The sequence below is a fragment of the Amphibalanus amphitrite genome, unplaced genomic scaffold (assembly GCF_019059575.1).
Source record: "Amphibalanus amphitrite isolate SeventyFive unplaced genomic scaffold, NRLGWU_Aamphi_draft 000020F_arrow, whole genome shotgun sequence".
Lineage (NCBI taxonomy): Eukaryota > Metazoa > Arthropoda > Thecostraca > Balanomorpha > Balanidae > Amphibalanus > Amphibalanus amphitrite.
Window position 1 is genome coordinate 589621 of NW_024881516.1, and position 123023 is coordinate 712643.

Genomic DNA, 123023 nt, shown 5'->3' on the forward strand with positions numbered 1-123023 from the left:
ATAGGCCAAAGTTTCGGCGGTCGGCGCCGCATGGGTGTTAATATTTGGGGAAAATAATAAATGCCACACGGTTTCTACGTGTCTGGGGCACGATAATATCAGTGGAGCACCATGTTTTGCGAAAAAAGTGCCCAAAATGACACACCCTAACACAGGTACGACCCCCTACACTGGCGCAGTGGTCCCGCTCTGGTTACGTTGGTGATGGGGTGACCGTGTAATGGCTGTATTACCGAGCTTCTTGGTGAAGATACAGTTCAAAAGCACAACTCCTCTCATTTTCACGATGCTGCGTGTGTATGTTCGGCAGGTATGAATGTCAAGAGCAAGCTGGAGGAAGTGCGCGCTCAGATGAAGAAGAAAAACTGCTCGCTGCTGGTGGTGGCTGCCCTGGACGAGATCGCCTGTAAGTCGCGGAGATCGTACCACATCGTCCGCAGATGTGTCCGTCGGCTCCATTATCCGCCGTGTCCCGGAGCCTTACCGTATCGGCCTTGGATTATCGTCGCGTATGTCTTTCTGACGTCGTTTTGATCTTGCTGTAGGCGCACCTGACTGCGTCTCGACCGCACTGCTTTCGACCACTCGCCATTGCTCCCTCTGACCAGCGCCCGGCCGCTGCCGGCAGACCTGCTGAACCTGCGCGGCAGCGACATCGTCTACAACCCCGTATTCTTCTCGTACTGTGTGGTGCTGACCGACTCGGTACACCTGTTCGTCGACCCGGCTCAGCTGAGTCCGGCCGTGACGCAGCACTTTGCCGACGAGGGCGCCCCCGATCTGGAGATTCACGGCTACGGCGAGGTCTGGTCCTTCCTAAAGGACAAGGTGCGTTCTCGGAGGGTGGTGGGTGCGAGACAGCCAAATTTGATTAATTAGCAGAATCTTGAACTGAAATGCCATTGTTGTTTTGCTCAATTTCAGATTCGTGTTACATCTTTTCTTTTTCTTGCTCGTTTTGTAGTTCATTTTTTTATGGTCTTACGGAGCTCATGCTTTTAAATGGATAGATCTCGGGTTAGCTGCTCATCGCTGCTTCCTTTATTCTTATCTTTTTTTTATAATTGTGCATCGCATGCGCCTCACACTAAGTCGTATATGTCGGGGTCACGTTTCAGGCTGCCGCTCTGGAGGGCAAGGCGTGGCTGTGCCCGCTGTCGAGTCACGCGCTGTCAGCTCTGTTCGAGCGGGGTCAGAGAGAAGTGGACCGCACCCCGCCCTGCACCATGAAGGCCGTCAAAAACGAGACCGAAATCCAGGGTAAGTCGTGCCCCATCATTAGTTCATTATTAGTGCTGTAGTTGGTGGGTCATTGAACATTGAACAGTTGTAGCTGTTCGGTATTTTGGGGACGCGCTGGCTGACCGGTGACCCCGTTCCGTGTGTCAGGGATGCACAGCGCCCACGTGCGGGACGCGGCGGCGCTGTGCACCTACCTCAGCTGGCTGGAGGAGCAGGTGGCCGCCGGGCACAGCGTCACAGAGGTCTCCGGGGCGGCCAAACTGGACGCGCTCAGGTAACATACGGCGCTGCGGTGGGGTAGGCGTGGCACAGAAAGTCGGGGGCTGTGACTTTGAGCTAGATGATTGATGGGTTTTAGGGATGATTGGATAGGATGGGAAAAGTGCTAGATAATTGATGGAGCTCAGCTGGGCTGTTTATCTGTTTCATATTAGTCATTTAGTGAGCTGGTGTTCCCGACTACTGCCGCTCAGTTGTCCCACCGGCCACCTGACGGCCGTCCGTCCCGTCCTGACCGCCAGGGCCGAGCAGGACCTGTTTGTCAGCCTGAGCTTCAACACCATCTCGTCATCGGGTCCGAACGGCGCGGTAATTCACTACGATCCCTCAGAGGCCACCGACAGACCCATCACCAAGGACGAGCTGTACCTGGTCGACTCCGGCGGACAGTACCGGTGAGTCAGAGTCTGTACCTGGTCGACTCGGGCGGACAGTAATGGTGAGTCAGAGTCTGTACTGGTCTACAGTACAGGTTAGTCACTGTATCTGGTCGACTCGGGTGGACAGTACATATGTACAAGTGAGTCACTGGTTGACTTTGGCGGGCTATAAAGGTGAGTCACGGTATCTAGTTGACTCGGGCGAACAGGCGAGTCACTATTCCTACATCCTGGTCGACTCGGGCAGGCAGTACAGTACAGGTGAGTCCGAGTCGCTATTGAGCTGTGTACTTAGTAGCACGGCTCTGTTGGACATGCACTGGTCATATTGAGCCGCCACGCAACGCGGAGATGTCAGAACATCAGGGCGATAAAGACTAGGGGGTGTTGAACTCGTAATTGACTAAACATCGCTATCGCGTATCTACACCACCATGACATCTCTGCGTTCCCCCTCGGCAGGGACGGGACCACCGATGTCACGCGCACGGTGCACTTTGGCCAGCCCACCGACCACCAGAAGGAGTGCTTCACGCGCGTGCTGAAGGGACAGATCGCCCTGGCCACGGCCGTCTTCCCCAACAAGACGCGGGTGAGTGATCAGACTGCTGGGCTTGCTCGACGATGCTCTCAAATTGTAAGTTGTAACCCATGTCAATCTACATAGGGTGGCAATGTTACGGGATGTATGTAAGCACCGCATTTCATAGCACATCGACTAGCACCGAAATACGGCGTTTAGCGGTTGGCGATGGTTGAAGGATAAGGCTGTGTTCCTATGTCGGTCAGGGCACTCTGCTGGATCCTGTGGCGCTGAGATTATCTCAGTATAATACTGTGTATCTGTGTGGGACAGGGGACTCTACTGAGCCCTCCGTCTGTGCTGACGTTGTGACGGGGATGTGACTGTGTGCCTGTCTGGTTCAGGACACCCTGCTGGGTCCTCCGGCGCTGTGACTATATCTCAGTGTAATACCGTATATATTTGTGGGACAGGGGATCCCGCTGAACCCTCCGGCCCTGCTGACGCTGTGACTGTGTGCCCGTCTGGTGCAGGGCACCCTGCTGGACCCTCTGGCCCGGCTGGCGCTCTGGCAGGCCGGACTGGACTACCCCCACGGCACGGGGCACGGGATCGGCTCGTTCCTGAACGTGCACGAGGGTCCTCAGACGATCCACAGTCGGCCGCAGCCGGCCAGCGAGCCCGGCCTCGAGCAGGGCATGTTCGTGTCGGATGGTAAGCGGCCGGCGCCGGCTAGAACGTGGAAGGGTCTGACCTGACCGGATCGCACCCAGGGAGCGCTGTGCTGCGGCTGATCGGGATCCCTGTACGTTATTTTAAAAAGACGAATTCTGATAAAATATTTTTAGGATTATTGCGGTGGAAAGATTTGGTATGATCTTATGAAATAAGAATTCGCAAAAAAAAAACGAACAAACAAACAAAACGACAATGGGCAACCACAGTGCAGCAGCATTGCTTTTGCGATTTGAGGTTTGATACAGCCTCTGAGCTGATTAGACAATATATCCGTGCCCTGCCCTCTAACCGCTCCCCGCCCATGCTCGATCCGCAGAGCCGGGCTACTACGAGGACGGCCAGTTCGGCATCCGGCTGGAGAACATCATACGGGTGGTGCCGGCCGACACCAAGCACAACTTCCGCGGCCGCGGCTACCTGACGTTCGCGCACGTCACGCTGGTGCCCGTGCAGACCAAGATGCTGGTGCCTGGCCTGCTCTCCAAGGAAGAGGTGAGCGGTGGAGCGGGTCGGGCCGGTCCGGGTTGTCCTGAGATTGTCGACCTGTGGTGGCCAGTGAATGCAGTGACACCAGAGGAGCAGATAGCTCACAACAGCTACCGGCGACGCAGCTGAGGTAACTAGGTGTTCGGCCTGTTTGTAAGTCTTTCTGAAACTGACCTGCGCCTGCACGGCCGCCGTTCCCAGGTGAGCTGGCTGAACGACTACCACGCCGAGGTGCGAGAGACGGTGGGCCCGCTGCTGAAAGAGCAGGGCCGGGCGGCCGCCTACGCCTGGCTGCTGCGCGAGACGGAGCCGCTTGGCTAGCCTGTGTGCCCCGGCCGCCCGCCGCCGAACCGTGCCGCCGGTCTCAGGTCCTGTCCCGGCGCGACGCCGCCTCACTGCCAGCCTAGCTCGGAGCTGCTGCCCGCAGTATTCCTGCAGACTTTCAGTCAGCGCTTCCTTCTGGGAGTCGACAATAAGATGTTTCCTTTTCCACTTCAGCTGGGAAGATGTCGCTTTTAGCCTTTGTGACTTTCCTTTTAATGTTTTTTCCAAGCAGTAATCATTCTGTATTGACACAATATGTGCAGATGGCTGTGCGGCTGAACACATCCGAGCCATTTGGATGTGTTTAATAATTTGTTGTAGCATTGTAATTGAACCACTGTCAAAGGAATACATACTTTTCTTATCAGGTATTTTTCCTTTAGGATAAAGCTCTTATTTATTTACAATCATTAATATTGTTGGGTTGAAAGACGTCGAGAAAATGAGCGTTGAAATTTTGCCTTCCTAAAGTTTTCGTACTAAAAGGCACTTATTTCGTATATTTCGAGTGTAATTGGCAACACAATATACGAGTACGCTCGAAAGGCATGCCCTCTACGCTTCTCAGTGCTTAGCAAGTATCTCTCCCGGCAACCTTTTATGTAGCTCTCTGCTTTTTGCTAGAAGCTTCGTAGTGTAGTACGCCTATTGTTATCATTTTGTGTCCTGCTTATATGAGCCATACTCATAGCGTCAAACCAGTGTGTAAGCATTTGTGATCGACGTTTCCTTGTCAGTTCGGGAGGTTAAGGATAAAGAGTCTTGTGACGCTCCTGGCGAGTGGGCGTTTCGAGCATTCTTCACGAGAGTTTGCAAGCAATGTAGCTCAGTTTTCAAGTGGTCCCGTTTTGTCGGCGTTCGATAACCTCGGTCCGAGCAATTTATATGGTCTTGCGAGCAATGTAGGGGTCCGGGCATTGTCGGCGCCCCCAGTGCAAGTGTCGCTGTTTCTTAGTTTCCCTGTAAGCAATCACCATTGCATTCACAACATAAGGGCACGTGCTTGTCGTTTATTTACATACGATTTTATCAGCCGCAGTTTTGCGGGAAACCTATACGAAACCACTTTATAAATCACATTATATTACCCTTGTACCCCTATATGATCCTGGTACTCCACTTCGCATACCTACATTTTAAGTCTTCAATAAGCTGTGGATGAAGCACATGGAAGATGCAGACGACCGCCTGATATTCGGGATTCGTAGTAAAGCGGGATATGCAATGAAGCTGAAAAGTTCTTAGTACTTTGCTGAGCGAGTAATAAGAAGTAGGTACTCGTCTGGTCTGGTTTACGTGGCGGAATCTAATGCGACTATGCGAGTGCAGCTCCATAAAGCTATGCTTCTGTGGGTGATCCTGGCGTCTGTCCTGGAGCGGTGCGGCTGCGGGCCGGAGCCGGACCCCGGCGTATCCACCACCGCGGCCGGTGGCAGCACGGTGACGCCGACGCCGGCGGTGGCGCTGATCGACCTGGGCTCTGTGCCGCTCTCCGCGCCGGGCCGGTCCGGCGGCGGCCGGCAGGTGGCCGTGGTGTCGGACGCCGGCCGCGCCCTCTCCCTGGAGCGGATCAGCGTCAGCGGCGAGCTGGTGCACGGCCACCGGCCGCCGCCCGGCTACCAGGTGCCCATGCTGCCGCTCAGCGTGCCCAAGATCTGCTCCTACCCGCCGCTGCTCAACAACGACTGTCTGTCGGTGCAGCGCTGGTACTTCAGCGCCGAGTCGCGCGCCTGCCTGCCCTTCCAGAGCGGCTCCGAGTGCGACGCCAACGGCAACAACTTCCCGTCGCTGGCCGTGTGCCGCCAGGTGTGCCGCACCAGCACCTTCCTGGAGCTCGAGATGCGCAGCATGACCGACTGGCGGTGCGGCGCGCCGTTCGTCGACCACGAGCGCTGCCGGCCCGGCCGGTGGCCCGACGTGCGCTTCTACTACGACGAGGCGCTGAGCCGGTGCGCGGCGCTGCAGGTGCACGGCTGCGCGGCCTCCAACACGTTCGTCTCGCTGGACGATTGCACGTTCTACTGCCGCCAGCTGGACACGGTGCTGGAGAAGGTGCCGCCCGTCACCTGCCAGCTGCCCAAGGTGCGCGGCTTCGAGATCTGCTACAACGGCCAGCCGCGCTGGTACTACGACACACGGGAGAGGCAGTGCCGCTGGTTCATGTACACCGGCTGCTACGGCAACTGGAACAACTTCCTCAGCTACGGCGACTGTCAGCGGGTGTGCGGCGGACCGGAGGACGGGCCCGACATCTGCCAGCTGCCGGCCGACCCGGGCACCAGCTTCCAGTACCGCACCCGCTACCACTACGACAACCGCACGCAGACCTGCCGACCCATGAAATACTCGGGATTCGGCGGCACGGCCAACAACTTCTTTGTGCCCGAAGACTGCGAGTCAGAGTGCATGCAGTGAGCTGTGCTGGCCGTGGATCTGGGCAATGTTGACTGCAAGGTGAAGCAATCATTCTACATTCGTATGTTTGTATGTGCTGTTATCGATTTCGATTATGCTTACACTGCTCTTTCAATGACTTGGTCTCTTAATATACCAATTTTGCTAACATAGACTAGAACGACTTACGAGTCGTATATGATGTTGACCCGCATTTCAACTGAGAAATGATGCTTTTACCGTCCGAGACCTAATTTCTCATGAAGACGCATTTGACAGCTTAACATATTCGAGTTCTGCTTGACCTTGGTAGGCAAATGTATGCACCAGGACGGTGAAAATGGACGTGGATTTCGTCATTAGGCCGGACACCGCTCGGTCGGCCCACCATCTCCTGCTAGCGCTCGGAGCGGCGCGGCGGCAGGAGATTGTGTAGGGCGGCGCCGCTGGGGCACCCCAGCCGTAGGTGGCGCTGTGAGCCAACCAAGCGAGGCCGGGGATGGCCGGCTGTAGGCACCCATAGGCATGCGAGGCCTCTGGGTCGCCGATTGTGGCTGGCTGTTGACCCATCCATGGTGCGGCGATAATGCCTGGCGACACAAAGGCAATACATTGTCGTGTATTACAGCAGCCGGCACGCATCCATGGCGCCTTTACAGGCCCGGGGGAGGGAGCCGGTCGTTGCGTTTTTCTGTCTAATCGGTAGTCGGCAGTAACATGATCTGATGGTCGTCTACCAAGTAGATGATGGCCTCGTCACAGACCAGCGATTGAAGTTACGGAGACCGTTTTAAATCTAGACTTATCAGATCACATGGGCTTGCGGCTGAAACATGACAGCTGCTGACTATTTATTCGAGCTCCAGCCTCATACATACATGAATCCCAGAGGGTGGAATCGATGCATTTTAATGATTAATAGTTCATTTCCATGATTTCTTATCCAAGCTATACCGGGTGGCCCAAAAAAAACGTTCCGAACTTTGGAGGCCTATATCTCAAAGTTGAGTGCAAATAACGAGCCAAAATTCTCATCAAGTTTACGTCACTTCTTTGCGCATTGGTATGCCAAATTATAACGTTCTATCATCATTTTCAAGCCAGCAATCTTATGTTGAATTAAGTAAGACGTTTTTGCTTTTTTTGCCGATGTTGGACGGTAGTGATGATTGGCTTTAGACGTACCATGTTAGGAAAAAATAGAAAAATGGAACACGGGAATGAAACCAGCACGTGTGTTATTATTTTAAATATTTTTGTCCCACTTATGTGCCGAATATTCAAATACTGAGCCAAAATGATGTTAATGGATGCCATTCGTTTCAACACTGAGTCCTGTTTCGAGCAGGAGTGGCGCGGTGCATGGGTTACTGCTGATTGCCCTCCCTTCAAGAAGATCAAACAGTAAATCGACCGAATAAGGAAAAAAGCTAGAGGGAATGTGCCACCCTAATGCCTGAACCATCAGTGAGGCTAGTTGCCAGTAGCAGTCATGGCTGCAGGCCGTGGTACCGAGATGGAAGTGGCCCGTTCACTCACATTTTGTTTTTAGTAAACATCTGAGCAAAAAAGTAATTTTTACATGGCATGCTAGACACACGAACCATTTAAAAAGTAATTGCCCGAATAACATAAAAATAATACAATTTACTGAAAATATATGCCGCATTGACTATTGGAAGTTTCAATGTTGTGTCTTTATCACTTTCTGAGAAATGTTGATTTAAAGTTGGGAACGTTTTTTCTGGGCCACCCGGTATATTGTTGAAGACTGCCTATGCCGGTAACCACCACATCGAGGGGAGGAACAACGCCTATATGTTTGTCGGTCGCTGCCAATTAATATTCACCGTTCATGACCACAATATGCCTATTAAAACTAGAATACTCATATTGCTCGCTGTGGCGCGTTTGAGGGGAGGACAGGAGGTCAAATGGATTATGGACGCATGGTTCTCTTGGCTGATATCCTCATCGATCGGCCGCCAGAAGCACGAAACATACCGCCCGGCCGGCTGGCGGTCCGTCTTATCGGGCATGTTGGCAAAAACGGCTGTCGGCCGGCGCGGCTGCCCTGTCGACCGACGGGGCTGCCCTGTCGCCCCCCCCCCCCTCCCCCGTCGGGTCAGATAGGCGCCCTCCACCGTCGCCGGCCGCCGTGTCACGGCCGTTCAATCGGTCGCACTCGGTCCGTGGGCGGCCTTCCTCCATCGTCCTTATACCTCTCTGATTGCTCTCAGCAGCGCATGGGTAACGGCTCTCCGATGGGGGTTTGCGGAAAGTTTTCGACATAAGTCGCAAGCATAATATTGTTTGCAATATTTTTGGGCTTTAGTGGTGTTGTATTCGTTCGTCGTCATGGTTGCCGTGCCGCAACTTAGGCGATGATGGTGCCAGGTTTGTAGAGAGGTCAACTGCGCGCGCACGCTACATTCTGCCAAAAAGGGACGCTGCTCTGTGAAATAAAGGCACCTGTTGCCATTGGACACGCTGCTGGGTGCGGACCCCTTCGTGTGTGCCAACATACCATTACCGAGATCAGTGGCGGATCTAGGATTTGAGTTTAGGGGGGGCAAACATTGCGCCGCCAGGCAAGTCGGCGAGAATTTCAAACGTCCAGTCTTAGGAACAAAAAAAAAACGAGCTACCCCTATTTTTCTCCTCGGATTTCGGGATTTTTTTTGATTTTTTACATTTTTGTCAGTCCGGCCAAGCCAGGGCAGCGCAAAAAAAAAATTGCAGCCACCCTGACTCCGGGAGATAGTTAGAGAATAGCTCACCGGCGCTATGGACGGTCCGTCCTCTACCTCCCGCATCACCTCGGCAAGACCTCGTCCGAAAGGTCCGCCCGCGCCGGTTCTCAAGGGCTTCTGTATCCGGAGACCGATAAGGGTCGCAGCAGCAGGTTCATGTGTAAATGCCCACGACCAAAGGCCACATCAGCGTACCTGCGATACTATACGCAGTCAGGGTTGCCACGTAGTTAAACGTATTAACAGTTGTTTCCGGTAATAGAAAATGAGATCAGTCGATTAAGAATCCCAACAAGAAATAGACGAAGAACAGCGCATTTGTTTTCGGTCCTGCATTTATTGATGCAATTACAATGAACATTCCTTAACTTTGGGACTAAACTTCGCGAGCTAGCAAAATTATACAATAAGTGTTACTTTCGAGAGGAGATAAACGATGCTTCTACAGACTACATAGGACCACAGCGCAACAGCCAACGGAATCACACTGAACAGCGTTAAGTTCCCACAACATACTGAGCTTCTCCAACACCTCGCAAACCAAAAGCTCTGACTGAGCCTTTCTGTGTTTGTCCCCGTTAGATAACGGTATGGCTCATGAAAAAGCCGCGATAGGTAATCTTCTTTACGTTATTCCTCTCAGAAACCCAAAATCAGTAATCGGGGTGCCAAAACTGAGTTTGGCACCCCCTTTCGCTCCTCAGTCCTGCATACACATATGCAGCTCTTGTAGAGACTCTCGGACTTTGGCACCCCCTTTGGAAATGGCTGTATCCGTCTCTGGACATAACTAATGTAGCCACAGTGGAAATGCTAGGTACTAATGGATATTTAGACCCACCAATATTTTTTCAGCTCCTATACCCATGCTATCTAGCAATAAAATATTATGCAAACACTTCTTATATACCCATGCAAACCCACCACTGTCCAACCGCTCACCAGTGTGGTGACCCCTGACCCCACTGGCGTCTGGCGGTCTGCTGTTGACGGTTTGTTTACTTGGTTCAAGGTTTCAATAAATCGCGTATTTTTTTTTTGGTAGCAGTAGCAGTAGTAGCACTGCTGATGGATGATGGACTGACATTCATGGGGCGGAGGACTTTTTATCAGCTCACAACTTAATATCACGAATATGACAACCTTCTAGTCCTCCATTTATTTCACATTTTCTTTTCAAACACCATATTTTTAGTATTCAAGTTGTAGTTTTTTTAGGGGGGGCAAAAAGATATGTTTGCCCAGAGGTTTTCCGTTTAGGGGGGCAATTGCCCATTTTGCCCTAACGTAGATCCGCCACTGACCGAGATCCCTTTACTTGGCGCGTTTTCAGTCGCTTGAGCTAAAAGGGTCATGCTTCCATAAATGACACCTACATGTTCAGTATTTACAGGTTCAGTATTTACTAATTTACAGCTTTTATTGCGAGGCATCGTCACCGATTTCGTACCGCAATGAAAAGAATTAGCTGCGCCATGACATGCTAGTTTGATGGACATTTTCAATAGGATATCCTTGCCAGCTTTGTTCGGATTTCGGTGACAGACGCCATCCGAAGAATCGGTCTTTGGTGTGAACTGATGACCGCATAATCGTTCTGCCACTGGAAGAAGTGCCGCATAACATGACGCATTCACAACCAAACGATGGCCATTGTGCCAGGTTTTTCGTTGGAACAAAAGAACTAGGCTCCAGCGGCTCCAAAAATTGGTGTTTGAATGTTTTTTTTTTTGTGGGTTCCATGTGAACAAATTCCATCTACAGCTATAGTTCGTTTTTTTTCAAAACCGGTTTGGCTCCAAGTGCATTTTTCGACTAAGCACGCGTTTTACCCAGCGAAACGGCCAAAAACTGAACTCGAGAAAATCGAACGTCACCTTATTTTAACATGTGAGATATTCCCGATAAATTCCATGCGTACTTTTTAGTACTAGGCATTGGAACAGTGATGATGTCATGCTGTCGAACTTGCATTGCAAGGTAATGTATCACTACCATGGGCAGAACCGTTTACTCTGTTCTGACCTCGGTAACAATGGAAAATGAAATTTTCCTTAAATTCGTGGACACATTGAGCCACCGTAGGGACATTAGCTGCCAGCTGCCACCAGTGACGTCATCATGGTATGATAATTTTTTAAGATACAGTTTCCATGTATTTACCGAGCATAATTTGAAATTGAATATTTTACCGGTAAGAAATTATTGGCCAGACGCTGAAGTTGCCAAAACTCACGTGAGAGCTTCGATAATGAACTTGGAGCCAAACCGGTGTTGAAAAAAACGAACTATAGTTGCGACTCAAAACAATTCTGTATTTGGTATCATGTTAACTATGATTTACATTTTTTTCTTGTGAAGCCGTCGTACTAGATCGTACGATAATGGTCGCATTCGTACTTTTCTTTTGTTAACGTTACCGTTGTTCTGTAGCACATACATAAGTCACATTTTGTTTCTGAGGCTCGAATAAGAGCAAACGAACGCAGTTGTAACTAAATACCGCCCTGTTCTGGACCCGAGATCAAGTAATTTTTATATCTAGGTACTCCTAATCCTGACGATTTGCAGACCATTAGGGAGCTGACCAGGCTTAATTTCATTAGGGCCCCTGCCATCTCATTCAAATAGATAGCAAATCATGTATCAAATATTAATTGCATTCACAGAGTCGCATCGTTTCCGAGAGCAACTGGTATTGATTAAGTGTATGTGTGACTAATTTTAATAAGGTAACCTTTTATAAGTTCATTAGCGAATGATGTAACAAAAGATGAAGTTGTTACGGAGCGAGCGAAGCGAGCGAAGTCTTTCCTTAGATTAACGGAAATTTCTGAGTATGAGCGGCCGGCCGGCCGGCCGTGCGGACGCTTTTGCGAGGCTTATATCTCAGCAACCACTCGACCGATTTACACGCGGTAATTTTTGTAGGGTAGCTTCATTCCTTCTACCAAGTATTGGACTATTCACGATGCATATAGGTGACCCCTTATGCACGTGCCACGTGCAAAACGAAGAGGTGTCAGTTTTGTAATTGTTGCAATATCTCGGTAACTACTTGGCCGATTGCGCTGAAAGTTGGCATGTAGGTAGGCACCCACTAGGCACTGCATATCCATGTGCCAGAGTTGGGGTGCTGCTGCACGTGCGCACGTGCAGGGGTCGTTTCCAGATCTCGAGAACGGCTGGACCGATGGCGCTCAAATTTGGTACACGGTTAGGGACCAGTTAGTAGAGTGCCGTGCACAAGTCAGTTGGGACCCATTTTGCACGTGCGCACGTGCAGGGTGCCGCTCCCAGATCTCGAGAACGGCTGGGCCGATTGTGCTCAAATTTGGCACATCGCTAGAGACCGGTTAGTAGGGTGCCGTGCACAAGTCAGTTGAAGGTACCCCCTCGAAATTTCGCACGTGCAAGGCCCACCCTCTCGCTCGCTCCGTTAGTCGCCCCAAAAGGCGTTATACTGGTTCAGTAAAAATGATGAGGCACTGACAAAACAGAACAATAGTTGCTTTCGAACAATGACAAAGGTCTTTCTTTCTCTGGGAAAGCTCAAGGGGCCTCAGCCTAAAGTACTGCACGGAATTGGTGGTTACTGGTCGTTATGCCTATACGTCCGTAAGCTGGGTCTTTTTGAAACGACGATATTTTGCTCTTACCTAAACCCCATTTGTTCCATTTGTTCTTACCGAAACCTATATTGTTTCATGAAGAATCGTCTGAATACAGCCCTCTGGTCTTGATGTCCCGTTAACTTTCACTTTAAAATCAGTCCTGGATTTTTATTTGGAAACTAGGTAATACCAAGATTCTTGCAGATATACAGATAGGTAATACCTGGCTGACGAAGGCCTTGCTTGTAATGAACATTCAGTGCTAGCTCTAGAACATCGTGGCGCTTTTGTCTCTTAAATAGGTATAGATAATTATCGCTGAGTGATAATTATTAATTATGCTTATAGTCCAAACATTAACCCTCGCTCGTTTGGGGGGTCGAACGGACCCCCTTTATCGGTTTTTCGCGAATAACTCGTGTAAAAAACGGCCGATCGCGACGAAACTTTCAGTTCCCTCGCGTTAATCAATTTTACATCTACCCTGAAAATTTCATGACCCTGACCCAAATGACCTTCGACCTGTGGCCTACTTTTCGAGACCATGTTTGGCCGGAATCGCGATTTGGCGTATGTCGGCTCGCATTAGCAACGCTTTCGCAGTCTTTTCGTGGTTTCAAGCGTTTTATCATGTGATATGATGTTGCCCCCATGCATTAGGGTGGGTGTCAACGGTGCGAGCGACTTAAGCGAGTGTCATTTGAGCGAACGTCATTTGAGCGAACCATTTTCAGCGAATGGCAATTCAGCGATTATCAAGTTCAGCGATTATCAAGTATAGCGATTATCAAGTTTAGCGAAAGCTATGTTTCAGCGACATCTATTTCGTCGACTACAATTTGAGCGACTGTGAGTTCAGCGAAACACACATCGTTCTGTAACTGTGTATCTTTTTTTTTTTTACTTTTGCGAGCGTATACGTACGAATATTTCCGTAATTTCTCATGGTTATCTGGAACTGGATGGCGGATGTCACGTTTAAAGGTCAGACATTGAGCTTCAAATTTAATGCTACATTTCTCAAAATTCTAACGGTTCAATTTCACCCCCCCTGTTCTTTGCCAAGAATAGTGACCAAACGTTTGTTCAGATATTCATATTGCTTGGGCTGGTTTTTTTTTTCGCGAAATTCCCCCGCTTGAATTTGGATCAGTTCCCCATGTTGTAAAATTTGTTCTTGCCCCAAGTACCTACTGACTTTCGTCGCGTTCGTTTTTGCTGTAACTGTATTCGCTCAATTGGTCTCCCATTGACCACCATATATTCGCTCAATCTGGTTTCGCTGATTCTGGTCCTCGCTAAAGTTGATAGTCGCTGTGATTGAATTCGCCGACTTGACGATCGCTGAAAAAGTCAATCGCTTAAATTGATAATCGCTGAAAATGCTTCGCTCAAATGTCGTTCGCTGAAATGACGCTCGCTCAGGTGTCGCAGAACCGGGTGTCAAGGCCATCTGAAGGTCAGGCCAGGTCCTTGACCTTTGGTGACCTCGGTCCAGTTTTTTAGTTTTACATGTTTCTAGGCCAGTTTTCGAGCTGAATTCGAATTTAGCAACCATATGAACGCTTACGGAATAGTTTTGGTGCCTTCGTAACATGTTACGAAGCTGTCAGAGGCGGTTGACACCTACTACGAATACCCGGCAGGACCCCTACTGGTTGACCTGACCTGACCTGACCCGACGTGGTCTAAATGAATGAAGACATGGTTTGTGATCAAAACTAGCATGATATTCGTGATCAGCACCTCGAAAAGCCCCATAGCAGCCACACTTTACGACGTTCTAACAGGTCCCAATTTTTCCGACTTTTAGATCATTGACCTGACCTGGAAGGTCAACCAATGACCTAGGACGTTAAAATTGGGTATCATCGGCTTCCTCTCGTCACGGGCAGCACGCTCGTTTTTTCCGCGAAGCCCTTTCTCGATCAGGGGCCAAACGGCAAGGGGGGTCCAACGGACCCCCTCCCCCTTATACGTTCGCGGCTGGAAAAACGCCAATACGGGCGAGGGTTTAAGTGAGCATCCCACTTTAACATTAGTTTTGAGTTGAGATAGCCAAAATGGGGTCCGTGACTTGCACTTACCGGTTTGAGCACTCACAACATCGATAAATGCCTCAAATCGAAAATATTTAATTTCAATGTTTCAGCACTTTGGATTCAGAGGGGCTAATGCATTTGAATGCCCCCTCTGAATGTGTGACGTCAGCGCAGATCTAACGATTTTAAATCTTTTACTAAACCGTTTGGAAGCACGCGGTGTTATATGCTGCTTTGCGCGCAACAAGTGCCGCACTTTCAGCTGCCAAGCTATTGCTTCCAAATAAAGTCGCTAGGAACAGCGGAGATCCCAAAATGTAAAGAAAAGTATAAGTCTGATATCTTGAAAACCGGTGAATATTTTTCGGTGAAATTTGGTAGCTATGCGTTTTTGCTCTTTCTGAACCGAGCGACATCACTTTCATGACAATTCATTAACATTTTTGAAGGTGGGATGGTCCCTTTAAGCGCCCTAGAAAGAAATGACATTCGCCTGCCTCAGTGGCTCCGTAGATCGCCTGGTCGTCTGGTGCAGTGCGTGCACGCAGTGAGTGTTCCAGGAGCCACGCCGCCGCCTGTTGTTGGCATTGGCACTTTGCTGGGAGGGCCTGTGGTGCCGGGCGGCACACTATGAAGAGCCTCTCCGGTCTAGTCGGAACTGGCTACCCAAGATTACTTTACTTGTAGTGGCTACCGACTTGGACGTGTATGCCATAGTGTTCTCGAAGCTTAAATGTGCAAGGGGAGTAGGTACAGGGTGTTTCATAATTAACGTTACAAGATCAAAGCTCAATATCTCTGGGCATAATGACTTTATTTCCCCCAAATTGCACCATATGCACCCAAAACCACAGAGACCAACATCCTTAAAGGTAGTGTGCCAGCTTTCTTGGACCATATCCCTATTAGTGGCAGGGGGGGGGGGTTTCATCCACCCCTCAGGTTTTTCGGGAATATCTCCGAAACCGCTGAAGCTACGATGCTGAAATTTTCTGACTTTTCCTAAAACTAAATTGGGCATATGGGGCGTTCCACGACAAATCGACAAATAAAAGATTAAATTTGCACCCTCATATTTTATTTTTCGTTGAAAACTAGTGTAAGGGGTTGTGATGGGTGGGGAAGCCAGCTGTGGCAAGGATTTTTTTCTTCGAACAACGGTTTCCGAGATATAGCCTCGGGCAATTCCAGCAGGTCGCGCTGCAGCCCTATGTTTGGCGGCCTATAACTCAGAAACTATTGGTTTTCTACGATAAAAACTTTACATGGTTCAACTCACAATCAGCCAACAAACATTTTTGCTATCTCGGATTTTCAATTTTTGGAAATTTTGATCACGTGACCTTTTGACCTATTTTTCGAAGAGTGACCTTGATATTTTTCCCACTTAAAGTTGCAATTTTGTCTGATGACGATTAAAGCCTTATCAATTGTCATTCATATGCGAAAATAAAAAAGGTGGATATCGCCCTGCGTTGACCTCAGGTTAGGATTTTTATGACCTGTCCATTATTACGAGCGGGAGCGACAGCGAGATCTCGAGAATAAAGCAAGATAGCGACAAGCGGTAAACGGTGCAGGGTACAAATGGATAAGGTCTATAATTTTTAATGAGGTCATTTTTAGGTCAGGTCAAAGATGTTGTCACAGGAGCAAAAAGGAAGTCAAAATTGCGGCACTACATATATGAAGTTTTTCTCGAATAACTTTCAAGGTATCCCAGCTAGGAACAAACTAATAGCACCATCGTGATACTCTTGTCGATCCGCATCGAAATATATGTATGTTGACCTCGAAAGGTCGAAAGGTCAAAAGTTGACCTTAGGGCACGTGACGAGCGGGAGCGACAGCGAGATCTCCAGAATAAAGCAAGATAGCGAGAAGCGGTAAACGGTGCACGGTACACACGGATAAGGTCTATAATTTTTAATGAGGTCATTTTCAGGTCAGGTCAAAGATGACGTCACAGGAGCAAAAAGGAAGTCAAAATTGCGGCACTACATATATGAAGTTTTTCTCGAATAACTTCCAAGGTATCCCAGCTAGGAACAAACTAATAGCACCATCGTGATCCTCTCGTCAATCCGCATCGAAACATATGTATGTTGACCTCGAAAGGTCGAAAGGTCAACATACATATGTTTCGATGCGGATCGACGAGAGGATCACGATGGTGATATTAGTTTGTTCCTAGCTGGGATACCTTGAAAGTTATTCGAGAAAAACTTCATATATATGCAGTGCCGCAATTTTGACTTCCTTTTTGCTGGACTGTGACGTCATCTTTGACCTGACCTGAAAATGACCTGAGTAAAAATTATAGACCTTATCCATTTGTACCCTACACCGTTTACCGCTTGTCGCTATCTTGCTTTATTCTCGAGATCTCGCTGTCGCTCCCGCTCGTAATAATGGACAGGTCATAAAAATGACCTGACCTGAGAACAACGCAGGGCGATATCCACTTTTTTATTTTCGCATATGAATGACAATTAATAAGGCTTTAATCGTCATCAGACAAAATTGCAACTTTCAGTGGGGAAAATATCAAGGTCACTCTTCGAAAAATAGGTCAAAAGGTCACGTGATCAAATTTTTCAAAAATTGAAAATCCGAGATAGCCAAAATGTTTGTTGGTTGATTGTGAGTTGAACCATATTAAGTTTTTATCGTAGAAAACCAATAGTTTTTGAGTTATAGGCCGCCAAACATAGGGCTGCAGCGCGACATCCAGGAATTGCCCGAGGCTATATCTCGGAAGCCGTTGTTCGAAGAAAAAAATCCTTGCCACAGCTGGCTTCCCCGCCCATCACAACCCATTAGACCAATTTTAAGCAAAAAATAAAATATGAGGGTGCAGGGCACTTGTCGATTTGTCGTGCCCCATATTCCCTGAAAATTTCAAGTTCATAACTTTACCAGGGGCGGCTCCAGAGCACTGGGAATTGGGGGGTCCTATTCGTGAAGCGAGTCATTTGGGCGAAGATTACGATGCTGCACCAGTTTTACGAACAGTGAATGAAAGGTATCATGTGATAACATATACAAAGTTATTGTGCATCCTCTTTTGACACGTTTTTGCTATAATAGGCGGATCCAGGCGTCCAAAAAGGGGGGTTATGTTTAACCTCCCAACATAGGTGCCCTGACACCGCCTATGCATGACCAATACAATTGTAGTCGTTCTCTCATAAGAAAATTGTAACATAACAAGATCATTACCACCCTTTTTAGAAACAGTACCAACAAAAACCTTATTTACTATACTTTTTGTGTACCCCCAATCTCAATGATCTGTATCCGCCTATGATTTTTGAAAATGCATATTTTTAGGATCCATGTGAATTCCTGGTTCATTCTCTATCGATCGGCAAAAGTTGCGTTAAGATTGGTTCAGAAACCTGGCCGTGATAAACAGTCTAAAATGTATCTGCAATTTGCCCGTTTTTACCCCCCTCTACCCCCCCTATTGACATTTTTTAATTTTTATTTTTTTAGAAATGTAGATCACGTTGAGCGAAATCGAATGCCCTTTGAATTTTGGAAATCGGCCCGTTAGATCTCGAGATATCAAGGGGGGTCGTAAACAGCCCCCCCCCCTGCCACTAATAGGGGTAGCCAGGAGCCTGCCACTAATAGGGATATGGAGTTAATGACCCGGATAAGGAGAACCGGATTTTTAGAACTTATCCATACCTTCAAAACTCATGGAAACGTCTTAAATTCTTCAAATTTTGAGTACCCCAGTGCGAAATTCGCCCCGACGGGTTGTCGGTCGTACCCCAACCACATTTCACACCACTATGAACAATAAATGCACACACTAAAATCGCTATTACCGATAGGCTCATCCAATCAAGTTTCGATAAACCCGTTCATCATCATCTCCTGCGGTTTCGAACACGCCTGTTAGGTGGCTTCTGATGCTCGTCGAGGTCGGAATTTCCAAATACGCGTGGTGCGTCGGGCCGCGCGCTCTGACTTCGGCCAAGAAAAATGCGTCAGCTGATCATTGTCATTTCTGCCACTTGCGTGTGGTGAAATGGGGTCATAACTGAAGAGACGGCTGTTTCATATCAATTATTTTACATAAAATCATATTTCAAACCATAAATTAATGTTCGACAGCCAAATTAAAGAAACAATACCAATACAGGCTTACAGTTTAAGTTCGACATTGCGTTGTCTACGATTAGACAGCTGAAAACTCATTCCCGTACGTTGTAACCACAGAGGAGCACTGCCGCTTCAACCCAATTGGCCGTAGTGTCTAACGGTGGCGGCCATATTGCGCAGACCAGGAACCGGCCGCCGCCTGTGTTGAGGAATAGGGAATTCGGGACCTCGATTTACGTTTGCGGCCGCCGCATCCGGTACGTTCAAGTTACGTAGATACGGAACCCGGCATCTTACGCAGAATTGAGTGGGGAACACGATCGAATCTTCAGAATTCCTCAAATTTACCCGCCGGACCATCGTCTTTCTACATTTGCCCCGGCGGAGAGGGTTGATTGAACCCACCTCGCTAATGCGCCGCTAATTCAACTAGAAGTTAGCGGTAAAGTGATGGTATGAGGCAGATTACGATGCAGAGTGACTGGTAGGAATCCACTTTGAAGATCTCAGGTCAACCGGTGACCTCTGAGGTCAGGTCAAGTGACCTAAGGCACGGGCTCCGTTTTTGGTAACTTCGCCAAAAATGGCCGCATAGCCGCGATTTTGGCATCATCGTGTTCACCTAGCTCAGGCGCATCGAGTGATATACTTTTTGTTCGGGTGAGGTCAATTTACGGCATTGACCTCGTGACAAGGTCAGGTCAGAGCTCTCAGGTCACGAAGCTGGTCGAGTAAGGTCATGTTGCATATCATTCGATTTGGCAGGTCTTTCTGAGTCCATTTGTGGCTTTTCGATTCGCTAGTTCAATTTGATCAGGAGTTATTGAAGAAAAGTTGATGACCCTTGTGACGTCACATATGACGTCACGCAAGGGCAACAATGCAAATGTGAAGCACTGGACCTTGCAAGGAGTGCATGAAATCACGATTCTATATGCTTGAGATAGTTTCAGATCATTTCCGGCGCCAAAATAGCAATTTCCATATTTCCCCATTGACTTATAAGGGTTTAACGTATAAGTTCCCTGTAGGCTGTAGTTGAGGATTTTTTTAAGATGTCATCTTGTTCTCCACTCAATTCTGCGTAGGATGCCGGGTTCCGTGTCTACATAGCTTGAACGTAACGGATGCAGCGGCCGCAAACGTAAATCGAGGTCCCGAATTCCCTATTCTCCAACACAGGCGGCGGCCGCTTCCTGGTCTGCGCAACATGGCGGCACCGTTGGACACCATCTGGCGGCCGATGCGCCTTCCACATTATAGAGTTCAGTGGTTGTAACTCTATAATGACCTTTGCTTATTGTCACATGTGCGCCGCATTCGCGATTGTTGCCGACGCCTGTTTGCAGGTCATCCCACTACAGTTGTTATACATATCGAAAAACCGATAAACTTTTAGGCAAAAAAGGCACTATTCCAGGCCCATTTTTGATTTTTGTTGCGATATTAGGTAAAAACAGAAGCTTCTTATCCTAGGAAAAATAAAATGGGAAATCATTGGAAGTTGGCACACTACCTTTAAGTCCTACTCGAAGTGGCCGCCTCCAGCCTTCACAGCGGCAGCCAACCGTCTCCTGAAGTCACGGACTGCGGCACGCACAACCGCGTCGGGGATCTTCTGCCAGGCGCTGATCAGAGATCGCTTGAGATCGTCGATCATCTTGTGCGGTTGCCGGTTTGGAGCAGGCTTCCTTCTCGAGCACGGACCACATCGTGTAATCCATCGAAATCAGATCTGGGGATGATGGGGGCCACTGGTCCTTGGTGATGAAGCCTGGGCAGTTGTCTTCGCACCACTGTTGGGTGACGCGCGCGGTGTGGCTTGTTGCGCCGTCCTGCTGAAAAGTCCAGCCCTTGTCTCCGTACGTCTTCTTGGCCCACGGCTTCAGCGTCTATTCAAGGATGGTCTCGATGTAGGTTTCTTTGTTGATTTTTACGCCCTCGGGCACAAAAACCAACGGACTTGTGTGGACTTGTGTGGCGGCGCGAAGGTACTGGACTCGAATGACCTCTAGACTGCAAGGAGGGTCAAGGTCTGTGCCCCCTGGCGACCGACAGCTGTTGCGGAGTTTCATGCACTAGTGCCCCCGATCCGCATCGCGGCGGGCCGCAGGGGGCACGCGTTAATCCACCCACACATCCCAGCCGCCAGGTCGGCTCGCCGGCCGGCACGCAAGTCACCTTTCTGACACGAGGTAGGAAATGACGTCATTGCCATTGAAGCCTGTGCGTTGAAGACTTGCAATTCATACAGGAGGTGCGTAATACATACCTGTTGACTACACCACGCAGCCATGTACAGCCGTCTTCAAACAGGTCCGCGAGCAACAAGCTTATCACACAGGCTCTAATCCTGATATTCGAGATAATCGCAGACTCGGACCTCATTTGGATCAGCCTTTCATCTGCTACACCCATTATCTGTCCAAAGGGCATTCAAAATGCAATTAACCAGGACCAGAATTATGTGCTCTTTCCAATGGTGTAAAGTGTTTTCAGAAAAACCACCTTTAAGTGCACCAAAATTGAGTGGGAACTCTTGTAACGGTAATTGTGAAACACCCTGTAAATGAACTGCTTCTTGAAGGATACTCATCTTAAACTGACACAAATAATTTGAACTACTTTTGTCCACTATCATTCTGTTCAGCTTTTAAACAGCACTTGTCGCTTATCGCTGCATGGCCCAGGAACTAAGCTAAAGGGGGGTAATAGGTGAATGGGCTGACATGTCTGTCGAGTTTGGGCAACCGTTTGTTCTTTGTGGTTGGGTTTTGCTGCCTTCAGCTCGTCTCCCGATGTGAGTCTAAAGGTCGGCCACGGAAGAGCTGGCATGTAATAAAGTCGAGTCCAGCTGGGTAGCGAGGCCGCGAGCCGAGGGTCCGGGCAGGCGGGCAGTCGTTCATTTGTCGCGCCTACTGGGAGTGGCGCTTCCGCTCCACGCTGAAGTTCTGCGTTGTTGGGTTGACATCTGCGATGTTTGTAATTCTTGGACAGTTATCAGACTCCTGATATTTATTTATCTCATCTTATCTGGTGTCGACTCTGCCTGACGCGCGCAATTCCTTGATGGTGATTGGTGGCATCGTTCCTTTGGGACTGTATGGTGACTTCAGATTTTTTAATGGCGTACCCTTTTTTATTACACTAGATGATAAATTGGTTATGGATGGCGTCATTTATAGCCTCGTCTCCCACACACTCGTCTCGGGGACTCGTCTCCCACGGCCCACGCACTCCCAATCCCAGCTGCGATGTGGAGCTACAGTGCAAGGTCGCACTTATCCACGTCAAATGATTCGAAAGCTATCCGTCTCACATTCGCCAGCTATTCAATCTAACCAAAGGAATTTGGTTTTGGGTCAACACTGGCCTTAATTGTTTACTTCCGAATTCCATATTTCATAAATGTACGCATATGTCTACCTACTTGTTTTGAAATGTTTTTGATCACCGTATGCCTTGAGCCTTGAACCATCATTAATGATTTAAATTGTCTAATTTTCATTCTTATGGTAAATATAGAACGAAAATTTTATCTCCAGTATTCTTTCTTTAACTGAAGTTCTTCTTTTACAGAGACTATCTGATCGTATTTACTGTCCTGAACACCCTAACACCAACGATCGCTAATTTGCCGCCACCCTGTTCATAATCCACGATAGTGTACCCTGTTCCGTACTGATTAGTTCCAGTTGCACCTCAATCTGCAATGGCGAATGGCGATGTTGGGTTCTAGGTGACATTATGTCCTTTGTCGCGTAACACCACAATTCCGCCACTCTTTGTGAGAACAAACACGGTGGTGTAACGTTGGGCGACTTTATTAGTAGACGGCACACTACTCACGGTAAAATGGCGTAGCTCCGACAACGAACAATAGTGACGAACAGGCGGTGCCAGCCGTCCGCCGGGCGGGCCTCTAGCGCGACTAACACTGCGCAGCAACATATAGAGATATTGAGGGTAGTCGCACCACCAGACTAGACCAGACACCGCTCGCCACCCCGACTGACATGCAACACAAACGCGCACCATGCTGTCAGTCGGCGTCTTTTCAGCGAATCACGGGGAGGGGGGCGGGGACGCAGCACTGGAAGCAGGTTATATCTACCGGGATATTGGAGCGGGCCGCTGCCAGCCTGGCGAACACAGCCACAGGCCATTCACAGACCTGCGACTGACCGCTGTACCCAGCCCGCCCCAGCGACCCGCCAGCACACTCATCTCTATTTCCTACAGCGCATGGGAAATCAGGACGCGCGGCGTGATTAGGTGGACTAGAAACGTTATTTACACCCGATCTTAGCGTGCAGTATGTCACATTTTATGTACAATTATCAGCCGCCTCTGCATCCGCGGGGCGTGTGGACTCACAGCGCACCTTTCGAACAAGGTGCGTCTCGTGCGCGGAGATAACATATAAACCTTTGTCGATACAGATAGGTACACTGCGGTGTCAACAAGCGCAATCCTCGCGCCTCAGAACGCTTGCTAATCCTACTCTATCGAGTCTAAGTTGGACTGCGGAAAGCCTCAGGGCCTTGGTGGATTGAACTACTTTGGATATGCTCTGCTGAAACTTCGATGAAGCTATCGTAACATGAGGCCAAGTGAGATCAATGCCCTGATCCCAAGACAACTTATTTATAAGCTTACACCGATCTATATAGCTGAACGCGAGCACCTCGGTATACGTTGGTCGTGTAGGTATAATTCGTGTTTGCTCTACTTTCAGACATAATCAATGACTTAAACGGTTTGCACGCTCGTTAGACAGCTCCTTTCAGAGCAAAAGTGCTAGTTATATACATCACTTTCACAGACGATCGTCCTCCATCGGTGCATTCGTTCAGGTTAGGAGGACAGTCATAAACCAAGCATATGCCGCAGGCTGCGGTCAATATTTGTATAAACGGTGCATGATATTCACTGTCCCCCTTTGGGAAACTGGGTACTTACACAGGTATTACCTTGTCTATATATTTACAAATCTTTTATAAGCTTTGTGAGTCCAATAACATTTTAGGGCTAACCCTTTCTAAGACATCCTATGAGGTAGATAGTGTGAAGTTCGTGTGACGTGTTCAGAGACTGCGAAGTGAATGGACGTGAAGGCGAAGTGAGCCGGCGCCGCCGCCCCACTCCCGGCCGTCGGCCCGTCCCGTCGGTGGGGACTCGCCCGCCCCACCCCTCGGGCGCCGCCGTCGTATTTCGCCGCGTCGGCCGCCGTAAACTCGCGGGTGTTCGCGGGGGAGTGGTCGGCATTCACCGCAAACCCACACCGTCGCTGGCGGCGCCATCGATTGGCCGCGCCGGCCGCGGCAGCGCACACGCACAGCGCGCCGACAGTTTGGCCTGAATCCGCGCACGCACAGCGGATTGATTGAAGTCGGCCGGCGTATCCATGGCAACGGTTATTATTCAAAATTTAGGGTAAACTGAGTCGTGTCGCAAACGACGGAGCGCTAATCAGCTGCGGGGGAGAGGCCGACGACCCCGGCCGGCGCGCCGAGCAGGGCCCGGACGGACCGCGCCGGCCCCGGGGTGGGGCCGAAAAACAGCGCTCAGCCGTGCCGCCGCCGCCGCTCCTCGGAGATTGGGAGCAGCGATCAATCCTGTTTCGGACTTATTCGCAGGTGCTGGGGGCATCGTAAAGGATGGGAGATGTAGGACGGACACGCGGTAGCCAAGGCCCTAAACGTGGTAGCTTTCAAATAATAATGATTCCCAGGCATTGATTCGTGAAATAGTTAATTATCCTTCTTTCTTTTTTAAATCTCGGGATTTGGCGTTTGATTTGAATGACAATGTATACCTAATACCTATGTTCCATAAAAAGTGTTAATGAACGTCGACGCTGTTATAGGTACCGTTAGATGTCATAATTGAATTAAAGTTTTCAAATTTTTACTGCCTTAGTTGCTATTTGCATAAGAATAGCTTTGTTCGCAATCCGTTTTGGATAGTTTGTTACAATAAGCGAGGAAGCAAATTTCAAATTGAAAGTGTTGCTCATTTCAAGCATTTCTGCCTATGATTTTGAGCAATATTGGTTGTTCTGAGTTATACATGTCCGTTTAGTCCCACCAATTGCTAATTTCTCTTTTGTGAATCTATCGGTGTTTCAAGATACAGCAGCAGTCTTTTGTGAAATGTTTCAAAAACTAAAGAGTTAAAAAAGACTCGATCGTCTTGACTTCTTTGGGATGGGTGTGGGGGAATATTCAGTGAAAACTAAAAGGTATGTCGACTGAAGAGCCGAACAAGTCAAAAGGCATTAGCATTTTGTATGTCGTAAGTATTAACACGCGCAGTGGAAGGGTTGCGAGTACTACGCCCAGTGGAAGGGGGGGGGGGGGGCGGATGTCGCCTCCCCCTAAGATCTCAGCTCCCACTGGAGCTAGAAAAACGAAATTTGGAGGGTAGGTGGGGGCCATGGGGAACTCTGTTGTGTGTGAATTTCATGACCCTAGGTCAATATCTTCAAGGTCAAATGAGGTCAAATGTGGTCAAATCTGCCATATGAGCGACTTTTTTGCGTTTACACGCCGATAACTCAAAAAGTTACCGGCCGATTTTCTTTTTTCTTTCACTATACGAAAGAACAAACAGTTGTGAGTATGTATGGTGAATTTCTAGATAATCCAACAATAAATACGGCAGTTAGAAGCCTGCTAAGGGTAAGATGTCGCCGGCTGAAGCGAGATCGGCCGACGCGGGAAACGCGGCAATCACAATTTTGTGTTTACACACTCATAACTCAAGTTGTTACCGGCCAATTTTCAAAATTCTTTGACCATATGATTGCCTGTACATTTCTCAGTCTTCTCACAGAATTTGACGCGAATCTAATATAATCAGCGGTAAGGAGAGCGATGTAAAGACGGAACCGTCCCGCCCCGGCACAGTCTACAATTCAGGCGGCGCGTAATGGCTAGCGCCGGCCGCCGCGCCGCCGGGGCGGCAGGATGTTTGACTTTACACCGCTATTACTAGAAAAGTTGTGAACCGATTTTCTTATTTCTTGCACGAGAAGATCCACAATTCAATTCTTGACAGGTAGCCGAAATTTCACATTAATATTATGTTAGCAGCGTGAGTTATTGGCGAAAAACAGGAGGGGTGGGCGAAATCCGCCCCCCCTTCCACTGCGCGTGTTAAAAGCATTGCCGTTTCCAAAAGTCAAAGTGGTAAGACTTAATCCGTCTTTTGTTAAGGAATCGGATCCTACGCCTCATCTAAGGCTATATAAGTGTCATCTGAGACGGACAATGTCAGCGGAACTCTGTTGGCGCCTGGGACCTGGCGCTACCGTGTGACAGTTTTGGCGGGTCTGAAAAGCGGCGCGCGCGCCGCGCGTGCGGCGGCTGTGTGTCGCCGTCGTGCTCGGCAGCGCTCGTCAGACAACCCCCGGTCACACGCGCTCTGCACCCGGCCGACAGACGCGCCAGACGCGTCTCGAGCGCGCCCGCGCTCATTTCCATACGAAACCGCTCGTGCATTTTTAGGGGAAATGTGGAATTTTGAAGGGGGACACAAAGGTGGCGACAAAATAAATCAGCTGTCGCGCATATGCAAATTACTCTAATTGTGCCGCTGCGTTCGCTCCGGTTTGCGCAGCTGCGCCCGGCTAAAACTTCACAAACACATGGCCCCGAGTCGCGGCGCAATGCTAGGGCGGAAATGACAAAGAGAGTTATATTCTGGGGGAAATCGAGGGACAGCGAGAGGGAGAGCGCAAAACAGGGAAACCCAGTCGCTGATTATCGGCGGAAATACATTTATCCCCCCGGCCCCGGGCGGCGCCTGGCAGGGCCGTCACGGTACGCGAAAACGGTCCCCGGCGCGAGTGAACAACTGGAACCGCCAGTTGCGACTGTAATTGGTTTTAACGTATAATGCAATATTTCAGTTTGAATACAAACCACATTGTTTCTTATTGCGGGGCGTTGTTTTTTTTTTTAACATGTTTTAGCTAGGTTAGGTATGATGAATGTCTCCTATTGAAATGCAGTTTCACGTGACACGAATTTAATGCAACGAATGTGACAGAACTATGCTGGCGAACCGATATGGTCCTAACATTGTTGATGGCTTCAATTTTATTTTCAATTAGTCAATCTTCAGTATGGTATCCGATAGATTTGGAGGTAGATGGTTGTACCTTTCAGCTGGGATGTCTTGTGTCGATTTAGTTCCAAGCACTCCGTTAACGCAACGTTGAACACCTGTGCCTCTGAATTCGGTGTCAGCTGCGCAGTAGCGATGCCTTATGAGTGCGGGATACCGGCGAGCATGAGGACGGGAGAAATGGCACGACTGATGTGGCCAGGAGCGATGGCGGTACTGCTTCCAGGCTGTGTGAGCTCCTACGGACTATTTCGCCATAAGCTGGTTGGCGAATAACGTCTCAGTCTTCATTATTGACAGTATAAGTGCCGTCTTTGGTGTCCGTTCTAATTTGCCAAAGGTGTACCTATTGATTTTTATATTTATGCAGCGTGAAGTTTTTTTAGGGTAAAAACATGCCTAAGTATCCTAAATATAAATAAGTATATATAAACAAAAATTAAATATCACTTAAGTAATATATGATATTGACTATGTGGTCTGACTTTTTGCTGTCAGTTCCCTGTCAGTATGAATCTGTGACGGGTGCGGGACGGTCGGTTAAAGTGCCGCCCCGGCAGCGGCGGCGGGGCCACGTGCCGAGTTGGAACACCTGGCGGCGTCCGCTGGGGACGAGCGCTGACGGCCGCCGCGCGGAGGCTCATTATTCACACAGCCGACCATGTGCGACGCCTGCCGTGTCCGCCCCCGGCCCGGCCCGGTGCCCGCCGCCCCACGGCAGCCGACCGTGGCCGATTGAACTGGCCCGCTGTGGAGGACGGCACACCACCTGCCCGTCACGTCATTACACGGGCTTCGCGCCGCTTAGTAACATGGCGCTAAAAATAATGATGTCTTTTTTGACCGATGCGTCCACCGTCCGCTGCTCAGCTTTTTTTTTGCGCAGTGTTTGCTCCTCCGATTATGGACAGTACAGTTCGGCTCCGGCAATTGAGTCATTTTTTTATAGAAATAGAGGTTTGGGGCAAAATGCGCCCATTGCAATGTTTGTGCCGCATTTTTTTTAAGATCTCCATTGAAAATTATTGCGCTTTAACGCTTCAATTATACTTTCATTATGCTGCTTATAATTATTATTATGCTACATTCCATTTATATCACTCTTCCTTGACGCTCGAAATCCATGGTTTCCAAACCCGCAGTCGGTCCGTGAGCCAGCTCACTGCGCATTGCCGGGTGACCTGTGGGCCGCTGCGGTCGGGCCGGCCGGCCCCACCCGGCGGGCGGCCAGTTAAACCGACGGCCACTTCTCACCCCACCCGACGGGCCAGCCGGCGATCAATAGGCGCGCCGCCGGCCGCCTGGAGGGCTGCTCCGAATTCGGGCGGCCCGGCCGCTGGCGCCGCCGCCCCGAGGCCGCCGCGCCGGCGCCGCCGCAGCTCGCTCGACCCGATCAATACGCGCTCAAATTCGCCATCTTCCTCGCTGGCGGCAGTTCACAGCGCAATCGTGGCGGTGGGCGGCGGGCGGGGTGGCGGCGGCGCGGCCGGACGCGCGCTGCGCAGGCGCACCGGCCGCCGCACCGCCTCGTGTTCGCACAACATGTTTTGGCCATCGATCCGACCGGCTTTGGTTATTGGCTTCAAGAGGCCTGAAAAGGCGCGAGCGGCAGCGGGCGGCTCGGTGCCTGGTGCCGCCCGGACCGAGTGGATCGGCCGCCCCCGCCCCCGCTCCCGCTCCCGCTCATCGATCAGTCCATGACGCGGGACACACGCTGACTCAACTCGCACCTCCAGTAGATGCGCGGCCGCCGGCTATAGCGGGATGGTGCAGGTGCCTAACTGACTACCCAAATATACAGATGATGCCAGTAGCACAGTTTTGTTAAGCTAAACTTGTGTGGTTCGAAGTTGAATTTCTTCGATTCCTCCTCTTTCATAAAGCTGTGATTTGTTTTAGGAAGTTTATATACCATGTTATAACCATGTTATAGCTGTTTGATGTGTTCGAATTTTGTTTGTGTAAGACGGCGACCCGGACTTCTTTTCCTTTCGTGTCCATTCACTTGCAGTGTGAACCGATGAGGTGTCAGGTGTAAGAATAAATGTCTTTTTCGCTATTGCTAAATATGCCACTGTAAGAAGTAAAAATATGGTACAATTTGAAGCATCACAGGTTGTCCCTGCAAATGGTTAAATTTGAACAAGTGATAACTAGCTTGATCTACGAATACTTCCTATAAACTCATGTATGTGAGTTCTTCCAGACAAAACTTAGGCATTTCGTCTTCGACTTCAGTTGCACCTAGATATAAAACAAGCTTCACTATAAAAACGGTCGACTATACGTAGGGTAGGTGTTTGATTGACTATCGCGTCTAGGCTTAGTTCTGTACGTATATCGATTGGTCAGTATTCAATATCGTATCTGATAGATTGGAGGTAGATGGTTGTACGTGTCAGGGACGCAGGATGCGTCTCTGGAGCTACACTACACGAGTACCCGCGTAACAGCACCCAAGCTACACTAACACACAGGCACATTGCAAATACACGCATACTGGAATAGCTGAAGTCACCCTGAGATCGTTGAACAGACTTTAAACCCGCCAAATCACCAACTCTCGCACCTTACTTACGGCTGTCGGCCGCCTCTGGCCTGTGGCTGTCCTACCAGCGGAGGCCACCTCTGGCCTGTGGCTGTCCTACCAGCGGAGGCCGCCGGCTCAGGCGGGCAGCAGCGTCAGCCTCAGCTCCGTCTTCTCACACAGCCGCCTGAAGACGGGCAGCACGGCGTAGGCGGGCGCCAGCAGCGGTGACTGCTGCGCCTCGGCGGCCGGCTGCTGCACCAGGAACGCCTGCATGGTGTAGTCGTCGGCGGCGCCGGCCGGCGGTGGCAGTGGCAGCGCGTACAGGTGCGGCACCGCCTGGCCGTCGGCGCCGCGCCGGTGGTGGCGCCGGACGTGGCGCCGCACCAGCGCGCGCAGTCGCGAGCTGAATCCACAGCGCGTGCAGCGGTAGTTTCGGTTGAGGTAGCCCCGCAGCAGGCTGGCGGCGTACGGCAGCCGCGTGTGGCCGTGCTTCTGGTGCCAGTGGCTGAGGTAGTGGTGCCGCTGCGGAAACCGCAGGCCGCACGGCTTGCAGCGGTACGGCCGGCGGGCCGGCGGCCGGCGCGCGGGCCCCGGCGCCGGTCGCTGTGGCTGCAGCTGCAGCAGCGGCTGCTGCCCGCTCGGAGGGTCTGCGGCGGAGTCGAGGAGGGCCGCGGCCGGCGCGCCGAGGGGAGGCAGCAGGCCCATCAGCCGCTCGGCTGGCAGGAACGGGGGGAAGGCGCCGGCCAGCGGGCCGAACGGGTGGCGCAGCAGCTTGTCGCCGAGCTGGGACTGCTCCAGGGCAGCGGCGGCGCCGTTCAGCGCCGGCTTGTCGCTGCCCTTCTGGTCGTGGAACGGGTGAACCTGCATGACGTGCAGCCGCAGCGAGAGCAGGTCCGGCAGACAGTGGCCGCACAGGCTGCACGGAGCGCCCATACTGGGTGGGGCAGCCGACTTGTGCGACGAGCTGCTCTTGCTCTTCTTCTCTTTCGGCGCGCCATGCTCACTGGCCATGTGTGTCTCCAACAGCTTGGCCGTCTTGAACTTCCCGCTGCAGACTGTGCACACCTCGAGTCCCTCCTCCTCTTTGATAACGGGGTCGTTGTCCGGAGACGACTTGTCGTCGTCGGGAACGTAGATGCCGTGCGTGTTCTGCTTGTGGACCTTCAGGAAGTATTTGCTGCAGAGCTCCTTTTGGCAAACATCGCACTTCACGCCAGCCTGATTCTGATGGTTGTCCATGTTTATGCCGTGCATCTTGATCATGTGAGTTTTCATGAAGTACTTGTTGCAGAGCTCTTTGTTGCAAATTTCGCAGTAGCTTCGGCTGGTGCTCGCTGGTTTGGGCCTTTCCAGCTTCTTTTGACCCTCGACTTCAAGGCGAATTCTTGCTAGGAACGCGGTTTCATTCATCGGCTGCGCTTGGGCTTGAATGCCATGGGCAGTTTGCATATGCTGTTGCAAGAAAAACTTCGCATAGAAGTCCTTATTGCAAACACTGCAAATCGTCTCTCCTTTATGACCCGGTGATTCCGGGGCTTGATCGTTGTCTTTCATCAGCGGATGTTTAGATGAATTGAGGGCAGTAGGTGGTTTTGGAATGATCAGCTCTTCCTTTTTATTGAACATACCGTGCTCCTGGATAAGATGTGCATGTAACGCGTTTTTGCTGTCCATCCTTTTCGCACATATGTGGCACGTCACACCAGAACTGCCCTTCTTTTCATTTAGACCCTTGATCATACCCTGAAGCTTCTTCAGATCTTCGCTGAAGTGTTCTTTCTTGTTCGGCGTTGCGGGGGACCGCGGCTTCTCTCTGTTCGCCGGCGCTAGCGGCTGCGGCGGCGAAGTGGTGTGGCTGTTCTGCTGACCTGAGCCGTGGAAGTAATACCGGTGCATCTGCAGCAGATAGGCGCTTTGGAACGTCTTGGCGCAGAGCTCACATTCAATGCCGTCTGTGTTGTTGAGCTGGGACTCCGTTGGTGGCTCCAGCGGAGGACAGGGCTGCGGGTCGGTGCCGTTGACCCTCTCCTGATCTGGTTCCCCCTCGGGTTGCGGATCCCGCTCGACGGGTGGAGGAAGAGGTGGCGGTGAGCTCATGGCGTGTATCTTGTACCTGTGCATTTTCAGGAAATGTTTGTTGCAGAACTCCTTCCAGCAGATGTTGCAGAACGCGTCGACGTTTCTCACCCCGATTTGCTGTAGCTGCTCTTTGGATAAGTTCTTCGGCGGTGCTTCTCCGTTCATCGCCAGCTTGTCCATGAAGAGGTGCACGCCGGTCTGATGGTCGGCGACCTGCGCGGCGTCCAGCTGCTGCAGCAGGGACGGTGACGGGGCCGCCTCCAGCAGCTGGCGGCTGTCGTACGGGTCGGCCGGTGGCCGCGCCGGCGAGCCGCCGGGCGCCGCCGCCTCGGCGCCGTGCACCAGCTGCCGGTGGCGCTGCAGGTAGCAGGGCTCGCTGAACTCCTTCTGACACGGCTCGCAGAACGTGTCCGGGTGAGCGCTGCCCGGAGGACGCAGCGCGTCCGCCTCACTGGAGGGCCGGCCGGAGTCGCGGGAGTCGCCGCTGGGCGACAGACGCGGACCTCCGCCGGCGCCACCGCCGTGACCGACTCCATTGCCCACGCCGCCAGCGCTGGGCGGAGCGTCGCTGTAAACGCCATGCTTATTGGCCTTGTGTGTCTTCAGGAAGTACTTGTTGCAGAACTCCTTGTTGCACAGCTCGCAGTAGGCCTCCGGGTTGAAGATCTTCAGCGGCGCGTCCCCGCCGGGCGGCGGCTGCGCGGCCGGCGCGACGCCCGCCTGGTGCTGGAGGAACGACAGTAGGAACGGCGGAGGCCCGAACTGCAGAAAATTGGGCACGGGGAACTTGTCCTGGAAGGACGGCGGCAGCGGCATGGCCGTCGGCATGCCGGCCTCTGATTTCGGGGTGCCCACCTCCGGATACCGCCCCTCCTGCTCGGCACTGCCGTCCGGTCTCTGACCCGAGGAGAGGTTCAGAGGCAGCTCGCGACCGAAGATCGCGCTCTCCCCGGCGCCCGCGTCGGCGACCCCCATCCTTCTGACATGCTCCACCTCGATGTGGTATTTGAACTGCGCCTCGCTGGGGAAGGCGAGCGGGCAGTAGGGGCAGCGCAGCGGCAGCGGACCGCCGGCGGCCGGCTCGTCGCCGCCGCCGTCCTCGCTCTCACCTGAGCCCAGCTTCACGGGACATGACTGTTTGCGGCGCTTTTTGGCGGATCCGTAGGCGGACTCGCCGGTGTGTGGCCGCTCGGAGCCGCTGCCGTCCTCGGAGCGGCTGGCCGAGCTGTCCGGGTAGCCGGGGCTGGCCGGCTCGCGCTCGCCGAGCCGCTGCTCGTCGTCGGCCGGCGGCGGCGTCAGCTCGGCGCGGCCCGAGCCCACGCCGCCCAGCAGCGCCAGCGAGGCCATCGCAGCTGCGGTCTGAAACACACCGCCGTCCGGGACGGGCTGGTAAGGCGGCGAGATCGAACGGCAGGGACTACAAAACATATCTATATGTTATCCGCGCCGGCCCGGGCCTCGGTGACAGGTGACGGTAAATATAAAACATCGCTTCATCGGCCCGTGAGGATACTCCATTGTTTTTACAACTGACCAGCGAGTGCCAGGGTACATAGCATTGTCGAGGGAAGACCGTGTCATCATCTTCCGGGAGCCAGCAAAACTATCAGCTGTCGAATGACCATGAACTACACCTTTTTCCTTCAATTTGGAAAAGTTGGAGTTCAATTTGAAAAAAGATGCAAAAGATGCACTATAATTTGAAAAAGATAGTTATATTTGAAATAAGTGAATTTTAATTTGAAAAAGAAGAGATTCGATTTAAAGAAGATAAAACTCAATTTGAAAAATAAAGCACTTTAGATATTTTCACCGTCTCATTATGTTCACGGCCTTAATGAATCACATTGGTGCCATCGCCCATCCTTTATTGTTTTGGATCGCGCAGAATTTGTTAGAGATACCTAGCTGAAATTTCGAACTAACGCAATTATAGAACATAGATCCATATAACCCTGGATAGAGAATGGCCACATATAACATATGTCCTTTGATTCAAAGTGGGATCTTTTGCACTGCCCGTTTTTTTTTTAGGTCAGGTAAGGTGAATGGCCTATGACGCCATACGTAAGACGTCTCGTTTCAGCGAATACGCTCATTTTTTTCGAGATGCTTTAAATTGATTGAAATTTGAAGCAAATTGTTGTTAGGTGATCTCATATTTCCATTAAGCTCATGTGCATGTCAAATAACGATGATGCGACCGGCGAGGTTAAAGTCATCGGTTCCTTCTGCTCTATGCGTCTTAATTTTCCGCTAATGTCTCATGAATACGAGCAATGAGCAACAGTAAGCAATAAGTATGAGCAACAGTGCTTATGGGCACAAATAAATTGCAGTCGTACCTATTAACGGGTGTCAAGTTCAAAATGGGACAAACGCAAAATTAAGTTAGACACTGTGTATTACTAGATATTTTAACGAAACTTTCACCACATATACCTTGTTCTGTCGCCAGTCCACTGGTACTAATGAATTTGAACCAGGGGTCCATGCCTGTCTGCCAGACGCACGTGCTCTCCCGCTATCTTCATTATCGATCGCGGCACCTCCGGGACAATTTTATTGATGCTGCTCAGGATTCTGGCACGCAGCTGCTGATCGGATGACGCTGTCCAGCCACCACGGTAGACTTCTTGTTTAAGTATGCCCAAGAAGTCCTCAATTGGTCCCAGCTGCGGGACATTCGGCGGGTTTTCCTAGCGGATAAAATATCAGGTATGCCAGCCTCCTCCAGAAACTGGCACGTGGCACGTGCATAATGAGCTGAAGCCAAGTCTGGCCAAAATGCATATCCACCCCTTCGGTTGCTGTCCTCGATGAACGGTTGAGTTTGCTGTTCAGGCACTTTGTGATGTAGACATGGGCGCTAACATTTGTTGAACTGGGGCAAATTGTTGGTTTTGCTACTCCCTTGGGTGATATGGATATCCACACAAGAAGCTTACGTGGGAACTTTCCAATCGGACGGTAAGTCACATTCGAAGGTATGTCTCCACCAGGCCCAGCGTAAAAACCACGGTTTTGTGGCATTTCTGAGCCAGTGTAGGTTAAGTATGTAGCTTTCATCGTCCATGATGGCATCTTGCTCTCGAGTGGCACTCAGTTTTCCCCGGCTAAGGGGTCGCAGGCGGCCCTTTTGAGATTGTTCTCGCTGAGCAGATACCGGAGGAGCTTTCTGGCGCATCCAATATCTTACCCCTTCCTCTCTGAGAATGTGTCTCACTCGTCTCACTCTGTCATGCGTTATGCCAAAGCTGCGGCCTAAGAGACGAAGTGAGACGCCGACTTTGCCGTCTGCCATGCGAACAAGGCCTTGGCGCCTCTTTGCTGACATTTTGGGAGCAGGCCTGCCATTCTGAGCTCGTCGTATGTGTCCTTTGTCTAGGAATGTATTGATAACGCGATATATCAGTCGGTCGTGGAATACCAAGCGATTTAACGTGGCCTTAGTCAAGCTCGGGTTTTGTCAACTACTCTCGCGACAATGTCTCTTGCGGCTTGCTCGCTCAAAGGCTTCATGACGACTGACCTCAATACGTAGCCACAATATTTTAACATCATGCTCGTGCAATTCACGTATGGACATTCTGTCCAAATTTCAGGTGAATATCTAAAGGGAGGTTGAAAATAGAGCGATTTCAATTTTGTCTCATTTTGGACTTGACACCCTATTATCCTTCCCTGACAAATTTCAAAACGACGTCGAGCATTTTAGTTTGAATTTCATTTGTTTCAAATTGAATTCCAATTTTATATTGAAATTCACTAATGTCAAATTGAATTTTGTCTTTTTCAGATTGAAGTGCATTTTTTCCAAATTGAACTCCAACTTTTTCAAACCGAGGGAAATTGTAGTTCATCATCTCGTTTAGTCCCTGTCTTAAGGAAATCATCAAAGATGACAGCCTCGTTCAGCTACCCTTACGTTTTGAAAGCCTACAAATGGCAGCACATCTATAAACGAAACGTTTGCAGAATCGATAGATATCCTTTCACCAATGGCGTTACCACTTCTCTATTCCAGCACTTTTGGAAGGCTGATCCAAAGTACGCTGTTCTTATAAGAACAGCTGTCATTCACAGCCTTGTCATTCATGGCATATTGCTCAATTGATAATGCATTGTAAATGTCTACGTTATTGGATGCTTAAGATCAGTAATCATACAAACGATTTATTTGTGAATTTTTGGCTAAAATGCCGGCTAGATATGCGAGCTATTATGCTAGTTTACATTTTAGTCGTTCTGCGTTGTTGCGAATAAACTCGGCAGTTATCACTCTATGAACGCGAATCTTATTATTGTTCTGTGGTTACAGCGCAAAATTAATCGAGATTGATATAAATGTCACCAAGCTCAGATGATAGATATATGTAGATACTCTGGACGACTTGTGGGTAATATTCGAGAGAAGGTTTAAGTAAGACATTCAGTGAAAATATATGAAACTAAAGAGCGTGAGGCAGCGTCCCATCTCAGCTTCACCTGGCATAAAGTCCAGCTCCGACTTTTTAGCTACTTACGTCTCAGAAAGCTGCAGCCTAGAGGGGAGATTTCAGCAACTGCAGCTTGAGTTAGAACCGGCTCAGACGCCACCAGAACTTCAAATAAAGTGGAGAGTGATTTTCAGGCGGGCCAACTGTGGTGAGGAGCTGGCTCGCGTCAACCTCGCTCCATTCAACACTTGTGGATAACTCGTGAATGGAATTTCTTCAACTCAAACACGTGTGCATGGGGCGCTCATCAAACTTGAATGACATTCAACCCCGCAACAAGTGTGCTAGAAGGGGAGACATGTCAAACCGGGGCTGTTGTCTGCCGATTTTATCGCGTCGACTGCAGACGCCGCCTAGCTGACAGCTGGAGCGCTTGTCGCCAGCGTCTCTGCACAGCAGGAGCATGCCGTGTTTTTGTGGTGCCTAGGGAGGGGTAATGCTGTTTTTTGCTATTCCAACCACCGTACTGTAACATTGAAATACCTATATGTCTTTTTTTGGGGGAGGAAGCTGAATATTTTTAAACACGTACTACTTCTGGTCTTCTGCCATACCCTAACCCCGCTGTTGCTGGGGTATTTCGCTACGCATCACTTGCGGGGGGAGGGCTCAATTAACCCTCGCGGGCCCGGGGGGGGGGGGTGTTTCCCCTCTCGCGAATATTGGCGATAGCTTTCGAACGCTTAGGGATAAGAAAGCGAAACTTTCAGTACCTGTTCCCCCATCAATTTGACATCTTCTGCAAAAAATGGACCTAGCCCCCTTGATGACGTCACAGGGTCGATTTTTTCTAGATCCCTGCACGGCAAACTTCGGCGTCAATAAACGTGAACTCCAAATAGCTGCCAACAATAGTTTTAGAGATAAAGACAAATTACGAGCACGGTTGTGTAGGTTCGATCTAGCAAAAATACAACTTCAGTTTGGGTGACCTGAGGTCAGAGGTCAGGTCAACGACCCTCAGCTGGGGCTTCAGTTTTCGTAAATAACTACAACAAAAATGGTTCTAGAGCTACGGAAGTGGTACCAACGCATTCGTCTTGTCAATCCGCGTCAATTTTTTTATGAATTTAGTCCGAACCTTTTGAATGGAAGGTCACAAGGACAGAGTCCCGCTAAGCGGAGCTTGTTGCATTGACCCTGCCCTCTACTCTCCGTTCGCGCGATTCCGGTTCTATGGACTATGACAGAATTTGGAGTCCGAAGTTCAACGTGCGCACATAGCCGCGCACGGCCATCCGCCGTGCGCGGCTCAGCGTCCCCTCACTGACTTCGCCTGGCTACGGCCTGCTACCTACCGCAACCATACCTGTCAGGAGGCCCATAAACGTCAAGCGCCGGTCGCGCTTCGAACCCGGACTGTTATAACCGGGAACGCGTGCTCTCACCACGCGGAGTCCAACGCTCTGCCGACTGAGCTACGGGACCGGCGTAGAATGACACATATTTTCTTCCGAAAAGGTCAAGTTTTATGTTGACCTTATGTGACTTCGAATGACCTTTGGTTGACCTTGACACATGAAAGGTCGTATATGATGGAGTCGTATCCGCTGATCACGAATCTGACCTCCATTTTGCTCAAAGCATTCATTTAGAGCCCCAGGATGGCAAAATTGTCTTAATTATTATGATTGACTTGAATCGGTGAAATAGCCCCTAGCGAGGATACTCTTCCGTGACCTTGATATTGGAGCGGCCTTGTATCGCAAGATTAACCACAAATGGGGGCCCGATAAGCCTCAACGTTTTTCAAAAATGGAAAGAAAAAAAAACAAAATATCCTGGAATTTAGTATACCTACAAGATATACGAAAACATGCAAAGTTTGAGGTCAATTTTGAGCATGACCTTGATATTGACCTTGAATTTTGAGCACTTCATCGGAATCCCCAGGTTCTCTTCTTTCGCTCTATACCCATTTTGCCGGTTTAACCCTCGCCGGCCGAGGGGGGGGGGGCAGGTGCCGCCCCCCATAGGTTTTTTTTTTCGCGATAGCTCCGAACACGCTGGCGATAGAGAGCTGAAACTTGGCATACCTGACCTTTGATTCAAGCCAGATCTTTTGACACCAACCGCATGTTCGGGTCAAGTCAGGTCACTGACCTACGACGTCATAAGTAAGCCTCTGCACGGTCTTCAGATGTCGCAACTTCGCAACGCCCTCACTGCCAGAGGAGCTTTCACAGGAAATTGAAACTTACAGGATCTAGTATCCATTACGATTCTCACTACTTGTATGTCTCGGATTTTTCCTTAAGGTCATATGAGGTCAGGTCATTCTCGTGACCTCACCATTAGTAAGTCAATGGGGAAAAATAAAAACTGCTATTCTGGCGCCGGGAACGATCTCCAACTATCTCAAGCACACAGAATCGTGATTTGATGCACTCCTTGCAAGGTTAGATGCGTCACTTTTGCCATGTTGACCTTGCGTGACGTCATTTATGACGTCATCAAGCAGTGGCGTAGCCAGAAATCAGCGAAAGGGGGGGGCCATGGTGCTCGAGGGGGCGACTTTTCCCTTGAGAGGGGCGCCATTGTGAGCTAGTGACAGGAGGTCAGTCTAAAATGTAACGTCATATATTCATGCATGATTTACTAGGTGTTGCAAAATACGAGTATAAGAACCAGGTTTCGCTGATTTGTCATAAAATCCAATTATTGCAATGTGCAGCCCGGTGTTTTTTATCAAAAGCCTTGATCTTTATGCATATTTAGCACGATATAGGAAACGAGCTCAGGCTACGGACATGCTATCTCAAAACACACACCCATGCGAATTCGAAACGGTAAAATATACGTTGATCGATAGGCACAATCTTTACTCTTTGCAAAAAAAAAAAAACATACAAGTTCACTCACTGATCCAAAGTGACCTGTGGACTGCAGCCTCTGGTCGACCGGGGTGGTCGTGCTTAGAATCTCAGACACTCATGACTGCATGAGTGCCAGATGGGTGAGGCGTGAGACTGTCCCATATAGTGGCACGAAGGTTAAGAATGTCTTCGGCCGGCGTAGTATAGAAGACGACTTTTGATGATGTGAGTGTGCATGGTCGACTTTAAAAGCGCCATAGAAACCTGCTGATCTCACCGAACATTCGCCTTGCGTAATCCTCAGACCAAATATCTACATTGAGATGGCCAGGTCAATTTTGCGACCTCTCTGTTATCTATTAGTTAACCCGCGCCGTGCTGGTGGCCTGTGCTTTCCGTGTCGTGCTGGGGGGGGGGGGCGTTTTCAAGTCCCCCCTCTAACTCGGCTCCTGGGCCACGTAGCGACACCCAGTAAGGGGAAATCGAAAGAGCGTCAAAAATAATGACGGAAAGACTTAGTTTCAATTTTTAGGTCAGGTCAAAGGTCAGGTCACCAGAGGTCATCAAAGGTCAAATTTAGTCCATTTCAACAATTTTGGAAACTGCCAACGGCCAACTCGGGAATCAATAGAGCTACAGCGCCGCGGAACGTGTTCCTCTCGTCGAGACGCGTCGAATGAACTATACGTTGACCTTGAAAGGTCATTTTGAAAATTTGACCGCACGTCAAGGTCATGACCTGACCGGATGGGGCCATGCTGCATATCAGTCGATCCGTATCGTCGAGCTGACCACATCTGACGTGTTTTCACCGCTCTAGCACGTCTCTATCAAAAGTTATAGCCAAAAAACTGCTGGTGACCGTTTATGACCTGAGATGACCTCAAGGGCACACAAAAGGTTAACAGGTGCATTTTTCCGATTCAGTGTGTCATGTTTACCTATGAACCGATGTTTGGAGGGTTTTAAACGACATTCGTCCAAAAGAGGCACATTTCACTTTTCTCCCACTGACTTGAGGTCCCAAAATTGACCTGACCTTAGGTCACAGAAATAAAAAGTCCGAGATGAGCATTTTATACATATTGTTAGTCTTATCAATCTCTGAAAGTTTCAAAAGTGATAGTTCAGTCGTTGTAGCTATAGCGGGCCTTTAAACTTTTTTGAGGTAAGGCCACTTGACGTGCCCTGGTGACCTGACCTTGAACGACCCTGATCTGAAATTTTCACAAGCTGTGTAGAAAAGATGTATGAACAGGTGTACCAAAAACAGCGGTGCTGCGCGACGCCGTTTTTAGATATTCGCGAAAAAAAAACTAAGGGGGCGGAACCCCCCCCCCCCTTCCAGCACGGCGCAGATAAATGGGAGAACTTTTGAAATGCTCTTCTTCTGAACGAAAACAACCTCAAACATCGGGATTCAGGTAAATATGACACATTTAATCGGTAAATGTCACTCGTGATGTGACCACTTTTATGTTACTGAGGTCATCTCAGGTCATGAAAGGTCTCCAGTAGATTTTGGACAATAACTTTTGATAGAGATATGATAGACCAATGAAACACCCTATATAATTATTTTCCTTCTCGAAAATATGGATCGACTAATATGCAGTATGACCTTTCCCGGCTAGGTGATGACCTTTACCTTAGGTCAAATTCTCAAATGCCCTTTTAATGTCAAATTCTAGTTCATTTGACTGGTCTGTCTCGAAAAATGGAACACGATGCTGGATAAACTGATCTCGTGCAGGTCTGAGCCAAGAGGTATTACAGATAAACGTCCTCCGCGAAAAGTATATTTTGAGGCTAAAACGTTTACCTGATGTCAAATCTGAGATAATCAATAAGAGAGAGCATAAAAAGAGCTATCGAATATGCGCTTTGCTGCGGCGCTGTAGCTCAATCTCTTTCTGAATCCTGACATGCGCCGCTTTGTCGAAAAATGTCAACATCGGCGAAATTTGATTTTCGGTTGTCGCTGGTGACCTGACCTTCGACAAGTTCGACCTAACCTTACAAATGATCTAAGCCTGGCTGCTGCATCTTGAAAAGGGCCCTTGGTGTCGATGAGAAAGCCCCATTGTCCAATAATTGCCTATGTGTCAGTGGTTTCGGGGTTGCCTATCAATCTTGAATGGGGCGGGGCGACCGAAGTCTCCATTCAGTTTCGCGGTTCAGGTAGGCGCCAGTGGCTCTTGAGGGGCGCCAGCGACCTCGGATTGATGGGGCGACTGTGATCTTTAGAACGGCGTTGAGGAGCGCCATTGGGCATGGATGGGGCCACTGTTGCCTTCAGCAGGGCGCTGGAGGGAGGCCCTGGAGGGGCTTGAGCTTGGGTGGGCCGACTGTAGTCTCCAGGGGCGTTGTCTCGGATGGGGCGAATGTGATTTTCAGAGGGGTGCCGGGTAGTCTAGAAGGGCGCCATTGGTTTCAGAGGGTTGCCAACGATCTTAAGATGGGGCAGCTGTAACCTTCGTTTAGATGGGCGCGATCTTCAGAAGCGCGCCGGACGCTCTGGATGGGCTTGAATTGGGCTTGAATGGGGCGACTTAAGTCTCAAGCGGGACGACTTCAGTCTCAAGGGGGGTGGGGCGCTAGTGGCTCTTGAGGGCGCTATTGATCTCGGATAGGGCGACTGCGATCTTGAGAAGAATGCGGGTGCTTTAGAGGGGCGCCAGTGGTTTCAGGGCGCGCCATCGATCTTGGATGGGTCGATTGGGGTAGCTGTGAACTTTAGAGGGGCGCTGGGTGCTCTAGAGGGGCGCCATCAAGCTTTAATGGGGCGACTGTTCCGTTCAGGTGGGTGCCAGCGGCTCTTCAGGGGCGCCATCGACCCCGGGGGTTCGGAATATTCTGGTATCCGGAGGGGCGCCCTTCAACATTTGGGGGCTCAGGTCGTATTTGGGGGTGCCCTGGAGAACATTTAGGTGTCCAGGCACCCCCAAAGAGATATTGAGTTCGATCCCTGCCTGCACATCACTTTTTAATTCATGTTCTCTCTGTAAAACGGCATCAGCCTAGTCGGCACTAATTCGGGCGCCATTTGGGCGGCTGGGCGGAAGGGGGGGGGGGCATGGCCCCATGGCCCTCCCCTGTATACGCCACTGTCATCAAGGTCATATTAGTTTTTCGTCAATAACTCCCGATCAAATTGAGCTAGCGAGTCGGGGAAGCCACCAACGGACTCAGGAAGACCTGCCAAATCGAATGATATGCAACATGACCTCTTTTGACCAACTTCGTGACCTGGGGACGCTGACTTGACCGTGACCGGAGGTCAACACCCTAAGTTGACCTGACCCAAACAAAAAGTTTATCATTCGACGCGCCTGAGCGAGACGAACACGATGCTGCCAAAATCGCGGCTCTGCGGCCGTTTTTTTGCGAAGTTATTCACCAAAAAGTGAACCGTACCTTGGGGCACTTGACCTGACCTCAGAGGTCACCGGTTGACCTAGGACCTTAAAATCAGGTACCAATCTCTGCGTCTCGTAACGGCGCACACGCTCGTTTTTTCCGCGACGCGCTAGCTCCACCAGGGGCGAAACGGCGAGGGGGGTCGTACCCGCCCGCCACCCCCCCCCCCCCCCCCCTCGGCCGGCGCATATTTAGAAAACCAATAAGTCCGGCGAGGGTTAATGCATCCTGCCGTCCTCTAAAAGGTTTACTTTGAGATCACTACACATGCGCCGGTTTTTACCTTTGACCTTGACCTCTCACCTTGAAAATCAACCTGATGTCGTACCTACTTTAGAATCTACTCGTAAAGACCTTTCGTTTGCTACCGTTTTTGCTCCCGTACCTCCCTATTTACGGAGTTAGATATAGGAGGGGCAAAAACGCCGCCGGGCTGCGGTGGCCGGGATCCCCCCCCCCCTCCGGGCCCGGCCGGATTAAAAGGTGTCAAACGCCCCAGTCGATAACCTCAGAACCAATAGCAGCAGGTAGATTGGCAAGGCTGCAAACGAAAGCTCCTCACGTTCCTGATGAGTATCTAAAAGCTCAGGTTAAAAGCTGTGTGAGTTCACGGGCCGGGCTATAAGGTTAACCCGCGCCCTGATGGGGTCTGCCGAGCAACGCGGTCTGATGGGGGGCCATTTTGCCCCCCCCTAAGATCTCGAGAACCACGCAACATAGCGACAAGCGGTAAACGGCGTTGGATAGCCCTATCAGGGAATTACCTTGTGACCCAATTTCATTGACCTCGGTCAAACCGATGACGTCACAGGTCAGGTCAAAGGTCGAATTTTCACCGTTTACAGGCATTTCAAGAAATGCGTTGTAAAATCGAGTAAAATGCATTTCATTGAAAATCATCGATGGAGAAATGTTCTTCAAACACATATTTTGCTATTTGAGGTCACTGATACCAGGTCAGGTCACAGAGATCAGGTCACTGGGGGGTCACAATATGAAAGTGTCGTGTCATACATGTTTTATGGTCCATTTTACATGACAAATGCGATTATGTGGGTCAGGCAGACTTTTGGGCCAGCTTAGGTCACGTTTTGGTCAAGGTCAGGTCAAATTAGGTCAAATTTCAAAGTTGATATTTTTGCATAAAATGGGTATCGATTCGATGCAGCTTGTCACGGGGAGTTCAATGGTAGTCTCCGTTTTGCGCTACGAGGTCTAGAATTGCTAAAAATTGAGTTCAAAAATTTGAGGTCATCAATTTTTAACAGTTTTTTCGCTATAACTTGGCCAAAAAAAGAGGTATCGATCTAAAATTTGATATTATCAAAGAGCGCAGGGACTATCACATATATTCCGGTTTTTTCGAAATTCGAATTTTTTTGGAATTTTTTTGAGTTTTTCTAAAAAAAATCATTTTTTTTTATTTTTCAGGGTCAAAATCCCAAAATTTCGAAAATCTGAGATAGCAGTTTTGTAGCGCCGTCTTTTCTCTACACAACCACATACCTAAAGAACTTTAAAATTGCTTGTTAACTGTAGAATTGGTGAGCGTTTCAAGATGTCATGTTTTTTGCTCATTTTTACTCGAACATGACCTCAGTTTGACCTCAGTAACTCCTGACCTGAGGTGACCTGTGACTTGAAATTTTGTGTGAATGTGTCAAATTGATGCCCGGTAAGGTACACAAAATTTGTTTCTCGCTATTTAAGAAAAACCACAGGGGGGGGGGCAAAATGGCCCCCCCATCAGGGCGCGGGTTAAGTCAGACCACCGGAATGGGTTTTTAAATCTGATGGTTACATCCATTTAACGATCCAAGCAGGTGCAAAGATGTTAACCTTCGCCCCAGTGGGGGGGGGGGGGGGCATATGTTACCACTCCGTCGCGTTTTTTTTTTGCGTGTGAGTCCAGCCTGCAGCGTTTGTCAGAGAGGTTTTAAACTTGGTGGATTGCATGATGTTATGGACGCCTATAATTTGTATATCTCGGATTTTTTATATTCGTGACCTAAGGTCAGGCCAGTGGCGTGACCTTTCCATTATCAGTCAATGGAGAAAATGAAAACGCCTCTAGATCCGTGTGTACGCATAAGAACAGTCCAAATAATTCAGAATCACAATGATTTGGACCATCCGTGACGACCAAGGTGTCTTTTTTGCTGATAGCCTCTAGAAAGGTCATCCGAGGTCATTTGAGGCTACAAACAGATTTTTCCCAATAACTCTCGATTGGAAAAAGATAGAACGCTGGGGATGGCCTCATTGTATTTGTCTTGTTGAGACGCATCGACTGATATGCAACATGACCTTTTCCGGCCAGGTCATGACCTTGACCTGAGGTCAAATTTTCAAGTTGACCTTTCAAGGTCAAATTATAGTTCATTCGACGCGTCTCGACGAGAAGAACACGATTCTGGCAATAGAAATGTCGTGGCTTTTTTTTAGTCGAAAGTTATTGTCGAAAAACGATTTCCGTAAAAGCAGCTATTTTTGGAGTTTTGCCCTCTGGAGGCTAAACCGTTGACCTGAGGTCAATTTTGATGACCTCATCAAAAGAAGAGTTCAAAAGCTATCGATTGCTTTTCCATGCGTTTTTCTAGCTATCATAGTTCCTGAGATAACGGCATGTTTTCTGAAAAATATAATGACAATTGGCAAATTTTGACCTTTGGTGACCTCTGGTGACCCCAATATTGCTCTAAGATGAAAAATGACTGAAATAATTCTAAATGTACGCATTGAGAGCTATCGACTGCTTTTTATCGCGTCTTTCTAGCTCTCTTAGTTGTTGAGTTAGAGGTGGGTGGTAACATATGCATCCCCCCACTAGGGCGAAGTTGGCTGAGACCGCCACTGGGGCGCGGGTTAAACTTTTTTAATACCTTTGGCGGTGAAGGCATTCTAATAAATGGCCAAGATTTGGCTAAAATTTTGGGAAATATAGAGCGATAATAAGGAATAGAAGAAATCGAAGGTAGCTGTTTGATAGCTTAAAGGGACTGTCCCACCTTTGCATTAGTTCTGAGTTGAGATAGCCAAGTTGGCGGCCAGGTTCAGAAACCACTATATATCCTGGTCGCAATATCCTCAGTTTCGTGGTGTTAAAGAAATTCCCTTCATTTGAAAAGTGGGCCTTAGCTAAGGCCCCATCTCTTAACTATTAACGGCCATTTGATGACGTCATTACTCATTTGCCTTTTGAACGCCTGTCACACATTCAAGTGAAGTATCACTTGATTTACGAATAAGCCAATCAGAGACACTCTTGTTATTGTATGAGCCGCGTCATATTTGAGAGCAAATATATTTGCTGCCAAATTTCCCCTCACATTGACATGAAGTAAATCCTTCATTACGTCACAGATTCGATATAAATGACGTCACGATGAAATATGAAAGTCGCAATATCTCAAAAAGTATACGATGAAAACGTGTAAAAACTTGCAGAATTCGTCAAAATATCATGAGTAACATTTCCGAATCCTAAACGGTACTTTTTTGAAGGTGGGATAGTCCCTTTAATGGATTGTTCCGCATATTTTTGTAGGCGTGTTTTCTGAGATTTCATATGATTTTTCAAATATACTTCTTTGGTCGAAAGTGAGGAATTATGAGGTCACGTAAATCTCAATATCTAAAAAAACTTTAACGGAATTTTTGAAATTTCTTAGATTATAATTAGTTCGCAACAATAACCTAAAATCTGGCGCGAGGAGACCCGCTGTCAGTATCTTTATATTGGCACATACTTACGAGCACCTATCGTTTTATATATGACTTTACCGCCTTGTCGTCACATCATCACCTTCAGGACAGAGTATTGACTACGTATGATCTCCGGTGACGCGGATATCTCCGACCCTGCAGCAGAGCAGGTCCGACGGGGTGCGCGGACCGCCGCTCAGCAGACGGCGCCGGACCGCCTCCAACCCGGACTCACTCTGTTTCTCCTGTCGAACCGTCGCACAGTGTGGCCAAACACCAGTTTAGCGCGAATTAAATCTCAGCGCTGCTCGGATCCGTTGAAAATGGTTCCCTGGTTTCAAAATTGACACTTAAACCTATGTGAGACCTTTTACGATGCATTATAAATGCTTGCTGACATATAATGGCATAGTTCCGCCTCTAAAAGTAAGGAGAACTAGCTTACGACGGGTGATGTGCTTACCAGGCCAGGGCTGTGAAGTCGATGGAGTTACTCCGACTCCGACTACGGCTTTCAAAAGTCAATTTCAACTCTGACTCCGGGCAAAACTGTCGCCTTATACGATCGACTCGGACTCTGACTCCGCAGCCATGGCAAGTCCACGCAGTCGATGGATTTTCGGTGACTCAGACTACGAGTCTTGGTCCGGATTCCAAAATCGATTCCGATTCCGACTCTGACTGCAGGGTCAGAACTGTCGACTCCGAGCGACTCCGACTCTGATTACGAAATCCTGGAATTTAACTGCAAATAAGAGGCATAAAATTGTGGGTCCCAGCAATGATGGGCATGTTAGGAGGAGGAATCGTTAACGAAATTCTCATCATTTCTCTGGTAAATTCTTATGATTGTCTAAAGTTTGCTTGAAAAAAAAATCAACATCTAATTATGTTTCTGTGTGAATGTTCCTGGTGAAGCACATGAATCGGTAGATGGTTGCTGAAATACACGCACCGATAGGACTGAACCTCAGCAATGGGAGTAAAAACAAAGACTTACACCATAAGCACCTTCATGTCATTAACCCTCGGCCGTATTGGTGTTTTGCTAGCCGCGAACGTAGGTCGGTTCAGGTCAGGTCAGGCCAACCAGTCCTGCCGGGTATTCATAATTAATAGGTGTCAACCACCAGTGACAGCTTCGTTGCATGTTACGAAGGCACCAAAAGTTCTTCCTAAATGTTCAAATGGTTACTAAATTCGAAATCAGCTCCAAAAACTAGCCTGGAAGCATGTAAAACTAAAAAAGGTGATCCGAGGTCATCAAAGGTCATTGAACTGACCTGACCTTCAAGTGATCTTGACACCGACCATAATGCATGGGACCAACATCATAATATCACATGTTTAGACGCTTGAAACCACGAAAAGACTGCAAACGCGCGGCTAATGCAAGCAAACATACGCCCAATCGCGCTTCCGGCCAAACATGGTCTCGAGAAATAGGTCACAGGTCAAAGTTCATTGGGGTCAGGGTCGTGAAATTTAAAGGGTAGGTGTAAAATTGATAAACTCTAGGGTACTGAAAGTTTCGTCGCGATCGGCCGCTTTTTACATGAGCTTTTTGCGAAAAACCGAGAGGGGTCCTTTCGACCCCCACCCTCACCCCCTATATGGGCGAGGGTTAAAAATTGTCAAGATTTATTCATTGGCGACCGTATTCTGCAATATAACAAGTCAGAAATACAGCGGTTGAGCCATCCGCGTAACGTTACGCAGCCGCCGCCGCGCCCACCCTGTAGCCGGACCTCACCGGGCGGGCCAACCATATACGTTCAAAGCTGAGCCAAAGGCCGGGGGGCAGGTTGGGGCAGGGTTTCTTGCATGGATCATGTCCAGAAAATTGTGGGGAATCTTCTCATGGAAGATTTGGCGTGGAGTTTTGTGGCCATTTTCTTATATCTCTACGTTTTTAAGATGGACAGTGTTTTCAGGGGATGTTTGAAAAGGTCATTTTCAAATGAGCATAACTCATCGGTTAGTCCAAGGATACCTATAGAATTCGGGTATACTATCAAATATAGGCTCAGTAGTCATATGCCACTCCAATTATTTCCAAACCTTTCCGACAATTACGCCAAAATGTGTTGTAAACATGACGCGGGTTTTCGACGATTTCAGCACAGCCGGGACCGGCATTGCGTATGTCCACTTTAGCTAGCTTTTTGGACACCGAAAGGAAGACATTGAACCAAAGTATTGTGATATTGACATACTTTGGACAATTTCCTATCGACTGATAGTTATAAAAAGTAAAAATTCCAAAATTCGTTTTTTGATTAAATTCGCGCTAATCTGGCGTTTGGCCACACTGTGCGTCGGGAGGCTACCCGCTCCCCGCGCCAGTTAAATATAAACGGCCGCTGTTTGTCTCGCCGCGGCCGCAGCGCCGCTTTAAGGGATGTACGACTTGAATGGCGCCGGTAAACAGAGTGGCGCGGAGACGAGGGTGGCGCAGATGGCACGACAAACAGCGCCGGGCCGCCGCGCTCCTGGTGACAGCGCGCAGCTGGCCGCGCTCGAGCAGCGCCCGCTCGCGGACCCTCGCGCGTACGCACAGTGCACACCGCACTGTTTTATGAGCAGAGTGCATCGCCTGTGCCTCAGGCAACATCCACTATCCAGTGCGCTCATGATGTGCATTGTGCAATGTGCATACCCTTCGAATGAACTCAATGCGTATGACGGATGGAAAACGGTTCATTTTAGAACCGTCTGTTTAATGGATATTCTAGTCGAAGCACACGAATGTCAACTTTGGCCTATTTCAGTGTTGCAGGTATAATTTTTAAGGTTCAACTGCTCGCAAGTTATTTTGTGCATATGAGGGTGTTTAAATTTCAAACAATTGTACCCAAAGAGTACAAATGGTCCATCTGAGAATCATGCCTAAACATTTTCTCGAGTTTTATGCTACCGCATTTTCGCGAAAGTCCGCCTAAACATCGCTGCCTTGGCACATGCGCCATTGAATACATATGACAAGGTGCACTTTGTCACATGTCTTAGCTTGTGTTAAAGGGACTATCCCACCTTCAAAAAAGTCCCGTTTAGGATTCGGAAATGTTACTCTTGATATTAAGACGAATTCTGCAAGTTTGTACACGTTTTCATCGTATACTTTTTGAGATATTGCGACTTTTATATTTCATCGTGACGTCATTTAGATCGGATCTGTGACGTTATGAAGGATTTACTTCATGTCAGTGTGGGGGAAATTTGGCAGCAAATATAGGTATTTGCTCTCAAATATGACTCGGCTCATACAATAACAAAAGTGTCTCTGATTGGCTTATTCGTAAATCAAGTGATACTTCACTTGAACAGGCGTTCAAAAGGCAAATGACGTCATCAGATTACCGTTAATGGTTAAGAGATTGGGCCTTGCGCAGGGCTCATTTTCAAATGAAGGGAACGAATTTCTTCAACACCACGAGGCCGCGGGGGTTGCAACCAAGATAGATAGTGGTTTCTGGACCTCGCCGCAAACTTGGCTATCTCAACTCAAACCTAATGTAAAGGTGGGATAGTCCCTTTAAAACATGTCAGGTCATTTTTGCGACCTCTCTATTCCATCGAAGTACTTGGGAGAAAGTGCAACTCCGCATATTCTGTACCTATACTGAAAATAATTTCGGAGCATTTAAGATCAATGGTCGGGAATAGCACCTGTGACACCTGTATTTTACTTTATCAAAAGTCACACTTTGGAGCACAGCTTTGCTGCTTAAGTTGATCACAGGTCATGTCCAAGTGTTTAGGTACATCGTTGGCTTTGGACCCCAGTTAGCGATGATTTGGTTGATTTTTTTTAAGTGGTCCCAACTTTCGTCATTGGGCTCGCGAGGAGGGCGGATTTGGTCGAGGATGATCACACAGAACGAGCTCGTAGGCCTCCAAGACAAGGTTCTGTACATAAGATGTCATGCAATGTTCAAGGTCAAGGTCAGGTGTTTTGTTCTGAAGTTTATTGTGACGTTTGTCATTTACGTCCTCGTATGTAGCCCGAAAATGTGTTGAAACAGGTGAGCTTAAAAACCAAAGCAGATGACAAAAGTCACTCTTGTAGCTGTAGTCACCCTTATAAGTTCATTTGAAATGAAAGGATGGCTTTGGCTGTATATACGCACTACATTTGTTCGGCTACTATATAGTGACAGTTTCTCGCAAATATCTATATAACATGTTTCATGTTAGCATTTACTAGTTAAATCCAATGCTCTTCATATGACTGTTGTTAAAACACATTTTTCATTAATTTTTACTCGGTTAAATGTTTTGTTTCAAATCTGAGGTAACAGTTACCTAATTTTGCATTCTGCCAGTAGCGGCGGAACACCTTCAACTAAGGGGGGGGGGGGGGGGGGGGGGCACTGCCGACTTTTGGTCCCATTCTTTCCATGCAACGCCCATGCCCCATAGCGCTAATGTTAAAATGCCAAAATCAAAGGGAGGCACGGTGCCCCGGTGCCCTCCCCGTTCCGCCGCCTATGCATTCTGCAAATCAGATTAATGAAAAGAGATTCTTTTTCGTTAATTTGTGGATGAAAATAAGTCCCTCCTCACAATAGGTTCTGGTAAATTTCCAACAAAAATTGAAGTATCGGGATAATTTCAATGTAATTTACTTATCTGAGTCCGTGTATGCCCTGACCTCACGAGGAGGGCGTGTATGTTCTGACCTGTGCCGTAGCGGCCGGCGGCGGCTGGCCGTCTGTCCGGACGCACCCCGACCAGACCACTGCCGCCGCCGCGGACGGCACGCCTCCTCTCGCAGATGTCATTAAAGTTGAAGCGGGCGGCGCGTTTTTCCCGGCTGGCCGTATCCGTGGCAGCCATCAGCAAATGGAGCCAATACTGGGTACAGGCCGCCGGCGCAATTGGGATTACTACTGCGTCGCAGCCGTTCCAGCCGCGCCGCGCTGGCGTCTGCCGGCCTTCCAGGAGTCCTACTTTGCTCCTGTCATTTCAAAGCCCACCTCGAACGAATGAAATCAATATTTTTAGCACTGAACGAAGTTCTTGTTAATGCACATCAGTCATCAGATTGGCTTCTTACTTCACTGATAATCCCTCACCGGGACAGATGAAGAAGGGAACGATATTCTGAGGCTTCGAGAAGAATATCCGAAAACTGCCGGCCGCGAATACCACTGCTTTGTGTTTAGTGAGGTTATTGTTATACGTATTACATAATTCCCTCAGTGTCTCATTTCGCTACTTTATCAAATATCTGACAGTTCAATCAAATATCCGACAGTAGTTGAAGTAGAACTCTGATATTGGGCCTAGTACTTGGAAGTAAAGAATGCATTTACGGTGATTTTGTTTGGCAGTTGACTTTGGGCCGCCAGCTTTTGCTAACTGCATAGTGCGTTGTAAACTTTTTCATGTGGTATTAAGTGCAACAAATGTTATCATCAGCAAGAAACTACAATTCGGCTTGACGTCGCATTGCGCTATTGTATGCACAATTGAACAGAATATTATGTTATGAGAGCTACTTTAATCTTCTATTCCAACGTGAACCGAATGTGCAATTGCACACTCTGGAACTGGAAATAGGCAACTGAAATGGACCTGTTGAACATTTTCGAGTTTCACTGGTGGCGGAAGACGCGCCTCGCTGGTGCCCAGTGGTGACACATGTGCTATTCAACCAAGTGAGTTCATTATTACGGCTACGTATACCAGTAATTGTGTCGGTATCCGATACTGGATACTGGAATAGTGTAACGGACTGATAAGGAGGCGTATCTCCTGTATTGCCGGCTGGAAAATTACACTATTTTTTCACTCCGCTCCCGGTGGGGCATTTTTTGCCCGTGTCGTGTACTGGGTAATCATAATGCTTCACCACCTCCTTCCTTCTTCCTATTTTGATAGAGTGCATATTGCCGTGGTGATTTGCTGTTTGACTGGTCGAACCTACATACGGGTACAAGCCCTCTATCAAGGTTTCTGGAAATCTTGCTAAAAATGCTTTTGGTGGTTTTGATAACGTTCTTTGCTGGTTGCGGCAAGGACACAGAAATCTCTAATTTTTTACTGGGCTGTGTTTTGTTTTCGAAAACAGATGAGAAATTTACTTTTCTATTGCCAATAATATTCGTTTAATATACTATACCTAGTCTTACCGATGGTTTACTGATGATTTGTGTCTATCTTTCGGTACATCGGGTATTTTCATTATCAAATTTTTTATCAACATTTGTCAAATCATTATTTTTTACAGATTGTTCTGCAATGTTTATCAAAGAGCATTTCAACTGGCACGAAGAGTGGCTGGAATTACTTTATTATGCAATACATATGCATGTAGTCAATTAGCTCGTACCATTTGTTAATCGTTTCAATCTTTAAACGGAGCTACAGGGACGTTTAAGTTATTTAAAGATAGCCATAATCCTTTCATATATAAATTTTAAGCGTATTCTTCGATCACACACAACTTTGCAATGGCTTAACGTAAGCAGCAAAGCTCTGATGCCAGGCAAGGTGACTTGCGAGACGCATTTTAAGTAAAAGTAAATAATTGATCATAATTAGCCGTTTTCACGACGGGCCATAGGCGCGGGAGCCGGGGGGGCAGTGGGGGCAGCTTGCCCCCCCAACTCTGGGGCCGTGGGGGCGGTGCCCCCACAGCTTTGAGACGGAATACCACACTTTTTTTTGCAAATGTTTTCTTTTTTGTTGAAAAAGCCGAGGGATGAAAAACAAGTGGCCTAAAACCGGTGAGAAAACTAGATTTGGGGGTACCCTAGGTTGATCTCTATTATGGTGTGCCCCCCCAGTCGGAAAGTAGTTCCCGCGCCCCTGCGACGGGCTATCCGGCGAATGCACCTAATTTGACTGAATTTGCACCAAAGCTCTTTTATTTACAACAAATATCTTTTTATTATGAATTTATTTAAGTGTTTTAATCGAACATAATGCCTGATAATCTGAAAAATCAGTCATATAAGCAATTAGTGCAACCCTAACTGATAGCTACTTAGAGGCTCAATGAACCTAATTTAACCAATTCTGCACCAAATATGCACCAAATGTGTACCAGGTAGTCGTCATGAAAACGGCTGTTAACAATTTGTTTTTATTGCATAAGCATAATTCATCTAAACATTCACCTTGATTGATAACTCAAACATAGTGTACAATGTACAATGCATACATCCTTGTTTTCATGTCAAGAAGAGTATCCCCGGTTACACATTTATGAGCAGCTGTGAAGCCCCGTTTGGGGGGGGGCGGACCCTGTGACAAACTCACCCCTGTCGATCAGCAGCTCGGGTCGGCGGCGCCGCCTGCCGTCATGGCGCACTCGCTCCCGCAGTCGAACAAAATCGGCCCGGCCGGCGGCAAAAAACGCTGCCGTCCAGTGTGGAGCGGCGCCGCCGCCGCCGCCTGAAGCCCCGCCCCCGTCGTCCGGTCGGCGGCCCGACACTCGCGGGCGCGCGCGGCCGCCGCTCGCCCCACCCTCGGAGCCGGCCGGCGGCCTCCCAACCGGCCTATTGATTGGTCCGGCCGCGCCGGCCGCTGCAAACACGGATAAAAATTCAATTTTACAGCGGCGCCGACGGTGAATTATTGAGCAGTGCGCATGCGCCGACGCCGGCCCGACCCGACGGCTATTGGAAATGTCGATTTCTCGGGCGGCCCGACGGCGCGGGACGGCCGACGCCCGGCCGACGAACCCTTTACAAAAACAACGCCGCTATTGAGCGCCCGGAGCGGCGCCGCGGCCCGGCCCGAGGCGCAGCCCGAGAGTGAACCGGCCGAGCGGCGCAGTTGACAGCTCCGAGACATGGCGGCCAGTGGCGCCGCAGGCCGCCGCTGGACGACGGCGCAGCTTCGCAGTCCGTGCACCGGATTTCGCTGGACGCCGGCTGCGCAACTGCCGCGTCAACTAAAGCATACATCAGTCTGGTTCAAACAATAGGTTTACGAAATTTGCAATCAATCCTGTTTTCAAACTTAAACTTAAGAAAGTTATTTTATGAACGCAGTTTTAATGTCAAAATTAAGTTGTTCAAATATATTCAAGATTTTGATTTTTTCCTATTTTTTTTTTGGTGCTATATAGTAGGACGTAATGGTGGACTGGATCAACTGAGGTCGACGGTGACCAAATGACGTCTTCGCTAATTTCTTGCCACAGAGTGCAGATAAAGCTTTAGAATGGTGTAATTTTTCGACTTGATTAGCCGCCGAGTCATATGTTTGCAATATGTACCGTGCTACTGAACATAAGCACTTAATAATTGTGAAATTTGCCAAACTAAGTGAATTTAGTAATATAATTTAACACGGTAACAAAGATCATCCGATGTTCATTGACGTGTTTAACCTGCCCGGAGCTTTACATTTGTCATGTTATCAGAACAAGGGCTATGAGCCCAAAACTATGGGCGGATTCTAGCGAAATTTTGAAGTTAGACCCGAAATCCGCATGCCTGATGGGACGTGTTTCCCAAGGTTTGTATTCACTAGTGGATGGTTATCACACAGGCAGACTTTCACACTTCGTTGGGGACATCAGTGCTTTTAGGTATATGTGTCTGCTGATATACGAACGCGACCCAAAGGGCCCGAGTACGTCAGCAATGCTCTTACAATCCTTCTTCGTTGATGGCATACCGTGCTGGCTTTATACTTTAATGATATCATAATTCTTAACCTTTGGTAAAGGCTCATTCTTATCCTATGATCGCCGTTTGGATTCTATTTAATATGTTCCCCAGAAATAAACGGTGCCTTACGGAGCACGTGCATGTAAACTGAAGCGGCTTGTCGTTTCTTTATTTCTATTTTGCTAAAAGATTGGCATTCAAGGATCATATCAAACATTATTCATTCAAATGACTTTCATTCATTGAATAAGGACATAATTGTGAGCTGAAATATAAGGCAGTCACGGCGTTCAGTTTGCTTTGAACAGCAATGAATGGCTGCATTTTATATTTTGTGCCCGGAGCTTTATTTGATCAGTGAAGTGGACCACACATAATTGATTTAACCCCTCGTTAAATACCCTTGCCAGGTTTTTCCGAATCCGCGGAAAAAAAGACAATAGAACAAAGGCTTTGGCACGTGTCTGAGAACACTGTGCACGCGCCAATAAATCAGGATTTATTGTGTAGAGAAAGGCATTAAATTGTCGCCTGATGTGTTCTATGGTAGTTATTATTTGAATTCAGTCGGCTTTGTGTTGGCGTTTTTCATCGATGGCAGGCGAAAGAACAGCGACGTCTGCGCCGACTCATGTGTCGCTAAAACGCCTCATGCATTTTAATATTTTCACCGTTGACAATGGCCCACAGTGTCCCGGGAGAGAGGGCATATGACGTGCTGCCAGGAGCGGCGACGTCAACTCAAACTGCGACAACCTGCCCAATGTCAAAGGAAGCGGCGACGTCGATGGGGCGATGGGTGCTTTTTTGATATTGTCATTCACGCCTTCTCCATGTAAACAGCTGTTTAACTTTTCGTGGAGCATTTACTACTGTGTAATGTGTATTAATTCGTAACTTAAAGTAGCAGATGCTTTTTTAGTCTGTGTTTTACAAGCTGTACAAATGTAGCAAAACTAACACAACATCACGTGTTTATTTGATGCCACAACGGACTCTTGAAACAAATGACTGGTAAATGAAGACAAACAATACAAAAATGGTTCCAAAATCAAAAACAGAGTCAGGGACATGTTACTGAACGCTGACATGTAGCATTTGTCGTAGATTCTCCGCACACCGAAAGGGAGCGAATCTCTCTCGTCTGGTCCATAGGCCTGTCTTCTCGGTGGAGTCGGGACTGCCCGGGCCTCAGGCTCTCCGGCTGTTCAGCTGTCGCTCTATGGTCAGCTCCTGTCGGGAGAAACGTCACAGTAAACTGCAGACAAGTCCCCGAACGGCGCACTCACATTGGCAGCGGCACATCCGTGAATGGGAGAGGGACCATAGCCCAGTCACAGTTTGCATCGGGTATTTAAGGATATGATTGTCGCATCTGACAGTTTGTGTTGAGGAGCGGGCCGGGGCGGGGAGACGGCGCACCTTGATCAGGCTGGCCACGGACGGCGTGTGTTTGGTCTCGGCGCGGATCTGCGAGACACGCACGCTCAGCTGTCCGAGCTCCTGGACGCTCCATCCGCGCGTCAGCTCTACCAGCTGGTCGATGCTGCGCTCGGAGAGGTGGCGGCCTGCCGGGCACCGGGCGACCGGTCAGGGCAGCGCTGGTTCTCCCGTCCGGGTCCCCCATCCCTGCTCTGTTGGGGCTGTGCTCTTTCCACTCGGAATACGCTCTGCTACGACGCATCAGTGACCCAAGACGAAAAGGATCGATGATTGTAAATATGAAATAAAATAACTTTTAATGGACTGCACTTCGGCTACCCGAGACCTTTCACAGTGAAACCAATGTAATATATTTGGAGGATGCTACTTGACTGTACGATTTGTCCGATGAGTTCCGAACTGTCCAGTGTTAACTGCCACCTAGTGCCCAATTGGAAAACTGAAAACGATCGTCTCTGCCGTGGGTATGTCCATTCGTCCTACTCCTTCCTATATAGAGTCCCACGCCTCTACAGTTACGATGTGACGAGACTGACGCAGACAATGCTCATAGTGATCCGGTGTGTGACTATTGCTTATTTCGTTACTTGTCCGATCGGCGATTGCTTCTGAAATTATCATCCGGTCAATAATGATCAAACACGTCAAAAGTGACGTCCACTAATCACGACGGACCTTTAATAAGCCGTCCCGGTCAGGGGTGAGGGGTCTCACCGTGGCTGAGCAGGGTGGTGAAAAAGGCTGTGCGCTGTGGCTGGCCGGGCCGCACCACCTTGTGCAGGTGGGCGGTGGCCAGCGCGGCGCGCTGCTGCTCCACCAGCGCCGGGTACGGCTGCACGCTGGTCAGCACCACCAGCAGCGGCGCCCAGCGCGGCAGCATGCCCAGCAGCCGCTCCAGGCCGGTGCCGACGCGCAGCTGGAGGGCCTCCTCCAGCTCCTCCAGTCGCGGCATGTACAGCACCGTCGGCGACCGGTGCCGGCCCACGTCGTGGATACGCTCCGAGAGCAGCTGCCCGAAAACAACACATACGGCATAATACGGAACGCCAACTGATGACAAACCGGCGATTTAAGTAGAGAGATACAATGATGCATTTGTACCTAAATATATCCAAAGCAAGATTGTCGGGATTGGTTATTACGGAGCGAGCGAAGCGAGCGGAGTCTCATACTGAATTAAGGGAAAATCCTGAGTATGAGCGGCCGGCCGGCCGGCCGGCCGGCCGTGGGGACGCTCTTCAAAAGCTAATATCTTAGGAACGGGACATCCGATTGACAAGCGGTCTTCTTTACTGAATGTCACTTGGACGTAAAAGTTCTGTGGTGTGATGGCCACCATGCGTTCTTGCCAACCACCGCACGTGGCGCGTGGTAAAGTTGGACATTTTTTAAGAACCCCCAAAATTGCAACCTCAATAACAGCACAACGGTTGGGCCGATTGAATTGAAACTCGGTACACAGTTAGGTCTCCATCAGATAATTCATCTGCATGTGTTAAGGTTGGGGTGCTACAGCACGTGCGCACGTGCAAGGGGCGCTCCCAGATCTCGAGAACGGCTGGGCCGATTGCACTCAAATTTGGTACACGGTTGGGGACCAGTTAGTAGGGTGCCGTGCAAAAGTCAGTTTGGACCCCGCTTGCACGTGCGCACGTGCAGTGTGCCGCTTCCAGATCTCGAGAACGGCTAGGCCGATTGCGTTGAAATTTGGCACATCGCTAAAGACCGGTTAGTAGGGTGCAGTGCACAAGTTAGTTGGAGGTACCCCCTCGCAATTCGCACGTGCAATGCCCATCCTCTCGCTCGCTCCGTTGGTCGCCCAAAAGGCGTTTTACTGGTAATGTAGGTATGCCTTATGCCATCAATTACGGCTTTGCATACCACGAGCCTGAAACCAGACACAAGATCATTGGTGTTACTTCAGATATGGCACAGAGTTGTTCTCCATTGCTTGATAATCCACCGACCTGCATGACGTCGACGCAGGTGAGCGACATGACGTAGGCATCGTCCATGGTCCAGATGTTGCAGTCGGCGAACGCGGACAGCACCGACTTGCTGACGTACTCGGGGTCCTCTGGGTAGCGCTCGTCGGGACACATCAGCACGCGCATCTGCGAGCAGATCTCCCTGCCGAACGAGCAGCGGCCAGTCGTCAGCTGCAGGCGTCCGCTCGGCCGCCGGTGATGAGGCGGTAAATGCGTACCAGACGAACTACTGGCGATATTTTCTTTATTTTCAGTGATTTATTGAACACGTTAAGCCAGTTGGAATTCCGAATATCAGACTTCTCGCATGTCTGATCGATCACGGGTTTTATGTAATGGTCGCGATCGATGTGGTTAGTGAGCCAGCCGGGCTCGAGTGATTGATAAACCGAGAATGTTGTCTGTGGTAAACACGCCGCCCGAACCGTACGGCGCGGCGCACGCGTCTGTTTCAATCCCTGTCACTAGATGGCAGGGCTAAACCACCCCTGAATGGTAGACTGTGCCGCATGGCTCGGATGCGGTCGGCGCTCCTCGTACGGCGCCGGCGGGAGTGCCAACTCCGATAAGCTATGCGAGGTCGTCCCGATACTAGAGAAGCCTTGCAAAAATGTGTTTTTAAGAAACTCGTCGACTAAGCAAATTGCTCCTAGCGTAGGCACAGAAACAGTTGACCCCAACGCGAGGGACACTACCGTCCGCCCTTGGACAGCGGCCAGGCGGGCTGACGGCGGCGCCGACTGACCCTCGTTTGACTTTGTTGGGCAGCAGCCACGGGCAGCGCCGGCTGATGACGTCCACCAGGTGCTGCCGGTCGTGGTCGATCAGCGGGTGGAGGATCTCGGGCACCACCTCCCTCCACTCCTGCATGCCGCGGCCGCCCGACGGACGGAAACTGGCCAGAGCCGTGTCGTAGTGCCGCTTCATCACCTGACACAGACACATAGCAGTGAGGATATGAGGAATATTGCACGCATTTTAGCCAGCTAGCTTTGTTAGCGATCTGTTTTTGAACTTCAAGAAGACACGATTGTAAAATAAGATGTAGCTGAGCGGCCGATGCGCCGCCGTACCTTGACGGTGGGGTCGATGTCCACCTTGACGGCGGTGTTGTAGATGGACGGGTAGGCCTCCTTGACGGCCGCCAGGAAGGCCTCTCTGATGAGCAGCGCGATGTCGGCGCCGCAGAATCCCGAGGTGCGCTCCGACAGCCAGGTCAGCAGCTCGGAGCAGCCGTCGGGCGCGCTGATCCGCAGAATCTCGCGCCTCGCCTGGCGTCATATCCCGCCGGGGGGGGGGGGGGGGGAAGGGGCTCACTGTATCGTCTCGTCATACCCAGCCGGGGGAGCTCAGTGTGTCAGCCAGCCAGCAGTGTAACTTGTGAACAGCAGATGATCAAACAGCTGCCCAGCACAGATAATGCAACACACAATATCGCTTTGTACCATGTCTCTGGCACTGTCTCTATCTCACCAGTACCTATTGCCCAAGAATGTGGTGCCGGCCGAAGTTGTTCACACAGCTACGAAACAAAGAAAATTGTATAAGCGGCGATCGGTAAGTGAGATGAGAGATCACTGCACAGGTCACGACCAATATAGGCGCTCACACTCACCTCCAGGTTGGGCGGAGGGAAGAAGATTTCTCGATCGAACCTGCCGGGTCGCCGCAGGGCGCTGTCCAGGGCGTCGGGGCGGTTCGTGGCCCCGATCACCACCACCTGCGGACGTGGGACACACGTGGGAATAGACGCCTCACCATTCACTGCTGGATACTCAGCCTGACTTGGCATTGATCAACGTATCTAAGAACAAGCCAACTTATTGTAAACAAACTTATCAGTGTTAATGCACAAACATTTCTTACGTTAAAACAGCAACGATACTTGTCCCAATAGTTTGCTTTATGTTCAAGCGAGACACGCCTGTACCCTGTGAGTAGGCAGTAGTTAGGTGCTTCTCAGGTTCGGGCCGTGCCGCGGACGAATTGTGTGGACGTGCTGACTGACCTGCTGCCGGTCCTCCAGGCCGTCCAGCAGCGTCAGCAGAGCTCCCACGATGGTCGTGTACACATGGTCCTGCTGCGAGTTGCGCGCGGGTGCCAGCGCGTCCAGCTCGTCAAAGAAAATCACCGACGGCTGGTTGGTTTTCGCCTGTAACAGGACAAAACGCTCACAATGGTGAATACGATATGTTTAGTTGAAAAACTGCACTCTTAGTTTTGTTTGGGGAATACTCTCATCTCTCTCTCTCTCTCTCCCTCCCTCTCTCTCTCTCTCTCTCTCTCTCTCTCTCTCTCTCTCTCTCTCTCTCTCTCTCTCTCTCTCTCTCTCTCTCTGTGTGTGTCTGTGTCTGTGTCTGTGTCTCTCCCTCCCTCCCTCCCTATCTCTCTCTCTCTCTTTCTCTCTCTCACTCTCTCTCTCTCTCTCTCTCTCTCTCTCTCTCTCTCTCTCTCTCTCTCTCAAACTCAAGTATGGTCAGTTTTGTTTAACTTTACCGCTTCGAAAAGATCCCGCAGGTTTGATTCACTTTCTCCAAACCATTTGGACAGAATATCGGACCCGCTACGAGAGTAGAAGGTAACTTTCTGTGTGCCCTTGCTCAGTTCATGCACAAGTGCGCGGGCAACCAGAGTCTTCCCGGTTCCTGCGAAAGTATGAGAGATTATTGTCATACACAAAAGCGGCGATTACAATAATTATTATCACGTCAATGGTTAATCGTATTAGGATTTTTAAGCAGCTTTGTGATCGGTGTTCTCTGTTCAGTATGGCATTTGAAAGTTAATGGTTTACGACGTTTACCATTTTGTGCCTATTTTATCCCTAAATTGTAATATTGCGTGCCTCGAGGAATGATGTGCATTGATACCTGGTGGTCCATAAAAGAGAACTCCTCTGGGACAGCCAAACTTTTTGAAAACTTCTGGATATCGGAAAGGGAATACGATCATTTCCTTCAGCTTCTCAATCTGTTCATGTAGCCCTCCGACGTCTGAGAAGTCAACTCCAGTGCTGTAAACGGAGTCTTGTTACTGCTTACACTGTATTGTATATCGAGCTAGCTAAAGGTACCGACATGCAATGAGATGTCATCGTTTGACAAGCGGTTATAAAGATGGCTAAATGTTAAATGCTCACTTTTTATTCATTTACATGATGTTCATCAATCAATTTTTCGTCATAACGAAAGATCATCCATCACCAATGAGGCAAAGGAAAGAAGGGAAGTGTTGGGGTATCGAAATTGTTAGCCAAATGAATTGTCTACAAAAATATAAAATCAACGCTAAATGGTATGAGCTGGTTACGAATAAGTGCTGAGAATGCACACCAATTTGTTGCAAACATGAGCACTAAACAAAATCCGCCAGGCTTTGCTGGCAATGTTTGACTCACTCTGTGGTCACCGGTTGGACGGGTTTCGGTTTGTCGGCCTCATCATCTCGGGTGTGCAGCTGACTGGGACCGGCCGCAATGGTCTTGGGTGGTCGGGCGGCCGAGCGACTGCGGCTCCTCTTTCTGTTGCTCCATCCGTGCGACTTTCTGCGACGGCGCGCCTTTTTGACGCCTGAGTCGGCGGAGGGGTTTCGGGCGCTGAGGGCGGAGTAGCCGGACGGATGGGGACTGCACGAGGCGATGCGCGCACTGCTGCGGCGCCGAGGTCGGCCGCGGCTCGGGCCGGCCACTGCCGCCGCATCCGTCAGCGACTTCGTCGGCCGCAAGGATGACTTTGAGCGAGATGTTTTAATAAGTCTTGATTTGCTTTTATGTTTTCGTTTTGCATCCTTTTTTAACTCCTGCTTATTTTTCTTTGATTTTTTCTTCAAAGTTTTACTGAGGGACTTCGATTCATACTTGACTACTGGGCGCCTGTAATGCGTGTTTCGTTATTTTTCGTTTATGTTGTTCAGCTCGGTTCTTACATCTAACTTTTTTGTAAACTCCAAAACAATACCTAGCTGTCATGGTTTCGACTCTTTTTATCAAGGTTAATAGGTAAATAGTGTCTGTCATGCTTAGGTAGGCCCAGTCTGTTCGCAATACCGATAGGTAAACAAAGCCTGTTATCGTAACCCGCTTCCGATGATTAACTGATAATCTTATTAGATTAAGTATTTCAACCGTAATTATTTGTATCGATCACCAAAATGTGAACTTGATCTGGGTTTCATATTACACAAACATACCTTTGTCTTTGGGAGCTCCCTCCAGCTAGAATGTTATCTTTGTCGATCCTGTCGGCTGTTGTTTTAGAAGGATTTGGAGTCATGTCTAATTTACTGAAATATTTGGAACTAAGGCTGCTATTTCATGGATGAAACATTAATTTAAGAAAAATGAGGCAACATAACAGTAAATTCGCCAAACATTTCAGCAAAGGTTAAATAGCCGTTTTCCCCCGTTTTCCTACGAACGGATGACTTACCATGCGCTTTATTCGTTGGGGTCGCTTCCAGCGGAGATTGATAATGGATGGTGTTTTTTTTTTTGCCATGATTACTTTAAATCAAATGGGAAAGAAGCTGATCATTAACATGACACAGGTATATTAGGGGAGAGGCGGGAGAATAGGGACACGCCAATATCTAAAAAATGGACAGCATCCTTGCACGATTATTGCCTTTACCTTTTGATTCTATGTGTCATGCAACGATGGGAAGCCTCAGCAACCCTTTTGTGGGCGTCGTTTGGGCTGTGCTGGCTGAGCACAAAAAAACTTGTTTTTTCGAGTGCTATTCTGAGTTGTCTGTGCATTGCATATGACAAACTATCTTTCTTTCAACATGTTACGATGTTAGATTAACACCGTCCTTATGCGATTGCTAGTTTGTATGAACACGCTCTGTAACTGATAAATGACAAAAAATGCGTGATTTGTTATGGCGGTGTTGTGGGAGAATAGGGACACCAAATGGTCAAAACGGTAAAGTGGTGCAAAAATATGTGTTTTTACCTTCGTGTTTTGGAAGGGGTTGCAGCTGCACCCTTAACCACAAATACATCAAAGCGAAGACCAGAAAGTCTTACTCTGGTAGGAAAATGTGCATTTTATGGGAACATCGTAATCGTGAAAGACAATCCCGGCATTTAACGAAACAGATAGTGTGAAGATAAGTTCCAATGTATCAAATGATTGCCTATAAACATAGACACGACAAATAATTCGAGATAGAGTCATCCCAATACCCGATTTTTATATGTCCCAATTCAGCTTCGTGTCTGTCCCTTGTCTCCTTGCATGTGTCCCTATTCTCCTGAAAATGAGTGTTTTTGTTTTTGTCCACATATAGCTACATCATTGCACAGGCTCGCTATTTTATGATGGCATAATGCAGAGAAATGGTGGACCTTTTATTGGCGCTGCGCAAAGCAGCTTGGCTACAATACCTGCCAAATAATACCTCAATGAACATGGCCTGAGAAATAAGTCCCAATTCTCCCGCCTCTCCCCTACCTTTTCAATTGAAAGTCGCTGAATTCTGTGTTTCGGTCTTTTCAATTGCTAAAATAATAGATTTGTGCCATATTGCCTAATGATAAATTTCTTTCCCGAGATTGGATATGTAAGCTTATGCCATATCGCAGTTTTAGTTTTCTGAGTTGTATTTGTAATAGTTAAAATTTACATTAGCACCTCAATTTGCATAGGTTTATTCGTTCAGAAAGTTGTATTTATGAAGTTTATATTTGGCTGCGTCAGTACTGGTCTAACTTGACACATATACAGGTATGTATTTAGGCATACCTATAATGCATGTCATACATGCCTAAGCTTGAAATAAGGGAAGTGCTTGGATGTGTCTCTTGACTCGACTTGACTTGACTTGCGAAGTTGCCTTTGCCGGAGGCCTGCATCGTGAGGCAGTAGGAGTAGACTAACTGCCGCGGAGGAGATTGGTCGTCGGGCGGACTGGAGCCCAGCTTTATCGATATCGGTCTGCGGGGGCGGTGGGAGGTGCGTGAGGCATTGCCACTTCAGGCTCAACAGCTGCCACCATGCAACTAGATATAGGTGAGCCAGAGCGGACGGTGATTTTATTTCGGCTGAATCGATACCACATTACGATTCTGAAATTGCCAATGTAGTGATTATAACCATTATTGACATAAGCGTTGCTTTCATGTCATTAACCTGTCCTGATTGTGCTGAAAATGTATCACTGTTGTCAATAGATGTGCATGATGATGCCGATAGAATGCGGTCATGGTCTTTCGCTGGTGGATCAAATAATTTGTTGATACCGTAGTTTCGTGCAAATTTGGCCCACTTTTTTGGTTAAGCCTCAATAATTCAATCATCTGTTTATGTACAATTGTAAGCAACAGGGCATAGATCGAGGCGACTCTTGACTTTTCGAAAATGACAAATTGGTGTGTGCTGCAACACTGCATGCATAACCTATTTTTGAAAATGCAAGTGGCCAATTATGTTGTATCTAAAAACGCATTGCCATGTACTTGCCACTCGGTACTCAGTGCTGTCAGTACCTATCTCAGTACTGCTTCTCAAATCGGGACCCGACAGGTATAGACCTCCTCGAAACGGGGCGTATTTCGTTTTTGCAACCAAAGGAAGGCGCTATGCGGAAAATGCTCCGGGCAGCGCCTTCCTTTGGTGGCTAAAACGAAACACGCTTTTGCACCTATTTTATTATTTTAAAGAAATGAGTTACCGTTTTGAATTTTTGTGTATTCCGAGCTTACCTTAACCACTACAAATGGGAAACCACAAGTTCACTACTGGAGCACCCGTTTACCGTCCTCACTGGATCCTAGCCGACCCTAATTTTCCGTTGATTTTTCATGGGCTGTTTAACCCCTCCTAGCCCTTCACATTGGCCTTGGGATCAACTTAGGATTGTTCCCAAAGGTAACCGATGAACAGTCTTAACGAACCATAACAACAACTTTTCTGCACTAGCCACTAGGTAAGTGTAAAAAGCTACAGCAAAGCAAATTATTTTCCAGGTGTGGGCCAAAGCTGCCCTTGGTGGTCAAAGTTGCGCGAAACTACGGTACTACCTATATAGTTATCTGAGTCATTCTGTGTAACACTGCAACCTTATAAAGTAAGCCAGTGTGACTGTAATTTGAATCTCAATAGCAGCGAAGTCACCAGCAATCAGTGTTGGATGCGCCAGCAAATACATTAACACACATTTTGACATTTATTTTTTTCTAGGTCATATAGGCAATAGACATGCAATAGAGTGAATGCTTCTGGGGACATTGGGTTGCCTAAGTACATACGTTCTTTTGTAATGAAATGAATCCTATCTATAGTTGTAAAGAAAATTCCGTAGAAATGGGCACAATAACTGCCCCTACTTACAATGTCGGATAACCCCAAACGTCTCTTATGTGACAGTGATGTTGAGGTCTTGGACGTCCTTTTCCCTCTCTCTCTCTCTCTCTCTCTCTCTCTCTCTCTCTCTCTCTCTCTCTCTCTCTCTCTCTCTCTCTCTCTCTCTCTCTCTCTTTCTCTCTCTCTCTCTCTTCTCTCTCTTTCTCTCTTTCTCTTTCCCTGTCTCTCACTCTCTCGCTCATTGCTCACTCTCTATGTCTGTCTTTCTGTCTGTAAATATGTCTGGCTGTCTTATGGCGATGAATGATGATGATGATGATGATAATGATTTGTGAATTTAGGACTTCCGGTTTCGTGTCAAAGACTTCGTGTTTGTCCGTCTGTGTGTGTGTCGGGGCTCACTCGGGGCTGTGTGTCTTTCTGTCTGTCGCACGCACTAGCGTACTCATACGCTCGCACCTTCGCTGAATATGTACTTCTCCCACTCACTAGCTCACTCACTCGCTATGTTCAATTCTCGTTGTGCTTTGTCACTGTACCTTGTTCTTGTTCTCAGTGCTCTTTCTCATGTTTGATGTGTTTTTATGTGAAAGCTTGACATATTAGCATATGTACTTTTTACGGAACCGGCTATGTATGTTGTAGAAGTACGTAGTTGCCTCATCAATGTAATCACTTGCAGTTCCGTATTATCACTTTTTTGTTCGGCTTAAGTACCATACGCCTGAAACCCACATGCGTGGCACTAAACATACAAGAGACCTGTGAGTTGGAGCTAATGACATATCGCGGTACGTTTATGAAATCCATAACTGCTGAACTTCGGTCCTAAATATCGAGCTTGTTGCAAAGGGCGGTAATTTGGTCTGTGATGTATTGGCTGGGTCGTGATTGGTCATTGCTTTATTGCCTAAGTTACAGCCTGTCGTGCCAATTACGCCAGGACATCGGGTTTGATTGGCTGGGATCGACAAAGAGGCTCTATTCTGGGCAATAAGGGTGCTTAAGCCGTACGGCCTCGAAAACGTTGGTCATATTCATCGGTTGGTAATGGCCGTTTCGGCAGAATTCGCTCTCAGAAATGCTGACCGGCATTTTTCATTCAATTATTGCAAGCTGTTTTGACCCATTGTTGGATACTGGGCTTCAAATTTGTCCACGGATGGACGATTGCGAAAATATTCTGGAGACTGTCCGATTTTATGGCCTCGCCAAAACTGGCAGTTTGAGTCTTCAACATGAGCATTCAGCTAAAACTACCGTGGCCCATTAGAGCGTGTCGGTCGGTCCGGTGGTGATCCAGTCCGGTGGGTCAGTCGCCATCAGTCGTGGCCGGGAGGAGGACAGACTGGGCTCTGACAGCCGTACTCAGCCGGTGAGCGGCGGACTGACTGCAGGCTCTGACAGCCGTACTCAGCCGGAGAGCGGCAGACTGACTGCAGGCTCTGACAGCCGTACTCAGCCGGTGAGCGGCGGACTGACTGCAGGCTCTGACATCCGTACTCAGCCGGTGAGCGGCGGACTGACTGCAGGCTCTGACAGCCGTACTCAGCCGGAGAGCGGCGGACTGACTGCAGGCTCTGACAGCCGTACTCAGCCGGTGAGCGGCGGACTGACTGCAGGCTCTGACAGCCGTACTCAGCCGGTGAGCGGCGGACTGACTGCAGGCTCTGACAGCCGTACTCAGCCGGAGAGCGGCGGACTGACTGCAGGCTCTGACATCCGTACTCAGCCGGTGAGCGGCGGACTGACTGCAGGCTCTGACAGCCGTACTCAGCCGGTGAGCGGCGGACTGACTGCAGGCTCTGACAGCCGTACTCAGCCGGAGAGCGGCGGACTGACTGCAGGCTCTGACAGCCGTACTCAGCCGGTGAGCGGCGGACTGACTGCAGGCTCTGACAGCCGTACTCAGCCGGTGAGCGGCGGACTGACTGCAGGCTCTGACAGCCGTACTCAGCCGGTGAGCGGCGCACGAACTGTGAGCTCACTCGGGGCTGACAAAGCGGGCACGATGGCCGCCGGAGAGTGCTATGACCCTCTGGAGCATACCAACATGTTCAGTCGCAGAGAGGGTGAGTCCGTGAGGCAGTGGGTGAGCAGACAACCGCAACGTAAGCGAGGAGATGAATTTTATCTCGTCTGAATCGCCTGGTCTAACAAAATTCGGGCGCCCATTTGAATAGTATCATTGACATACTGAAATATCTGACATGATATGAAAAATTATAGAGGAGTTCGAAGTTCGAACACAGTGTGAAACTTGTGTTGTAAAATAATGATAAAGTACACTCGTAGATAACTTTAGATTAGCCGCATGACGATCCCACCCCTTTGCCCACAATACATATATGGCATTTGTTAATAACGGCTCGCATACTTGACTGTTTAACCCTCGCCCGCACATGGGGGGGGGGGGGGGTTGCCACCTCCCCAGGTAGTTTTTCTGCTCTGCACTCAACATTTTCAAAGCTAGAGGCCTGATTTTTCGTATAGCTGCTCCTCTATCCTTTCTTAATGTCTACTAAAAATTTCAAGTTTCTGCGGTTTTGGTTTCGGAGATATAACCTTGTTTTTCAGGTCATGTCATGACCCAAATGACCAATTCTCAACATCTTGCGTTGGCTATGGGCCTTGTGAGCTTTTGGCACATTGATTTCGGCCTTTTTTGCCAGTCTTACCTCCCACCTATCATGGAACATGTTGTTCGACGATTTACAGAAGTCAAGGCCAGGGTCAAGGTCAACCTAGGTCATCTAAAAGAATTGCGTTTTAGGCAAGCTGAATTTACTTTTCGTGAAGTTTTTTGACTGCATTTTTGGTAAAAGCTTCTCAGATCATGATTTCATGTAATATGGACACTTGGACACATAAACAATCGTTGCCCGTGCACACATCAGCATACACACAGACACACACAGACATACAAACACATATAATTGACCTTGACCTAACTTGACATGAAATGACCTCAGCTGCAAAAACCTGGTCGGGTAGTGTGACAAAGAGGTTCTAGCTGGCTTGGCACCAGAAAACGACATCGTCATCGGTATATGATAAGCAGCGCACTTGATGTCGAACGGTGACCAAAAACAGCAACATTTTTTAGTTTGAACTGACCTGAAAGGTCAATGACTGACCTGAGAAGGTAAAACTGGGTACATATCATTGGATTTGTCTCTTCCCAAAGAATCTTTTTGGTCTTACCGCGAAGCTCTATCTCCAACAGGAACGAAATGGCGCGGGTGGGGGTGGGGGGTGGGGGTGGCAACCCCCCCCCCCCCCAGGTGCGTTCTAGGATGGGAAAATGGCATGTGCGGGCGACGGTTAAAGGTAGTGTGCCAGCTTTCCTGGACCGTATGGAGTTAATGGCCCAGATAAGGAGAACCGGATTTTTAGAACTTATCCATACCTTCAAAACTCATGGATACGTCTTAAATTCTTCAAATTTTGAGTACCCCAGTGCGAAATTCGCCCCGACGGGTTGTCGGTCGTACTCCAACCACATTTCACACCACTATGAACAATAAATGCACACACTGAAATCGCTATTACCGATATGCTCATCCAATCAAGTTTCGATAAACCCGTTCATCATCATCTCCTGCGGTTTCGAACACGCCTGTTAGGTGGTGCGGTAGACCGCGCCCAAAGCCAGGGCCCCGGTAACGTGAGGTAGCCGAGTCGGGGCAGCGTGCGCTGACCCAAGCCGGGGCCGCGCGTCCTCCCGGTGTCATGTGATAGCCCGGGGCTGCCCGCGGGGATGCGGTAGACCGCGCCCAAAGCTGCGGCCCCGGCTTGGGTCAGCGCACGCTGCCCCGACTCGGCTAACTCACGTTACCGGGGCCCTGGCTTTGGGCGCGGCTTCTGCTCATACTTTGTGGTGCGGTGGTGGTGCGTCGGGCCGCGCGCTCTGACTTCTGCCAAGAAAAATGCGTCAGCTGATCATTGTCATTTCTGCCACTTGCGTGTGGTGAAATGGGGTCATAACTTAAGAGACGGCTTTTTCATATCAATTATTTTACATAAAATCATATTTCAAACCATAAATAATGTTCGACAGCCAAATAAAAGAAACAATACCAATACAGGCTTACAGTTTAAGGCTCGACATTGTGTTGTCTACGATTAGACAGCTGATAACTCATTCCCGTACGTCGTAACTCTATAATGACCTTTGCTTATTGTCACATGTGCGCCGCATTCGCGATTGTTGCCGACGCCTGTTTGCAGGTCAGCCCACTACAGTTGTTATACATATCGAAAAACCGATAAACTTTTAGGCGAAAAAGGCACTATTCCAGGCCCATTTTTGATTTTTCTTTGCGATATTAGGTAAAAACAGAAGCTTCTTATCCTAGGAAAAATAAAATGGGAAATCTTTCAAAGGTGGCACACTACCTTTAACGAAGACGAGCTTTTTTAGGTATTTTTTCAATCAATTTTAAAGGGACTATCCCACCTTTAACATGGGGTTTGAGTTGAGATAGCCAAGTTTGCGGCGAGGTTCAGAAACCACTATCTATCTAGGTTGCAACCCCCGCGGCCTCTTGGTGTTGAAGAAATTCGTTCCCTTCATTTGAAAATGGGCCTTGCGCAAGGCCCTATCTTCAACATGGAGCGACCGTTAGTGTGACGTCACCTCGTTTAGTCATTCTGATTTAAATGGGTTTGTTCGTTGAAAAATCGCTTAAAACTTGGTCTGAACTTTGTTGTGGTGCCTACAGAGTATAAAGAATCAGTTTTATGACAGTAATGTGGCCTGGGGAAGGAGGTAATTTTGGGCTGTGAAGTCACATATTTGAAAGTTTGTGTTTGGAATATGAGAAGCCTAAGATGTTTAATGAAAAATAAATGCCAGAACCGTGTTCCTGGTCATCCAATCTATAAAGTCGGGCACAATTTAACTGGTTTTAACAACATTTTAGAAGGTGGGATAGTTCCTTTAAGTGGGAATATCTTAAAATTGACCTGATCACAGGTAACAGATACACAGGCTGGGTTAGATACATCTGCCTTTCATAATTAGTTGTGACATTCAATTATAAATCGCTGGAATTTTCCAGGTAATCATCCATAGTTGTGACATTCAATAATAAGTCGCTGGAATTTTCCAGGTAATCATTCATTGATTCAAAAAATCACTCGAACATTTGTTTGGTGGCCTAGCTTGTGGTCCGGACCGTGCATGCTTACAAATGATAAAACAAAGAAACGCACATTACTTACATTACATACATCCCAGGTTGACCATAAAATGAACGAATGGAAAACCTCATCTTAACGCCTTTCCCCGGAGGTTTAACAAAGACCATGCATGACCATGCGATTTGTTGGACCCCAGCCTGGCAAGCTCGTCACTGCGAGGTGCCAAAACTTTGCAAAATATTGTGTAAAACTTCACCCGAGTGGCCTCTGACTTTTATGGATAAGGCAACTGCGGCCACATAATGCCCTTTTCGTGCTCTTTGTCCTGCGCGAGCCAAGTCGCAAATCAATAAACCCCGCATCGGAACCAATTTTAGGCCAATTATTGTCTGTCTTAATGACTGTAAAGATTAAATAACAAAAGAAACATTCTAATCTTGTAATGTAAAAATAAAGCTAGAACGGAACTGAAGTCATTAATTAAGAAGCTGGATTCTTTTTCGACGCATCTGTTCATAGACCTCTGTATAGGTACCGAGATTCCATGGCTTAGCGTTCCATCGTCGAGGTTTATTGTGGCCACCCTCTGGTGGGTTTTGTCGCCATTATTCGAAACTCTAGCCCGCGCCTTGATTGGGGGGAGTGGTGAACATCCTCTTTTGGGTTTCCGCAATTGTATAAAAAAATTGTTTTTCTTATTTTGGCACACCTTATCAGACATCTTTTTGCACATGTGAAAAATTCAGACCCAGGTCTTTCAAGGTCAGGACTTCACGTCATGTGACCTCACCTCAAGAACTTCTAATGCTTGTCGTAGCTACTCCGACTGAATCGTCGCTTTTAAGCTTTCAACGATTTATGTTGGCATAAGCATGGGCGGCGGAACGGGGGGCACCGGGGCACCGTACCCCCTTTGGTTTTGCCATTTGAACATAAGCCCTATGGGCGTTGCATGGAAAGAAGGGGACCAAATGTCGGCAGTGCCCCCTCCCCCCCCCCCTAATTGACGGTGTTCCGCCGGTACTGGGCATAAGTATGTCTAAAAATATATATTTTGGAATTTCGATTTCGGCGACCTATGTAAGGTGAGGTCAATCTTGCGACCCTTCTATTTTCAGTCAATGGGATAATATTGAACTGCACTTCTTTTGGAAGAAAGTCACACCAGGCACTTAAACATCGGGCAACTGGTAAAGATGAATTATCCCGCGCCGTGCTGGTCTCCTGAGTTTTCCGTGTCGTGCTGGAGAGGGCCCTTTTCACGCCCTCCCCCCGTCTAACTCGGCTCCTGGGCCACTTAGCGACACACGATAAGCGTCAATCGAAAGGGCGTCAAAACTTATAGCGGAAATACCTCAGTCATTTTTAAGGTCAGGTCAAAGGTCAGCTCACCAGAGGTCATCAAAGGTCAAATTTCGTCTATTTCAACAATTTTCGAAACACCCGACGGCTAACTCGGAAACCAATAGAGCTACAGCGCCACGGAAAGCGCATTCAATAGCCCTTTTACAGACCTGATTATTGTTCTCAGATTTGACTTCAGGTCAACGGCTTAGCCTCCAGAGGGCAAAAACTCTAAAAATAGCAGTTTCACGACTATATTTTTCGGTAATAACTTTTGACTCAAGGAAGCCACGACATTACTTTTGCCAGCAGCGTGTTCCTCTCGACGAGACGCGTCGAATGAACTACAAGTTGACCTTGAAAGGTCATGTTGAAAATTTGACCTGAGGTCAAGGTCATGACCTGGCCGGAAAGGGTCATGCTGCATGTCAGTCGATCCGTATTGTCGAGCTGAACACACTTGACGTGTATTCACCGTTCTAGCACGTCTCTATCAAAAGTTAAAGTAAAAAACCTGCCGGTAAACTTTCACGACCTGAGATGACCTCTGGGGCACACAGAGGGGTGACAGATGCAATTTTCGGATTCAGTGTATCATGTTTACCAACGAACCGATGTTTGAGAAGGTTTAGATCGACATTCGTCCAAAAGAGGCGCATTTCAATTTTCTCCCATTGACGGAATGGAGAGGTCGCAGCATTGACCTGACCTTAGGTCACAGACATAAAAAAATCCAAGAAACACATTTTATATATGCTGTTATCCTCATATATCGCTGAAAGTTTCAAGGTGATCGTTAAGTCGGTGTAGCTACAGTGAGCCTTTGAACTTTTTCTGAGGTAAGTTCACTTGACGTGACATGGTGACCTGACCGTGAACGACTTGGGTCTAAAACTTTCATAACATGTGCGGAAAAGATGTATGAACAGGTGTACTAAAAACCTGAGGGGGGGGGGGCGTAAAAACGCCGCCCCCCCCCAGCACGGCGCAGGATATGGAATAGAGAAATTGCATCCGTGACCTCTATTAATGCTCCTGAGACTACCCCAGGTCATGAACTTGACAATAACTTTTTATAGAGACATGTCAGAACGATGAAAACACTTTGGATGTGTTCAGCTTGACTTTACAGATAGACTGACATACAGCATGACCTCTTCTGGTCAGGTCATAACCTTGACCCTCGTATAAAGCCCTTTCGCTATTAAGCCCTCATAACTGACCATAGGTCAACGATTTTGTCTACAAAGGACAAAGCTGTTTTTATAGACGTGTTTGTTAAAATGTTTTCTGCGATAACATTTGACCTCAACCTTGCACTACATTTATTTTACCTGCGTCTTGTCCTTCCGGTGTAAAGACGCCTCAAATGGCCTACAACTTAACCTAAAAATGTCAGCTTAAAAATGTAAGCTTCGCCGCACCTATTGGTTTTTCGAGGGAGATGGTACGAGCTACGACCCACCTCGCCTTTTCGCCCCTAATTGAGCTAGAGCTTCGCAGAAAAACGGGCGTGTGCGCCGTTACGAGACGTAGCGATTGGTACCCGATTTTAAGGACTCAGGTCAAACGATGACATCCGACTTCAGGTCAAGTGGCCCAAAGTACGGGTTAGGCTTTCTGGCAAAAAGCTTCGTTAAAAAATGGTCGCAGAGCCGTGATTTTGGCATTATCGTGTTCTCCATGATCAGGCGCGTCGAATGCTATACCTACTCTTTGTTTGAGTGAGGTCAACTTAGGTGTTGGCCTCGGTTCAAGTTTAATTCAGAGCGCCTCAGGTTACTAAATTAGTCGAAGGAGGTCATATAGCATATCAACCGCTTCGGTTCGTCCCCCAAGTCTATTGATACCTTTCACGACCCCGCGAAGTCAATTTAATCGGGACTTATTGACGACAAACTCATATGACCTTAGTTAGTGGCGTCATAAATGACGTCACGCAAGGCCAGCAATGCAAAGGTGAAGCATCAGCCCTTACAAGGAGGGCGTGCAGTCACGATTATGTGTGATTGAGACAGTTTTAGATCATTTTCGGCGCTAAAATAGCAGTTTCCATATTTTCCCCATTGACTTAGGGGAAGTTTGGTAATATCGGCCAGTAGGTAATATCGGACAGTCAGTTATCTTCTGAACTCTCCCCCAGGTGCATACGCAAATATTTTATTTGGAAAAAAGGTAGCGCTGGATTTCCTTGGTCACCACCTCCTCTCGCAGGCAGTTTGCCGCTAGGCTGTCATAATTTTTTTACGATAATCGCCATTTGTCCTTCCATCCATACAACTTATTAATTACCTGTTATCGCAGAGATAAAGAAGTTGTAACTGCCAAGTTGTACCTTTTCCACTTACATGAACATTTTTGTTATCGATTTTGGGCCAACTATCTGTGTTCAATGTGTTTGTTGCTCCCATTTTGGCGCATTTTGAACGGCCTACGTGTTTGCTATTATCGGACACCCATCCGATATTACCCTATGGGGGAGATGTTTGAACCCCCCTCCCCCTCTTCTTACTCGGCTCCTGGGCCACGGAGCGAGACGCGGAAGGTGGCGTTCGAAAGAGCAAGAAGCCAACGCATAACTCGGGAACCAATATCAATATCAAGACTCTTGGGATCCATTTGGACGCCCGTCCGTAATTTGCTGCTGCTGTCCGATAATACCCAAGTAACTTTTTTTCTTTAAAAAATCGCTGCGCTCCAACGCAACACCGGAACCTCAGCAGACTTTATAAAAACAAAGCTTTGGGCTATCTACATATATTTAACCCTCGCCGGCCGAGAAGGGGGGGGGGGCGGGTGCCGCCCCCCCCCCATAGGGTTTTTTCGCGATAGCTCCAAACACGCTGGAGATAGAGAGCTGAAACTTTGCATACGTGACCTTTGATCCAAGCCAGATCTTTTGACACCAACCGCATTTTTGGGTCAGGTCAGGTCACTGACCTATGACTTCATAAGTTAACCTCTGCACGGTCTTCAGATGTCGCAACTTCGCAACGCCCTCACTGCCAGAGGAGATGTCACAGGGAAGTGAAACTTGCAGGATCTAGTATCCATTATGAGTCTCACATTTTGTATATCTCGGATTTTTCCTAAAGGTCATATGAGGTCAGGTCATTTTCGTGACCTCACCATTATTAGCTGAATAAGCATTTCAAACATTCGAATTTGTTGTTTATTGAATGAGGCAACTCTCTGCAATAAACGAACAGACCATTATGTTGAGTGCACAGTAGGTACATACGGTCATGCTCAGGTATGCCCCCACGGAAACGAGTGGATGCGAAACGCAGGCACGAGATCTTGTTGCTGAAGCTAGAAATGAAAATGAACGTGGTAACTTCCCCAGTAAGCAGCATGATGGTCAAAAGAGACATGGCATAATCCGCATTACAGGAAGGTCTGGAACGCATGTGAAAGAAACACTGGATGACTCGTAAAACACACGCAGTTACGACGAACACACGAGTGCGCACATGACTCGTAGAACACACGCAGTGACGACGAACACACGAGTGCGCACACCGGGCGCTTGTCGGGTACATGTTGTGCATCACTGGGCGCTAGTAGTCGGTAAGCAACACATAGGTGGCGCAGAGATACTACAGATCCAGAACATCACGTGCAAATCGTCGGCGACCCCGAGAGGACGGTGGCAGCTCCCGGTCTGAGCGAGGGGTGGTTAGGGAACGCGAGCACGGGTGACAGGGAGTCGGGAGACACACCGGTATATCAGTAGGCTGTCGGTCAGGGGAGTGCGTCCCTGATTCAAGGGCCACAGCTGGAGGGGTCGCCGGGGGCGATGAGGCGGCGTTTGCAGGATCTGGCTCTGGACTGGGGCCCTGCGAGGGGGGCGGGAGTGACTCAGCCCCGTCGGTCACCGAGGTCGGCGTCGGAAATGACCGAATAGCCTCCGTGTGGGACGGCAACGGTCGGACGCCGTCAGGGCCCAGACGAAAGCCGGCCCAGTCCACGGTCTTTTCACAGAACACGAACTTGTCGCGGTTCTGGAGGATGCCGTTACGGCCACAGAGCGTCAGATACTCCGCCGCATGTTGGAACATGCATCGAATCGTGGGCTGGTACAGGATGGAGTCGTCGATGACCCTGTCACAAGACTTCACATTCAGTGTGACCCGATCGAATCGGTGAGTGTAGGCATCTCCGGAGACCTTGTACCCTTGAGGGACGGTTTTGTAGCGGTACCTGCCCCATGGTGTCAGAAAGGTCGTGAGGTGGCGGTCCGATTCGCGAATGGCGACGGAGTGGTAGCCGTTGAAGGCATCTGTAGTGGTTTTCCACTGATCCGCGGGCACGGCCATGGCTTTTTGGAAAGGGGGCATTGTGGGATGCGTCTGACGGATGCTGGCCTCGTTGAGGGCCTGGAAGTTGATGGTTCGGCGGGGCTCGCCGTTGTGCTTGCGGGTCACTACCATTCGTGAGCACCACGTGACTGGCTCGTTGACGTCTACTTTTTCCAGTACCCCCATGGCGACGTCCCTGTCAAGGTCCCGACGCACCCTGTCTTCCCAGTGTAGGGGAACGACAGCTGGTGTGTACACGGCGTGAGGGGTCGCGCCAGGCTTCACGGCGAACTCTAGGGGTGGGCCGTGCATGAGGGGGAGGGGCTGGTGGCAGCAAGTGTTAAACGTGGATGACGCGTAATGGTCGAGCAGCAGCTGCTTCAGGGCAGGGATGTCAGCATCGGTGGGGTTATCTGGCAGAGGTGGCGGCTCGGGTGTCGGAGCGCGGCGAGGGCATCCGCATGGTGCCAGGTCAGGTGCAGACGGAGCCGAAGCAGCCGGCTCGGTGTCGAGCGCGGAGACAGCTCCTGGTTTACCCGAAGGTGGGTAGGGGAACTCGGAGGAAATGGAGCCCAGCGCCTGGAGTGCATGGGCAGAGAGGTACAGTCCAGTCAATTCCTCCGCCACATACACAGCCTCCAGCGTAGACGCCGACCGGCCCCCGTTACTCACTTGGATGGTGGCAGGGAGGGTTCCCCAGATCGTAAGTCGGGCCCGGTTGGCGGTCGAGAGCGTGATACGTGACGGCAGCAAGGACGACCGCCGCACACCTAGGGCGCTGAGGGTATCCGGGCCGCAGCAGGTCACTGTGGCACCCGTGTCAGCCACTGCCACGCACGTAACTGGTGGCCGGACCGCGACGCTGTCACGGGCCCGGTCGGTGCATGGGAGGCTGGCCACGTCGACTTGGACCTGCACCGGCAGACGGTTTGATGCTGGGCCAGCGTCGGCGATGGAGCTGCTGCTCGGTTCCAGGATAAACCGGGAGCTCAGCTCTAGGAGAGTGGCGTCAATCTCATCTGCTGTTTCTCTACGGGCGGGCTGACGAGGCCGGTGTTGGCTACGGCAAACAGCTGGCAGATGGCCACGACGACCACAGGTGCAGAGGTGGTTGGCTGCCTTACACTGGCGACGGTGGTCGTGGGCAGCCTCCCCACAGTTGCGACAGACTGTGTGGGATGCCTGGCCGCTTGGCTGTGGCGGTGCGTTGGTGCGGGGTCCAGAAAGTTTCAATTTTTGATACGAGGAGCGAATCCGACCAAGTTCTTCACTCTGGATAGCTTGCTGGCTCCGTTTGGCGGTTTCCTTCGTCACTGCATACTGCTCGGCCGCCGCAAGTGTAAGCGGAGTTTGAGTCAGCAACTCTGATTGCACCTCGGTGTCGCACAGGCCCGACAAGAACTGGAATAGCACCATCTCCTCCTCGAAGCTTACTGCCCGGTCACAACGGCACTGTACGACCAAGTGACACTGTCGCGCCACCTCACGCAGCCTCGCCGCGAACCGCGCCACGGGCTGACCGGGATCTTGCTTCATCCGCTGGAGCTTGAGGATGTGGGATAGCCGGTTCTCAGGTCGCACCATGAGGTCTGCGATATGAGTCAGGAGTTGGTGCTCACTCAAGGATGTGAGTCCAGCACCAAATCGGCGTACAACAGGCTGTATGCAGGCGAAGGCAGCGCCTGCAAGACAGTGTCTGGGTCATCGCCAGATATGCCGGCCCTTCGCTTGTAGGTCGTGAGCTGCTGCCTGAAGACCCCCAGCGCCGTGTCTGTTACAACACCATCTGGCGAGACCTCCAGTGTTGGTAACTTGGCCTTCTCAGGGGCGGCAGCAGCGGTTGGTGGGTGCGACGCTGTCTGATGCATCTGAAGGAGCTGGATGCCCACTGACCCGTCAAGCGCCGGAGTCTGGAACCCACAGTTGGGCCAGGGGCACTGCATCTGAACAGGAGTGGCCATAGCTGTAGTTGCAGGCTTGTCGGCTCGATCAGATAGCAAAACTTCAGTGGAGTTGCCTCATAGCTGAATAAGCATTTCAAACATTCGAATTTGTTGTTTATTGAATGAGGCAACTCTCTGCAATAAACGAACAGACCATTATGTTGAGTGCACAGTAGGTACATACGGTCATGCTCAGGTAATTATAAGTCAATGGGGAAAAATTAAAACTGCTATTCTGGCGCCGGGAACGATCTCCAACTATCTCAAGCACACAGAATCGTGATTTGATGCACTCCTTGCAAGGTTAGATGCGTCACTTTTGCAATGTTGACCTTGCGTGACGTCATTTATGACGTCATCAAGGTCATATTAGTTTTTCGTCAATAACTCCCGATCAAATTAAGCTAGCGAGTCGGGAAAGCCACCAATGGACTCAGGAGGACCTGCCGAATCGAATGATATGCGACATGACCTCTTTCGACCAACTTCGTGACCTGGGGGTGCTGACCTGACCTTGACCTGAGGTCAACACCCTAAGTTGACCTGACCCGAACAAAAAGTATATCATTCGATGTGCCTGATCGAGGCGAACACGATGCTGCCAAAATCGCGGCTCTGCGGCCGTTTGTTGCGAAGTTATTCACCAAAAACTGAACCGTACCTTGGGGCACTTGACCTGACCTCAGAGGTCACCGGTTGACCTAGGACCTTAAAATCGGGTACCAATCTCTGCGTCTCGTAACGGTGCACACGCTCGTTTTTTCCGCGACGCGCTAGCTCCACCAGGGGCGAAACGGCGAGGGGGGGGGTCGTACCCGCCCCCCCCCCCTCGGCCGGCGCGTATGTAGAAAACCAATAGGTCCGGCGAGGGTTAAATGACTCCCAGTTACATAAAAATGATAACCTTCATGTTACGATGGCTTGAAGTTACCCGTCCGATAATACCCAATTTTCCCCTGTACCTAATGGTGAGGTCACGTGACCGACATGATCTCATGTGACCTTTAGGATAAATCCAAGACATACAAGTTGCGAGACCTCTCAAGGATACAAAGTCCTGTAAGTTGCATCTCCATGTGACTCGTGCACTGATGGCGTTGCGAAGTTGCGACATTTCAGGACCATGCAGAGGTTTATTTATGACGTCGTAGGTCAGTGACCTAGCCTTGCCTGAAAATTTGATTGGTGTCTTAAGTTCCAGCTTGAAGAAAAAATCAGGTATGCCAAGTTTCAGCTCTCTATCTCCGGCGTGTTCCGAGCTACCGCGACAAAAAAAAAAAAATGGCTAAAGAGTTGTCCATTTTTTGCGATGGACTGTCTATTATATTAATTCATGCGCTATGAGCCGATTTGCATAAGAATGTCAAACCGGGGGAAATTTGATGACCTCTTTTGACCTGACCTAAAAAGGGACTGAACAACGTTCGTTATGATTTTTGAATTCTGAATTCTCTTTTGAATTCTGCTCACGGTATTTCGCTGCGTGGCCCAGGAGACCCCCCCCCCCCCCGACGTCCCGCCTAAATGTGTTACGATCGGACCACCGCAGTCCTGGTCCGGCCTAATTACGCCATTTGCTGCCCGCCATGACTAGACTCAGGCGTTCCCGTCTTTCGCTTGGCAACAGAGAAACTAAATAATGAACTGGCTGCCGGGAGCGTTTGGTTTTGTGGCGTCACCTCACGCCATTGTGTCTGCGCTCGTGACTGACGGCGCGGAGCGGTGTCTGCCGGCGCCTGACACGGGCACGGGGCACGGCCGGCGCGCCCGCGGCTCCCACGGAGGAGGGGTGCGGCGGCGGGCCGTCACCCAGCGGGCGGCGCACAGACACCGGCCGGCGGTCTCAGTGGGGCACGTACCGCCTCAGTCCTGCAGTGGAGGGCGTGCTGCAGCTAGCGGTGTGCTTTGGTGGTGATGGGTGAGATTCCCATTGTGGAAAGGATTAGTGGCGGTGCTGGTGGTGTATTATCTTTTGGTAGTGACTGCTGAGGACCTGTCATGGCAGGTAACGTTCCAACTGCTACATTCCGAACATTCATCCGTATTGATACCTTACCTATTCGTCAGACGTTAATATGACTCAACTGGATCTCCCTCATGCGATGCGGTTTTAAAAATCTATGAGTTTGGGACTCAAAATGCGAAAAAATCCCACTTTCTGGCAAATACTTATTTATGCGATAAATAAAGCTGTGAATGCTTGGAAGAATTTTGAATGGAAATGAAATGCTTACTTGATTCCAAGATTTAAGTGCACATGTCCTAACATCAAACTGGGCGCCGTAAATGCCACGCCTGTAACCAGAATTAATCATTAACCCTAGAACGCCTAGGGGGGGGTTGTATCAACCCCCCCCTGAGGTTTTTTCGAAGTGCACGCTAAACGGCTTGTCGTAGCGGGCTGAAATTTTCAATACCCTCTGGGGCAACCTTTGCGCATCTTTTGCCGAAAAAAAATTGATCGGGTCATGTCAGGTCACGGAGTTATGACGTCATAAGAGGTACAGCCTCCGGCCGACAGTTACCAAACGTGTGCGCCGAATCCCTAGGTTTTCTGCCGGTGATACCCACATTGTTTGATGGATCATGATGAAACTTCCCATGCATGTTGGGGCAAGCATTGGCTATCGTGTGGTGCAAGAAAATTGACCGGGTCAGGTCAGGTCACGGAGCTATGACGTCACAAGAGGAACAGCGTCCGGTACTATTTTTGAAAAGCGCCCGAACCACTATTTTGCTAATTCTTGTCACCTCAATGGGAATATGCAGCAATATTAGCTTCTATAGGGAGCAAATGGACCTCCCAAATCCAAAAATACAATCAGATTTCAAAAATTTAAATTTTGATTTTTCGAATTTCTGCCGCCGACTGTGACCTTGCCGACTTCCGGCGCTCCCAACGCGCCATTTTTAGAGCTAGGGAAACGAAATACATACCAAACGATAGAGAATTGATCAAGGAACACGATAGTGAAGGTTTCAAGTCGATATCTCCCACCGTTTTGCCGCAATCGCCGCGGAAAGTTGAAAAAGTTTGATTTTTTCGGAAAATTTGACCTTTGACCGGTCATAAGTAGGTCAAATGTTGACCTAGGACCAAAAAATATACCACCAATCGCGAGATCTCGTTGAGAGCAATCCGTTGGTTTTTTCCGCTAAGCTCTACGACCTTCCGTTTCGAAACGCCAGGGGGGGGGGTCGTAACAACCCCCCCCCCTGGTCGTTCGTGTTATGAGAAATGGCCTGGTCGTGCGAGGGTTAACATCATCAACGGCATTACTTCTTTCTCCAAAATCTAAAGGTCGGATGTTACTATCAGGGGCGGATCCAGGAAAACTCCAAGGGGAGGGTCATGAATCGAAGTGGTGCCCCTACCTATACCCAAAATTAAAAACTCATCGGATTTCGGCCACTTCATTTTGGTGGTGCCCTATTTTCGTTTTTTTATATATTCTATTTGGTGTGTGTTGCCCCTGGCGGGCCTGTGGTGCCCCTGCTAGGCCGCAGGTGCCCCTGACAGGTTTGTGGTGCCCCTGGAAGGACTGTGGTGCCCCCTGACAAGCCTGAAGTGCCAACGACAGGCCAGTGGTGCATCTGACAGGCCCATGGTGCCCCTGCGAGGCCGGTGGTGCCCCTGGCAGGCCGGTACCCGTGCTAGGCCGCCGGTGCCCCTGGGCTCTGACAGGACTGTGGTGCCACTGATAAGCCTGAAATGTCCCCGACAGGCACGTGGTGTCCCTGACGGGCCAAAGGTGCCCCTGCGAGGCCGGTGGTGCCCCTGACAGGCCTGTGGCGCCCCTGTTAGGTCTTTGGTGTCCCTGACAGGCTTGTGGTGCCTCTGGAAGGACTGTGGTGCCCCTGGGCCCTGATAAGCCTGAGGTGCCCCTGACAGGCTCGTGGTGCCCTTGCTAGGCCTGTGGTGCCCCTGGCAGGTCTGTGGTGCCTGACAGGCTCAAGGTGCCCCTGCGAGGCCGGTGGTGCCCCTGGCAGGCCTGTGGTGCCCCTGCCAGGCCTGTGGTGCCCCTGCCAGGCCTGTGGTGCCCCTGCAAGGCCTCTGGTGTCCCTGACAGGCCTGTGGTGCCCCTGGAAAGACTGTGGTGCCCCTGGGCCCTCACAAGACTGAGGTGCACCTGCCAGGCCCGTGGTATCCCCGACAAGCCCGTGGTGCCCTTGCTAGGCCTGTGGTGCCCCTGACAGGCCTGTGATGCCCCTGGCGGGCCTGTGGTGCCCCTGCTAGGCCACTGCTGCCCCTGGGCCCTGACAGGACTGTGGTGCCCCTGACAAGCATGAAGTGCCCCCACAGGCCCGTGGTGCCCCTGACAGGCCCAAGGTGCCCCTGCGAGATCGGTGGTGCCCCTGGCAGGCCTGCGGTGCCCCTGGCGGGCCTGTGGTGCCTCTGCTAGGCTGCTGGTGCCCCTGGGCTCTTACAGGACTGTGGTGCCCCTGACAACCCTGAAGTGCCTCCGACAGGCCCGTGGTGCCCCTGACAGACTCAAGGTGCCCCTGCGAGGCCTGTGGTGCCCCTGACAGGCCTGTGGTGCCCCTGCAAGGCCTCTGGTGCCCCTGGAAAGACTGTGGTGCCCCTGGGTCCTGACAAGCCTGACGTGTCCCTGGCAGGCCTTTGGTGCCCCCGACAGGCCCGTGGTGCCCTTGCTAGGCCTTTGGTGCCCCTGACAGGCCGGTGGTGCCCCTGGCGGGCCTGTGGTGCCCCTGCTAAGCCAATGCTGCCCCTGGGCCCTGACAGGACTGTGGTGCCCCTGACAAGCCTGAAGTGCCCCCACAGGCCCAAGGTGCTCCTGCGAGGCCGGCGGTGCCCCTGGCAGGCCTCTGGTGCCCCTGGCAGGTCTATGGTGGCCCTGGCAGACCTGTGGTGCTTTTGCTAGGCCGATGGTGCTCCAGACAGGCCTGTGGTGCCCCTGACAGGTCCGTGGTGCCCCTGCTAGGCCTGTGGTGCCCCTGGCGGGCCTGTGGTGCCCCTGGCGGGCCTGTGGTGCCCCCGAGCCCCAAGGAGGGGGTCATGACCCATGTGACCCCCCCCTTGGATCCGCCACTGGTTACTATAGCAAAACTGCTTTGTTCTAAAACTTTGATTTGTTTCAATATGCTCATTTTTAAGCTATATCGGACCAACAACGCCGAAAGAACTTATGCCTGAATTGTTACACCTGCCATGTGTAACATATTACAGAATGAGGAGCCGAACGAAAGGGTGGTCGGGAGATACAAAAAGTACATATTAACAACTGGCAGCAGCCTATTGGTCCTGTCCTTGTGTACCTACTAATCTACTAAATCATCACGGGTCCCGGGTGTTCCCTGTATTGCAGACTCTGAAGACAGTGACAATGAGGGCGGCATGGGCAACGTCAACCGCGCCGTCATGCGACCACCGGGACACTCGGGGAAGGCCAAACGCGGCCACCTCTGCTTCGACGCCTCCTTCGAAACAGGTCTGCTCGCTCGTTTACCTACAACCAATGCTTTTAGGTGCAGTTGAAACTCGCTCGCTTGTTTCATATCAAATGCTTTTTCAATATCCGCAATGCTTCAATACAATTTCTGCTAGAGTGAAAACGATACTTTGCTCCGTTCAGCTTGTGAGCCATGCGGCGCAGCATAACATCAGGCGCTGACTGGCCATGCCACCTAGCGAGCAGAGGGTGAACTAGCTGCGGCCGACCGATGATGGCTATTGCCGATCGCGCATGAATAACTGCCGAATCTCAATACAATGTTTCTATACTCGCCACCTCCGCTGTTTTGCAGGGAATTTGGGCCGGGTGGACTACATCAGTGAGTTTGAGTACGACCTGTTCATCCGACCTGACGCCTGTAACCCCCGCTACCGTATCTGGTTCAACTTTGTCGTGGACAACGTCCGACAAGACCAGGTAGGTAACAATTACTGAATGCTGACTGAGCCAGGAGATTAAACTTATCGGGTTCGTGAATGAGCGAATGAGCATGCAAAGTGCTTTCAAAGAATTTCTGTCCTCTGCGGTGGGATGAGCGGCGCTTTTGTAACAATACATTTAGAGGTGAGAACATTTTTTCTGTCTTTAATATTACTTTTTCCACGGGTGGAGAATTGTGCTGGACTGGGGGTGCTCGAGCTCTCCCAATTCCACGCCTGCTTGGCTTTGGAGCCGCGGCCGGGCGGCGCGGGTCAAGGTCACCGCTAGGCGGCGGCGGATTTGCTGCGCCCGAGCACCCCCAGCTGGTCACAATTCTCCACCTATGACTTTTTCGTTGCAGGGACGTAGCCAAGGGGGACACGGGGGTCATCCCCCCCCCCCCCTGAAGGCGAAAAATAAAACAAAATTCTATAAAAAAAAATAAATAAAACAGCTGCACCACACCCTCAAAAATAGTGGGCCAAAACCGAGGAGTTTTCCGTTTTTGGAGGGGGTACGACCCTATGCCGCGACCTGTGGCCCCTCCCTGAGCAAAATCTTGGCTACGTGCCAACTACTGCTATGGTATTTTACAGAGAGTGATCTTCAACATCGTGAACATGAGTAAAACGAAGAACCTCTTCAGGGATGGAATGACACCGCTGGTGAAGTCCACGTCCCGAAACAGATGGTAAGACCGTGATGCCTAAAATACTGTTACAAGGCCGTTGGATAACGTCGTTATTGAATTGCAACGTTTCCGCTAACCTCACGCCGTTTCAAGCACCGTCTGCCGTCTGTTCTCACGAGTCCCTTGCGCATGTGACAGCCAGCGTCTGAGTGGTGTCCTCATGGGCCCTGTGTACCTCCCGACAGGCAGCGCCTGCCGGCGCGGAACGTGTACTACCACCGGTCTGCCGAGCACCGCGGCCACTACATCCTGTCGTTCGCGTTCGCGTTCGACCGGGAGGAGGACGTGTACCAGTTCAGCGGCTGCTTCCCCTACTCCTTCTCGCGGCTGCAGCTCTACCTGGCCGAGGTGGAGCGACTGCAGCTGCCCTGGATCCGCCGGCAGACGCTCACTCTCACCGTGGTGAGTGCCGCCGCCGCTTGGATAGCTGCTGTTATGTCACTACAGACTAACTTACCATGCTGGAGCCGCTCGGAAATGCTACATAAAAGTACACGTTTTAGAGCTCAATCACACGAGTGCACCTACTTCATTTGTCCCGTGACATAGATTGATAGCGTCTGTGCTATGATTGTCTCTACAAGTATGCACCGTATTGTGACGTGTGTGCCGGCCAGCAGAAGCGCGAGTGTGACCTGGTGTGACCTTCATTGTGACGTGTATGTGTGACCGTCTGATCCCGCAGCAGAAGCGCGAGTGTGACCTGGTGTTACCTTCATTGTGACGTGTGTGACCGTCTGATCCTGCAGCAGAAGCGCGAGTGTGACCTGGTGACGGTGGGCCCGCCGGAGGCGATGGACGGCCACCTGCCCACCAAGACGGTGGTCATTATGGCCAGAGTGCACCCCGGCGAGACGCCTACCTCGTTCATCATCAAAGGTGAGCCGTAGAGGAGACGGCGGTGCACCGGGCTGCAGAGCGGCAGCATCAGAAACGGGAATGGACTTTGTAGCTCCTTTTTTGCACAAGGAGAAGAAATACGTCTTAATTTGTTCTTTAACCTTCATACATATATTTGACCGAAATTGCTGTTTCGTATCCGGTAAACGCAATTCTCTTCGAATAAAACGGTGTTTTTTCCATGTCCTACTCTAAACCTGGCCGTTTCAGGTTTGCTCGATCTGCTGACGGCAGACCATCCGGTTCCCAGTCAGCTGAGGCAGCATATCGTGATAAAAATCATCCCCATGCTCAACCCCGACGGCGTGTTCCTGGGCAACCACAGGTGAGGCACGCAATACCGTCTCATCTAATCACGTTTAGCGATGAATCCGATAGAACATGTTTGCTCTGTCTAAACATGAGACAGACGCTACAATCACATATTTTATTCCGGGAATTTTCGATGCAAGACATTCATAGCACAACAGAAGCACGCAATCGTCTTGTTTGGTCTTCGGATCGCCCTAAAATTTTCACACCGTGCTTCTGCTAATAACGATCCGCTGACTCCTCAGGTGTTCGGTGATGGGGGCGGACCTGAACCGCGCCTGGCAGGAGCCGTCCGAGTGGGGCCACCCCACCATACACGCCGCCAGAAAGCTTCTCCACTCACTGGACACCAACAAGGTGGGAAGTAGAACGTTATGGAATGACGTTGTAGTAGAACGTCGTTATAGCGCTTGTGTGGCGCCAAAAATCGCTCTTCTTGGCCGGTGAGGTGTGGGTGCACCGAGTGTTGGACTTGCTCCATAGAAGACCGACGAAACGTCAATAAAACTGGTCGCTTGAAGCTGAGCACAGTCAACTAACTAGTTGCACTCCTTAAATGTTCAACTGATACCGATTTTAACCTCCGTCTTATCTTCTTTTAGATACGTGCCGTGCTCTAATTTATGTTAACGTTTGCACAATATTGCAGAATAATGGGTTGGAAATAGTGCTGGACCTCCACGCCCATACGAGCCTCCTCGGCTGTTTCGTCTATGGAACAACATACGAAGACGTCTACAGGTCAGTTTGGCAACATGGAGAAACCGAGGCGGCTGACATTTGGGGCTATGGATTTTCTGATCGGTAAATCGTATCTGACAAGCTATAGTGATTATACTTCAGCTATGTATTCTGGTGCGGTCTGTGAACGACGTAGGTAATGATTACAAAAGTAGGCTCTTGTTTTGAGTTGGGACCTCATGAATCTGTTTGGTAAAAAGCTCTAGGAACTTGAAGCACGAGCTGTATACGAATGTGTATATCCAATCGCCGAGGACTGAGGTTGCTGTCGTAATTTTGTATTGCTGTCGCATTTCAGGCACGAACGGCACATCGTATTTCCGAAGATGATGAGTCAAAACTCGGAGGACTTCAGCCACACTAACACGATCTACAACAGGGACCCGCTGAAACTGGGCACTGCACGCAGGTAAACGGCATTGGACGAATGGGAGAGAGGATGTATTGCGGCACAGTATCAGATCCGGTGGTGTATTGCGACAGTGTAACATCCAGTGGTGTGCGAGTGTGGCACCTAGCGCCGGTCCCGTGCCAGTGCCCCATCCACACGGCGACTTATTGACCCCTCCGTCCGCCGTCAGGTACCTGTGCTCCCAGCTGAGCGACTCTGTCAACTGCTACTCGCTGGTGGTGTCCATGTACGGCTACACGGGCCGCCACAGCGAGGGTGTCATTCCCTACACCGAGGAGGCCTGTATCCTCTACCACAGACCGGCTGAAGGGGCACAGAGAGCTGCGGTACTCGCACGGCAGCTGTGTGGTCATTGCGAGGCGGGTGGCGACCCTCTCACTACCAGCCGAACTCAATGTGATACAGTCGTCAGCAAAGTGATTCGATGTTGCTTAGATGGTACGAGTTTTATGCTGCTACGTTTCAAGCTCAGTAATTTAATTTTCATCCCTCTTTTTCATAGCATAAGTTCCACAAAAAAACATAAGTTCCGTTGTTCAGTCGTAACGCCTTTTGTTCAGCGTTTCCCCAGCATGTGGATGCATTTTTCCTTAGCACCTTCTGCAGACATGCGTTTGGGCCGGGACCTGGGCCGCGCACTGCTCGACTACTTTAGGGCGATGCAGGTGTTTCCTTCGTCACCCAAGTCGGCGGCAGCACCGGCAGCCGGCGCAGAGCGGCCACCTCGAGCACACAAGTAAGGAACGCTGCTGCTAGGGACCCACAGGAACGTAACGGCTACTGGTAATTTTTGATTATGTTTAGCAGCGTGCATTTGACCAATATCGGTTATCCAACTTCGTTATCATAACCAGACTCCGTTTTTCCGCGTTAACATACGATGCTGCCGTGTGCCGTCGCGCTGTTCCGTGTCTTCTCCAATGCCGTTAGCAGAGTGAACGGGTTTATGATGCGGTTGCTGACTGTGTCTGTTGGCTCCCAGGCCGCCCGGTAGCGTTACGTCGGCGCCTGCCGGCGGCGCCGCCCCTCCCCCTCCGCCTCCACCCGACCCGGAGCTGCAGCGGTACCCGCTGACCGACTCGGGCGCCTCCTCGGTCCGCGGCGAGTCGCCCCGAACGCCGGCCATCGACGTGCGCGTCCGCGAGCGGCGAGAGCGCGCCGTCGGCCCGGCCGCGCCGCCGGGCCGCCGCCGGCCGGCCGTGGTCAGCGTGCGTTCCTACGTGGCCGACGACCGGACGGCCGGCTCCTCGGACGACTCGGCCGGCTCCGGCGACTCGGCGGAGTCGGAGACCACAGACTCGGAGGCCGCGGCGGCCGCGGCCGACTCGCCACAGACCGGCCCGGCCGCCAGGCAGCCGCTGCGCCGGCTGGCCATCAAAAGCGTGGACTTCCGACGACTGGAGCGGCTGCGGCGGCGGCAGCGGCGCGCGGCGGCCGCCGCCATGCCACGGGGCCGGTCCGGCGCGGCGCACCACCTCTCCGGGGGCTCCGGGCGGCGGCCGCGCGGCGCCGGCTTCTTCGGCGGCCGTCCGCGCGCCCTGGCGGCGCTGGCAGAGCCGGAGTTCGGGCCGCTGCTGCTCGCCAGTCCTCTGGTTGGGTCAGTGCCGGCCCCAGTCCCGCCTCGGGCCCCGTCCGCGGCCCTGACGGCGCGACCAGCGGCGCCGGCCGACGTCCCGGCCGGCCCGAGGGTCAGTGTGCTCGATATGAGTCAGCTGGCGCGTGGGGGTCACCAGGACGTGACATACAGCCGCCTGGGGGCACGACCGCACCGGCGCCGCACCCAGACGGCGGGGAAGAGCGCGGAGAAGCAAGGCCTCGGCAAACCAGGATAATGCTGGACGTACGGGCTGTGTTAGAGGGCGTCTATGCCAGCAATAGATAGGTGGGCACTGCACGTGTTTTCGGTCTTTATAACAAATCGTATGGTGCGTAATATCGTTTTCAGCACGGTTACTGTATGTACACTGGTTGGTACTGTCGTTACTGTCCACTGCACTGGTGCATGAGCAATGAGCATGATATTACCGAATCCATAGGTTTGACCAGTGATTGGTATCGTATCCATGATTACGATGAACTGTGTAGGGGAAGATAATGTTTATCCACTCAACAACGCATGTTAAGCTTCATGGGAATATATGCAAGTGCTATTTGAACGGTTCATCATGTTATATAATCATTACGCCCTACATAGTTTGTCGTGGTGGATGCCGCAACGAAAACTCACCGCCGCGAGCATGTTCGGGCTTTGGAACACTCATCGACCCCCTTCCTTGACTGCATATGCGTCGTTTGGGCAGTCATTACGTAGACGATAACACATCACAGTGATGTCACAACATTCAGCTGTATCTTACCCTAAGCCCCCTGTTCAGATGAATATTGCTTCGTCAAAAGAGCTTTCTCTGAACTCTATCCATACACACTTCAATAAGGCAACCAAAAACTATATTTCTCCTGTATCCAGGGCACACTGTATCAAAGCGTAACAATCTTAGCCGCCAGCCGGTATAGCCCGGCTCCGGTAATCCATTTGACCTGATCAACAGACGACATATTCACCCATTGAGGCACATTCCGGGTCCCGTACCTCCCCCCGCAGCCTCGTGGCAGCCTCCCACCCGTCCGTTCAGCCAGCATTAACACCATCCGATCTCTGACCCCCGGCCACCCGCCGCAGACGGCCGGCCGACCGTTCACCGCGCCGACAGCACTACCACAGCTGCTCCAGCGAGGCCATCATCTTGTTGACGAGGCTGAACATGCCGGTGCCGCCGGCGAACGGCTGTCCCATCACCAGCCGCGCCGAGGGAGACTTGAGTTCGTCCACCTGACCTGCGGGCACACGGGCCAGGCGCAGGGCGTCAGGTCACATGAGAGCCATGTCACACACGGATCATGTCAGATACTTCATCGCGTACACATCCAATTTATAGCGCACATCAACACATCAACACCTAAAATGCTCTGCAATGCCAGAGGGGCATTCCACGATAGATCGACCAAAATAAAATAAAATTTACACCCTCATATTTTATTTTTTTTTTGCTTAAAATTGGTCTAATGGGTTGTGATGGGCGGGGAACCCTGCTGTGGCAAGTATTTTTTTCTTCGAACAACGGTTTCCGAGATATAGCCTCGGGCAGTTCCTGGAGGTCACGCTGCAACCCTATGTTTGGCGGCTTATAACTCAGAAACTATGGGTTTTCTATGGTAAAAACTTTATATGGTTCAACTCGCAATCAACCAACAAACTTTTTGGCTATCTCGGATTTTCGATTTTTGAAAAATTTTGATCACGTGACATCTTGACCTTTTTTCGAAGAGTGACCTTGATATTTTCCCAACTGAAAGTCGCAATTTTGTCTGATGACGATTAAAGCCTTATCAATTGTCATTCATATGCGATAACAAAAAAAAGTGGCTTTCGGCCTGCGTTGACCTCAGGTCAGGTCATTTTTATGACCTTCCCATTATTACGAGCGGGAGCGACAGCGAGATCTCGAGAACAAAGCAAGATAGCGACAAGCGGTAAACGGCACAGGGTACACATGGATAAGGTCTACAATTTTTGCTCAGGTCATTTTCAGGTCAGGTCAAAGATGACGTCACAGGGGTAAAAAGAAAGTCTAAATGGCGGCACTAGGGGAGAGTGGGGCAAAGCGGCCACCCGGGGCAAAGCGGCCACCCATCGTTTTAGCCCTTCATAGCTGGCGTCAGTTCCAATTCATGGTTTCCAATTATACTTCTCTGCACGGTCGTTCGAATGAGCCAGACCGGGGTTTCAGGCCCATCACCATTGTTCTGTGAAACACGGAAAAGCATTTCTTGCCAGGTTACCAACTATGTTTACAATTTTTAAATGTTATGTTATTCCATAACCGTTTGGAATTTTTATAAGCGTTCTTGTCCATGCATTGCATGGGTATTGTACATGTATTCTACCAATTTTAATGTTTTTTACCCCACTAATAGCTAAGCTGGAATATTTTTGTCTCGGACGGTATGCGCGGGGCAAAGTGGCCGGGGCAAAGTGGCCACCCCCCAATTGGGCATAAGTTGCTTCCATCTGGATAAAAAACATTATTTATATTCAAATGTGTCGTCATGCATTCATCTTTGCCACTTTTCAGTTGCATGAGTTACCAAATAATGCAATTAAATGTTTATTTTCATGAAAATCCTTTCTTTGTTTACCTACAGGTGGAAGATGATAAAGTAAACATCCATCCTCGCTTAACCTTGTCACCATCAAATACCCTAGTCGTACACGAGGCAACTATTTTGTTTCTCATATCGGGACTTGAGAAGACGCCGGTGGCCGCTTTGCCCCAGGGTATGGGGCAAAGTGGCCAATATGCATAGGTTTAAAGTTTTGTCAATATCTTTCATATGTGAACGCCTTTGGAAATAAAACGCAGTTGAAATTAAAGGCAACTTAATAGGGATCACATTGGTATAGAAAGAATCTTTCCAAGTTTAAAAATCAAGCGTTGGCATCGTGAGAAGTGTTAGGGTGGCCGCTTTGCCCCACTCTCCTATACATATATATGAAGTTTTTCTCGAATAACTTTCAAAGTATCCCAGCTAGGAACAAACTAATAGCACCATCGTGATCCTCTCGTCGATCCGCATCGAAACATGTGTATGTTGACATCGAAAGGTCAAGGTCAAAAGTTGACCTTAGGTCACGTGACCTTAAGGTCATCATATATATCATTCGATGGGCCTTGACGAGCTGAACACAATGAGCCTATCCGCGCGGCTGTATCTCAAACCTGTAAGGAGTTATTAGCAAAAACATTTGGTGACCTTTAATGACGTCACATGACCCAAGAGCAACGTCACAGTTGACCAAGAGCAAAAAAGGTCTCAAGGTAGTCAAAGTTAGTCGTATATGAAGTCACCATTATAGAGTTCAGTGGAAGTCACTCATGGTATATTAGGCAATTCCGACGCGTTTTAGTGTAAAAATAAGGGAGCTGATTTTTCCCCAATTGACTTATAATGGGGTGGTCAAGAAATTGACCTGGCCTTAGGTCTTCGGTATTGAAATTCAAAACGAACTGGCGCTAGGCGAAAGCAAACGCATTGGTGCGTATTCTACGTCTCTTTCTTTATTAGATCAAAAGGTACAGCCAAAAACGGAAAATTATTGTGTGTTCAACGCGTGACCTCGGATGACCTTTCAGCGGGTCACTGATACAAAGCTGCACCCGTGCCATCAATAATAGCCTAACTCAACATGATTCAAAAGTAACTGAACCGGTCAGATGCGTTTCGGTGGTAGCCGATATTTCTGCCATTGACTTATAAAGGACAGGTCACAAAAATGACCTGATCTCAGGTCAATGCAGACCGAAAGCCACTTTTTATTGTCGCATATGAATGACAATTGATAAGGCTTTAATCGTCATCAGACATAATTGCGACTTTCAGTTGGGAAAATATCAAGGTCACTCTTCGAAAAAAAGGTCAAGATGTCACGTGATCAAAATTTTCAAAAATCGAAAATCCGAGATAGCCAAAACGTTTGTTGGTTGATTGCGAGTTGAACCATATAAAGGTTTTACCATAGAAAACCAATAGTTTCTGAGTTATAAGCCGCCAAACATAGGGTTGCAGCGTGACCTCCAGGAATTGCCTGAGGCTATATCTCGGAAACCGTTGTTCGAAGAAAAAAAATCCTTGGCACAGCTGGCTTCCCCGCCCATCACAACCCATTAGACCAAGTTTAAGCAAAAAATAAAATATGAGGGTGTACGGTTTTGGTCGATCTATCGTGGAATGCCCCCAGACCTAAAAATACCGCACCCTCCGATCGGCTTCATTGCGCCATTGGTTGATGTGCCCCTACCATCCCTCCGTTGAATTCCTTCTCCTCTCGGCAGATCGTACCTGCTAGGACGGCGGTGCGCAGGAAGCCGACGGTGGTCTCGAAGCTCATCTGCTGCAGCGGTGAGACCACCGAGTCCATGGCGGATCGGTTGTAGCCGCGCACCTGGCCGCTGAACGTCATGTAGTCGGCGATCAGACTGAGGTGGCGCGGGCTCACCTGGATGCCGTACACCTCGAACACGGACGATATCTCCTGCGGGCGGACGGAGCACAGCCGGCGTGAGGACCTGGGACAGTGGAGCAGTGGGTTAAATCGCATACCCGAGACAGGTCAGAATGGAAGTGGCGATACCAAAACACTCGCATCATGAATGTCGTATTACCTTTCATGCCATTCCAGCATCCAGCACGGCATATGTAAAAGTGAATATCAGCCTATCTCGCTCCAACTCTTTCCCCATCACGTTTGAGCCGTCCTCTTCCGGCTCCCCCGTTTCCCCACCCCTTTCGACCCCCTGGCCGACTAACCTTGACGATGGCCCTGGATGCGGCCTCGATGCCGTACGTATCGGCCATGCTGTGCAGGTCGTTACAGTACATCCGGTTCAGATCCAGCAGCTCGGAGAATCGCGCCATGTACTGAAACAAAGCACGGTGATGGGTCGGTCATCGCGCACTACATAGGCTGACAGACGTGGAAAACTGGGGCACCGGGCACGATCAAAAAAACACTGGATTAGATGCATAAAATGTGCCGTGGAACAATCTTATTGACTTTTAATAAGTGCTCAAAACCTCGAAAAGGTAAGCAGCGAAGAGAGCAAACGTCGGCATCTGTTTAACATGAAGGAAAATGTAAAATTAACCTTAAGCTATACCATTTCATTAGGGTGTTTGTGCATGTTTCACCATGGACAGCGCTCTCACTGCCTCTCGTCGTCTTACTGACCGTCATGTTGATGCCCTCGGTGCAGAGTCGCAGGCCCTTCCGCTCGTCATCCATCACGAACACCCGGGAGATGCGCGGAACCTCTCTGATGACGCCGGCCGTGGCAGCGTCCGTCACCAGAGTCTGGATGTCGCACTGTTTGCTGGTGGTCACCTGGGCACGAACAGAGAACGGGAGGTGGTCAGACACCACAGCGTAGAGACCTAGCAGGCGTGAATAGAGGCTCACTGCAGTTTTTAGTGCGTTAGCTAAATAACATCCTTGATTTCCTAGCTTGTAAAAGCCACAGTCGTTCAGATGTTCGACAAATTAAGCAAAAGTGCCTCACTCACCATGACAGTGAAGCGACACCAGCGCTCGTGTTTCTGGTCGAAGTCGTACTGTGTGACGCGACAGCTCTCCAGACTGAGCGCGCACACGGCGGCGCGGCGCAGCTGGGCGTCCTTGGTGCGTGCGGGGCTGGCCGCCAGCTCCTCCGCGTCCTCCTCCTCCTCCTCCACCTCCGGGCTGACGGGCCGCGACTCGTCGGCGTCGGCCCCCTCCCCCTCCTGCTCCTCCTCCTCCGACTCGTAGTCGGCCTCGTCGTTGCGCCGCGCCTTGGAGCGCGCCGCTGTGGCGTCGTCGTCCGCCTCGGCCTCGCCCTCCGAGTCCTCCTCGTCGGCGTGTCGGTCCGGCGCGCCGCCGCCGCCGCCGCCGGCCGGTTCATCCGCCGCCTCCTGGGCAGACGGCTCGTCGGCGGCCTCCCCACTCGGCTGGTCGGCGTCCTCCGGCTCCGCGTCCTGGCTGGCCGGCGCCGCGCCCTCCCTCTGCAGCACGCCGCTGACGTCCTTCAGCTTGAACGTCTGCGCCAGCTTCTTGAGGAAGCGCCGCACCCAGACGTCCTCGACGTACTGCAGCACGCCGGCCGGCGTGACGGCGAACTCGTCCCGGTAGGCGGAGCGCGGTAAAAAGTCCAGCTGCAGCCGGTACGAGCGCGTCTTCCCCGACTGACACGACTCGGTGACTGTGATCTGCCGCAGCACCTGCGCCAGGGTGACGCGCGTCAGCTTCAGCCGCAGCCGGCGCGCCCGCTCGGCCACGTTCGACACGCCGCTCCGGAACGGAATCTCCATGCTGGGCGTCTTCTGGCTCTTGGAGGCGGACAGGATCTCGCGCAGTCGGGGGATACCTGGCGGCCGGGGCGAGAACGGTTAAACAGCGCAGTTCAACTTCAGAAACTGGAGGCATTCAATATTGTTGCAAAGCACACATAACTGATTGATAAAAGTAAGTAGTAAGTACCCTTGTGAAAAAACGAACTGCTAAACAGACGTACAATGGATTTGAAACATTTTAAACGAAAACGAGTTCGCAGCCTCATGCAAGCTGGATTATCTTTAGGCGCCTATACCTACAAAGAAAAAGGACTCTATCACCTACCCAGTGTGACGTTCATGTCTCCCAGTCCGGCGAAATGGAAGGTGTTCAGTGTCATCTGAGTGGACGGCTCGCCGACCGACTGAAATCAGAGGCATGCAAACGTTAAAACCAAGGATAAACACAGGGACAAAAGACACAAAACGAAACAGATCACAATTATTACTGTAGGCAAACAAGGGGACAAAGACTGACGATCACCATCACCATACCCTGGCCAGGCTGTGACCAGGTTCCCAGCCCAGTACCACACCTTATCTCCACTCAACCCCCACCCCCTCCTTCACACACCTGTCCGGCGATGAGGCCGACCGCCTCCCCGGGGTGCACCACGGCGCGCGCCGCCTTGAAGTACAGCATGTCCCTGAGCTGGTCGGTGGCCCCGCCGGGCCGCGACTCCAGGTAGTCGCACAGCATGGCGTCCATTTTCTCGCAGACGGACGAGAAGTGCGAGTCGGGCGGGTAGGCGGCGTCCACGGGGTCGGGACAGCGCTGTGCCGCGTGTCGGTACGGCCGGCGCGACTCGAGCTCCTCCCAGAGCGTCACGCACTGGTGGTAGCTGAGCGGCCGCCGCGTCTTCGGGTGGCACTTGTGCTGGTTCTGCAGCGGCGCGCCGCGGCTGAACTCCAGGAACGGACTGGTGCGCCGGTGCTGACACGGGTCGCCGAACTGACTCTTCCACTTGTTCACCTTCCGCTTCAGCTTCCGCACCTCCTTCTCCTTGGAGCGGCTCTTGAACATGTCGACCAGGTCCGAGTCGAACATGCCCCGGTGGTTGTCGTCGAGGAAGGGCAGCTGCTGCTTGGTCAGGTAGGGCACCTTCTGTGTCTCACAGCCGTCCTCGCCGTAGCGGAACTGGATCACGCTGCCGTCGCTGTCGCGCACAGTCGAGTCGTAGTTCACCACCAGGCCCTCCAGGTGTTTGATCAGACACCTCTGCAGGTATCCGGAGCGGCTGGTCTTGACGGCCGTATCGATCAGACCTTCTCGTCCGGCCATACAGTGGAAGAAGTACTCCTGCGGCCGGATGCCCGTCATGAACCGACCGGAGATGAAGCCGCCGGCGCGCGGGCTCAGGTCGTACGGTGCGAAACTCGGCAGCGTCTTGCCGGACACCATGCGCGGCGGCCGCTTTCCCTCGAGCTCGATCTGTCCGAGCAGGCAGCTGATCTGCATGGTGTTCACCTTGGAGCCCTTGGCGCCGGCCTCGACCATCAGCTGCAGGTTGTTCTCGGGGAACGGCTGGATCAGGCCGCGCGGCAGGCACGCCTTGTTGATGTCGTTGTTGACGCTGTCCAGTCGCTGTTTGTAGGCGCGGTCCAGGTCGCGCTGGGTGCGCGCCGCCGACGCCAGGTGGGCCTCCTCTAGCCGGCGTTTGACCAGCGTCACGTCCGAGCGCTCGGCGGCCGACACGATGCCGAGCGCGTCGGCGGTGGCCTCTGCGCCGACCCGGTCCGAGCGGCGCACCACGCGGCGCCGCTGCCGGTCCGCCTCACTCGTCACCAGGATGTCCTGCACGCCCAGCGTGAAGCCCATCACGTGCAGACAGCAGGTGAAGAGGCGCGAGAAGGCCGAGAGCAGCCGGCTGCTGGCGTCGCTGCCGTACAGCTCGTAGAAGCCGTGCACCAATGAGAAGGGCACGGCGCCGAACTGCTGCTTGTCCAGCACGCCGCACAACAGGTGGCCGCCGCGGATGATGACCTCGCCCTCGGACATGTCGGCGCCCTCCAGCGGGGTGCCGCCGGCGCGGGCCACACGCGGCGCCTGGCGCTCCCACACCTGACGGGAAGAGACGGGGAGAGAGGTCACAGCGGGGAACACCTGTGTGATACAGAACGTTAGGTAGGTAACAAACTGCCCGCCGGACTGGGAGCGACAGCGCGCCGTCAACGTTGATAAAACTATCATGGATTACTCGCTGATAATAAAGTAGACGATGCAATGCTGAAAGCTCCGCCCCGTTTCCGCCCCTCCGCTCCCTGAACAATCAGCAGCGCCAGGAGTGTCACACATACCTTGGGGTTGAGTTTGGCCTTGGATCTCAGGTTGATGGCCGGCCGGCCGGGCGGTGTCAGGTTGATGATCAGTGTCGATATGACCTGTTTGCCGGTCCACATCTGGCGCGGTTTGATGACGGCCGGCGGCAGGAGGCGCACGCGGCTGCGGTGGTCGCCCAGGCCGCTGGCCACCAGCTGCTGGTACTGGGCGCGGTCCAACAGCGTGGAGCGCATCGTCAGCCGCACGCCGGCCACCACGTGGTCCTGGATGAGGCCGCCCAGCGGCGTGCCGTCCTTGGGCACCAGGAAGTGGTTGGGCGCCAGCGCCAGGTGGTAGGCCTCGCTGCGCGCCTCCTCGCCCTGCGGCAGGTGCACGTTCATCTCGTCGCCGTCAAAGTCGGCGTTGTAGCTCTTGCAGTTGGAGTAGTGCAGCCGGAAGGTTTTCTCGCCGGGCAGGACGCGCACGCGCTGCGCCATGATGGAGGGCCGGTGCAGGGTGGGCTGCCGGTTCACCAGCACCACGTCGCCGGTGACCAGGTGGCGCAGCACCACCTTGGGGCCCAGCTGCTTCTTGGACAGCTCCTCGGAGGGCGTCATCAGGCTGGCCGCCATCGAGGCCAGCTGCTTCGGGTCGTCCTTGAGCATCACCTTGAAGCCGTTGCTGTTCCAGATGGCGTTGGCGCCCGGGTGCCGGTTGGGCCCGTTGAGCACGGCGCGCTGCAGCAGCGCCAGGTTCTGCGGCGTTACCGGCTCCGGGTACGTCAGCTTCTTGGCCATCACCTCGGGCACGCCGATCTCCTGCACGCTCAGGTACGGGTCCGGCGTGATCACCGTACGGCCCGCAAAGTCCACGCGCTTACCCATCATGTTCATACGGAAGATGCCCTCCTTTTTCTCCAGTAGCTGTAGGCAGAACATAAGGTGTCTGCGTCAATATGATGTCAATGGCAGCCGTAATGTCACAAGGGCTCGGGAAGGCATAATACAACTCGCTCAAACTCAACATGGAAAGTAGATAGTACTTCAACTCGTTTATATTTCCACGTATCATTCATAATATTGAAACTGACAACTCGGTCTTGATACACATATCAAAAGGTTTATCCTCTCCAACCATCCCGCGCCGCCGCCACCCTCACCTGTTTCACTCCCTTCAGATTTTTGGCGTTGAGCCGTTTGGCGGCCACTTTGTTCATCTCCGAGTCGCACACGCAGTCGACCAGGCCCTGCAGCGTGCCCCAGCAGCGGACGATCTTGTCGTCGATGGTCTGGCCGCGCACCGAGTCGAGCAGCCGCTTCTGGTCGTCACCGAGTTTGGAGAGGTCGGCGCCCTGCTGTCGCAGCTGGACCAGCTGGCGCAGCAGCAGGCTGCACTCCAGCACGCAGGCGTACACGTGCGACTGGGTGTGCTCCACCGGCCGGCCGTGCACAGAGTCCGTCTGCCGGGAGAGCAAACACAAACAGATGTGGGGGTCAGAACGTGGGCAGCATTACCTGAGGTCACCTAAAACAGCTTTTGGATAAAAATAGTCATAGTAGACCGTATCATTCTATAGAGATGGTGATGAATGAAGACGCATCAACTCTTATATATCACATAACATGCAGTTATAGGTATCGTAAATAGCCAGCAATTAACCCGCGCACCGACGGGGGTCTGCGCCAACTTCGCACCGACGGGGGGGGGGGGCGGATGACCGCCCCCCCCCCCCTGAGATCTCGAGAACGAAGCAAGATAGCGACAAGCGGTAAACGGCATCGGATACGCACGGACAAGGTCTACAATTTTTACCAAGGTCATTTTCAGGTCAGGTCAAAGATGACGTCACAGGGGTCGAAAAAGTCAAAATGGCGGCGCTAGATATGGAGAGAGTTTTTCTCGAATAACTTTCGAATTAGTCAAGATAGGAACAAACTAAGGGCATCATCGTGATCCTCTCGTCAATCCGCATCGAATGATATATATGTTGACCTCGAAAGGTCAAGGTCAGAGGTTGACCTCAGGTCACGTGACCTCGAGGTCATCATGTATATCATTCGATGCGTCTTGACGAGCTGAACACAATGAGACCATCCGCGCGGCTGTATCTTGTTCCTGTACGGAGTTATTGGCAAAAAACCTTTGGTGACCTTTGATGACGTCACATGACCTTACAGCTGCCCAACAGCAAAACAGACCTCAAGGTAGTGAAGGTTGATCGTATATGAAGTCATGTATGGTATATGGGGCCATTCCGACCCGTTTTAGTGGTAAAAACAGGGAGTTTATTTTTCCCCCATTGACTTATAATGGGGAGGTCGCGAAATTGACCTGACCTTAGGTCACCGACATCAATATTCCGAGATATACAAATTGTAGCTACTAATGACCTAATAACATCCTGCGACTTTCAAAGGCCTCCGACATCTACTGTAGCTCTGGCACGGTGACAAAGTTGCAAAAAAGTGACTTGAGGTTGGGTCATTCAAAGTGACCTGGTGACCTGACCTTAAAAGTTAGGAGGTTCAAACTTGCACACCATGTGTAAAATTGATGAGAGAATAGTCGTTCCAAATTTCCGCGTATCCCGCTATCCGCGAAAAACCTCAGGGGGGGGGGGGGGGGGCGGATATCCGCCCCCCCCCCCCCGTCGGTGCGCGTGTTAAGATTTCGACAATCGAGTCAGTGAAGCAATCATCGAGAAGAAAATAGTGAAGACACCACGCAACAGAGGTCCGGCTCTCTACCGAGCTGACGCAGTGCAGCACACCGCTGCCTGTGCCGTGACCCCGCCACCCCCCACCCCCGCCTCACCGGTCTGAGTCGCGGCGCCATTTCCATTCCATTTCATTCCATTCCAGAATGTTTATTGCGTATCAGCAACCTAGTAAAATGATCGAAAAATGAGCACGAATAACAAAGATAAAGTAAAATAATACGGGCGTCAGCCTGTACCGTAATCTATCCGCCTCACCGGTCGGAGTCGTGGCGACGTCACCGGCAGCACCTCCAGGAAAAAGCAGTCGGTGGGGAACTCGCAGTGTTTGAGCGAGTTGAGCACACCGAACACGGCACACAGGAGCCCCTTCTCGCGGGACCAGAGCTTCCGCAGCACGTCACTGGGGACCAGTCACAGACGTCAGGTCATGGACGCTGTCTGAAAAGTGGCACGTCACAGCACACAGATGTGGCGACATGATATCGACAAAAGACGTGACACTTCGGCCGACGCGTCCAAGACCATGAGGACCGACATAATAAAATCAAAGTTTGGCGTAGAAGCAGACCAATATCAACTGACCGCGCCTCCACAGTAGTCAGGTAGCCGCGCAGGTCGTTGGCGTCCGTCGGTCTGTCGATGCTGTTCTTCCTGTGAAAGAAAAGTTAAATAATGTCTGTCAGGGAGAGGTGAGAACATCAGCGCAGAGTGAACGTAAAGCGAAAATAATCATTATTCGAAAGTCAAACCCATAAACCATTGTCGAATCTGTTTACATATTTAAATCACTCTAGACACTCATCGTCCGTTCCTCCGTCCTCTCAAAAACCTCTTGTACTCTAACTAGGATCAACTGCTTATCTGAGAAACTCCCACATTTCTCACCCGGGGTCCTTTTTCTCGATTCTGACGATTTGTCCCATGAAGTCGTTGAGCGAGGGCTGTCGGCGGCTGCACTGGGTGCACTGTTTGAGCGGCCGCTGGCCCAGGAAGCGGCGGATCACTGTGCGCCGCTCGAGCACCACGTTACGCACCTGGCCCGCCAGCTCACCGCTGCGGTGCCGCTCTGTGGACCGCGGCCGCACGGTCACATACGCAGCCGGAGAACGGGGATCGGGCGGGAGCCCGGAGGGGGTCAACTTTAGGGCCGGGTGGGGCGTCACGGCAAAGACGGAAGCATCAAAATAGCGTCCTATGACTAAACCATGATACAATGAACATCGCTGGCGCTGCCGAATCACAATGTCGTAAGGAAATATCCAGCGTCCGGAACATCAATTGGTATTCTGTATTACACCGGAAAAAATATACCTGAACCAAACGAGTCGTTTCCATCGCAGACCCTGCGATCACCTCCCATCTGCGCGCACCTTTGAGGTCGGCCAGGTAGCCGGCCAGCTTGTCGCTGAGCTGTTTGTCGGAGATGACGGCGTCCGCATCCACCATGTCGGCGTCCAGCTCCACGTCTTTGTCGGCGCGGCGCCGTTTCGGCCCGCCTGCCGACGCCGACGAGGCGGGGATCAGGTCGGCGGCGGCCAGCGCCTCGGCGGCCAGCCCCAGCTCCAGCAGCTCCAGCTGGGTCCGCACCAGCGTCAGCAGCGGAGCTGGAATCGAACAGGCGAGTTAGCTCCAGCTCCAGCAGTCAGGGTCTCACGTTAGCACAGGCATTGAAAATCAGCTACCTTCTTTAGATGAAAAATGTAACAATTAAAACAGACCGTCTACACAATTACGAAAAGGTAGAAATAACCATTTCAATACAAAATACATAGTCATCTTTTTTACAATTGAACATTGCGAGAAGTAAAGACAAACCACAACCAAACGCTACCGGCCCGGGAGCACACTGTGAGCGCCTCTGACCTGGAACGAGGAGCGCCGAGCAGTTGAGGCACGTTCTGGAGAGCAGGCTGATGGCCACCGAGCGGAACATGGGGTTGATGACGGGGAACGTCAGCTCGATGTGGCCCAGGTGGCCCGGGCAGTGCAGGTAGTTCAGGTGGCACGTGGCGCACACGCCGTAGTCCCGCATGTACGGACCTGGAACGCACCGGGGAGAATAACCTCAATGACAGCACACATGTCCATGAAGAGATTTATGGAATTGCACATCATACAAACGAAACCACATAAACAGACACACACATTTATTAGTCGCATATGCACGACATGGTCCTGCGGCGTCGATTCCCACAACGCCATGACATCAGCCAGCTGTAATCAAGAAACATAGTGGCATCAAAAGACTATGTTGCGTAAGTTCTTGATATTTTCCGAGTGTCATCGCTACGATTGCCGTCAACGGCTTCATATTTAGCGCAAAACTTCCTGATTTGATGTAAGCAAGCGTCATCGTACACAAATTCTCAAACTTTACATCACAGTAATCCATAGGCGTAGGAACAGGGGGGGGCCGGGGGGGCCATGGCCCCCCCCCCCCACTTTCGGAGGTGGTCGGGGCCAGCAATGTTAACTGCCCCCCCCCCACTTTTTGCTGACTTAACCCGGCAGGCGGTGGGCCTATCAGCCACCTTCCGCGCGGTGGGGGGGGGGGCACTTTTTTGCCCCCCCCCCCGTATCTCCGAAACTACTGGACGGATCCGGAAAATTCAAACGGCGTTCGATAGCCCTGTCAAATTTGTCGAGGGAAACCAAATTTCATTGACCTGGGGGTCACCGATGACGTCACAGGTCAGGTCAAAGATAAAATGTTTCACCGTTCACGGGGCTTCTAGGGAAAGCGCTATTACACCGAGTAAAATGCATTTTGTCGAAAATCAGCGATAAGGCGTCAGTTGTCTAGTACATATGTTGCTATTAGAGGTCACTGGTCATACCAGGTCAGGTCACAGGTCAGGTCACCAAAGGTCAACAAGGGTCACCACATGAGCCCAACTTTACTAAGGTTATGCGATGCATGTTTTATGGCCAGTTTTTCATTTCCAACTCAATGGTGTTGGTTATAAGACCATCAGGTACGGTTTAGGTCACTTTCTGGTGGAGGTCAGGTCAAGGTCAGGTCAAAAAAGGTCAAATTTCAAAGTTGATATTTTTGCATAAAATGGGTATCGATTCGATGCAGTTCGTCACGGGGAGTCTAATGGTGGTCTTTGTTTTGCGCTACGAGGTCTAGAATTGCAAAAAATTGAGTTTGAAAATTTGACGTCATCAATTTTGAACAGTTTTTTCGCTATAACTTGGCCAAAAAAAGAGGTATCGATCTCAAATTTGGTATGTAGATAGAAGGCGGTAGGGGCTATCACATATATTCCGGTTTTTTCGAAATTCAAAAACTTTTTGGATTTGTTGGCTATTATATTCAAAAAATCTATTTTTTTATTTTTGGGGGTCAAAATCCAAAAAAATTCGAAAAACCGAAATAGCAGTTTTGTAGCCCTTTTAATTTCACACCTTTTATGTCTGACACATTTTTCTGTATCTCTAAAGCTGTAGGCCTGACAGCTCTTCCCGCGAAACCTTTTTTTGGGTCGAAAATGGCAAAAATGACGTCACTCTGACGTCATTAGCGGCCAAACTATCATAGCCTTTGGAAAAAATTTTTGGTCACCATGTGCGCTAGCTGCTCCCGGGAGGGTACTGAAAGTTTGGTGACGATCGCCGCAGCGGTTCTCGAGATATATCGAAAAAACTAAAGGGGGGGGCAAAACAATGCCCCCCCACCGCCTGGAAGGTTAAGTGTCTGTCTGTACCTACCACCCGGTAACTTGACAACTATTCAGCTTGCCCTTTGAAGATTCCCTTGTGTTTCTACAGCGTTATTGACCGCAATTTCCCTCACTCAATGAAGGAAACCATATCAGAGAAAGACTGTGAGTCCTGGTGACAGCATTTTGTTGAATACGAGGCGCGGGACAGCGAGCACTGAAAAGGTATAAGACAAGCACGGTGCAGGAGAATGCGTATACAAACGACCAACGCTTGACCGGATCTGCTTGGGGTCGGCATAGTTCGTCAAAGGCGTACTAGCTGGGGGCCAGGGTGACCGTGCCCCCGGCTCGGTTCAAACAGGCTGGGAGCCAGCAATGTCTGTATCTGCCCCTCCCCCTTCCACTTTCAGTGCAGTGGCGGTCGCAGAGGGGGATAAGGGCCATGTCCTTCCCCCCTCCAAAGGCTAATCAGGGGGCCATCATATCATTTGCCCCCCCCCCAAAAAAAAACCAATGGGCCCCCATGGGCGTATGGGGCTTTGGCCCTTATTCGATTGTCACAAGGCTCAAGAATCCCACGCTAGCTATTAACAGCTCCCAATTCCCAAACCCTGTCTTTGAGGGTCCTACACTGATCTCGGAGGGCCCTTCAGTGGCGGTCAAGCGCCCACATTGACCGCTGATAACCCACATTGACCTCTTTGACCACATTTTGAGGGCCCCTAAACCTGCTTCAAGGGCCCAGCCGGCGTCTGAGGGCCTCACACCGGCCTCTGGTGGCATCATTTCTGTCTCTGGGGTCCCAAGACTAACCTTTAGGTGCCTCTGAGGGCCCTGCACTGAATTCTGAAGACCCGATGCCGGCCTCTAAGGGTCCGCATCGGCCTCTGAGGGTCCATCTTGGCCTTAGGGGTCCAACGCCGGCCCATGCCGGTCTTTTAGAGCCCCACACTGACCTCTAAGGGCCCATGCTGGCCTGTAAGGACCCACATTAGCCTATAGGGCCTTGCACGGGATTCTGAAGACCTGATGCCGGCCTCTGAGGCCCATCTTGGTTTTTGAGGGCCTTCTGCTGGTCTCTGGGTCAAACACCGGCCCATGCCGGTATTTTAGGGTCCCACATTGACCTCTGAGGGCCCCGCACTGGATTCTGAAGATCCGATGCCGGTCTCTAAGGGTCCGCATCGGCCTCTGAGGGCCCACCTTGGCCTATGAGGGCCCTCCGCTGGTCTCTAGGTTCCAAGTCCCGCCCAAGCCGGTCTGTTACGGCCCCACACTGACCTCTAAGGGCCCATGCTGGCCTGTAAGGACCCGCATTAGCCTCTGAGGGCCTTGCACTGGATTCTGAAGACCCGATGCTGGCCTCTAAGGCCCATCTTGGTTTTTGAGGGCCTTCTGATGGCCTCTGGAGTCCAACACCGGCCTATGCCGGCATTTTAGGGTCCCACACTGACCTCTGAGGGCCCATGCTGGCCTGTAAGGACCCACGTTAGCCTCTGATGGCCCAAGTCGGCATCTAAAAGTCTCATCCTGCCCTTTGCAGGCCCTGTACTGGTCTCTGAGGGCCCTAAACCTCGCCGGCCGAGGGGGGGGGGGGGTGCCGCCCCTCCATAGTTTTTTTTTCGCGATAGCTCCGAACACGCCGGCGATAGAGAGCTGAAGCTTGGCATACCTGACCTTTGAATCAAGCCGGATCTTTTGACACCAACCGCATTTTCGGGTCAGATCAGGTCACTGACCCATCAGGTCATAAGTGAACCTCTGCACGGTCTTCAGATGTCGCAACTCGCAACTTCGCAGCGCCCTCACTGCCAGAGGAGATTTCACAGTGAAATGAACCTTGGAGGACCTAGTATACATTAGGAGTCTCACAACTTGTACATCTCGGATTTTTCCTAAAGGATATATGAGGTCAGGTCATTTTCGTGACCTCACCATTAGGTATAAGTCAATGGGGATAAACTGAAAACTTTCTGGCGCCGGGAACGATCTCCAACGATCTCAAGCACACCGAAGCGTGATTTCATGCACTCCTTGCAAGGTTCGATGCGTCACTTTTGCAATGTTGACCTTGCGCGACGTCATTAATGAAGTTATAAGGGTCATATTAGTTTTTCGTCAACAACTACCGATCAAACTGAGCTAGCGAGTCGGGAAAGCCACCAATGGACTCAGGAAGACCTGCCGAATCGAATGATATGCAACATGACCTCCTTCGACCAATTTCGTGACCTGGGGGCGCTGACCTGACCGTGACTAACGGTGAGGTAAACTTGAGGGAGGTCAACTCCCTAAGCTTACCTCACCCAAACGAAAAGTATATCATTCGACGCGCCTGAGAGAGGTGAACACGATGCTGGCAAAATCGCGGCTCTGCGGCCGTTTTTTGCGAAGCTATTCACCAAAAACGGAACCGTGCCTTGAGGCACTTGACCTGACCTCAGAGATCACCGGTTGACCCAAGACCTTAAAATCGGGTATCGATCTCTGCGTCTCGTAACGGCGCACACGCTCGTTATTTTCCGCGACGCGCTAGCTCCACCTGGGGCGAAACGGCGAGGGGGGGTCGTACCCGCCCCCGCCCCCTCTGCCGGCGCGTATGTAGAAAACCTATAGGTCCGGGCCGTCGAGGGTTAAAATGGCCTCTGAGGGCCCAGACCGGCCTCTAAAAGTCCCACACTGGCCTCTGATTTAGTCAATCTGCCCAGTTGCAGTGGTTGCTGAGATAAAACCTCTTAAAAACGTTATAGGCCTGGCTGAGCCTAGCTGGGCCGTCCATGCTGATTTTATAGGTACCTATATTGAAAAGACTCGCTTTGCACGTTTCACGCTTGCTCGTAATGAAAAAGTTGCTGGATGCCTCTGGAATTTGCATGGGTGCCAACGGCTGCGGAGGACAGGGGAACGCGTCCATCAGTTTGAGTTTATGGACGGGAGTCTCCCTGAAATTTTAACCAATTTTGGTTTTGTTTTTGTCTCATTTTTTTTTACCTCTGACCATGTTTGCGAAAACAAAGTGGCCGAAATCCGAGGAGAAATTGGATTTTGGGGGTAGGTTAGATTTTGGACCTCTGGGACCCTGGCCCCCCCCCCCCCCCCCACTTTCGAAAACGTTCCTACGCCTATGCAGTAATCCGCAGAACACCAGTGACCTATTCAACCTTCCAGTTATATGGGGTTGAACAAACCCCGCCCCTCAGTTTTTCGCGAAAAACTCACGTAAAAAGCGGCCGATCACGACGAAGCTTTCAGTACCCTCGAGTCGATAAGTTTGACAAATACCCTAATAATTTGATGACCTTGACCCAAACGACCTTTGTCCTGTGACCTGTTTCTGGAGACCGTATTTGGCCGGAACACGATTCGGCGTGTGTCGGGGCTCACATTATCCACGCGTTTCCAGTCTTTTTGTAGCTGTAAACGTTCATAATGTGAAATGATGTCGATCCCATGCATTATGGTAGGAGTCAAGGCCACGTGAAGGTCAGGACAAAGTCATTGGCCTTTGATGACCTTGGTTCACTTTTACTAGTTTGACATGTTTCCACTTTCCAGGCTAGGTTTTGGGGCTGATTTCGAATTTAGCGTTTGCGAAGTAGTTTTGGATGTCCGTGAAGTTAGCGTCAGCAACAGCAACGAATACAGCGTCGGACTCAGAATCGCCTAAAAAACTCATAGTAGGTCAATTGGGGGACGGGGAGCAAGAATATGACCTTTATTTGGCCCTAGCTCTTACCCCTTACCCCTTAATCGGCCCTTAAAGGACGGGGCGCGTCAAAAGTGCCTCAAGGGTTCGTCTGATCGCCAAAATAAGGGTCGCAATCGATTCCCCGGGTCAATATCTAGCCGCAGCCTCGGGTTCCAGATGTGTGCAACTTACCCCTTACCCCCTAATCGGCCCTTAAAGGACGGTGCGCGTCAAAAGTGCCTCAAGGGTTCGTCTGATCGCCAAAATAAGGGTCGCAATCGATTCCCCGGGTCAATATCTAGCCGCAGCCTCGGGTTCCAGATGTGTGCAACTTACCCCTTACCCCTAAATCGGCCCTTAAAGGACGGGGCGCGTCAAAAGTGCCTCAAGGGTTCGTCTGATCGCCAAAATAAGGGTCGCAATCGATTCCCCGGGTCAATATCTAGCCGCAGCCTCGGGTTCCAGATGTGTGCAACTTACCCCTTACCCCTTAATCGGCCCTTAAAGGAAGGGGCGCGTCAAAAGTGCCTCAAGGGTTCGTCTGATCGCCAAAATAAGGGTCGCAATCGATTCCCCGGGTCAATATCTAGCCGCAGCCTCGGGTTCCAGATGTGTGCAACTTACCCCTTACCCCTTAATCGGCCCTTAAAGGACGGGGCGCGTCAAAAGTGCCTCAAGGGTTCGTCTGATCGCCAAAATAAGGGTCGCAATCGATTCCCCGGGTCAATATCTAGCCGCAGCCCTGGGTTCCAGATGTGTGCAACTTACCCCTTACCCCCTAATCGGCCCTTAAAGGACGGGGCGCGTCAAAAGTGCCTCAAGGGTTCGTCTGATCGCCAAAATAAGGGTCGCAATCGATTCCCCGGGTCAATATCTAGCCGCAACCTCGGGTTCCAGATGTGTGCGACTTACCCCTTACCCCCTAATCGGCCCTTAAAGGAAGGGGCGCGTCAAAAGTGCCTCAAGGGTTCGTCTGATCGCCAAAATAAGGGTCGCAATCGATTCCCCGGGTCAATATCTAGCCGCAGCCTCGGGTTCCAGATGTGTGCAACTTACCCCTTACCCCTAAATCGGCCCTTAAAAGACGGGGCGCGTCAAAAGTCCCTCAAGGGTTCGTCTGATCGCCAAAATAAGGGTCGCAATCGATTCCCCGGGTCAATATCTAGCCGCAGCCTCGGGTTCCAGATGTGTGCAACTTACCCCTTACCCCTTAATCGGCCCTTAAAGGAAGGGGCGCGTCAAAAGTGCCTCAAGGGTTCGTCTGATCGCCAAAATAAGGGTCGCAATCGATTCCCCGGGTCAATATCTAGCCGCAGCCTCGGGTTCCAGATGTGTGCAACTTACCCCTTACCCCCTAAGACGAACCCTTGAGGCACTTTTGACGCGCCCCGTCCTTTAAGGGCCGATTAAGGGGTAAGGGGTAAATTGCACACATCTGGAACCCGAGGCTGCGGCTAGATATTGACCTGGGGAATCGATTGCGACCCTTATTTTGGCGATCAGACGAACCCTTGAGGCACTTTTGACGCGCCCCGTCCTTTAAGGGCCGATTAAGGGGTAAGGGGTAAGTTGCACACATCTGGAACCCGAGGCTGCGGCTAGATATTGACCCGGGGAATCGATTGCGACCCTTATTTTGGCGATCAGACGAACCCTTGAGGCACTTTTGACGCGCCCCGTCCTTTAAGGGCCGATTAAGGGGTAAGGGGTAAGTTGCACACATCTGGAACCCGAGGCTGCGGCTAGATATTGACCCGGGGAATCGATTGCGACCCTTATTTTGGCGATCAGACGAACCCTTGAGGCACTTTTGACGCGCCCCGTCCTTTAAGGGCCGATTAAGGGGTAAGGGGTAAGTTGCACACATCTGGAACCCGAGGCTGCGGCTAGATATTGACCCGGGGTATCGATTGCGACCCTTATTTTGGCGATCAGACGAACCCTTGAGGCACTTTTGACGCGCCCCTTCCTTTAAGGGCCGATTAAAGGGTAAGGGGTAAGTTGCACACATCTGGAACCCGAAGCTGCGGCTAGATATTGACCCGAGAAATCGATTGCGACCCTTATTTTGGCGATCAGACGAACCCTTGAGGCACTTTTGACGCGCCCCTTCCTTTAAGGGCCGATTAAGGGGTAAGGGGTAAGTTGCACACATCTGGAACCCGAGGCTGCGGCTAGATATTGACCTGGGGAATCGATTGCGACCCTTATTTTGGCGATCAGACGAACCCTTGAGGCACTTTTGACGCGCCCCGTCCTTTAAGGGCCGATTAAGGGGTAAGGGGTAAGTTGCACACATCTGGAACCCGAGGCTGCGGCTAGATATTGACCCGGGGAATCGATTGCGACCCTTATTTTGGCGATCAGACGAACCCTTGAGGCACTTTTGACGCGCCCCGTCCTTTAAGGGCCGATTAAGGGGTAAGGGGTAAGTTGCACACATCTGGAACCCAGGGCTGCGGCTAGATATTGACCCGGGGAATCGATTGCGACCCTTATTTTGGCGATCAGACGAACCCTTGAGGCACTTTTGACGCGCCCCGTCCTTTAAGGGCCGATTAAGGGGTAAGGGGTAAGTTGCACACATCTGGAACCCGAGGCTGCGGCTAGATATTGACCCGGGGAATCGATTGCGACCCTTATTTTGGCGATCAGACGAACCCTTGAGGCACTTTTGACGCGCCCCTTCCTTTAAGGGCCGATTAAGGGGTAAGGGGTAAGTTGCACACATCTGGAACCCGAGGCTGCGGCTAGATATTGACCCGAGAAATCGATTGCGACCCTTATTTTGGCGATCAGACGAACCCTTGAGGCACTTTTGACGCGCCCCGTCCTTTAAGGGCCGATTAAGGGGTAAGGGGTAAATTGCACACATCTGGAACCCGAGGCTGCGGCTAGATATTGACCTGGGGAATCGATTGCGACCCTTATTTTGGCGATCAGACGAACCCTTGAGGCACTTTTGACGCGCCCCGTCCTTTAAGGGCCGATTAAGGGGTAAGGGGTAAGTTGCACACATCTGGAACCCGAGGCTGCGGCTAGATATTGACCCGGGGAATCGATTGCGACCCTTATTTTGGCGATCAGACGAACCCTTGAGGCACTTTTGACGCGCCCCGTCCTTTAAGGGCCGATTAAGGGGTAAGGGGTAAGTTGCACACATCTGGAACCCGAGGCTGCGGCTAGATATTGACCCGGGGAATCGATTGCGACCCTTATTTTGGCGATCAGACGAACCCTTGAGGCACTTTTGACGCGCCCCGTCCTTTAAGGGCCGATTAAGGGGTAAGGGGTAAGTTGCACACATCTGGAACCCAGGGCTGCGGCTAGATATTGACCCGGGGAATCGATTGCGACCCTTATTTTGGCGATCAGACGAACCCTTGAGGCACTTTTGACGCGCCCCGTCCTTTAAGGGCCGATTAAGGGGTAAGGGGTAAGTTGCACACATCTGGAACCCGAGGCTGCGGCTAGATATTGACCCGGGGAATCGATTGCGACCCTTATTTTGGCGATCAGACGAACCCTTGAGGCACTTTTGACGCGCCCCTTCCTTTAAGGGCCGATTAAGGGGTAAGGGGTAAGTTGCACACATCTGGAACCCAGGGCTGCGGCTAGATATTGACCCGGAGAATCGATTGCGACCCTTATTTTGGCGATCAGACGAACCCTTGAGGCACTTTTGACGCGCCCCGTCCTTTAAGGGCCGATTAAGGGGTAAGGGGTAAGTTGCACACATCTGGAACCCGAGGCTGCGGCTAGATATTGACCCGGGGAATCGATTGCGACCCTTATTTTGGCGATCAGACGAACCCTTGAGGCACTTTTGACGCGCCCCTTCCTTTAAGGGCCGATTAAGGGGTAAGGGGTAAGTTGCACACATCTGGAACCCGAGGCTGCGGCTAGATATTGACCCGAGAAATCGATTGCGACCCTTATTTTGGCGATCAGACGAACCCTTGAGGCACTTTTGACGCGCCCCTTCCTTTAAGGGCCGATTAAGGGGTAAGGGGTAAGTTGCACACATCTGGAACCCGAGGCTGCGGCTAGATATTGACCCGGGGAATCGATTGCGACCCTTATTTTGGCGATCAGACGAACCCTTGAGGCACTTTTGACGCGCCCCGTCATTTAAGGGCCGATTAAGGGGTAAGGGGTAAGTTGCACACATCTGGAACCCGAGGCTGCGGCTAGATATTGACCCGGGGAATCGATTGCGACCCTTATTTTGGCGATCAGACGAACCCTTGAGGCACTTTTGACGCGCCCCGTCCTTTAAGGGCCGATTAAGGGGTAAGGGGTAAGTTGCACACATCTGGAACCCGAGGCTGCGGCTAGATATTGACCAGGGGAATCGATTGCGACCCTTATTTTGGCGATCAGACGAACCCTTGAGGCACTTTTAACGCGCCCCGTCCTTTAAGGGCCGATTAAGGGGTAAGGGGTAAGTTGCACACATCTGGAACCCGAGGCTGCGGCTAGATATTGACCCGGGGAATCGATTGCGACCCTTATTTTGGCGATCAGACGAACCCTTGAGGCACTTTTGACGCGCCCCGTCCTTTAAGGGCCGATTAAGGGGTAAGGGGTAAGTTGCACACATCTGGAACCCGAGGCTGCGGCTAGATATTGACCCGGGGAATCGATTGCGACCCTTATTTTGGCGATCAGACGAACCCTTGAGGCACTTTTGACGCGCCCCGTCCTTTAAGGGCCGATTAAGGGGTAAGGGGTAAGTTGCACACATCTGGAACCCGAGGCTGCGGCTAGATATTGACCCGAGAAATCGATTGCGACCCTTATTTTGGCGATCAGACGAACCCTTGAGGCACTTTTGACGCGCCCCTTCCTTTAAGGGCCGATTAAGGGGTAAGGGGTAAGTTGCACACATCTGGAACCCGAGGCTGCGGCTAGATATTGACCCGGGGAATCGATTGCGACCCTTATTTTGGCGATCAGACGAACCCTTGAGGCACTTTTGACGCGCCCCGTCCTTTAAGGGCCGATTAAGGGGTAAGGGGTAAGTTGCGCACATCTGGAACCCGAGGCTGCGGCTAGATATTGACCCGGGGAATCGATTGCGACCCTTATTTTGGCGATCAGACGAACCCTTGAGGCACTTTTGACGCGCCCCGTCCTTTAAGGGCCGATTAAGGGGTAAGGGGTAAGAGCTAGGGCCAAATAAAGGTCATATTCTTGCTCCCCGTCCCCCAATTGACCTACTATGAGTTTTTTAGGCGATTCTGAATCCGACGCTGTATTACAGTGTGGCCAAATTGGTGATGTTGCGGGGAAAGTCACCCCCAATGAAAAGTATAATGACATCCTCAGAAATTTTAAAATTACATCATCACAGCGTTTTTGTTGTGAACGCATACCTAGTGTAGGAATTAAGACTAAAAATGTTCCAATGTACGATTCGCACCGTCATACTCGTACTGTCGCGCTTGCAATGTTTTTTTTTTACATCTTTGATGACAATATTTGATTTTTTTTTTTTTACTTTCCACCAGAGCTTGACGTCAGGTATAGTTTTTCCACATAACTTGTAAAAACTGCACCTAAAATGACACTGAAGACGAGTTTTTTTTTTTTAAATAGTGACATCCTCATACGACTTTTTATACATCCTCCCCCTAACGCTAAACCAATTTGGCCACACTGCGTTGCTGTTGCTGACGCTAACTTCACGGACATTAGTTTTGGTGCCTTTGTAACATATCACGAAGCTGTCAGAGGTGATTGACACCTACTATGGATAGCCGGCAGCACACCTACTGGTTGACCTGACCTGACCAGACCAGGCCTGAATGCATGAAGAAATCATCTGTGAACATAACTAACATGAAATTTGTGATGCGTACCCGGAGAACCCCTTAACAGCCTCACTTTACGAAGGTCTAACCCGTCCCGATTTTCTGACTTTTAGATCATTGACCTGACCTGGAAGGTCAACCAATGACCTAGGACCTTCAACTTGCGTACCATCGGCTTCCTTCACAGGTAAAACACTTGTTTTTCCGGGAAGCTCTAGCCCGATCAGGGGCCGAACGGCAAGGGGGTTCTAACGGACCCCCTCCCTATTACACCTTAGCGGCTGGCAAGACACCAATACCGGCGAGGGTTAAAGCACATCAATGGCCAAATCCTGAGGCATCCTGTCTCACTCACCCATCCGCAGGTCGTAGAGGCCGCCAGGCAGCGGCTGGCAGAGGTCATTGAGGCCGACAGTTGAGGTGATCTCGACTTTGCTCAGCTTGCGCACCTCGTCCGCCGAGAAAATAGAGAAACTAATGGACGAGGGCAGGAAGTGCAGCTGGTCGCCTATCGTCCCCATCTTTGCTGTGTGTCACTGGTCACCCCAATCAAGGCCTGGAACATACCAAACCCAAATGTTATCTCAGAAAATATTATGAGCCTATTTGACAAAGAAGCCAGAAGATATCACAAATGTTATCAACCACATAGGTATACTCATATTTTTCACTGAATTCAACCAAGGGCAAATAAGATAGCCTAAAGTTCTGAAAAAGGCAGGCATTTCCATGTTGTGAATGCATGACAAATTAAAGATACAAAGTTCAGATAAAGGCTCTAGGGACTTTATCCATAACATGGCATATGCCACTCGTGCGACGTCTGCCAATTAGGTACCAAATATCAATACCTACCACTCGTATTAATGTTCAGGTTATGGATTCTGGTTGGTATTGTTATCTGACAGTTCAGTTGGGGAAACTACGAGAAGCCAAACAAAAATTGGATTAGCCAATCAACGGCTGGAGTGGGCGGGGCGATGACCATATATGGTCATAAAATAAGACTTCATCTTTTCAATGCATCCTAGCATTCAAATGAAAAAATAAGGCATAAGAATGTTTTTTAACCACACAAGGCCTACACTCACTCGGTGCACAATTAACTGGTGGCTCTAAATCGCAGAGTTACAACACAAGGTCAAACAGTGATTGGCAAATATGGCGGATTGAAACAGACGCGAAAGCGCCAAAAATGTAAGCAGTACCGTGGCTTAACATGTCATTATTTTTATTATTTGTTTATGGTTTTTCTAATTTTGGTTAAGTTGTTATTTTAAAATTAAATATCTTTGTTTATTGTAATTAAATTAAATCTTTTAACAATTTTCTTTCAAAACACCAATCCATTTATTGAATGGCCAGCTGATTGTGACGCCCAGAACCTGCAGAAAAGCTGTTTTCCTATCACCATTTTTGAGTCAATTCACCCAGTTTAATCAAATCACGCTAATTCCTAATGGAAAATGGAAGCCTTCTCTCTGATAAGTGGACGCAATACCGCAAGTACCGGCTTGTTATACCGTTTTTCACCCTTAGTAGCGGGGGTTGCATTTATGCCCATATATGGTCATCAAAAGTCCATTTATTGACCAATCAATTTTTTATCTTCGCATCGTAGTTTCCCCAACTGAGTTGAACACTGCATCTCGACCAGATTGCAAAGCGGAGCAGCAGTCAAAGGATTTTCAGCGACTCTGACTCGTACACTTATTACGGCTCCCAAAAATTGACTTTAACTCCGACTCAAGACTGAGAAAGGAACTGACGAGTGGGACGCCGGTGAAAACAGGGCGCCGGAGGGCATATTAGTCACGTGACATTTGGAACTTCTCCCCCTCCGTGGGCCTCCTACACTGCTTCTATATGCTAAACGTCACGTGTGAATTTCACGAACCTTGATCAAATCGCCCCAGGCGCCCTGTTTTCACCGTCGTCCGACGAGTGTCGACTCCGACTAGCTCTGCCTCCGACTACGACGAGTATTGATCGTTAGTTAGGCATAACTTTCAACAGAAACTACGTGACAATACTCCCCTTAATGTTGCTTTGCCATCAAATAGCCCAAGAACACACCAAACGCCCAAAATCCGAGAAAACACGAAAAAGGGACACGCCAAGACACACGAAACACGTGTGTCTCTTACCTGTGAATGTTAATAAGAATTATGTTCAGGAGATCGTGACTCCTCGTGCTAAATGAGCGAAAAGAGAAAGATGACGAATCACATTGCGAGTTATCACTGCTAGCAGCTCGCGAGTCTAATTAAGAACATAAGAATGTTGTCAAAGCTGCGCAAGTTTCGACGACCTCTACGTAAATTTTCTCAATAATTCTTAAACTTACCCCGCGTTCGATGTCTCTCGGACGACAAAGATTCTACGTCGTCCGGCCAATCCCGTCCAAGGTCAGCGGGGGCTCGGCTGCGGTTATGGAACGTGATTGGCCGGACGGCGTAGAATCTTCGCCGTCCGAGAGACATCGAACGCGGGGTTAAACTCAATAATTCAACTGATAATGTCCCTATAGGGACATCATCAGTCTCAGAATTCTAGAGACATTTTCTTTCCGTAAACAGAAGGCACCGAAAAATAGCACCGGAGCATCATGAACTTACGGCTGTTTCTTTTGAATTGCCTTAGATTGCACGCTTTTTAATGTTTTAAATGGATCAAGATTTATGTCACATAGCAAATGCTATCCTTTTTAAATTTTGCGCTACGTGAGAAGTTTTCTTCGAAGATTTTTCGAAGATACAAGATTTTTTGCCAAAAGTCTCTACATTGCCAGCCTATAGAGGGCGTTTGTTTACAAATGCTTACACCAAGCTTACACGTAGCCGGTTTTGTGTGTTTTAGGGGCTCCGTTAATCATTTTTGAATGATCAAGCATTTTGGATGCCGCTGCGATGTAAAGACCTTCCTGCGATGCATACACTTAGGTCTTAGTGTGATCAGGGTCTTTGAATTCTGTCTCTGGCTATAATTTACTATTGGAGCCTAATCTGCAAAACAAGTGGCATTTCAGACCAAAATGTTTAAGATTGAATCATACATCACACCACTCCTGTTAAATGTTGTAGAAAAATATGTGAAAAACCTTAAAGCAGAAGACACACAGGTAAGATTTGTGCTGCTAACAATTGAAATTATTGAGTGCCAGTGCAGTTTGTGAGATCAATGTTGATGTAAGCCCACTTACAAGTCCATCAAATTCACACTGAATTTATGAATTCATGCTGATAAACTGAAACCAAGAAGTGGAAATGACCCAAGTAGTGCATATCAGATTCATGTCAATGTGAATAGAATTTAAGCCTGAAATGGCCTTTGTGAAGGGCACATTTGGATTGTGAGGCTCTGGATTGTACTGTTAGTCATGCTTTGATCTTCACCCTTTCTTCCTTTTCAGGTGTCTCTTTGGGGTGGAGATGCAGTTTTCAGCAACCTGGACCTCAGGACTGATGTGCTGGAGCGGGAGCTCAATCTTCCACTGCGCTTCATCAATGGCCACATCCACGAGATGCGCATCCATGTGCCCTGGCACAAGCTCACCTCTGAGCCCATTGTGGTTACTATTGACACAATGGGTGAGTGGGAATAACAGGCTGGCAATGCTTGGTTCTTTTATGGCTGGGCAAGGAATTGAATCAGTGACTTACCAATCATGCCACCAAGCCAACTGGCTTCAACTGTCGACCTGGCCAATGCGTATTTAATCTGATTGCCTATTTTAGTCCCATGATTTGAGTTTTGATACTTACTGAGCTATCTCAATTTCAAGTTGACCTGACCACTAAATCAGATTAATCTTGATGTTATTCGGAGTTAGGATTAGCTGGGCAATTTGATAATATTTAAAAGTTACCTTCAGTGCCTAATGTTGTCCTGGCTGGTTAACACAACTGAGTGTTTTCCTTGTGCATTCATTTTGTCCTTTGTTTTCAGAATGTGTCATGCGTCTGCCAAGTGATACAGAGAGGCTGGATTTCTCAGACACCAGTAGTGAGTCATCCTTCTCAAAGCAGCAGTCCAATAGGCAAAAGTAAGCAGAGTCCCTCACCATGATAATTCTGCATGTGGTCGCTGGATTGCAATGCTAAACATTGCTGCTAGATGCCCATCATTGTGAGTAAACCATGTTACCTGCAGTGCATTTTAATATCCCCACCTGTTGAACCCATCATTTTCTCCTCTCCAGGAAGCAGCTGGAAACAGAAGAAGTTCCTCCTGGCTACATCCAGACACTGGTCAAAAAGATCACCAACAACCTCAGTGTGGTGTGCAACAACCTGATCCTCAAGTATGTGGAGGACGACATTGTGCTGAGCATCAACGTCCGCACCGTCAGCTCACAGTCTGCCGACCACTCGTGGACCCCGGCCTTCACTGGTGAGAGGACATGGGCCGCGGAGTGGGGTACAATACCAGGGACCACACGTGAACCCCGGCCTTTACTGGTGAGAGGGCAGGGGCCGTGGACGGGTAAATGCCGGACCACACGTGGACCCCGGCCTTCACCGGTGAGAGGGGACGGGAGGGGCCGTGAAGTGGGGCCGTGAATTACAATACCGGGACCGCACGTGGAACTCGGTCTTGGCCGGGGTCCACGGTAATTATTAGACGGGTAGAACAGCATGTCTCGGATATCTAAGAACGGTACTTTTTCGTGAATCTAGGCATTCAACCCTGACAGGCGTGGGGGTGGTGACGTAGAAAATGAACAGGCCAGGAGTGAGGCTTATCCTTACCGTCGAAAGCGATTAAGAGAGGGAGGGAAAAATTCAAATGCAAACGCATTTATGTGCCTAATTGAGGCGTTTTTCGAACGGTGCTGTCAAAATTGCGTTGTTCGGCCGGTACCGTAAAAATATAGGAGCGTTCGATATCGGCGAATAAATCTCTGATCTTATCCAATGTCTATTGTCGATGGCACCATTACGAACTGTAGGTATCTGTTTCAGACTTTGTCCCCCCGCTGTTGTTCCTACGTAAGCTGGTGAAGCTGACCGACTTCACCGTCTGTCTGGACCGAAGGAACGCCTCGGGAAAGATCGAGAGCTACCAGGTCGGTCGAACAGCGTAAACCTAAGATAGTCGCAACTTACCGCTAGCTGATTTGCTGACAATGACAGCTTGGACACTGTTCTATTAGGTACTTTCACCAAACCTTTATTATGTGTTCGTTGATTTTACGTGTATTTGTCAGACTAGTTTAGTGCTACGTTTCAGCAGCCGTGTACCACGCCGTTGTGCTGCCGGTGGAGTCTGACGGCAGTGTGTCGGTGCCGCAGGAGCCGCTGCTGTACCGGTGCTCGCTGGAGGTGCGCTGTCTGCAGCAGTTCAGCGGCCTCCACTCCCCGGTGGCTGACGTCACCCGCTGGGACGTGCTCTGCCCGCAGCTCGAGTTCTCCGTCACAGGTGAGCCCGACCGGTAGGTCACCAGTACCACTGATAACAACGGACTCGCCCTAATACACGGACAGTCCAGTGGGATCGGCCTTCTATGTGACACTCACGGTCTCTGTGTCTCTGACTATCTCCCGGTCCGCAGACGTGCAGGTGCCGATGCTGCTCCGTCTGATGGAGCTGGCGCGGGTGCTGTGTATCTGACTATCTCCCGGTCCGCAGACGTGCAGGTGCCGATGCTGCTCCGTCTGATGGAGCTGGCGCGGGTGCTGTGTATCTGACTATCTCCCGGTCCGCAGACGTGCAGGTGCCGATGCTGCTCCGTCTGATGGAGCTGGCGCGGGTGCTGTGTATCTGACTATCTCCCGGTCCGCAGACGTGCAGGTGCCGATGCTGCTCCTTCTGATGGAGCTGGCGCGGGTGCTGTGTATCTGACTGTCCCCGGTCCGCAGACGTGCAGGTGCCGATGCTGCTGCGTCTGATGGAGCTGACGCGGGTGCTGCTCCGTCTGATGGAGCTGGCGCGGGTGCTGTGTATCTGACTGTCCCCGGTCCGCAGACGTGCAGGTGCCGATGCTGCTCCGTCTGATGGAGCTGGCGCGGGTGCTGTGTATCTGATTGTCCCCGGTCCGCAGACGTGCAGGTGCCGATGCTGCTGCGTCTGATGGAGCTGACGCGGTCTCTGTGTCTCTGACTGTCCCCGGTCCGCAGACGTGCAGGTGCCGATGCTGCTCCGTCTGATGGAGCTGACGCGGGTGCTGTGTCTCTGACTGTCCCCGGTCGGCCTCAGACGTGCAGGTGCCGATGCTGCTGCGTCTGATGGAGCTGACGCGGGCGCTGCTGTTCGGAGAACTGGTGCCGGACAGTGCCAGACGACCCTCGGCCGAAGACGCCTCGGACGGCGGTAAGGCACGCGGCCACAGCCGCTGGTGATCAGCTCACATTGACCTGACCACATGAACTTACCTTGATAAACTTATATTTTTGCCAATCAATTATCTAAATAAACCTGACTCTGTCAGCTGAATCATGGGGCAAGTCCGTGTCTGTTTGACTTCACACGACTGTACCGTATCTGTGTCTCCCGTGACGCCCGCCCTGGCTCTCTGGCAGGCGGCGGTGAGGAGGAGGGCGGCGCCGGCGGCCCGGCGGCCGGCTCGTGGGCCGACTGGGTGTGGTCGGCGGTACCCTCTCCGATGGCCATGCTGCCCATCACGTGGGACGACCCGGAGGAGGAGGGCGACGCGGGCGCGCGGCTGGCCGCCCACGAGCGCGTCGTGCACTTCTCCGTGTACGTGCAGCAGGTGGACTCGGTGTTCAAGGTGAGACGGAGCGGCAGGGAGGCGGGGATATGGGTGGCAGGAGTTACGACTCGCGACATCGTGTTGTTATGAAATTTTGGCAGATGTCGCGTGATTCGATATTGATAAACGTGTCGTTCGGGCAAGTTATCGAAATTGTTTACAGGTGTATTTCGTCAGGCCTTTGTAATAATAACATATTAGTTCAAACCAACGGAATGACCGTCTTGATCTCTCGACTGCTTGTTATTTTTTACTCCATGACTAAACGCCGTTAAGCTATCAAGGCCTATGACTCGGACTATTCACCCTAAGAGCAGTTCCTACCCTGCATCTGACCTCCCTCTCCGGCCCTCCCCGCAGGTGTTTGAGCCGTGCCGGTCCTGTCCCGGTTTCGAACTTCACCTCCCATGTCTCCCCAGATGTCTGAGCCGTGCCGGTCCTGTTCCGGTTTCTAACCTTCCCATCTCTCGCCAGATGTCTGAGCCGTGCCGACCCTGTCCCTGTTTCTAACCTCCCTATCTCCCCTCGCAGATGTCTGAGCCGTGCTGGTCCTGTCCCTGTTTCTAACCTCCCTATCTCTCTCCGCAGATGTCTGAGCCGTGCCGACCGTGTCCGGTGGGCCGGCGCGCCCGGTTCACGCCCTACCTGCGGCTGAGTGCGGCCGGCGCCATGCTCAGCTCTGTGGTGCGCGGTGTACAGGCAGTCAGCAGCAGCTGGGGCATCAGTCACCTGGCGCTGCGGCCGTGCGGCGGCTGCACCTGCCGGCACCACCCCGGCACAGACCTGCCGCTCGAGGTCAGTCAGGTGGGGCGAGTGAGCCGATAAAGACAGTAATGTTAGGCGAGTGGGCCGGTAGAAGGTAGTGGTGGGGTGAGAGGGATGGTACTTGAGGGCAGTTAATACCTAGCTCGTGGACAGGTAGAAGGCACTCACAATTCGTATCACCCGGCTATAGTTAAGTCAGGCTGGTCAGATTTGATTACCCTCGACTTATAACTAGGCCAGTGACACAGTTTCCCCGTTCAGTAAGCGCTGTATCACGGCCTTGGAGGTATTGTTTGACCAAGACTTCCCTCTCCCCGTGAATCTACCAGGTCAGTTACCTGGAGCTGGGCCGTCCCGGTGAGGCGTACATGGCCGGCTCCCTGTTCGTCGACCCTCCCGCCCGACCGGTGGACACCCGACAGCAGTACAACATTCAGTGGGACAGCCACATGAGGGAGAAAACCGGTACGTGCGCGAGGCGAGCGTGCTCGCTCGTAATCTTCCATGTCTGTCGCTCTAATCGGTCACTCTAGGAGCTGCGGTGCTGGTACCACTTTTTCATTTCATGGGCAATGGTAGTCTGTTTCCGGAGACGGCTATAACTGTCCTTATGCTAGTTAGCCAATGCTGTTGCTCTGTGCCATGACTCCGCACCTTCGTGACTCCGTACCTTCGAGTAATGTATATTCCGCACTGTGCCGTTTCGCAGAGAGCTGGCTGCTGGAGCGGACGGCCGCGATGGCTGCCGACTATCTCTATCAGCTGGAGCTGCCGGAAGAGTTTGGCGAGGAGGACATGCCGCTACTGGCCGACCTCGAGCACAGGTCAGTCAGAACGGACGGGAGGCCGCTGCTGATCAGTCAGCGACCGAGGCGAGCGTTCGTCTCTGTTTGGACAGCTGGGTGTGGGATGCAGCGCTCTGGCTCGTTCTACTGAGTGCTATCGTATTAGAGCGTAGTGGCTTCTATCAGAACGGCCAGTCTGTGAATATGAGGTGCAGAGATGTGACTCAATGATGGATCGAGTGCTGCACTGCCTTCCAACGTATGGTCGGCTGGTTATGTGACCGTGCCTCTTTGTGTCTTTGGTCGTGTGTCTGGCCTGTAGCTACGCCAGTGTGCTGTGACTGAAACTCTGTCTTGTTCTGCCCAGCGACCTGCCGGAGCGTTCCATGTTCCGTTTGGTGGTCGGTCCGTGCCAGGTGCTGGTCACCTCTGGCTCGGTACACCGGCTGAGCCACCTGCTGACGGCGGCGCACAGCGTGACCTATCCGCCCTACAGTCGACCTCAGCAGGGTGAGTAACTGTACCCGACCTACAGCCGGCCCCAGCAGGGTAAGTTTACTGGCGCACAGCGTGACCTACCCGCCCTACAGCCGACCTCAGCAGGGTGAGTAGCTATACCCGACCTACAGTCGGCCCCAGCAGGGTGAGTAGCTATACCCGACCTACAGTCTCCTCAGCAGGGTGAGCATACTGGGCTCACAGCGTGACCTATCCGCCCTACAGCCGAACCCAGCAGGGTGAGTACACTGGCGCACAGCGTGACCTACCCGCCCTACAGTCGACCTCAGCAGGGTGAGTACACTGGTGCACAGCGTGACCTACCCGCCCTACAGGCGGCCCCAGCAGGGTGAGTAGTGAGTACCAATACCCGCCCTACAGCCGGCCCCAGCAGGGTGAGTACACTGGCGCACAGCGTGACCTACCCGCCCTATAGGCGGCCCCAGCAGGGTGAGTAGTAGCTATACCCGCCCTACAGCGTGACCTATCCGCCCTACAGTCGACCTCAGCAGGGTGAGTACACTGGCTCACAGCGTGACCTACCCGCCCTACAGTCGGCCCCAGCAGGGTGAGTAATACCCGCCCTACAGCCGGCCCCAGCAGGGTGAGTACTATCCGCCGTACAGTCGGCCCCAGCAGGGCGAGTAACTGTACCCGCCCTACAGTCGACCTCAGCAGGGCGAGTAACTGTACCCGACCTACAGTCGACCTCAGCAGGGTGAGTACACTGGCGCACAGCGTGACCTACCCGCCCTACAGGCGGCCCCAGCAGGATGAGTACCTGAGCAGTGTGTACTGCGTAGTGCAGGCCTAGCCTGAAGCAGCTTTATATGATGCACTGTATTGCATAAGTCGTCCCCATCGCTGCTTGTGATGTAGAAAAGTTCCTTTTTCCGACAATACGCCCAAATTAAAGCAGCGATTTTCACCACTGAAAAGTAGCTCACGTGCCAGTGAAAAGCCGTATCCATTTGAAGTAAACATTCCTTTTCATCTGCCCACGACCACTGACGCCCCCACTGCGGACGGAGAGGCCCACCCTGACCGCCCTTCCCCCCTCTCCGCAGC

The 123023-nt window shown here is 50.6% G+C and overlaps 5 protein-coding genes across 7 annotated transcripts in view; 2 read left to right on the top strand and 3 right to left on the bottom strand.

Annotated features, from left to right (window-relative positions):
- LOC122390164 (xaa-Pro aminopeptidase 1-like) overlaps positions 1-4339 on the top strand; it is an 8899-nt gene extending 4560 nt beyond the window's left edge. The window contains exons 5-13 of the mRNA XM_043382854.1: positions 311-406; positions 629-828; positions 1119-1260; positions 1390-1516; positions 1764-1916; positions 2364-2493; positions 2958-3138; positions 3479-3654; positions 3850-4339. Of these exons, the coding sequence (XP_043238789.1) occupies positions 311-406; positions 629-828; positions 1119-1260; positions 1390-1516; positions 1764-1916; positions 2364-2493; positions 2958-3138; positions 3479-3654; positions 3850-3969 (1325 nt within the window). The 3' untranslated portion in view covers positions 3970-4339. The remainder of the gene's footprint in view (positions 1-310; positions 407-628; positions 829-1118; positions 1261-1389; positions 1517-1763; positions 1917-2363; positions 2494-2957; positions 3139-3478; positions 3655-3849) is intronic.
- A 25350-nt stretch (positions 4340-29689) lies between these two features.
- Positions 29690-50912, bottom strand: LOC122389925. Its single transcript, XM_043382435.1, has 3 exons — positions 50802-50912; positions 30206-32902; positions 29690-30076 (listed from the first exon to the last, which is right to left on the bottom strand). Exons 1-3 carry the CDS (start codon positions 50910-50912, stop codon positions 29690-29692), a joined length of 3195 nt encoding a protein of 1064 aa, XP_043238370.1.
- A 4748-nt stretch (positions 50913-55660) lies between these two features.
- LOC122390174 (ATPase family AAA domain-containing protein 2-like) lies at positions 55661-62574 on the bottom strand. The gene is made up of 12 exons (XM_043382866.1): positions 62323-62574; positions 61532-62005; positions 61005-61147; positions 60631-60779; positions 60143-60286; positions 59750-59854; positions 59208-59405; positions 58880-59064; positions 58114-58276; positions 56861-57155; positions 56126-56271; positions 55661-55936 (listed from the first exon to the last, which is right to left on the bottom strand). The coding sequence occupies exons 1-12, from the start codon at positions 62403-62405 to the stop codon at positions 55895-55897; spliced, it is 2127 nt and encodes a 708-aa protein (XP_043238801.1). The 5' UTR covers positions 62406-62574; the 3' UTR covers positions 55661-55894.
- Positions 62575-65719: 3145 nt separating this feature from the next.
- Positions 65720-88956, top strand: LOC122389935 (cytosolic carboxypeptidase 6-like). The gene is made up of 15 exons (XM_043382447.1): positions 65720-65737; positions 67468-67513; positions 83502-83624; positions 83941-84065; positions 84665-84759; positions 84945-85161; positions 85509-85638; positions 85870-85984; positions 86217-86328; positions 86621-86712; positions 87011-87121; positions 87294-87406; positions 87731-87860; positions 88107-88506; positions 88858-88956. The coding sequence occupies exons 1-15, from the start codon at positions 65720-65722 to the stop codon at positions 88954-88956; spliced, it is 1926 nt and encodes a 641-aa protein (XP_043238382.1).
- A 599-nt stretch (positions 88957-89555) lies between these two features.
- On the bottom strand, positions 89556-115301 carry LOC122390179 (DNA-directed RNA polymerase I subunit RPA1-like). Of its 3 annotated transcripts, none has more exons than XM_043382886.1 (16): positions 115272-115301; positions 113551-113751; positions 101887-102063; positions 101394-101627; positions 100909-101089; positions 100606-100674; positions 100279-100423; positions 98464-98763; positions 97343-98227; positions 95619-97106; positions 95331-95409; positions 94244-95079; positions 93912-94064; positions 93491-93601; positions 93023-93215; positions 89556-89959 (listed from the first exon to the last, which is right to left on the bottom strand). In XM_043382886.1, the coding sequence occupies exons 2-16, from the start codon at positions 113714-113716 to the stop codon at positions 89838-89840; spliced, it is 5139 nt and encodes a 1712-aa protein (XP_043238821.1). In that variant the 5' UTR covers positions 113717-113751; positions 115272-115301; the 3' UTR covers positions 89556-89837. The 3 variants fall into 3 exon arrangements, with proteins under 3 accessions (XP_043238821.1, XP_043238831.1, XP_043238813.1); XM_043382896.1 differs by having other exon boundaries at positions 93023-93132; positions 115233-115300; XM_043382878.1 differs by having other exon boundaries at positions 115233-115300.
- Between the last annotated feature and the right edge of the window lie 7722 nt (positions 115302-123023).

Bases quoted from the DNA above. Each gene is read 5' to 3' on its own strand.
- LOC122389925 (XM_043382435.1), bottom strand. From the start codon at position 50,912: ATGGCTGCCACGGATACGGCCAGCCGGGAAAAACGCGCCGCCCGCTTC. The intron at 32,903-50,801 runs GTGCGTCCGGAC...GACGACGAGCAG, and splicing joins GCGGCAGTGGTCTGGTCGGG to CGGCTCGGCGAGCGCGAGCC. The intron at 30,077-30,205 runs GCAGACCCTCCG...CGGTTTCCGCAG, and splicing joins CGGCCCTCCTCGACTCCGCC to CGGCACCACTACCTCAGCCA.
- LOC122390174 (XM_043382866.1), bottom strand. From the start codon at position 62,405: ATGACTCCAAATCCTTCTAAAACAACAGCCGACAGGATCGACAAAGAT. The intron at 60,780-61,004 runs GTATCAATGCAC...ATACTTTCGCAG, and splicing joins TCTCTTTTATGGACCACCAG to GAACCGGGAAGACTCTGGTT. The intron at 59,065-59,207 runs GTACGGCGGCGC...TGTCTGTGTCAG, and splicing joins ACATCGACCCCACCGTCAAG to GTGATGAAGCGGCACTACGA.
- LOC122389935 (XM_043382447.1), top strand. The intron at 83,625-83,940 runs GTCTGCTCGCTC...GCTGTTTTGCAG, and splicing joins CGACGCCTCCTTCGAAACAG to GGAATTTGGGCCGGGTGGAC. The intron at 87,407-87,730 runs GTATCCTCTACC...CACCTTCTGCAG, and splicing joins TCCCTACACCGAGGAGGCCT to ACATGCGTTTGGGCCGGGAC.
- LOC122390179 (XM_043382886.1), bottom strand. From the start codon at position 113,716: ATGGGGACGATAGGCGACCAGCTGCACTTCCTGCCCTCGTCCATTAGT. The intron at 102,064-113,550 runs GTGAGTGAGACA...GGTGCGTTCCAG, and splicing joins CCTCTACGACCTGCGGATGG to GTCCGTACATGCGGGACTAC. The intron at 101,090-101,393 runs GTGCGCGCAGAT...CGCGGTCCACAG, and splicing joins CTACCTGGCCGACCTCAAAG to AGCGGCACCGCAGCGGTGAG.